Genomic DNA, 144,179 nt, shown 5'->3' on the forward strand with positions numbered 1-144,179 from the left:
TTCATGTAAGAACATTTTTGTGTTAAACCATCTTTAGGCCATACAATGCAGACTTATCCACCAACCTACCTATGAACCACTCGTAAAAATGATTTAGTCAGTTTAAATATTTCTTAACCACAATAATTTTGTTTGTTGTTTTTCATTTAAGGAAATTTTGCTGTAAACCATGTTTCAACCATACAATGCACAGCTATCAACAAACATACTTAAGCGTCTCATAAAAATGGTTTTGTTAGCTGGAATATCAGGCTACGTAACCACATTAATTTTGCAATATTTTTTCATTAAAGGAAAATTTTGCAATGAAGTGTTGTCAACAAACACACTTGTTAAGTCACTCATAAAAATGATTTAATAATCAGTTTAAGTATTATTCAACCACAATAATTTTGTTTGTTCTTTTTCTGTAAAGGAAATTTTTTTGTGTGAAACCATGTTTCAATGGGGTAAAGGGGGTATTTCCCCTGCCACAACTGAACCCACATTTGTGGATAACTTTTCGAACCGGAGTGTACGCAAAGTGTCGATCCATGAATCGATCATCGCAGTGCTACTAGAAGATGGATCCGTCTACACGAAAATCATTCAAGACGGACAGCCTTCCGAATACCACAAAGTCACTGCGCTGGAAACGATCTCAGTTATTGACGTTTGCGCAGGTCACAGCTTCATAATGGCCATCGACGTTAACCTCCGGGTCTACGGCTGGGGTAAAAACTCGTCGGGGCAAATCGGACTTTACGATTACGATTACTATCAATCGCCAAAACCGATCAAGACCCTTCAGTCGCAGATTGTGTCCGTTGCTTGCGGCGAAGCGCATAGCTTATTCCTGAGTAGCGTGGGAGATATCTTCTCATGCGGAAGCAATGAATACGGACAGCTGGGAACCGGCCCTGTAAGGAGCCATAAAAATGAAGTAAAGAAGATTAGTTCACTTAGCGGCATACCGTTCTCGCAAATCGCAGCGGGTTATTGGCACAGTTTGGCCGTCACGAAATCGGGGGCCGTATTTGGTTGGGGACGCAACGACGAAGGACAATTGGGAGTTGGCGATTTCGAAAACCGCAACACTCCGGTGCTGCTTAAATCCTTGCGATCGCAGCCCGTTAAATTTGTGGCCGCCGGTGCGTTTCACACGGCAGCGCTGACATCTGACGGTGGGCTTTTCACTTTCGGATCAAACAAACAGGGACAGTTGGGTCATGGCAAGTCCTTTACTTCTGTGAACCCGAAAAAAGTTTTTGAGCTGATGGGCAATGAAGTGACCCAGGTGTGTTGTGGCAGCTCGCACACGCTCACTTATCTTCGAAATTCCGGTCAAATATTGTCGTTTGGCGACAATGAGTTTGGCCAGCTTGGCGTGGTTGGCAACAACGTTAAACAAGGCATTCCTCATTTAGTCTCCGGGCCGTGGTCTGCATATTCTGCCATGCAAGGCACTAGTTTTGCGAATTCAAAATTTGTCCAGGAAATCGCTGCAGGGGACGAATCGTCCGCCGCGATACAAAGTCAGGACGTTGACAAGCCCCCTTCCGATTTTCGCGAAAGGCCGACTAAGCGATCTATTTTCACGCTGAATCCGGAACTGATAGCAAAACTTGAAGCTCTGTCCAATGAGGACAGAATAATGCCTGACGTAGAAAAATACCTTCAAACCGTAATGAGCTCAGCGTCGAGCCTAAACGCCTCTTTCTTAGCAGGCGACCATCAAAAAACAAGTGCAACATTCAGTGGAGTAAGTCTCATGGCTGTCCGACTCGGTTTTAGCAAGCTATGCGGCTCCGACTGCAAAAGGGTTCAAGAAGTCATAAAGAACTCCTTGCAGAAATTATTGATTCCCAGTTTGACTGACAGCCCACCGGATATCGAGGCTTTAAGAATTTTTCTTATTCTTCCAGAATGTCAACTACTGCAAAAGGTGGACTGTTACCCGTATTTAACGCTGCCGTTCGCTATGAAATGTTCTTCACTAACGGCGGGAGCTTCGAAAGTTCTTGACAAGTGGTACCGCTCCATGGAGCCTTTATACTTTGTAAGGCCAGTGGACATGGGAAAAGACTGCATCATGCAGATTCTGAGGCGACCTACACTTGACGGTTTCGACATGCAGGCGCAGATGATCCACATTTTAAATTACATGAGGAAACTAAACAACGCCAACGACCAGGGCGACAAGCGAGTAATTCCCTACCAGCAGTTCTATATTCCCGGAATAACCGACTTGGTAAATTTAGAGGACGACTACATAAAATGGATTAAAGGCCACTCGGGGCGCATTTGCAGTTATCCCTTTCTACTCAACTCGCAAGCGAAGACTTCGCTGCTGCAAATCGACGCCGTCTGGCAAATGCGCTCGGCATACAGCGAAGCGCAGGACCGTAACATGGCGTCGCTGTTCGGTTTTGGAGGAAATCAGATCCTAGAGACGCCCGTGCTTCAAATTGAGGTTCGTCGGCAGGAGCTTGTCCACGACGCACTTACCACACTGGCGAACGTCGACATGCGGAGCCTGAAAAAGCCGCTTGTCGTTGAGTTTCGGGGCGAAGAGGGGCAAGACGCTGGTGGGGTACGCAAAGAATTCTTCATGCTGATTTTGAGAGAGGTGATCGATCCCAAGTACGGCATGTTTCAGTACTTTGACGAGTCGCGGCTTATGTGGCTGTCCGATTTCGAGCTCGAGACCGACATGATGTACTTTCTGGTTGGATTGCTGTGTGGCTTAGCCATCTACAACAACACAATCATCGATATTTGCTTTCCACTTGCAATGTACAAGAAACTGCTCGGCGAAAAACCGACACTCTTCGATCTAAAAGAACTCGATCCGACGACTTCTAGAAGCCTGAGGCAGCTTCTGGAATACGAAGGAAATGTTGAAGAGGTTTTTTGCCTCGATTTCACTGTGGCAAGGAACAGATTCGGCGAAACGAGAACAGTTGAATTGATGCCTGGAGGGGCTGATATAGCAGTGACAGAACAAAACCGACAAGAGTACGTTAACGCATATGTCGATTTTATTTTCAACACTTCTGTGAGGAGCCAGTACGAAGCATTCAGCAAGGGCTTTCACAAGGTTTGCGGCGGACAGATTATGAACCTGTTCAGGCCTATGGAGCTTATGGAAATGGTGGTCGGCAACCAAAACTACAACTGGGAAGAGTTTGAAAAGACTGCGCAATACAAAGGCGAATTCTATCGACAGCATCCCGTCATATCCATGTTCTGGAATGTTTTTCACAAGTTTTCGCTGGAGGAAAAAAAGGACTTTCTCCTGTTTCTAACCGGATGCAACAAGGTGCCGATAAACGGCGTCAAAATCACGATTCAGCCGGTGCGTGTCGGCAACGACTACCTCCCGGTCGCACACACCTGCTTTAACTTGCTAGATTTGCCCTTGTATTCGTCACAGAACATTCTGGAAAGCAAACTTAAGCTGGCAATGCAAAACAACCAAGGCTTCCATCTAGTGTGAAGACTTGTTTGATTTTTTGGGGGGTTTGTGTTGGTGTATATCGACCGTTTTTTGCTGTAACCTAAATGCGACCCAAAATTCACGTTGCTTGAAAAACAGTGGTTTAACCAGATGTTCTTATTTATACTTAATGTCAAATCATCACATATTCCTGCAATTGACTTTTTTTTTCCATATAAAATTATATTAAACTTTGTGACCTAATTTTTCGAACCATTTGCTGCATATATTTAACTTAATATATATTTATGTTCCTATTAATTCCTTTATTTTGTTTGGTATTATAAGAATAATTTTTAAGTGCATTGCAAAATGCATCTTGTATATTATTATTTACTTTGTTATGGATTATTGCAAGACAGGCCAAGCCATTTATTGTGTTTGTAAAATGTGAAAACCGAAATAATAAACCGATGTTTTTGCAATTACTCATAAAGGCATATTTTTTTATATTAATAATATTTCATTGTAGTTGTAGTTCATATTTTAATTCATGTGTTTTAATTTGTGTTGCCTGATTGCTTTGTATTCTCAAAAACCGTTGATGCCTGTATGTGTAAACTTGTTTTGATTCTATTATAAAAAGGCCGTCGTATCTTGTTACACGCTTTGACAAGGGTTTTACCGAAAATGTGAATGTTAGCTCACTGATAATGTTTGCAACCTGATACACACTCATTTGCGTTAAAAGATTTGCGACATCTGAATTGTGAAAAACTATGATTTCTATATGAGCGTTGTTGTAAACAAAGCATTTTAAATACTTTTAAATCCCAGTCAAGTCTTTGTAAATAACAAGTCAAGTCCTAGTCAAGTAGTTATTAGAACAAGTCAACTGTAAAAATTAAATGATAAAAAAAAAAATTTAAGTCATCAGATGCCCAAGTCAAGCTCCAGTCAATTCATAATTTAGAGCAAGTCAACTGCACAACTTGTCCTTTTTATAAAACAAATGGTAACCTATTAAAATTGGTAAACTTATTCGAATATGAGCGCAACATAAAGCAAGTAAATTGATTTATGTGCAAAATTAGGATAAATAACTAAATTTAAAAAAAATCTTAATTTAAAAAAAGTGATTTGTCACAAAGACTCAAGTCAAGGCAATCATTTTAAAAACAGTGAATTAAGTGCACTTAAATCAAGTCAATGACTTTTGAAGTCATTAAAACACGCTAGATAATCAATATAAACAGCTGAAATCGCTTTTGGGCATTAAGAATAACCCATTGTTCGAACATTTCTTTTTAATAATTTTCCATGCAAAATGCATAGTGGCAATATTTTAATATTGATTTGGTGTGTTTTAAGGTCATTACGCTTTGCAGTTAATTAAATTGCATTTTGTTTGTTTTTGCGCAAGTTTGTTCTATTTGCCGCATTGCTTGACCGATATCTCTTTTTTCCTGCAAAAGTCAACTTTACAAACTTCACCTTAACACCTTTTGCATTTTGTCTAATTTATTAATTACGCTTTAGCATTTCATAATTGTACTTTTGTTGTTGTATTGTATCGTTTGTTTGTTCTAAATTGCCTTTACGAATAGTTCAAACTTGTAGTGTTATTGAAACTGTCACTGTCTTAAAACATGTAAAACTCTTGTTTTCCCAATAGCATTTTAAGTCGGAGAAATTAGGCTTTGCTAGAAGTTGAAAATGGCCGCCACCGAAAACCATCAGTACGCCGACGTATCAACCGACAGCTTTATTTCTCCGTACAATTCACCAGTCACTGCCCATAATTTACCTAGCAATGACCAATGCACACCCGAAAACGACAATGCTGCTTTGAACGGTGGCGAATATTTTTCCATTGATGTTTCCCCACTGCAAGAAACTGCTCAAAAACCTGCCAGCCATTCCAGTTATTCACTGCCCTTTGATATTGACTCCAATGCAATCAACAATGACACTCATTCCACACAATTTGCTGATCATTCCACTGCCAACGATTTCGAAGACAATCATATTGACGACATTCTCGCAACCGGTGATGCCACTCCTAGGCATAAAGAAAGCGGGAAAATAAATGAAGCAGGTATTATGTTTAAGTAAGAATATCAAAGTGCCGGTGCAAAATTTTTGCATTTTGTTATTGATTTTCACTTGACAAATTTTGGACAAATTTTGACCCTAGTTAATACTAAAGAGTTACTAAGGAATGCCACAAAATCCTGTTTACAAAGATAGAAATATCAAAAATAAATTATATGTTTAGCATGAAAATTAAAGAAAATAGCAGCATATTAAACAACGGAAAATAATGCTTAAATGTTTGAGATAGATGTAGCGGGAATATGAAAGCTCATATAGAAGTATGTAAATTTGAATGTTTCGAATATACCTATCTGTTTATTTATTTTCAACATCAAAAATGGATAGTTAGATATTGTTCAAATTGAAGAGATGTTGAAAATGAATAGAGATTTGTTTGGAAACTTTTAAAATTATACCTACTTCTGTTTTGATAATCCTACTATAAACTCAAACCCCCAACCTATATTCTCTGATAAAAAAATGCTGCTGTTTTTTTTTTAATTTTTAAATTACATATGATTTATTTGTGACAATTTTAATTGTGTATATGAGTCCCCTCTAATTTTACGATACTCTTTATTAGAGATAAACCGATATATTGGTTTACCGATAATATCGGCCGATATATATGTATCGGTAAATGTGAGCCGATACTTTGGCCGATATTTTAGTACAAAAATATGATATAAATTCTCCTGTAGAGCAAACAAATTACCCTTTTTTTAATGAAAAAAAACTTGGGTTTTAGCTTCACACCAAGTTAATATGCAAAATATTAGTTTAATAATTAATAAAGTTATATAATCTAAAAGGTTATTTGGATTTTATTTTCAATTAATTCAAATTTTGAACATTTCTTTGGTATATAAAATAATCGGTATCGGTTGACAAAATTGTAAAAAATCGGGTATCGGTATCAGTCCGAAAAAAGTGATATCGGTCGACCCCTACTCTTTATTAATAATTAGGGAAATCATTTTTTGACTTCAAAAAACTCAAAATTGACATGTAAGGTCAAAATTTGTCGAGTCAAAATCGATTACAAAATGCACAAATTTTGCATAAACCCGAACATAATAATAGATTCATGTTTCACCAGTCGTCAGTAAAACATCAACAAAAACAAATGTTTGACAACACCAATACACTAATGCAGTACTTCCCATAAAAATTATTTGTTTAAATCAATGTTTTTTTAATAGGTAAAATTTTTCAATTTTCTTATTTTTAGGATAAAAAATAATCGCCCTAGTAATAACATGTCAGCTTCCTCTATTTGATGACATAGTTGTAGCAATTTCAAACAACTTGAGTCATATCACAGTTTTGAATTCTATGCTAAAAGTACTAAAAGTAATGGTTCTCCATTAATAGTGTGCAAAGGCTTTACAGAGTTTGTCAGAATTAGCAAAATTGTTTCTCTACACATTAATCGACCATTCGACCTATCATTTAATTTTTAGCTTGACCAAAACGGTTTCTTTTTAAAAGAGGTGGGACGTTACGTAGCTTTAAATTTATATTTTAAAGTTGTGCAAAGTTTTGCCAAAAGTTTATTATGCCATAATAACTAGGTTGTTTATTGAAAACGAGTTAACAGTATACACAATCAATTTTCTCATGTATACTTTCTACATATGATATATGAATAGGGATGTTCAAAGTAGAATCCCAAGGTATTCTAGAATAATAGGTTTCGAATCTAGAATAACGAATCCAGAATAGCGAATCCTAGCATATTTTTATTAAATTATTTAACCTCGATTTTGTTTGGGGAAGGGATTAATCTTAATCTACCCTACAGGGCCCACAATCACAGCAATAAATCGCCCAAACAATTTTCAAACATGTGTACATTATAATAAAAAAACTCTCTCATGCGTTTAACATTCTTAACAACTGTCATCTGAAGCCGTTCTGTAAACTGTAATATGTCAACTGTCCAGGTTGTTGTCAAAGCTTGTATTTTTGCCAATAGTGAGTACAATGAAACACTGCATACAAAAGTCTTAAGCAATTCGGTCCTGATTTTGAAAGCATTGTTAAGTCTTATTGCTTCTTTTTTGACTAACATGATCTGTTATGCAGTCAAATGATGTACTGCAAAGAATACAAAGTTATTATTGACATAACGAATTCTTGACAATTACGTTGTGCATAACTGCATAACTTCCCTGAATATTGGCCTAAAGTTGACCTTAAGTAACCCCATAGCGCATTTTGTGGACGGGCAGCACGTTTTGCAACGCTATGTTACTTTTGCAACTTAACGCATTTAGGGAAACTGCAAACTCCACACCAGACATTACACGTTAGCCGCTCGCCCAATAACGCTTGATTGACACTTAATTATTAGACGAACGTTAACGCGAGACGCGGTAATTAGTCGCCCGAAAAAACGCTGACACTGCACTACGAGGTTACATTTAAAGCAAGCACTATAAATTGGTCGCCGCGGCGACAGGCCAACTTACCACACGCGTTTGTACAATTAGGCGCAACAATCCGCGGTAAAACATTAAATTATATCGGTTCCAATTACCCGAAATAAACGGCAGAATTGGATTCGAATCCCATCTGGATTCGAATCCAAGGATTCAATATTCTACTTTGAGCATCCCTATATGAACCAGTTTGGTTTGTTTATGCAAAAAGACACTATAGGTGGTACGCGTCAAGAAAGGTTTAAAACGCTGGTTTGAAGCATACCAGTGGCAATAGGCTACCAAAAGCTTATAAAACTGCAAACGGATAAAAAATCCGGTAAAACCTATCAGAGTTTCCATGGGCGGGCTCTTTACGTTTTTATCGCCTATGACTTTTTGTTAGCTGTCAGTCTACGAATCGAATTAGCTTGAACCACAACTATACATATTTCTATGTGTTTCTGTTGTGTGTTCTGTTAAAGGGATTGATTAAATTGGATTGATTAAAATAACATCCCCACCCAATTCGCCCAAAATTACTCGTTCAAGTTTTGGGCAAATAATCATATTAAAAAAACCTTGGTAATATAATCATATTAAAAAATATTGCTTTTAAAATAGTTTTTTTTTTAATATTTGGAAACCACATCATGTATTACATTATCTAATTAATTATTAATTGATTTGACTGTGCTGCAAATATATAACTTCAACAAACACATGCAATGTGACCCATCTATATATAACCAGACTCACTATTCTTTTAAAAAAAAATGTCACCTACAGATTCAGTAAATCCAGTGATTATTTATTTATAACCAAATGTTTAATAACATTCGCAGAAAACTTACCGATCCCAATCACTGATGACACCAGCTGTTCCGATTTGTTCCAAGAAAAGGTATTGGATTTGTGTTAAAAAGTATTTTTTTTTTGGCAAGCTATTCTATATGTTTATTGTTAGAAAGATAATTAACCCCAGTTATAAATCTTTAAGTTAAGATGAATGAATAATTGATAAAATCAATGGTAGTTTTTTTATATTTGAAAACCACTGACCAAGGCCGATACTACCTCATTTATAATAATAGTATTTTTGGGAAATGACTTTAATTAATTTTGAGTGTTCTAATTAGTAAAATTGTTTATTTACTCAATTTTATGTAAAAGAGTTCTTCGCTATTTGATATGTTTTTTTAGTGCTTGCATAGTTTATTGCATAGAATGGAATGAAAAAGTAGTATTTTGGTCATTGAAACTAACACAGGTATTTTTTGTCAAATTTCAGTGGGGACCCCCTGGAATTGTTATGTTGCATCTAAAAACTCCTCAAACCAAACCTAAGCACTTATAGTTCAGTATTAACTGTGCTACGTCAATTTAAAAATTCAGATTTAGGCTAAAATTTTGGAAAAAAATAATTTATCCTCCCCCCCCCAAAAAAATTGTTTTCCACTTTTTGCATTGCTTTGCAATTGAATATCTATAATTTAACCTGTTTTAAAAGTGAGTAGTCATTGTATAAATGTTTCATTTTAACAACATTTTTCCCCGCTGAAATTTGACAAAAAAGTGTTTTTTTGAACAACCCTAATATACAGGAAGGTTACATTGTGTAGAGTTAATGTGTGTTGTTCCAGTTCTGTTTTTATTGTGGCATTATATAGTGAACCACTAAACATAAATTCTTGTAGGGGTGCTGCAATCTATTTATTTATTCTAAGGGGTGCAGTAAGCCATAAAAGGTTAGAATAAGGTAGAACCTTTTGTGACACACTTTGAGCAAATATTGACCCATCACTTTCATAAATAGTTGATTTGCAGTAATCCTTATTATTAGGTCGAAATGAGTAAACACTTGTAGTTCAAATAGACTGCAAAGTGTTTTAGGAAATTGGGGGTTCTAGATTTTGCTTAGGTGAAAAGCTTATGTCTTTGTGGAGCTTAATGGTTGAATGTTTAGTTAGACATAGTAGGATTATCAAAGCCCATATAGAAATAGGCAACATTTTAAACAATTTAAGTCTGTTTTATTCTTTTTTCAACTTCTAAACATCAAACAATTACCTGTACCTGTTTGACAGAAGAAGCCTAAGAATTAAAAATATTATTTTAGAATAATTTGGTTATGACTTCAAAACAGGTAAACCTTTTAAACCTAATAAAAACCCCAATATTCTTACTAATTCTTATTGTATAAGTTTTTAGTGCTTAACAATTTGAGTCATCACTTAAAATCAATGGTAAATTTACAGGATTTATCTCTTTTTTTCGGCTCAAATCTAAATTTACAATTCAGTATGTAATAAAAGTTTTAAGTGAATTGAAACAAAAAAATTTGCATAATTTCTATTGGAAAAGCAGTCTTCAGAAAAAGAGATGTTATCACCCAAAGAACCGAGAGATGAGGTTTCCGACGTGATAAACAGTCAAACTCTTGCCACAACTGAAGAAGAAAATTCCAAAAATGCCCTCAACCATCTGCTTGCCAACTCAAATATTCAAGGCGATTACTCGGTAAGCAATATTAGGGATGTCCAAAATTTTTATTTGATAATACCAAGGTTATACATTGATACCGATAACTAATATATTTCTTATTAGCATTTTGATAATTTATTATAATAATTAGCTGTTCAAAGGTAATCTTTCATGTTTATTAGACCAACTTTTGCTTTCGCATTGAGAAGTTCAGTTATTTACCTTCAGTGGTTAACCTACTATTTTTAGAATTTATTTTTAAAGTTACAAATCATTCCGTTGGAATGCAAATCGTAGCTAAAATTCCCATATTAATTTAGCATCGGCACCGATACCGCCCTAGTATCGAACAAGTACTGTTACTACAACTTGGCATCAGGTATCGGATCGGATCCGATAGTAACAGATATCCCTAGTAAGCAATTTAGGGGTGCTTGATACACCAATTTATACCAATATCTGATTATTTTCAACAAAAAGTATAGGGACTAGATCACTGGTTCTCAACCTTTTTTCTTTCGTGGCCCATTTACGTTGCAAAAAAATTCTGTGGCCCAATAGAATTTTTATGAAAGAAAAAGCTTCAAAATAGGTTTCAAACAAAACACAGCAGAACCTAATTTCAAAACAGATTATTTATTCAACCATGCATTAGTGAGATACTTGCGGCTGAACAATAAATTTACATTTGGCAGCTCGAAATTCTTTGCGTAATATCTCCGGAAGTAAACAAGATATCAATTAGAAATTTTAACACATTACTCAAGCAAACAAAGCTAGCCAGCAATCAGATTTTATTTTAAAAAACATATAAATATTAATATTCATATTTATGAATATTAATATTCAGTAATAGTTGGCCCTTAAATTAAAATGTGCCTTAAGTGGCTTACATAGGGTGATAGCTACGAGTCTACTCTTCAAAATGAGTTTCAGATCGGCATTGATACCATCCTAGTGTAGGACAAGATACAAAAGGGTATCCCCAGTAAGCAATATCAAGATCTGTTGCTCTATGAAAATGGGTTAGTAGCCTACTTTGAAATCACTTTAAAATTTAGGGACTAAAAAAAACTTCTTTTTAATAAAGGCAGTAAATTACAAACAAACAAGAAATCAGGTTTGCATATATTTTTTAATTTGAGTCCATATATTTAAAATTAGGATGTTAGTGTGTCGTATGTGTATGTATAGTTTGGCTACTGGTTCATAAGTTGCGCTATAATGCCAGGTATTTTATGCGGAAGACGACATCTAGTGGCTTCGTTTAATTTCGAAAATCGCCACACGATGTCGGTAAAGGGCAAGCCACTAACGCATTGAGGTTATGTTTTCAACCATTGGCGCCAAACTTTCAAAAATACAGGGAGTTATTTTCTATTCAGTGCAAAATGATTATTAATCAAATAATCACATAAATTTTGTGACAGTTCACAGATATAAGTTTTGCGCTGTTGCGCCTTGTGACAGAAACAAACCATTTAGCAGAGTGTAGCTTTTTTCATCTCCAAGTTAGGCTGCAAAAGTTTCCTTAGAAAACGTAATAGAAAATGCATTCACGTAAAATATAAAATTTAATAGTTTTGGGGTGCCATGGCCCTGTATTGACATAAAATCTTGTTTCAGGAACTGAGTAACTCCGAAATGCAATCGGTCTCTGACAAAATGGAGGCCGAATTACGGGAGATGATAATGAGTGAAAAGCAAAGAAAACTAGGTATTTTTATTTTATTTTTTAAATTTACCTTTGCCTCTATATATTTTCCTTGTGGATTGCTGTTTTTAATAATAATATTTTTTGACTTTTTATGTTTATGTTGTTCTCTTATTAGTCTTTAATTTTTTTTTCTTAAATTTTTTGGTGTCAAGATTTAAAAGTTTGGTCAAAATTTGTCTAAATTAATTCAAGTCAAAATCGTTTACAAAATTAACGAAACACTGTAGTGAGCTTTTTGAAATGTCTTACAGTTTCATACTTAGTTTTGACAAACACCCAACAACATTTTAACTGTATTGAGCAATATGCGAAATACGCGAGCCAGCAGAATTAAACACGCAGGCCTGGTTTATCGAATTAGGTTTAGCTCGAATTTTGTTTTTTGCTTCAGATTATAGTTGTGCATCTCTGATTTGGACAAATGTATTGAACAGTATTTGTTGTCTCTTTTTAGAAGATAATTTGCGATTATCTCATAAATTTTTATGTCTCGAAAAATTGATGTAAAAAAAAAAAATTTACGTTATAATTTCTTAAAGTTTTAATTTTATTGCTCAAAATTTCTCATTTTTATAGGTAAAAAAATAATCGCCTTAATTATTACCAATGACGACACAGCGAAGCATATGCAAAAAGAAGAATAGCCCTCACTAATTTCTTTTTGCACTTGTCGTAAAACAATCAACTTACATTTAGCATATTAACGCATGCCAGCACGGACACGGCCGCCAACACATACCTATTAAAAATTGGTGTTAACGGCCGCATAATTATTCATCGACTTGAACACCGTTGGTGTACTGTAGACCCTAAAAATGCCGATAAAAAGTGGATTGTACAGCATTGTTCCATAGACCGGACTCAGACAACTAGAAAACATTCGCTAAATCCTAATGTTGAAAAACTTGAAAGACTAATTCTCCTTGTGAACCCTCTAAAACTGCTTTACGGACCCCAGTTTGGGAACCGCTGGCTTAGAAAATAACCCCCTGGAATTGTGAAAGTTCTGCGCCTATGCTGAAAACGCTCTGCAGACCAACGTTCGGCGCCTATGGTCGTCTTTGTACGTCCGTAGACCGCACACACTTATTTTGTTGTAGCCGCATGCTGTGATATCCCGGGCAGTGACACCAATAGTGCTCACAATGTACGAGTGGAGCATTATACACCAGTCGTAGCGGCCAAACGGCGTAAAACAATAGATTCTTAAGCCGCCGAAAGCTATCCAGTGGGTAGAGACTTGCCGAAGAATCGGTCATCTCAGTTCCGAAGTGCGCACTTGAGCGTTATAAGTGATGCTCCTGGTAACGTTTCGCAGACGTTCTGTTTCTCCTGCTGTTTTAAGAGACTATCAACACTTGACTTTCGTACACCGAAAATTTTCTTCAATGATGCAAGCAAAGGTTTTTTTTATTTTTTTTTATAGCCTGCCTTGCTTGCATCATAGATCGACGGACTCAGTGTTGGAAAATGTTTGGTGTACTACTAATACATAAGTCGTAATCGTTGTTTAAAAAGCAGCTTCAGAAGGGCTAGATCACAGTTGTTGAACACATGTGTGTGTGCATTTTTCATTTAAGGACAATAAAGTTAGAACTAGTCGACATATTCGGTGAGTCTGCCATGGCTTCGGTGTACTAATGATACATAAGTCGTAATCGTTGTTCAAAAAGCAGCTTCAGAATGGCTAGATCAAAGATGTTGAACACATGTGTGTGTGCATTTTTAATTCAAGGACAATATAGTTAGAATTAATTGACAGATTCGGTTAGTCTGCCATGGCTTTCGGTGTGCTACAATCCTAAAGCCGCAATCGTTGTTCAAAAAGTAGCTTCAGAAGGGCTAGATCACAGTTGTATAACACATAGTGTGTGCATCTTTTACGTTAAATAAATTCGTAATTTTGGAACATAATGGTTTGAGGTTGTAGTCAGACGTTTGAAGGAAGATTATTTTGCTTGTGTCTTTAAAAAATCTGAACATTACCACGTGATTTGGTTGGATCTCCGGCTGCAGTAGTTTTATGTGGTTACATTTATTGATATAGGTTCTGAGCAAGCTTTCTCAAAAATTTGAGAATATCGCGGAAGCAAAACGAAGGCATAGTTCATATTAATAAATTCGCACTGATTATTGCTACCTTATGTTTTGTACGCTGACAAAAAGTCCAGTAAAGAGAATTGGGTCGCCACAGCTTCGTCTTTATACTCTTTAGTGTTTTGGTCGCAGCTTAAAAAGGTTGAGAAACACGTGGTTTAAACGACTATTGCACCCGTAATTGTTATTCGTGAGAAACAAAGGTTTTATGACCACTGAGACACCTCCAGCGATATAGTTGTAAATCTTGTGTCTTGTCATAAAGAGTCAAGTCCGTTCACTTTGCGAAAACGTTTTACTGAAGGCAGAATAGTTTAGACAAATCGGAATGATTTTTTTATAGAGTGTTATCGTTAATTCTATAAGTGAGTCTATAAACTGTACTAGACAGGTAAAAGCAATCATTTATTTTCGACATAAAACATGAAATTATATATATCTCACCGTTTGCAAACAGGCCTCGTAAGTTTATCATTTCCAAGTAAGAGTTTCAATTTACGTTTTGTTGTCGAGCTTAGATATCAAGTTTCTGCAAGTATTTAAGTATTTATTTCAGTTTTTTAAGGTAAGGGGCCCATCAGTCATATTTAGCACTTCTATTGTAACCCTTTAAAGCAGTGGTTCTCAAACTTTTTCTAAAAAAATACGCAACGGTCCCCTAGCAATTTTTTTCAATTGCTCGCGGTCCCCTTAAAAAAATACACACAAATAAACATAAAATAACACGTTTGTATGGGACGGATGCACTTACAGTCTTAGGTAGGCTTGTTGATGTCGTATTTATTATTGTAACGCTAACAAAATAGATTTATTTGAGTGAAGCAATCACGATAAGTTTTAAAACCGCGACCGTACAACCCACAATGACAGCTCAGCAAGCTGTAGAAACGTAATTCTTAATAGCACAACGCATCATTATGACGTCACAATGCACAATTCAGCTCAAAGCATGCAATCGCGTGAATGAACAACTAATCGTAGCTTTTGATGACGAGCGCAAACACGTTGAAATTAAAATGTTCTCCTTTAGAAGGTCTAGTTGATTTTTGTTAGGTGTTTCGCGGTCCCAGAAAATTGTCTCGCGGACCCCAGTTTGAGAACCACTGCTTTAAAGCTAAAAATCTAAAGATTTGTCAGAAAATTATACGTTACATTTTTCAACTAAATCGCAGCGAGCTGTGGCTAAATGTAAAAAACACCAACTGCAGCAACGAGTTATAACCAAGGCATTTTTTTTTCGACTTTCAAAATTTACAGTGTAGTTAAAATTTGTCGAAATTATTTCAAGTCAAAATCGGTTAAAAATGCACGCAAAATCGTTTAATAAAAAAAACTATATAGTTAGCTTCTTTTAGTTCAGTTAAAATTTTATCCAAAAAAAATTAGTTTATAAGTATTTGACTGATTTGCGTTTGACCAGTGGTCAGTAACATCTAAAACGCGTGGTTGACGACGCAAAAACACCAATGTAGTACTTTAAACAACAATATGCAAATCGAGTCAAATCTCCGCTCATTTTTTAGGTCAAAATATATTCGCCCTAGGTATAACATTACAACTTCAATAAAAAAAAAAAACAGAATTGGCTTGTTTTAGATGCGTTTACCTCCCATTTGATGTCATTGTCGTCATTTACGTGTAAGGGCGAGGAGATATCTTTAAGACTGATAATGCCTTATTTTGTGGCGAAATATATTTCTCTTTCAAATGAATAGAACTTAGTAATGACTGACTTTGGCCAATACAGGAAAGTTTAAAGAATATTTGCACCCATGTTTGCTATCACTGATGTGCCAATGGTATTCTGATGATCGACACGGCATAACTCGTTGCTATTGATTAAATTCGCGCATGTCAATGCCATTACCACCAGTATGCGTTGTTTATCTGGGCAAAGCAATGCCAGGCAAGGTTGGATTTGTAATTAGTTTGGAATCGATTCGCCAGAAGAACGTTAAATGTCGAGTTTTTCGTCTGAAGGACAAAGATTCGAATCAGCGCGTTTAGAGTTTTATTTTAGACGTTTTGTAAAAGAAAAGACTACGAAATCGTTTTTTTTAAGAGTTTTTTTTTATTGAATTAGGCAGAGTGTTTAAGCTTAAGTATCACAGCCATAACGTAGGGTTGCCGCAAAGTGTTTGCAATCTTAGAAGTCGTAAAACATATTTTAATTTATTTTTTAATTGAAAAGTTTTTCTTTTTTTCTTGAATGGTCTTTGAATTTATTTTATATCCAGCCCAAGTTTTGTATTGGGAACATTTTTTAAACTATTTTTATTGTGTTGACTGTTGACCATGGCATTCATGCTGTATTTTATAGAATTGTATTCAAAAAACGTTGAGCGACCAAATTTTAGGTCTTAGAAAACCTGCAAATTATCTTGAAATTTTTTTCTCGAATGTCCTTCATTTTGGAGCATAATGGCTGGAGGTTGTAGTTAGACGTAGTAAGAATATCAAAGCCCATACAGAAGTACATAGCATTTTGAACGTTTTGATCAACTCTTAATTCATTTTTAACATCAATTTAGTTTTTAAAATAAGTGTATGGCAGCCCTGCTAAGTCTTCCCTTATGTCTTAAACTGAACGTACGTCACGCATAACTGCAATTTCTGCCCGTTATCAATTTTATTTTCTTGCTTAATATCTGAAGTGTCGTGTATCATGTCATGGTTGTTTTCAAACGCGCCGAACCCATGGGAATCGTCTCTTGGGAGAACTGCGTGATTTTGTTTGCAGAAAGGTTACCTGAGTATGAGTAGCAACTTGCTAACAGCGAAAGATTATATTGCATGATATAGACATAGACGCCGAGTTTTGTTTTTACAGGGTGCTCAAAACTTTTCCGCTAAATATGACGTCACTAAATGCCAGCTGAAAAGATGAGTTTATATGTGGATGAAGATATGTCTAACTTTTGATAAATGCAATATTTTCATTGCGTGAAAAATTCGAGAAAAGTTGCCTCTCGTATTTGTGGGGTGTCCTTTAGCTATCCAATCGGCCTTATTTTATTTTTAAAAATTACTGTCAACTTTCATACTTAAACCAAACAACTTGGAAGTAGTTATTCATTTGCAAGGCAGGTTGTTTTCTAAGTTTGCGTCAAAAATGTTTTTATTTAATCACACCTTTTCCATTTTGAGTGATTTCGTTCCAAAATTTTGTCAATATTTGTCAACCTGTCTATAGTTTTAAACAGTTTATCGTTTATCGTTTTCTTAAAAAAAGGAAAATCCTTAAAAGGTTAAGTTCTAAAATTGTCAATGATTCACATCTTGTACATTTTTAGTAATTTCGGTCCGAAAATTTGTCAATATTTGTCAAGCTGTCTGTAGTTTTAAACAGTTAATCGCTTTCTTCAAACGCTTGCAAATCCTAGCAACGAAATACCAGTCTGGTATTGAAATATCGACCAGTCCATGTCGCCTTACGCCAGATTATCGCCTTTTGGAGGCTTAGCGCCCTTTCAGCGTGCCTTATGTCCAGTATAGCACATCGGAAAATGTATTTTGTTAGCCCCCAGCCCGACAATAGACCGTCCAGCGCGCTTAAAAAGCTGTTTTGTTGTTTTGGAGAGTCTAGAAAAACACGTCGGCGAAATGTTTCCCTAGCAACTCGCGAAAAGTTGTGCTTTCGGCGATATGTGTGTGCGACGCTATTTTGATTTATTCAGTGGTATGTGTGAGTGTAGAAACGAGATTACGGCCATAAAGTAGTGGTTGTAAAACTGTATGCTTTGAGAGATTGTCAAGTGTAACGTGAAACTTTCTTTTATTTAAAAAAATACAAAGCTTGATAGTGACTAGCTATTTTCGCAAAATTACGTAATTTTGGGTACACTATGCACGTATCTGTGATGTAGCCCTAAATGGTGGTATCATTCAATTATTAAAGGCACTTTTTTCATTACAGGCATCATTGATAACATGTTGTCTTATTAACGCAGTTTCGAGCAGCAATGGAAGATACACACACGTATCATAATTAGCTTGAAAATGAATTTCAAAGCTAAAAAGGTCGACTAGATCGACGTCATCTTGATTATCTAGAAAAGTTTAGAAACTCAGAAGGATAACAATTGCGTTTCACCTTTTTAAATGATGCTTTGATTTTGATCACTTTAACTAATGATGATACAAGTTCGTATCAAAACGTCTTAATCAAGACGATGTCAATCTACTCGACCTTTTTGGCTTTGAAATTCAGGCTACTTTACAGATCCGTGCATAGTGTACCCAAAATTACGTAATTTTGAAAAAAAAATAGTCATTTGGTATGACGACATGCACATAGTCAAGCATTTGATACTAAAACATAGTTGCAATTAAGTCATTGAATGAATTGATTTGCGTATTGAAAAGTATTTGATAAACCCTATGTTTTTCCAAAAGCCATTGTCTTAGGAGCATAATGGCTGGAGGTTGTAGTAAGACGTAGTAAGAATATCAAAGCCCATGCAGAAGTAGATAACATTTTAAGCGATGTTGAAAATGAATAAAGTTTGATTCGAAACGTTCAAAACGATGCCCATTTCTTTATTGGCTTTGATATTCTTACTACGTCGAATAGTCGTGAAAAGTGCAGCTTAAGCTATAAGTTTAGAAGGTATAGTTTTGCAAAACCAATTTTTGAAGTATTATTTATTGTTGGGTCGACCAATGACTGTACCATTTATGCAGAACAGGCGTTTTTCCGAAATCGCCCAAAAAATAATAAAATTTTACCCCCAAAGTTCCAGCTTTCTTACTATATAGTTCTTTTCGAAAAATCAAGAAAACTTTTCGAGAAATAAACTGTTAAAGATTCAATTCACGATTCGAAAATCGCGTTAAGGCTAAAGCTTACTTTCATGAATATTTCATGCGTTTTTTTCTTTTTTTCTCTAGGCCAGCGAAAATCTCTCGCTCTATTACTGTAAGCGGTTCTGGTTTTGTTAAACCTCTGTTGTGGCAACTTTACACGTTTCAGATTTCGCGAGCGTGTTTTCTTAGCGTTCCCGCATTCTGGAATGTTCCTTGTAGTTTGTGACGTGACACTTATAGCCGAACACATTATGACGTCATAACACAATCAGAATTTTTATTCCAATAACAGAATCTGCCTAAATCCGAATGGTGCAAAACAAACGTTAAGGATTAAACTAAGTACAGAACTTAGCAATCCAATTTTAGGCCTTTAAAAACCTAAAAAAATTCTTTGAAAAGTCGGTAAATGTCTTTTGAATTGTTTTCATAGAATTGCGTGCCAATCCTGACTAGGGATTTCCGATAATATCGGATCGGAGGCGATACCGCCCGATACTAAAGTGATCTAAGCGGATATTTTTATCTTGAGGGGTAAATTTCTCAAAATATTGCAGATTTCCAACTTGAGGTAACTGAAGCAAGTTCTAGCCTAATAACATCGAAAAAGTTACTTCACCGTTTTAATTTAATTATTTTTTTTATTTGAGCATGACAATGACGTCACTTGGTATCGGATCACGATACTTTTTGTCCAAAAAGTTAATTATCGGACATTCTTAGTCCTGACTTCAGAATCTCTAGTCACAGCGCACAGTTTCAACTTTATTTACAAAAAACAGCATTTATGATTTTTCTACTAACAATATTTTGCCCTTTTCTACTTTATGGTGAAGTAATTCCGGCACGACTAAATGGTTGTAGGTAAAGTCGATATACAATCACGCAGGCACGTTTACAATGCGGCGTTATTGTTGTTCTAACCATCGTTTATCGGTATTTGCGGACAATTGCCTTGTAAAAACATCACAGACCGACAAAAGTAACTCACTTTCGCTCGACATTTTTTGTTTCGCGTAGCTCCTCTGGTAACCAGTATACAAAATAACGTGGGTTACCGGATTTTGACACTTTTAGCTATTTGTATTCCTAACCGTACGGGCGTACGTGTAATAAAGGTCGTGTTTTTGCTTTTTACAGGAAAAATTTCGAATTAAATAGTAATTGAAACAACTTAAACTGAAAACAAGTGGCACTTTTAGACAAATTGTATTTAATACTGAGCTTTCGCAAAACCATGCTTCATTAGGTCAAAGTAATAATCTGAGTAATTCTTCTACCCCGACCTGATAAAGCACGGTTGTGCAAAAGCTCGTAACATTAAATACATATTGTCAAAGTGTCACTTTGTTTTTAGTTTTTAAATAAGACAAATACGGCTGTCAGCCAAGATAGAAAGGGCATTAATTAAAACCTGTGCAGCATAATGGCTGGAGGTAGTAGTAAGACGTAATAAGAATATCAAAGCCCATACAGAAGTCGAAAAATTGTTGTTGAAAATGAATAAAGAGTTATTCGAAACGTTCAAAATGATACCTACTTCTTTATGGGCTTTGATATTCTTTAAACCTGTGGAGATATTAATGTTTTAAGATCGTTATTGTGATGTTTTAGTCTTGAATATAAGGCAGTGATCTAGATGCTAAATAATACGGAAAACCCCGCTTTAAAAAAACGACTTGTATATATAAAAGGTAAACTTTTAAGCTTTATCCATTTGGTTAAGTGAAACTGAAGATCGTTTGCCCGTGAATTTTGACAAGTTTTGCCAGTTGTTTTATTTAAGTCAATCTTGTATGGATCGTTTTCGGAAACTTTTAGCTAAATAGCAACAGAAATCTCGCAACTTTTACGACGTATGCTGCAACATTGTTATTATTATTATACTGCGGTCTTGGATATAAGCTAGAGGCCTGCGTAATAAAATATAAAAAAAAACGTTTGGGAACTTTGTATCTTACATAGATATATGGGTTAGTTTAGTGATTTTCATCTGCTATCACACGAGATTTGCAGTCACAACATTTAGATATATTTTCATAACCATATAGCAGGTTGCAATATGTCACTCTATTTGTTACACCAGTAAGCAAACATTGCCCTAAAACTTGTCCATTAAATAACTATAACGTTTCGTGACTTTGGTAGGTGGTAGAAATATGCCACGTGAAATTTTATGATTTTGAGGCATGTTAAAGGTTAAAAAAAAAACTGATTTGGGGCATTATCTCAGTCACATTAACTGAACATTATACAAGTTCGTATCGAAACGTCTCAATCAAGACGATGTCGATTTTTGACCTTTTTGGCTTTGAAATCCATTATCAAGCTGCATTACAGATCCGTGCATAGTGTACCCAACTGAATGCCATTTCTCACAATAAACGTTAGTTGTTTGGTTTTATGAACAGGCGACATATTGATTTTGTTGAAGTGCAATTAAGCGAAGCTATAGGGCTATTGCAGTAGCAGGGGTCGGCAACCTTTTTCTAGTCGCTGGCCAAAACCAAACTCAGTTTTTATTACATTCACGAAGTTAAAAAATACAAAAATGTTAACAAGTATATGTCCAATATTTTTTAATAAGTTTTCCGTTTGTCCGCGACGCAGTCGGCTGCCTCCTTACACGGCGCAACTGTAAAGAATCTCTTATCTAGTTTAAAAGGCAGCATCAAAACGTAAACAAACTGGACGTATGATGAACATTCGCGCGAATCGCGAAATTTTTTCGCAATTACGTGGTTAAAAAAGTCAAAAAGTTATGAAATGGACTCGTGTCTAATTTGTCAAAAAAGGCGGCGGGCCGGATGAATTACATTGGCGGGCCGTAGGTTGCCGACCCCTGGACTATAGGTAATGACGTATTTTGTATAGTGTACCCAAAATTACGTAATTTTCGAAACATAGCCTAAAAAATATATCACGTGAAATGATTTTGAGGTATGATAAAGGTTCAGAAAAACCTGGGCTGGGCATTAATATTTTAAACTGCTGCGGTGTTAGGTTTCCGCACGATTTGTCCTGCTATGAGTTACGGTCGCCAAATGTAACACTTTAGTTTTTTGACTGGTTTAAACTGCGTTGTTTAGCGATGGGCCCTTTGTTATGTGCATTTGGCGACCGAGGTACGTAGAAAAACTTTATTTTATGTCGTGTGTTGTCGTATTTGTTACTGCAGACTTTTGTGAATGAATAATGATTGAACGTTGCAGTAAGACGTAGTAAGTATATCAAAGCCCATACAGAAGTAGGTAGCATTTTCAAAGTTTCGAACAACTCTATATTGATTTTCAACATCTTAACTACGTCCAAAAGGTTTGCATCGTTACTCAAGCCAACACTCTTCTTTGTTTAGAATGGCATTTTTTTCCGCAAGAAAAACTAGAGCTTAGTAATTAAAGGTCGACCGATATCATTTTTTTTTTTACAAGTTTTTCAACCTATACGATTTTTTATATACCTAAGAAACGTTCAAAACACGAATTAATTGAAAATAAAATCCAAATAATGTTTTAGTTTATATACCTTTATTAATTAATAAACTATTATTTTTCTATATTAACTTGGTGTAATGCTAAAACCCATTTTTTTACCAAAAATGGGTAAGTTATATCATATTTTCGTACTAAAATATCGGCCTACATTTACCGATACCGATATATCGGTAAAAGCCAAATATTTTATTATCGGTAAACCGATATATCGGTATGTTTCTATTAGTAATACGTTTATATCACATCGCAAATGCCGGCAATCATTTTTCCGTGTTTTCATTGTTTTTTATTGTACTTAGAGCAGTCATTCCCAAACTGTGTGCCTCGAGAGATTGTCAAGTGTGGCGAAACTTTTTGTAGTTTTAGAAAAAAAGTTATTTGCATTACCAATAGTTATACAGCCATACACGCAAGCATTCCAGACTTAAATACGCACTTTCCATTACAAACTAATAATGTTGAGACATTTGTACATGGTTTGTTGTGTGGTAAGGGCGATTGTAAAATGACTTTATTGTTGTTCTGTTAAAAGTGTGCCGCGAAATATTTTAGATATTTTTAGTGTGCCGCGAGCCAAAAAAGTTTGGGAACCACTGACTTAGAGACTAAAAAAATCCCTTTTTGACGAATTTACATTTCACTTTGCATCTTATAAAACGACTGACTTTGTTGACGACAGAAAAGTTAAAAAATATTTACGCCTAATCTCATTTAATTTTTGCATTTCTTCTATAGTCACAGGCATAACTTTTTATTCACGGTTTGATTTTTATTTATGTTTTGTTTTTATCAATCCACACGTAAATATTATTTGCTTCCCAAAGAATTTTCCACCTGCTTGTCATTCGATTCGCCCGTCTTAAGTTACCTTAAGTCTTTCAAACAAAAAATAGCGCCGGTCATATTGATGCGTAATTAAAACCGTTTTTTTCCATTTTTTTTTATTTTTTATTTTTTTAAAAATCCACATGTAAATATTCTCGCTTACCAAAGGATTTTCATCTAATTACTATTCGATTTTCAGGTCTTAAGTTACCTTACGTCTTTCAATAAATAATAACGCCGGTCATATTGGTTCGTAGTTAAAACCGTTTTTTTTTTATTTATTTATTTTATTTTTTGGCATTTTTTCTAACCGCGTCTAAATATTCCCGTTTTCCAAAAGTATTTCCACCTGTTTGCCATTTGATTCGCCCGTTTTAAGTTACCTTAAGTCTTTCAAACAAAAAATAGCGCCGGCATATTGACGCGTAATTACAATCGTGTTTACACTATAAGCGTGCCGCGCTAAATCTGATATCATGCCGTTATTTGGCATTGATTTATTCGCCGTTCTGTATCAAACATAGTGGACTCATAGAGGCTTTAAAGCGGTCTGTATATAAATGTATGTACTAGGTTGGATTATTAGTTGGAGGTGGATCGTATATTCTGCGTTTCCGGTGAATTTTTCAATTTCCTTCTGATTTTTAAGCTGCAATTGCTGCATGTGTGAAGTGAGTTAGATTCGCAGTTTGTGGAATATTCTGCATTTATAGTGATTTTTCAATTTTATTCCACTTTTTTAGGCTGTTATTGCTACACGTATGAACTAGATTAGATTCTTGTGTATGGTATATTCTGCGTATACAGTTATTTTTCAATTTTATTCTGATATTTTAAGCTGTAATTGCTGTATGTATGATCTGGGATAGATTTTCAGTTTATAGTATATTCGGCTTTTCCGGTGAATTTTTTAATTTTTTTCTGATTTGTTAAGCTGTAATTGCTGCACGTATAAACTGCGCTAGTTTCTCAGGTTAGGTTATTCAGCGTTTTTGAGTATATCGTTTTTCGGCTGATTATTTAAGCCAAAACTGCTACAGCGTTACTCGTATAATGAGCTGTAGGTTTTCCGTATGGAATTTAGCAAAATCTACTTTGAACGTTGGAAAAACAAACTTTCTTCAGACCAATAGTTCAGGAAATGTCTCTCACCCAATTCAGCTGGTTGTAATTTAGTAAGAAGCACACATAAACAGCAGTAGTAGAATTTAGAATTTTATCCTTTTGATTTTAAGAGATAAAACTAACGAAAACCTACTTACGAAGTTAAGAATTAAAGTCTTGTGGTGTACAGGTCTTCGGTAGAGGCTATTTAGCCTATTCGGTTAGTTTGTTTCGGTGAAAAAGCAGATCTAAATGATTGAAAACTTCAGAAACTCCACGATTTATTTGAGAAAACAGTCCTAGTAAACTTTCTCATCAATCCAAATCCTTCTAAACGACCCTAAAAACATTTTGTATCTGAATAGTATTAACCCTTTTTTGTTGCAACAAGCATGTTTTTCCATAAAAATACGCCGTTATATTCGATAAAATTGACGTTTCACTGTTTCCAAACTTTTCGGCAATACCTCATGCCATCAGCAGTGTAAAAATACAAGTGAAGATAAAAACGCTAAAACACGCACAAAAGAAAAAAAAGAAAAAAATAACAGAAGAAGAAGGCAATGTATAGTATTTTTACACTGATAAAGGCATGAGTTATTGCCGAAAAGTTTGTAAACAGCGAAATGTCGAGTCGATTTTATCGAATATAATGGCTTTGGTATTTTAGTTGATATTATAAAAAAACGTGTGTTGTGTTCCAAAGTATGTTTTCGTATTGTTAAATTCAGAGAGGCGTTTTAAATGCATGCAGTAAATAAGATTTATGTTTTGTTTGCAGCTTTGATATTTATCGGCTAAATATTTGTTTTTTTTACTTTTTAGGCATTTCAAGTAAAAAGGCAAAGGTAAGAGTTGTGTTTCTAACTGTTAATTTTCCTAAATTTTAGATTTGTTTTAAACGAGAAATATTGTCAAAAACTGCGTTTCTTAAGTGCAGTGGTTCTCAAACTGGGGTCCGCGGTCCTTTTGGGGTCCGCGAGACAATTTTCTGGGACCGCGAAGCACCTAACAAAAAATCAACACGACTCTTTTCCAAACCAAGCTCATTAGTTGTTAATTTACGTTATTGCTCGCTTGAAGCTGAATTGTGCATTGTGACGTCATAGTGTTGCGTTGTACTAGTGAGAATTACGTTTTTACAGCTTGCTGCGCTGCCACTGTGGGCACGGTTTTAAAACTGTTCGTGATTGCTAGACTAAAATTAAGTGATTCGTTAATTAGAGGTTAACAAAACTGATAGCAAAGAATCAAGTGCACCCGTCCCATTGATACAATTAAAAACAAGGTGCTATTTTGAGTTTATTTGTGTATATTTTTAAGGACCGTGAGCAATTAAAAAATTGCTGGGGGACCGTTGCGTAATTTTTTAACAAAAGTTTGACAACCACTGCTTTAGTGTAACTAGTACTACGATTTTATTTACAATCTGTCCAAAATCGAAAGTTTGACTTCACTCTACTTCTAATTAATAGTTTGAATTACAAAGACAAGAGTAAAGTGTAAAAATTAAAAATACATCTTTAATGTTCATACTATAATTTAGGTCATCAATATAAAAAATCGCAAAAAAAAATTCGCTGTTATGCATGCTTAAGTTCGACTTTTTATATTTTTTTCACTATTCCCTAAGTTGTCTAGCCAATAAAAATGCTGTGCAAATCGAATAGTTTTTTAAACAACCCTGGGTAAATCAAGCGACTAGTAAATTTAATTGTCCGAAATTAAGACCTACACCAGGTTCGGCTTTCGTCAAAGGCCTTGGAAATCTGAGTCTGTAAGTTTTGCTGCTTGACACAACACCAACCATACTTTCATGTTTCATGCAATAAATCAGGGGTTCTTAAATTTCTTTAATTTTTTGGTTCGCGTTGACAACAGTGTTTTTTTCTAACATTTTTTTAGTTCGGCCTGGACTTTTTTTTTAATTTTTGAGATGACGTGGAAAACAAGTTGACTTAGGAAACCTGCTGTTATCGGTCTCACTAATTTAAAACTGAAATGAGTTATACAAGTGCCAAAGCGTTTTTTGAATTAAATTATTTTTTTGTTTCGAAAAAAAATCCTCCATTTTTCAAGTTACACACCAAAATTTCTATTTATCCTTTATGGACCCCTAAAAACTTTTCCACGTACCCTACAGGGGTCCGCGCACCCCAGTTTAAGAACCCCTGCCATAGATAGAAGATTAGTCGTAAAATTTTCGCGGAAAATTTTCTGCCGCCCACAAAAATGCACCGATCACGAAATTTCGAACTTTTGCAATCGACCACTTTCCCCTGCTTACAGCGATTCCTTTGTCAAACAAAGAAAATATCCCGCTGACCGGATTAATGGACCTGGTGGGCCAAATCTGGTTGGCGGGCCGTAGTTGGTTGACCTGCTAAAAGTAGATTTTAGACGTATTCACATTACACACACACAGTTTATGGGAGCTTTCGCATGTTTAAATAAAAGTTTTTCTCTAATCTAATTTTAGAAAGCTAAAAAATCTCGTTGTTCAAGTCTGCTCAGACAATTTTACAATTGATACAAAGCATTCATTAAATTGAAAGGAATGTATGGACCTGAGGTTGTTTCTAATAAAACCGTGTACGTATAGTGTTTTTTTCTTCAGGGTTTGACTGTTTATATGTTTTTTGCCTATACGAAATATCATTGCCTTGATCAGATTTCCTGTATAGTTTATCGAAACGTCGATACGTTTAATAAAAACTACTTGCCGGAAGAACAATTTTACAAATGACAATGGCTATTTTAAAACTAAAATAAATCATAATAAGAATATCGAAGCCCATACAGAAGTAGGTATCATTTTGGACGTTTCGAATAACTCTTTATTCATTTTCCACATCGATTTTTTTCCAAAATAAATCTAGTTGTCCAAGTCTGCTCAGACGCTAAAACAAACCGACAAAAATGCCACCCAGAAAATGTCTATTTCTAATAAAAAAAAACTCTTTTTCAGGAAAACAGTGTCCCGACGCCGAAACCTTTCCAGGCTAAATCTGCGGACAAAAAACGGCCCGCCAGTGCCAAGAAGACCCCTCTAATCACCACCACTATAAGGCTAGCTACCCCCAAACGACAGAGCTTATCGGTAGTGGGAAGAAATACATCGGCTGACAAAAGCACGCCGACTCGACCTAGGGTAAGTGCAAGACGAAAAAACAAATAATTAACTCACTTACAACTAGAGCAGGCCTTAAACTTTTGTTAGCGCTGACCCGACCCCTTATACAATTTTGTCTTTTAATAACAAATGAACAATTTATCTTTACTCAGTGGTAAATAGCGATGACCGATAATTTTGGATCGGAGCCGATACACGATGCCAAGTGATTGATAAAAAATGTTTAGAAAACAAATTTACTCCATTACGTCTACAACAATAAGGACATGGCTTCTAAACTTTTTTTTTATTGTGTTTTTGATTCCCTAAACATTTTTTTCGGTCCACGTGTCGACAAGAATTGTTTTACTGATGACGTCATAAATTGTTATCATAAAACAAGCAGACTTAGATATTCGGTCCAACTATTGTGAAACTGCATTGATGTCAAAATACATTTCAGCAAAAGACGGCAAAGCATTTTCTTCCATTCAAAAAAGAAAGTAGCCACAACGGGCCAATGAAAAAAACGAGAAAATAAAGTTTAGAACGCTTATTTAGTCGAGATAGAAAGTTTTACAAGTTTTTCGATGCCAAAAAGTACATCACGAGGAGTGCTTTGCATACATTTGAAAGTAAACACTATATTACCATCGTCGATACAATATCAAATAGTTTAAAAAAATGTTTTTCAACGGCCATTTCTAAACAGCTGGGCATTCAATGAAATCAAATACTTTAGGAAAAAACGTGGAGACTTTAAAGACTTTTAAAATGTAAAAACAAAATCCTAAAACAAATGTTATTCGACGAAAGTCGTTTTAAGAAGTAAAGGGCTTCTTAAACCTTTTTTAACCCGGAGCCCTAAACAATTTTGTTTGAACAAGAGTTCTCACGAAATCAACAATCTATCTTAACTCTGTGGTAAATTGGGATTTCCGTCCGTTAATATCGGATCGGAGCCGATACCCGACGTCAAGTGGTAATTTCGGCACTAGTGCGGTCTGGCGATACTAGGGTGGTATCGGTGCCGATCCGATACCAACATAATATCGGAATCGTAGCCGTGATTTTGATCCAACGCGGCGATATCTGCTTTGAAATCTAAATTCATCGAAAGACAGAATATGAATGAAAGGCACACAAACATATGTGTTTAATAACAACTGTGATCTAGCCCCTCGGAAGTTGCTTTATGACCAACGATTACGGCTTCCGTATCAATAGTACACCGAAAAGCCATCGCAGACTCGCCGAATCTGTCGATCTATGATGCAAGCAGAGCAAGCCAGAAAAACAACTGGCCTGCAGTGAGGTTCGAACTCACGACTTCCGGTCAAGCCGGGACCGTCGGTAGAGCGACGAACAGTTCGGTAGAACGACGGTCCCGGCTTGACCGGAGGTCGTGAGTTCGAACCTCATTGCAGGCTAGTTGTTTTTCTGGCTTGCTCTGCTTGCATTAATTGAGCGACAGATTCTGTGAGTCTTCTATGGCTTTTCGGTGTACTAAGACAGAATATGTTAAGAATTTGAAAAAAAATAGATTAACAACTGGAGGTAATTAAACTTTAGGAAATTTTGCCCAAATAAAAAAATTACCTTCGAAAGTTAAGTTTCATCTATTGTGCTTGGTTCGGTCCAGTCCAGTAATGACGTCATTTTGTATCGGATCGGATCGCGATATTTTTTTCACAATATCGAGTATCGGTATCGGAACAAAATGTAATGACGTCATTTGGTATTGTATAGCATCGCGATCCATTTTTGTCCAAAATTTCGTTTATCGGTATCGGAATAAAAATGTCAAGTATCGGACATCCCTAATTTAATGACGTCATTAGGTTTCGTATCGCGATGCTTTTTTGTCCAAAATTTTAGTATCGGAAAAAGATTTAGTATTTTTAGTAATTTAGTAAAAAATTGTTTTGTTTTTTTATTTATCTAAGGTGCAATCGGCCAAGAAAATCGACACCGTTACCAAGGCAACGACCCCCGTGGCGCCGGTAACCAGGGCAACGAGGCCAGTGAGGACCGTGACCCCCCGCACCCCGTCCCAAGTGACCCCAAGGACCCCTAGGACCCCTGTAGGTGCCGGAACCCCGAGAAGACCGACTTCCTCCAGCTCGGCAAGGTCATCTGAAGGTGGAAAAAGCGCAAGGTCGTCTGAAGGTCACGGCACGCCGCGTAGAGCTGTGAGTTGAATGTGTTTTGGTTATTTGAACAAAAAAACACCGGAAGGCAAAAATATGTTTAAACAATAATAACAACAAAGTGGGAAGATGATCAAAGCCCGTACAGAAATAGGTAGAACTCTGTGAACTTGTTCAAATAACTATTTTTTAGTTGAAAAACCTACAGCAAACTGCCTTTGAAACTAGATTACAAATAATTTGCCTCCTTATATAAACGAATCGGATCTTCCTACGAAAAACAATTAAGTATCACGAAGGAAACTTGATTGTTACGTCAGGCTGGCATACAGTCTTGCATTAAATGATTTTATTATATGCATTTCTTACATTATTCACTATTCAGGGCAGCAAAGGATTCAATTTTTCACAACGCTTTATCATGAATTTAAAGAATTTTATGTGGATTGTGGACCCATAAAAATTTCGAGAGATCGTTTTGGTTAGACATAATGCAAATTCCAAAGCCCATGTCATTTTGAACATTTCGAATATCTCTTTATTCTGTTTGAACGTCAAATGACGCCTGCTTCTCAATAGGATTTGATATTATTACTACGTCTAACACAAACCCCCAGCTGAAATCTCTACGTTTATTTGGTATCAGATCGGCACCGATACCACCCTAGTATCGGACGAATACCGATACTACCACTTCGGGTATCGGCTCCGGTCCGATATTATCGGTCATCCCAAATCTGGTTGATTGTCATTTCTTTTATATACGTTTTACAATTGTTGTTTTCGTTCCTAAATGGTATCGTTTTTTAGGCCACTCCTCTGCGCGCCTATTCAACCAATCAGAACGCAGGATCGCCGCAAAGGTCAAGGACCCCAAGCGCAAACGTAAGTTCATTGACCCCGTTTCGGCCATATCAAGAAACTCCTGATATCTTCTACAGCAGCCCTTCTTAACCTGGGGTAAATTTTCCCATTTTAGGGGGTAAATCCAAAGATTCAAGCTATGAATATTTTGGTTCCGTTTCTTCAACTAACCTATGCGAAGCGGCTTCTCTGCATTGTTTACTATCAAATCTAAAGCACGAAACCGACTTAAATCTGATAATATTCGTTGTGCATTATTCACTACTTTACCAGACGTTGAACAACTCGTTGCCAAAAAGCAAGGGCAGCCGTCGCAATGAATATAACTGATGTAATTTACTAGTTTTCTGTTTTTATTGAGTGAGCACCACTTTATATATTTGGGATAAATCTGGTATTCACCTTTGTTAAACGGGTAAAACATACAAAAAAGTTAAGAACCCCTGCTGCACAGTAAATTTAACTTTTGATGGCACTTTGTCGAGTCACTCAGAAACGCTTATTCTTCCAGAAATTTCTATTCAGCCGTTTTTTTGATTGCAATGCAAAAATCTACCACTGAAAATAACTTACTAAAACATTAGTTGTCACCAAACCACGTAATTTCGGTTCTAAGCCGGTCTATTTGAAAACAATATAGCTACCTATATTAATCGCTCATTTTTTTCCAAATTAAAAATGTAGCTAGAACTGTCCGATATTGGTCATTTTGTTCCGATACTCGATATTTTGTACAAAGCCATTCGATACCAAACAACGTCATTCCTCCCATGCTTAATCAAGCAAAGTAGGAAACGTTCAAAACTAATTTTTTTTTTTTATGTTTCAGGCCAAAATTATCTTTAGCGTTGAGAAGTTTAATTACCTTAGTTTTTAGCCTACTTTTTTATTAAGTTCGCCTTTTAAATGAGACATAACAGCGTGTGATAGTAAATCATTGCTAAAGTTTCTGCAATAATTATCGGATTGGATTGGCAGCGATACCACCCTTGTATCGGACGGTATCGTGTATCGATATTTTTATCGGACATATCTAAATACAACTACGTCAATTATAGAGTTGCACAATTTATTTCCACATTTTTTTGAGATTATCGAACTTGCAGCTCTTTTATGAGCTATAAAAATAAAAATAAAAAATCATTTTTTTTTTCAGTTATCGTCCAAAATGCCGGACACGAAAAACGCACAGAGCAAGATTGGTTCGATGAACAACATCAGGCATACTCCGGGTGGTGGGAAGGTCGGTTAAATAACAAACTTGTCCGATAATATCGGAATGGGTCGATACCCGATATATGTTATGCTATGACGCGCATGATTGCATGTTGGTTTACGCCCAGTGAAGCGTGCAATTTACCTTTTTTTTTCCATTTCAATGTGTTGTGCTTTATAATCGCGTATTGCGTTGCGCAGAGTCTGTTCTATCAGCAACTAATAAATTAATTAATCCCTTAAAACTAGTTCACGTACCCGTTTATTGCAGCGGTTTGAACACTAAGCAATTTTTTTTTTTTTTTTTAATTTTCCCTCGTTGGACGCAGTGTGGTGCTTACCTGGATCACATATTTGCTTGAATTTCGCGCAATTTAAACACTTGTTGCTATGACTGAAGCTTTAATTCGTTAGTGATTTCCGGTCAATATATGAACGATCAAATACTATCTTGATTTAAATAAAATTAAAATAAAATCTTCATCACGATGAGATCTTTTTTGACTAATTGAAAAACGCTTATGTTTCTTTTTAAATAAGTCAGTTTACTAAAACGAAAATTTATTTAAAGCGTTAAAAATATAAATTTTGACCTCAATATAAACTTTTATATTTGCGAATAGCCAAGCTTAACAAAACCGACCTTGTTATTCGAGCAGATGCGGGTCCAAGAAACGTTTTGAAGGGTTGCACCAAATAACTTTCGTATTTTTAATTGCTACATTAACCGCACAACATATACAAAAGTTAGACGTAAAATAATAGTTTTCTTCCGCCTTGTTTAGCCTGAATCAGTTAGTTCTACTGTTTTGTGAGCATTTAGTTTTTAATGTTTAAAGGAAAAAATTTCGAGCGAATATTTTAAAGGGTATTCAAATCATCGATTAATTATTTTTTTAGACTCATTATAAAACTTGCACAAAAAAAAAAATTCAAATTAAAACGTAGTAAGAATGCCAAAGCAAATACAGAAATTAGGAAGCATTTCTCATTGGAATATTTTATTTTCAACATCAAAAATGCTACCTACTAAAATAATAAGGTGTAGTAAGAATATTAAAGCCGTTGAACATGATACCTACTTTTGTATGGGCCTTCATATTCTTAATACATTTTACTACAACCTGCAACCATTATGCTCCAAAATTAAAACAAAAATCAACTCCAGACGATGTCCTAATCTATTCTGTTATACGGTGGCTAAAAAAAATAAAACGGAAAGTCTTGTTTTAGGTTAAGATTGAGAGCAAGAAGACCGACTACAGCAAAGTTGGATCGAAATGCGGCTCAAAGGAGAACTACAACCATACTCCAGGCGGCGGGAAGGTAAATTCTACAATGTTTTATTTATAAACAGCTGGATCCCGCGTATCTCAGTGTGTAGAGCGATGGTCCCAGTATGACCGAGGTTATGAGTTCGAACCTCACCAAATACTAGTGTTACCAGGCAATGGCGTTATGGTGGCTTCTCGTCCTGCCCCCCTATGAGCCTGTGTAGTTTCACGAACAAGGCAATGGTTATGTGCTTGTGTAATTCAGTTGTAGAGCGACGGTCCCGGTACGGCAAGGTCTTGAGGCTATACCGTGTTTTTAATTTTTTTGTAGACTTCATTTTATTTTTTATTTTATTCATATCCGTTATTTTTCTTTTGTGTTTACATTTTTTCTGGCAGTTTGACGTTATGCAACAAGCAGTGTTGAAATGACTGAAGTGAAATACTGATTTTTGTAACTGATTTCAAATAACTTGACGTAAGTCTTTTGTACAAAGTGACTTGACTTCAGTTTTTTGGAGAAATGGCTTTAACTAGACCGAAGTTTCGGACAAATGACTTGGATTAAAATAACATGTTTCGTTTTACATTATTTTATACAATTGAGTTATTTATTCTTCTTTTTTCAAATAATACAGTTTGCTTGCTGTATATATTTTTTTCTAGTCGAGTTAGTGCTCAAAAACGGACGATTTTTAATAGTTAAGCTTTTAATTTTTATGACAGTTACTTTAGTAAACTTTCTCTAATTATGGATTAGACTGGAACTTAAATTGTTATTTATTCAGAAAGACTTGACTTGGACTTCGTTCAAAATGACTTATTAGCAACCCTGGCAAAAGCTGTACAGAATTTGTAAAACTAAAATGCTGTTATTATACATGCATAGAGGATCTAGCTCAGGGGTGTCCAATAAAAAATGGCACGCAAGCCCTCCCCAAATACTAAAATTGTTATTTAGCCAATTGCCAAAAAAGCTCAATTTGTTATTTAGCCAATTGTCAGAAAATACTCAGTTTGTTATACAGCCAATTGCCATTGTGTTTGTTCACAATATAAAACAATCGCGGCAATCACGACAACCAACAATTACTTTTGATATAGTAAAAAAAAATGTGTGGAGGCTAGTATTCACATAATATTATATAGCTTGGTTTGAAGAAACAAAAGTCAGCTCACCGAGAGACACTTTGATGTAGGGATGCGCATTTCTACCAGACAGTGTTTTTTCAAGTTTAAATAAACGTTCTTATTTTTGGTAGAAAAGCGCTTTTATGATTAAAAGAATTGGTTCGGTTACGAAACTTTGGCACGGGAAGAAGTTATAAGATAAAAATTGGCATGCCGGCATGTTTGAGTTGGACACCCCTGATCTAGCCCTTCTGAAGCTGCTTTATGACCAACGATTACGACTTACGTATCATAGTACACCGAAAGCCATCGCAGATACACCGACTCTATCGATCAAAGATGCAAACTGCGGCTAGTTGTGTTTCTAGCCTGGTATGCTTGCATCATTGATCAGCAGATTCAGTGAGCCTGCGATGGCTTTCGATCTGTTAGATGCAGTACGCTGACAACATATGGACTCAGACACATACAAACGGTAACGAAGCACATTTGCGAATCCATGTTTATGCAATCGACATTTGTAATAATACGACATGCGTGTAATCTATAACAATGTGACCCCGCTTAACCCGTAACCTAATGCCCTCATGTCTCGCGGGAATTGAAAAGGGATTGTATTATACACAATGACCGCTCAATATTGATTTTACGTAAGTCATTCACCAGTAATATTGTTCCTTTGAAATAAGTCTCACGTTTTGCATGGTTAGCGTTGCCTTATAATTAAAAAAAGTTGTTGTTTTTTTACTCTTTTTTATGTTTGATGGTATTAAATTCGATTGATCAATTTGCGAAAAAACTATTCGCCTATATTTCTGTCGTGAATGTTGAATGGTTATTCCAGCTAGCTGAAGTAGATTTTAGACACATTCGGGTAATTTTGTTTTTGTTTAAATAAATATTCCGAAGGTCTTGATTACATTTGGTTTTCTTTTAATTTTTAAAGTAAAATTCGTTTGATTTTTGGTTAAATTAAACTCGATTGATGAAGTTGCGAAAAAGTGATCGCATATATATCTGTCGCTAGTTTTTCAAGTGATTTTGGGTAAAGTTGATAATTTTTTTTTAATTTTTTAATTTTTTTTATATAAATATCAAGAAGGTGAACTTGGTTCCTCATTTTGTTTTGTTTTTAAGTTCGTTTGACTTCTGGTTAAATCAAACTCATTTGATGAAGCTTTCGAAAAAATAGTATCGTATATCCCTGAAGTAATTAATTAATGGTTATTCCAGCTAAAGCAGGTGTGTCCAACATGAGGCACGCGTGCCAAATAAAAAAAATGGCACGCAAGCCCCCCAAAAATACAGCCAATTGTCAAAAAAGTTAAATTTGTTATACAGCATATTGTCGTTGTTTATTTACAATACAAAACAATTCCAGCATTTACAACAACAAACAATTAATTCTGATATTATAACAGTGCAATACTGTTTTTTTATTTTTTGTGTAAACGCGCTTTTAGTACTAGAAAAAAAATATTGCTAAACTTTGGCGCACGGGAAGAAGTTATAAGATAAAAATTGGCACGTCGGCATGTTTGAGTTGGACACCCCTGAGCTAAAGCTGGTTATTCAAGTGTATTTGGGTAAAGTCGATAATTTTTTTTATATAAATATCACGAAGATTAACTTCGTTCCTCATTTTATTTTGGTTTTAAGTAAAATTTGTTTGATTTTTGGTTAAATCAACCTCGATTGATAAAGTTTGCGAAAAAAAATGATATCGTATATATCCGTCGTAAGATATTTAATGGTTATTCCAGCTTAATCTAGATTTTAGACAAATATGGGTAAAATAAAGTTAGCTTCACCAGGCAACATACCAATATATTAAAATCGTTCTTCTGGCGTAAACGAAGTATAAACCGACGTTTCGGCAGCAGATACCAGCTGAACACATTAATAACAACATTGAGGCTACCTACGAATGTTGAACTTAAGCAAATTGGTCTATTGCCAAAACCAAACCATTATTGACCCTGATGAGGTCAGCTGGTATCTGCTGCCCAAACGTCGGTTTATAACTTCTTTTACACCAGAAGAGCGATTTCTCTCTGTTGATATATGGGTAAAGTTGAGTAAAATTTTGATTATTTTTTATTTTTTTTTTTATTTTTTATTTTTTTTTTTAAATTTTTTTGTAATTGTAATAAAATATCACAAAGGTGCGTGTGTGCCCACAGGTTAAGATAGAAAGCAAGCCGCTAAACTTATCAAGCGTCACGTCCAAATGTGGAAGCATGTCAAACTTAACGCATACGCCCGGCGGAGGAAAAGTAAGCAGTCGTTAGTGGTTATTCATTCGTGGTGGCGGTTCTTTATATTTGTGGAAATTTTAAGCTTTTAACTAAAAAAAGTTATTACTACAACAAAAAAAAAAAAAATTAATAAAAAAACATTAGGAAATTGACACAATGACTTCAGTCAAGTCATTTGGCCCAAAAAAGTAAATTAATTTTAAGTCAAGTCAAGTGATTCTGATGAAAAGACTTAAGTCAAGTCATTTGAAAATAGTGACTTAAGTGCACTTAAGGCAATTCGTTGACTTCACAGAAAAACGTTGATCTGCCGCGGGGCCCTGCCAACTCAGCCTAAAAATATTCTTGCGCGGTGGAAAATTTTGTTAGAGGGAACAGTAAAACACTGTTTTTAGGCCTTGTTTTTTTACAAATTTATTTTATTTTTATTTTTGTTTTTTTAGGTGAAGATAGAAAACAAGAAGTTGAACTTTAACAACGTGACGTCAAAATGCGGATCGAAGGATAACATTCACCATACGCCCTCTGGCGGAAAGGTGATTGTTAAAAATATATGGATAAAATAAATCAATACATAGGTTTAAAAAGATTGTAGAATTGTTCTTCCGGCAAAATTTTGTTAAAACATCAACTGCCGCCTCGTTTTCCCTTGTCCGGTTATCGGGTGTTTATCTCGTTTTTCGAAACAATTCTACCATTGAAACGTTGCCTGACAGCAACACTATATTTCTTTAAAAAGATATAATACAACCCCAAAAGTCATTAAGTTATAACAAAAAGGTGGAATAATTTTTTTAATGTGCGAAATGCTTGAAAAACACCAAATAAATGAAAAACACCGCAGTTACGACTAAACATTATCTGTTGAGGTTAAAAACAAAAGGTACAAAATATATTTGTATTAAAAGTAATTTAACTATTCAGTAATATTTTTCGTTTTTCCTCTAAGCCTGTGTAACTCACTTGGTATAGAGCAGCGGTCCCGGTATGGTCGGAGGTCGTGAGTTCGAACCTCACTGCAGGCTAGTTGTTCTTTTAGTCTGCCTTGCTTGCATCATTGATTGACAGCTTCGGGTAGTCTGCGGTGGCTTTTCGGTGTACTATAGTACGAAAGCTGTTAGCGTTGGCCAAAAAGCAGCTTCAGAGGGGCTAGATCACAATTGTTGAACACGTATGAGCTCACTTGTAAAAGCGACCGTCCCGATATGCCAGGGGTCGTGAGTTCGAACCTTACCACAGGCTAGTTTGTTTTTTCGCGTCTGCGGTGGCTTTTCGGTGTACCATTAACACGAAAGCCGTTATCGTTGGTCAGAAAGCATTTCCGAAGGGCTAAATCACAATTGTTGACAGTGTTGTAATGACTTGAGTATTCACAAAATCAAGTGTGTTTATTTTCCAGGTTAAAGTTGAACATCGCAAGATCGACCTGAGCCACGTGAAGTCAAAATGTGGCTCGAAAGACAACATGACGCATACGCCAGGCGGTGGGAAGGTAAGAGTGTTCAAAAGTGGTTAATATACAGGCTGTAGAGTCGGAGATGGATTAAGGGCGCGTCGAAATCGTAGATTTGACCAAGGTTGCAGTCATTTAAACCGACTCCACAGCCCTGCTTTAATAAACACACCAGAAATAAACACACGATTAACTCAACATATTGGAGCTCTGTTACACAGAAAACAAGTTTTTCTTGTTGGTCGTTTTTTTTCATTTAAATCCTATTTTAACATTTCTTTGTTATTTCGTTTGTTTTGTTTGAACGACGCATTCATTTTATCTTTCAAAGGGACGTCATCACTCGTTTTTTAACGTTTTTTTTAAACTTGCCAATTTAACGTTTTTCTCACTTCCAAGTGCGTGTAGAAGAGAAAATAAAAATAAGTTTACATTAATTTGAAAAGAAAGCAAGGTAATAATGACGTCATTTTTTATCTGATCGGATCGCGATACATTATATTCAAAATATCGGTATCGGAATAAAGTGTCAAGTATCGTACATCTCTAACTACAATTATGTTTTGTAAACCTTCTGGGTAATGTGTCCTGTGTGCTTTTTCCAGTGTTGTAAACAAGTCATTTTGAAATGACTCAAGTACAAGTCAAGTATTTCGCAAAAATACCAAGTCAAGTCCCAGTCAAGTCAATTTCAAGTCATGTTATTGTCATAAAAGTAAACTGTTAAACCATTAAAATCAGTAAACTCGTCCGATAAAGAGCAAAAATTTAACTAAAAATTTACACAAAGGAAATATGCAGCAATAAATTGTTTAGTGTGCAAAACTTGGGATACATTTTAATAAAAAACACTTAATTTAATCCCAAGATGTTTGACAAAATGACTCAAGTCCAAGTCAAGTCATTTGTCCAGAAGACTTAAGTCAACTCAAGTCATTCTGGTCAAAAGACTTAAGTCAAGTCAAGTCATTTTAAAACAGTGACTTAAGACTTAAGTCAAGTCAGTGACTTGAGTCATTACAACACTGACTTTTTGAGTAATGATATATCTTGTGTGCAAAGGTACGGATTGAAGCTAAGAAGCTTGATTACAGCAACGTTGGTTCAAAATGTGGTTCTACAGCTAATCTATCACATACACCAGGCGGTGGAAAAGTAAGGAATAAAGATGTTTACTTTTATTAATAAAAACATTATTTTCGTCAGTAACCAGTCATTTGTATAACTTCGTACAGCTTTTTTAACGTAACTCGGTATTGATTGAAATTAGTTATTGTCTTGCTTTTTTATGAATATTAGATTTTTTTTAATTTTTAGTTAGATGTTAACTCTGTATAATTGAAACATTATTTTTGGTAATCCGTTAGCAGTCATTTTTGTGACGCTTTGTTTTTTTTAACGTAACTTGGTATTGATTTAATTTAGTTAATATCTCGCTTTTTTAAAATATTAGATTATTTTAATTGGTAATAATTGAAAACATAAGTATAATTGAAACACTATTTTTGTTAATCAGTAAGTAAGTAAGTCTTTGAATATTTAAAACTCTTTGAACGTGTGTAAATTGATTTATTGAAAAATTCTATGTTTTTTTTAAGTCCCTAAATAGCCTTTAAATTTGAATTTTAAGTGCAGATTTTTAATAAAAAACAGTTAATTTAATCCCAAGATGTTTGACAGAATGACTCAAGTCCAAGTCAAGTCATTTGTCCAGAAGACTTAAGTCAACTCAAGTCATTCTGGTCAAAAGACTTAAGTCAAGTCATTTTAAAACAGTGACTTAAGTGCACTTAAGTCAAGTTAGTGACTTGAGTCATTACAACACTGACTTTTTGAGTAATGATATATCTTGTGTGCAAAGGTACGGATTGAAGCTAAGAAGCTTGATTACAGCAACGTTGGTTCAAAATGTGGTTCTACAGCCAACCTATCGCATACGCCGCAAGGAGGCAACGTAAGTTGAACGAAAATTTATACCAAGCATTTTTGTTTTTGACGAATCTTTTTTTCTAAAAGCCGTTCTTTTACATAGTGAGAATATCAAGCCAATACAGAAGTAATTTTCATTTTTAACTTTTCGAATAAATCTTTATTCAGTTTAAACAATATTTTCAATAAAATGAAGATATATTCGAAACATTTAAAAAGGATACCTACTTCTGTATGGGCTTTGATATGTCTTTTTACTGCAAACCCCAATAGTTATGCTCCGGAATTTATTATATGCTTCTTTTTGGCGATTCGCCATTCGATTTAAATAGCAAAGTGGTTCGCCATTTGCTTAATGTATTTTCTTGGAACGTTCTTGCCCAGTTTTATTTTTAAAAAGGTTTAATATATTTTTCCGTTTATTGGCATTTTCTTTCAAGTTGTTATTTTTCACTGGTCCGCAAAACGAACTACCCATCTTTTTTTAAGGATAATACTTTTAGAGGAAATGACAATTTTTCATCTGTTCGTTTTATAATATATATACTATTTTATCAATATTGCTGACAACAAATTTCAGTAGTAAATATTCTTAAAACACAGGCCATACAATCTCATACTGTTCAATTTTTTTTCTCGATAGAATTTTTAGGACTTCATAGAATTATGTTGCGGGACCACCTAAATTTTTCGTAAACATAAAATACTTTTATTTGTTTTTTCTGATCCCCTATTTTTATCAGTTTAAAAATATAGCACAAGTTTTAGGTCGGCAAAATTAAAGGAAATTAGTCAGAACGAATGTCTCTTTATTCATTTTCAACATAAAAAAACCCTACCTACTTCTGTATGGGCTTTGATATTTATTCTACGTCTAACTATGACCGCCATACGTTATTTTTCAAGCGAAATTAAATAAAAAAAAATAGCTAAGTATTATTGGAGGACAATATAATTTCCCAATGGAGTTTTTTTCATATCGACTAGTATTCCAGGTTAAGATTTTCCACGCCCGAACGGATTTCAGCTCCGTGACGTCAAAAGTTTCCAGCCGCGCTAACCTACGTCATACACCCAGCGGCGGCAAGGTTAAATATGTGACCTTGGGATTGACCCTTTCTATACGTGACTAACTCTCGATATAACACCGGAATGTGATTGTTGTAACTTGTCTTTTTACCCAACTAATGGTGATCTTGAGATGATTTTTTTGAAGAATTGATCTGTAAACGTTGTCTGAAGTGAAAATGAATTTAGTTTACAGAGTGGGGGGGGGGGGGGGAACTATTTTAAAACAAATATTGCGATTCAAATGTTATAATGTAATTAAAACCAGGTTATGTCTTGGAGTATACCCCCCTTTATTTTTTTTTAACTTAAACGAGCTGATTTATTTTATTATTTTGATTTTTTCCACCTGTTGAAATCTGCCGAATAACGTGAGTATTTAAAGAATCATTCATAAAAGCTTAAAATCAATCTTTTTGTATGGACCTCCAACCTTATAACTATGAAGATTACTTTTTGACTTGTCATAACCGTTAAAATTTGTCAAAATTGTTTCCAGCTAAAATCTAATTTATTCCTTAGGCTTACAGGTCAAAAATTTTTAAATAAATTATTTTTAGTTAAAATTTCTAACTTTTTGGGTCAAAAGTTATCGCCCTCCTTGTTACCTTTTGGAATGCCGAACTGTTATTTGTGTGGTGGCAACTATTTTAATATATTTATCCACTTAAAGATTGGCACATGTGTTGAATCATTGTACTACTAATTTTTTCCTCTTTTTGGCTGTTAATATTCCATTTAAATAGTGTAGTAATCCAATTTAATACCGTTTAACACTTTGACATCTTCCTTAACCAGTTTTGCTTTGTATGTGATCACTCACTAAAGTATTCCTTTTAAGTATTGTGTTTTCACATTTATGCAACCCTTACAGCCATAAACAATGCACAGATTTCACTGCTTTAAATAGGATCCGGAATATTAATCAATAATAACGCGCTGATTTGTTTGGCATTTACAAGTAAAAAAAGGCTAAAAAACAGTTTGCATTTTGAGTTGGTCTGAACTTTCGAAAAGTCTTGACTTCAATTTGCAAAAAAAATGGACGTTTCAAGATTAGGTATTACGTCATTAGTATCAAATCATTTTTGCAAAGACTTGTCTAGGACTTAAGTTATTTTTCAAATGAATTGACTGGGTCTTAAGTCATTTTAAAATGACTGGTTTACAATACTGCTTTTTCCTGTTAAATAACACTCACCATGATAAATAAATTAAGAAAAACATATAAAAATGTTATTAGGGTACCTATGGCTTCCACGATAACTGACTATATGCTTGTATGTGTATGTATGAACCTTTGATGTGGTTATAACCAGGGATGCGAAGTTGACTAAAAATAACCCGAGTCTTTAGCTCAATGTGAGATTTAGTCGAGTCCCGAGTCGGGCTCCGACTTTACAGCATGTATTTCTCCCGCTTACGAAACTAAAATAACGTGGATATTCAGCAATCCACTCTTAGGGGAGTCATATAAGTCATTCACCCACAAAACATGGTTTGAAACTATTTCCTCTTTACGATTTACAGTTTGCGGCTTTACCAGAAAATTGTACATATAAGTTACAAAAATTTGTACGGCGCAAGTCGGACTTGGGACTCGGTTAGTTTTACGTAATCTTACTCGAGTCCCGAGTCCGACTCCAGCAAATTAACCGACTCTGTCGAGTAGCGAGTCCGACTCTGCAGCCCTGGTTTTAAGTACAAGGCAACGATTCTGTTGGCAATGTTGCAAGTGCAATTTTATGTCGTGTTATTTTTTTCAAGTTCTATTAATCGCCGTGTCTTATATTCAGGTGAAAATCTTCAACAAAAAGCTCAACGTCAACCAAGTTCAGTCAAAAGTGGGAAGTAAGGATAACCTGAAGCACACTCCAACCGGTGGTAAAGTAAGTGTACGGCATTAATTATGTATAGAGCGGATAAATTACGCCTGTAATTCTCAAGCCTATGGGTGCTGTGTATTTTTATTGAAGGAGCTGTGTTTTCTTATTAGGTTATTTATATTTTCAAAACACTGCAACTTTTTAGGCGGAAAAGTAATTAACCTGTTGGTGTTTTATTTTCAGTTAGTACGCCATTATTTACTTAGGCTGGATAAAGCGTTTTACTCAAAATACTTAAGTCCAATTGAGTCATTTGGCTAAAAGACATAAGTCAAGGCAATTCATTTTACCAAATCGACTTAAGTCAAGTCAAGTCAAGTCAAGTTATTTTACCAAATCGACTTAAGTCAAGTCAAGTCAAGTTATTTTAAAACAGTGACCTAAGTGCACTTAAGACAAGTCATCTTAAGACACTACAACACGAACTTGACTATGTGTTGCCCTTCTTGTGGATGTTCCAGGATTCCAACTCTTAGAGAAGAAATATACGTAACGTTGAAGAAGAAATATTATTGCAAGAAGAGCCGTGTTTTTTATTATGTCATTTATATTTTCAAAATAGTACAACTTTTTTAGGTCAAAGTTTTTATACTCGGTAATTTGGCATTTTACCTGACTTTTACTTAATTAATCGCTGCATACCAACTATAGCTTCATAAAAAAACTATTTTGCTTGAATTTACTCATGCTTAATGAACCCAAAGACTAAACCTTGTATCCAGAATTCACCACAGAGGTTGTTAGATTAAATAGGTCAATTTATAGAATATTTAACCTAAAAAGCGTTTGTGTTTAACCGTAATATTCGTTATTGTTAATAAAATTACGCCTTTTTGTATTAAATGCAGTGTTGTGGAGTGAACAGACTAAGTGATTGGATAATTAAAAGAAAAAAAAAATTTAGGATTTTTTGGGGGCAAAATTAAAAAATATTTTTAAGATCTTTTGCAAATTTGATTTTTTCTCTTATTCGTCAGTTGACCGGTTTGTTATTTTTTGCTTTTCAGGTGAAAATCTTCAATGAAAAACTTGACGTAACTGCTGTGTCTTCCAAAGTTGGCAGCACTGACAACCTGGGGCATACTCCTGGCGGCGGAAATGTAAGTTATAAACCAATTTCGTTCTTTAAAAATTAATCAGCGCTGGTCTAGAATTCTACCACATTTTCGTACGGGGTTTATATAGCTAGTTATTTGGGTTGGGGTGCGAGTTAGCGTTTGAGTTAACCCATTATAATGATACAAGTTCGTATCGAAACGTCTAACAAGATGACGTCTCTACTCGACCTTTTTGGCTTTGCAATTTATTATCAAGCTACAATACAGATCCTTACACATAGTGTACCTCAGTGATGCTGTATTTTGCCAACTTTAAATCTAAGTAAAATTAAGGTTAAATTAATGCTTAAGTCGTCAGGGGGTTAATATCCAATTGTATATTTGTACTTAACCATTTGGGTCTGAGTGGGTATACTATAAAAAGAGGACATATTTCTAAAACGGTTGGTTTTAGACGAAGATTGTCAGCCAAAGTCTTGATGTCTCTAACGCCCAGTCAAAAGTGGGCAGTAAAGACCTGATTGAACACAAACCGACTGGAGGCAATGTACGTTTAAAAGCATGGCCGCTCCTATTCATTGATTTCAAATCACAAAATCACCAAATGCACTGCGTTAATTTTTTGATTTTTCCCTGTAGACGCCAAAGTGATGATAACACTGGTCTGGACAAATAAAAAAAGTGCTGTTTACAAAAAGATGACTAATTTTGATTATAGTTTTAGAATGCTAATTGCAAAAAAGACCTCATTTTTTCTATCACGTTTTTTATTTTACCAAACCCAAGACATACTTATGATGATAAAGTGTTTGCATAGAGTAATAGTTACCGTACAGTATCAAATCTTACACCATCCTACCAATTTTGCAGAAGTACATTAGACCACTAGGTTATAAACAAGTCATTTTGAATTCACTTAGTAAGGTCATTTGCAAAAAAATAGGTCATTGACATAAAACGTTAAGCCATTAAAATTTACCGCTTTAGTTAACTGCGTTGCAATGAAGCATGGACAATTTTTAACAGTAATTTCAATGTCACCCTGGCCGAAATGACCGCGCTGCCAATTTTCAGAATAATATAGTATATAAAAAGTGACCAAAATTCTTATAAACATAAGACAATCCCTATAATCGTTAATAAGTACTATTCCGATTTATTAGTTTTTTTAAGCAATGCACGTTTTAGAAGCATGAACCAATTAAAGTATTTTAATGTCACCCACTATGAAATGCACTGTTTTGATTTATGTAGCAAACTAGGACGGGTATACGCGTATCCTTTCTAAAGGCTTCGTTTTTTGGTCCTCAACCTTTTCATCCCGTGACCGTTTAAACGCCATTTAAACCCAATTGCCCTTAAGAATAAAGCAAGACATGTAAATTTGAAGAAAGAGTATATGACCCATTTAAAACTGTAAACTTTTCAGCAGCTATAATATTACTAATCTACTTCTGAATGATATTTTAATGAAAACAATATATTCATTCTTAGTAAATACAGAGAGCACACTGAGCGCATTGTGACGTAATAATAAGATAGTGTACACTTCGTTCAAAGTTGGTCTCGCTTGCAAAAAATGCATTGTTTTGATTTGGAACATTTTTATCAGGCAAGAGCTGACAAATAAAAAATATTGTTTATATATTTTGATTATTATCAAATCGTGCCTCGCCCTATCACACTATCACTTGTTTTGCATGATTAACTGTCATTGCACAGAGAATTTTTGTTCAGCACTCAAATTCAGTTGAACACTATAAAATGCTGTTTTCATTTGTGGCTTTTTGTTATTTTCCACCTTTTTTGTTATTTTCCACCTTTTTTGTTATTTTCCATACTTTTCCATTTTAAAACATTGGATCTGGCAATGTTTAATACGGAAACAGAATTTTTACTTGTTTTTCAACAGATTTTTTTTAGCAAAATTTTTCAACAATTTTTATTTTGTTTTTCAATTTTAAAATTGAAAATGGTCGTCCGTTTTTAATTACTAGCTTACGCTTCAGGTTTTTTTTAAAGTTTAAAATAAAATATTTTAGAGCATGTTAGACGTAGTTTGTAGCTAATGAATGCAAATCGTTTCAGCAAAACAGGAAAAGTTTACCTCGGACATTATTGCTGTATTTGTAAGCGGTTTAGTTTAGCGGCCGTACAGCTTCAAGAAAATTACTCCTTCAAGAAAATCCTATTAAAGGACCAACGACATAATAAAGCCGAATACGCTGTGATATCTATTATACGCATTAAGACTTAAAACCGTCGGAACAAGACCTAAACCTGTTGGAATAATAGCTAAATTCACCAGAATAATGCCTAAATGGCTAAAATAACGCCTGAAAATGTAGATAGAGGGTATGGGACCGCCGGTCTGGCACCGGTCGTTTTGGTGTCGACGTTTGGGCGTCCTAATTTAAACGGTGCCGCTGTTTTGGCCCAGGACTAACTGTCCTGTTTGGGGGTCGGTGGGTAATGGGTGCGGGTTAGAATTTGAGTAAGTGTTACATTTTAGGGATGGGGCATTATTCTGGTCGTTTAGGTCGTATTCCGAATTTAGAGCTTATTAAGGACTTATACCATCTTTTAGTGTTCTTGATTCACACCTTTACGTTATTCTAATTTCGGTCTTATTGCTGGAGTCCATTTCCACTAACCCTACTAGCTTGTACCTTATGTAATACTGGGCATTCGCAGGTGAAAATTACAAACAAGGCCAAGGATTTCTCCAAAGTTGGATCAAAATGCGGCTCTCTGGACAACGCAAGGCACAAGCCAAGTAAGTGGGCGAAGATGCTGATTTAAATGCAATACTTAAACTGTTGCTACCAGGCATAGTAATAATAACAAAAAAAACAGCTCCTCTGGTAATTGTAATTGTTAACCAACGTTTCGGCAACTTATGCAAGTCGCCTTCGACGAAGATTGAAATATTTTCTTGTTGATAATAATAATTGCGAGATTTCTCCATTAGGTATTTGTTTTTTGATGCATTTGAATTTATTTGCATATTGCATATAGTCTTTGTTTAAACTCTATGTCAATGCCAAACACAAACAAATGATAACTTGGTCTCAATACGTTTTTTTTGATAATTTTTACAGGGTTTCCACAAAAGTTTTTATTAAACCCTATGTTTATCCAAAATGCTTAGAGTAGGCCTCGAATCATATTCAAAACATGTCGAAATAAACCGATTTCACTTCAGATCTTTGCAAACCAAAAACGGTTTTCAAAAGTCTGTGCATGGCTTATAATTTATTTCATAACGTGTGGTAACCCTGTGTTTGGCATGGTGCAAAAAAGTAAAATTCTGGTGTACTTCTGGTGTTTATTTATGTGTTCATTAACACTCAATTTTACCCGTTTAAAAGTTCCTTATTTTTATTAAACGCTAAACATGCAAAAAATAGATGTAATTTGTTGTGTGTGACTGAATGTGTTTTTAACAGAAGGAGGAAATGTCCAGATATTCGATGAGAAACCGGTCTTTAAAGATCTCGCCCAATCCAAGGTAAATTATCAAAAATCGACGTTTTTCCATTCTTTGTGTTCCTTGTAAAAAAAACTTAAACACGGCAATGTACTGTTTTAAAAATATGTTTAAATTGTAGTGGAACACTATTTTGGTTTTCCAGCGAAATAAAAATGTCTACTTTAAACGTTCCGATTAATCTATTTTCGTTATTTAAATATTATAATGACTTCGTTTGGAATCGTTATCGGTATAAAATGTCAAGTATCGGAAATCCCTAATTTTTGAGTTTAAATTATTTTTTTGCTTGTTCGAGCATACCAATGACGTCATTTGGTATCGGATCAATTTGCGATACTTTTGCTCAAATATCGTTTATCGCTATCGGAATAAAGTATCGGACACCCAACAACAGCACGTGTTAATTCTTGCCTCTTCGTTTTTTTTTAGATCGGGTCTCTCGAAAACGCGACACACACACCGGGAGGTGGTAATGTAGCGATTCTGAACGAACATCTCGAATTTCGCGATAGAGCGGCTGCAAGAACCGACAGTGGAGTTCACATGTCTTCCTCTACTTGTAAGTTAAGTTATTTTGATGTAATTAATGCAAAAACGGGCTTAACAGGCGCTAGACCTTTTTTAGATTTGAAACGCAATTTTTTTTTTGAGTTGGGAAATTTTATATTTGATTTATTAGACCTAAATTTTTTTTAGATTTACCGCGATTTCAGGCGCTAGAATAGTTTTAGATTTGGAACTCAATTTTTTTAGAATGGGAAAATTTTATATTTGATTTGTTGGACCGAGATTTTTTATACACAACTTTAATAGTTTGGATTTGGACATTCTGGCTATATGATTAATTCTAGAAATATAGGCAATATGCCGAGTGGTAGTATCGGTACTCGTCCGATACTGGACTGGTATCGGTGCCGATCCGAAAAATAAAAAATATTTGGTGCATCACAGCCACCATGTTTTGGAAAACATTACTTTTTATTATATATCACACTAAAATTAAACAAAAATATTTTTAAAGCAATAGCAACTTTGTCCTATTAACCTGAAAACCATTACCATTTTATTTTGATCATTTTAGAATAATAATGACGTCATTTTGTATGGACTCGCGGCATTTTTTGACCAAAATTTCCGGTAATGGGATCGGAATAAAAACCAGGTTTTGGATATCGCTAAAGTATTTTTAATATACTAAATGCAATCTATTTGATTTGGCCAAGTAAAAGGTTGTCTTTACTATACGTATGATTCTTAGCACAGGGTTACCCCAAAGTCTTTTAATTTATTGGCGTTTTTTAAAAGTGTCTAAATAGTATTTAATTTTCTATGTTTAGGTCAAGTCAAATTATGAAATAACATTTTTAACTATTTGTTATTATATTGGCCATAGCATTTACACTATTTTTTTTTTTTGAATTATATTCAAAAAAAGTCGTGCAATCCAATTTTAGGTCTTTAAAAAACCTACTGATTTTCTTCAAAAATCTTTTGAACGTCTTATTTATTCATGAAATTATTTTTGATTGTCGAATTTTTTTGGAACCGTGTAGTTGTAGTGAATAGTAAAAAAATTAGCCAAAATGGTTAATTAAACTATGCCAATTATGTGAGCAAGGTTTTTTAGTTATTATCAACATTTCTCATCTTATTTAAAAAAGTAAAAATGATAGCCTAAAAAACTAAACTAAAGAGTGCGTGATTTAAAAAAAATTAAACCACTTTTTTTGCATTTATTTTCAGCTTCTGAAACGTGAACAAATTTCCGCTAGTGGCGTCGCGGAGAAGAAACAACGAAGTTTTTTTCGCCAACTTTTCTTTGTATATTTGGCCAAGTAGATGCCGCACTGCTAGTTTTTATTTCTTTATACGCGGTACATTCGCTAACGAATTGATTTTACGCCGTAGATTTGTGTATTGTGTAGTTTTACCTTCGCTCGACGCTTTTTTAAAGTTTGGTATTGATCAGATGAAAAGAAACCACCGTTTTAAAGTAACCCGTTATCTGTAATATCTTGGTAATGTGATTTTACCAGTTTCAAGGCTTTTGAATAAATTCTTCAAGTTTTTGTCGAAATCTTAAAAGTAGTAAATTAGTTTCAAATGAGGTTAATATAAGCGTCAATATATTGCCAAAAATATATTAAACCAAAATATTCATTTCTTTACCTTCTGTAAGAATTTTATGGAAATCCGCTACCAATTTTACATTTCAAAAGAGGTGAATATAAATGTTAGTATATTGCAAAAAAAATGAACAAAACCGATTTGTTGACATATATTTCCATTCTTTACTGTAATGAATTTTTTTTAACCGTAGCCTGCTTACCTTATTATTATCAAACTCATCTGCTAAATATCCTTCATTTTTCATATTCAATTTGCAAGGTATGACCATCAAAGCTCATACAGAAGTAGGTATCATTTATGACCATTGACCATGTTGAAAATGAACAAAGATTTATTCGAAACGTTCAAAATGCTTCCCACTTTTGTACAGGCTTTGACATTTTACTACGTCTTACTACAACCTCCAACCAATATTTGCTCCATAGGTATGACTGTTTTTCAATTTCGAAATATTAAAAAGTACATTTGTAAATTCTTACCTCATTTTTACGGAATTCTATTTTTGGGTAACAATTAAGAGCAACACGAAATGTAACGTATGGCAAAAACGCCATTATTAAAATAGTTGAAATGTTAGCGAAGTCAATCTCAATGAACTTTCTCGAATATCTAAAATACCTTTGTCAATATTGTGGAATATTTTTCTGGAAACCCATAACCACTTAAAATTTCTGTGCGAACGGCCTTTTTCTAAACAAATTTTTTCGTGCTGTTTTTGTCGCTTATTTCTACTTATGAAACAGGTGTAAACATTTGTCATCAATCTTTCAAAGAGCTTTATGCATTTTCATACATGTTTTAACGCTTTCATATTTTTATCAACCATAAAACTAATTTCCACGCGCAAAATTAAGATTTTGAATGCTTTTTCAAAATACTTGCCAGGCAGTCCCTTTCATCGAAGTCTTCATGGAAAAAAACGCTTTTATGACAAACTTTTACAATCGTATGCTTTTACTCACGGCAGCGCTGTTTTTGTATTGCATTGATTTCTGTAGAAAGCTGCTTAGTACTTGTAGTGAAAATTCCACGTTCATTTTAATGTTTTGATTTTGTTATGTCATAGCGATGCACAAAATTGCGCAGCAAAAACGCGGAGTTTCAGCTGGTACCTTTTGCTCTAGTAACATTTTTTAACCTCAAACTTTTTGCTACTATAAAAATTTACACAAAAAGCGTAGATGCTGTAAAATTCATTTTGCACATTGTTTTCCACTCTGATAAAAATTCCATTTCGCTTTCAAAATGATTTTACTTAAAAACTCCCGTGGCCAATAGATAATTTTGAACTAGTAGCAAATATTGATGCCCGATAATATCGGATCGGCACCGATACCCCGATGCCAATTTGTTTAATATCGTTTGCCGATACTAAATTGATATGATGATTTCAGCTGTGATTTACAAACCACCACAACTCATTTTACCTTAAAAGTTTTTCAAGTATTAAATATTCAACAGGAGGCAGCTACTTTTTTACACCAAGCATTTTTTAGCCAATTAACCTGGAAAACGTTATCAATGTACGTTTCAATTTTAAGTTTTTGCTTATTTGACCTTAGGAATGACGTCATTTGATATCGGATTGCGATACTTGTGCTAAAATTATCGGACATACCTAGTAGCAATACTCGTAATTATATAATTAAAATATAGAAATTCATTATGCCAGTGCTTTTCAACCTTTAAAAAATTTTCATCCGCACTTTTTTATTTCGGAAAATTTCCATCCGCGCGAAACAAGCGCAGTAAGTTTCCAACCTTTAGTTTTATTTGTGAAATAACAATGAATGGGTTTGTGTATTAGCTAAAGCTGCAATAAACCACTATGCGAGACTATATTACTGTACCTGTGACGCACAAGTGGGCACACCATCTTATTTAATTACTGTATTACACATAATGAAAGAAAACATAATGCACCATTTTCATCCGCACATTCATCCGCACAACGTTTGTCATCCGCACTACTTTTTTTTCATCCGCACAAGTGCGTACCATCCCACGGGTTGAAAAGCACTGCATTATATGATTCTATTTTCTTGTTTGTTAATTGGTAAATCTTTATAGGTTTTAGAATCTATTGTTTAAAGACGGTTTATATATAAGATTACAGTTACTTTTCCCCATCAAATGTTTCTCAAAACTAGTATATTTTTAGTCCCAATCCCCCCTTCCCTAAATCAAATCAACTTTCATGACAATCCTATATTTTATTAAAACTACATTGATTTATATTTGTTTTATACTGAAGCAAAACATTTTATCTATATATACGTTTTATGTCGTTTTGTAGCAATATTTTAGGGTGAGCTAATAAAGCTAGTAGTTTTTATCAACGGTTTAAAATTCAAAGCGTATTAATTTGTCGCTTAGACGTATTTTAACCTAACCAACCCTGTAGCTTTTTTTGCCAACTTTACCATTCATGTGTGGAGTTTTGTGCCAGATTTTAAGGCTGTATTAAATCCGTTCAAAGATAATTTTTTACGTCGAGTTATTTTTACTGTTGCTTTGTGTATCGTTCAAGCTGTTGAGAATAAACATTGGTTACTGCTATACAATTATATGTGCTTTAAGTCATTATTAATCCAGCAATAACGCTTAAGCTATGTTACCGCGTGCTAGGCTAGTCTTTACTTGTTTTGCTCATCAAAGATACAAGACAATAAATGTCAGTGGTTATGAGTAGGGAGATTATTTTTTGACTCGTCAAGAAAAGTCCAAAATTTGTCAGAATCGAATAAAAATACACATAAATCGTTTACGAAATTAGAAAAAAACATAGTAAGCTCTTTGTTAGACTGCTAGACTAGTCTTTACTCGTTTTGCTCATTAAAGAGACTCTTTAAAAGTAAGCCGAACTGGTATTTTTGTTGTCTTTGTATACTTGCCACTCTATAAATATAAAATATAGTAAATGTCAGTGTGGTTATTCATTAATGGCCTGACTTACGTGTACTTTTAGATCAGGGGTCGGCAACCTTTTTTGCACTGCGGACCGGTTTAAAACTAAAATTTTGTCGCGGACCGGCCTTAAAAAAACAAATACTGTTTAGGAAAGGAAATTTAATGCAAACTTTATGCTTGTTTAGTCGCAAAGAGGTTCTCCCATCTAGGAATTATTGAACTTGCTGAAACCCGCGGGCGGTATCCAGCCAAACAATTTAATTTAACCCATATAATAATGTATGATATCATTTTTGACCAGTACTTACACGACACTTTTAATAGCCTATCGCAATATAAAAACGAAAAAATAATGGCAATATGAAAAAGTATGCTTTTACTCACGGCAGCGCTGTTTTTGTATTGCATTGATTTCTGTAGAAAGCTGCTTAGTACTTGTAGTGAAAATTCCACGTTCATTTTAATGTTTTGATTTTGTTATGTCATAGCGATGCACAAAATTGCGCAGCAAAAACGCGGAGTTTCAGCTGGTACCTTTTGCTCTAGTAACATTTTTTAACCTCAAACTTTTTGCTACTATAAAAATTTACACAAAAAGCGTAGATGCTGTAAAATTCATTTTGCACATTGTTTTCCACTCTGATAAAAATTCCATTTCGCTTTCAAAATGATTTTACTTAAAAACTCCCGTGGCCAATAGATAATTTTGAACTAGTAGCAAATATTGATGCCCGATAATATCGGATCGGCACCGATACCCCGATGCCAATTTGTTTAATATCGTTTGCCGATACTAAATTGATATGATGATTTCAGCTGTGATTTACAAACCACCACAACTCATTTTACCTTAAAAGTTTTTCAAGTATTAAATATTCAACAGGAGGCAGCTACTTTTTTACACCAAGCATTTTTTAGCCAATTAACCTGGAAAACGTTATCAATGTACGTTTCAATTTTAAGTTTTTGCTTATTTGACCTTAGGAATGACGTCATTTGATATCGGATTGCGATACTTGTGCTAAAATTATCGGACATACCTAGTAGCAATACTCGTAATTATATAATTAAAATATAGAAATTCATTATGCCAGTGCTTTTCAACCTTTAAAAAATTTTCATCCGCACTTTTTTATTTCGGAAAATTTCCATCCGCGCGAAACAAGCGCAGTAAGTTTCCAACCTTTAGTTTTATTTGTGAAATAACAATGAATGGGTTTGTGTATTAGCTAAAGCTGCAATAAACCACTATGCGAGACTATATTACTGTACCTGTGACGCACAAGTGGGCACACCATCTTATTTAATTACTGTATTACACATAATGAAAGAAAACATAATGCACCATTTTCATCCGCACATTCATCCGCACAACGTTTGTCATCCGCACTACTTTTTTTTCATCCGCACAAGTGCGTACCATCCCACGGGTTGAAAAGCACTGCATTATATGATTCTATTTTCTTGTTTGTTAATTGGTAAATCTTTATAGGTTTTAGAATCTATTGTTTAAAGACGGTTTATATATAAGATTACAGTTACTTTTCCCCATCAAATGTTTCTCAAAACTAGTATATTTTTAGTCCCAATCCCCCCTTCCCTAAATCAAATCAACTTTCATGACAATCCTATATTTTATTAAAACTACATTGATTTATATTTGTTTTATACTGAAGCAAAAAATTTTATCTATATATACGTTTTATGTCGTTTTGTAGCAATATTTTAGGGTGAGCTAATAAAGCTAGTAGTTTTTATCAACGGTTTAAAATTCAAAGCGTATTAATTTGTCGCTTAGACGTATTTTAACCTAACCAACCCTGTAGCTTTTTTTGCCAACTTTACCATTCATGTGTGGAGTTTTGTGCCAGATTTTAAGGCTGTATTAAATCCGTTCAAAGATAATTTTTTACGTCGAGTTATTTTTACTGTTGCTTTGTGTATCGTTCAAGCTGTTGAGAATAAACATTGGTTACTGCTATACAATTATATGTGCTTTAAGTCATTATTAATCCAGCAATAACGCTTAAGCTATGTTACCGCGTGCTAGGCTAGTCTTTACTTGTTTTGCTCATCAAAGATACAAGACAATAAATGTCAGTGGTTATGAGTAGGGAGATTATTTTTTGACTCGTCAAGAAAAGTCCAAAATTTGTCAGAATCGAATAAAAATACACATAAATCGTTTACGAAATTAGAAAAAAACATAGTAAGCTCTTTGTTAGACTGCTAGACTAGTCTTTACTCGTTTTGCTCATTAAAGAGACTCTTTAAAAGTAAGCCGAACTGGTATTTTTGTTGTCTTTGTATACTTGCCACTCTATAAATATAAAATATAGTAAATGTCAGTGTGGTTATTCATTAATGGCCTGACTTACGTGTACTTTTAGATCAGGGGTCGGCAACCTTTTTTGCACTGCGGACCGGTTTAAAACTAAAATTTTGTCGCGGACCGGCCTTAAAAAAACAAATACTGTTTAGGAAAGGAAATTTAATGCAAACTTTATGCTTGTTTAGTCGCAAAGAGGTTCTCCCATCTAGGAATTATTGAACTTGCTGAAACCCGCGGGCGGTATCCAGCCAAACAATTTAATTTAACCCATATAATAATGTATGATATCATTTTTGACCAGTACTTACACGACACTTTTAATAGCCTATCGCAATATAAAAACGAAAAAATAATGGCAATATGAAAAAGTACGAACCACAAACCGACACCTGAAAATTATTGGATAGACAGACGTACAAGGCTTACCAAAATTGCTTTTTTGACAACAAAAATCATTTTTTAACGTGGTTGATGTCAGAAAATCCATTAGGTTTTTTTTTTGTCATTTGTATAGATTCTAAAACTATAGAGTCTAAGCTAGATAATACACATACGTTTTTTCGAAACCTTTCCTGCCTAAATATAAAATAATAAATTATTTCATTATGCGACATAGTTTATACAATATTGTTTGCATGAAGTTCTATTGCACTTTAAGGTGAGCACACTTAATATTAAAACCCATGATATTTTGGCCCATTTTTTGATATATTGTAAGTACTAGAAGTTAGAATTTGTAATAAAATATGCATTACGGATGTTGTGAACGTGCTATGTAACTCATATGGCCACAACACAATAGTTGCTTTGAACCTCACGAGAGCTTGATACTAATTGTGATTTTTTGTTAGACCAATCAACAACGGAGTAGTATAGGATATATTGAAACGAAGGTAAATGTGTTTTAAATATAAAAATGCATTTAATTATTTTTGACTTATTACCAGGTTGTTACGTACAGTTCGTGTTTAAACAAAATTTTTAATCTGACAACCCTACTACGGGCCGGTAACCAACTCCTCCGGCGTTTGCCGACCACTTCTTTAGATGACTCTTTAAAGGTAAGCAGAACTGGTCATTTTGTTGTCATTACACTTGCCAGTCGCTATAAGATTTGCACTTTTGAACTAGATAATTCAATTTAATGAAATAAAGCAAAATGCGACGTAGTGTTTTCAGAGATTTAGTCACTTTTTTATGGTTAGTTTTGTCTAGCCGTATGGTCACTTTCAGATTAGGCTGTCTTTTTCCTGTAGGCCAACAGACCTGCGTAAACCGTTATGTTACGTAAAAAAACTTTCTATATACCAGTGGTTCTTAACCTTTCATGCCTCGTGCCCCCCTTCGAATGGATTTTAATCCTCGTGGCCCCCCTCGATTTGAAAAAATAGCTAGAATTGTGTTTAACGTGTTTTCACTTATTCTATTTCACAGCGTTAATAAAAAAACACTTCGATTAAACGAAAGCCTACGAATAAATACACAAAAATCCGAAATCGGGTAACGTCGCTTTCTGGTCAAATCGTATTCTTTAGGCAGAAAACATCGGCGGCATCATTCCCTCTTCGGGGATGCTATTTATCGCGATGATTTTTAAGTTTTGAGGGTAGTAATGACGCCTTTGAAATCACCACCGAGCAGTGCAGACACTGTGCACAATTATGGCCGTCTCGTTTAACTTTTGTGAAGCAAAAGAGACGTAACTGTCGCACCATTTGCGAACTTTCGACATTTGATAACACAAAACCTTCTTAAAGCTTTGTGTAAAAACGTATTTTTAATAGTAAACCTCTGAAAATATGTGCAATTCAACTATTCTTCGTTCTGTTAAGCTTGCTTTGACCACTTAACACAATTAATTTTACCACAAAATTTAATCAATGGAACAACATCAAATCTATCTCTACGAGCTAAAATGGTAATATCGTTATTTGACGTTTTGTGAAGAAAATGTTAAACTTGCTTGTATTAGTTTTGCTATCATTCTAGGTTTTCAAACTAATTAAAATGCTGGTTATACATCAAAGAAAAACTGAGTAAACTAGAAAAACACAAATGTAGGTTATGTGTGACGTAACAATTTTGGCAATTAGGCGAGCAGATAAAGACTTGCAAGCTTGACGCCGACTGTTGCAAAACTTCTCCCGAATAGCAGGTAGTAACATGTGAGAAAAAATACGTTATAATAGGTTTTGACACTACAAGTTTGAGTTTAACTAAAAAATTAAAAATAGTGACACGGGTTTTGCAATACCACTACATTGCTACAGACGTATGCTCGTGCCTCCCCAATGACAGCTCCTCCATGGCCCCACCGGGGGGGAGGGGTGGCGAGGGCCACGGCCACGGTTGAGAAACCCTGCTCTATACGAACATTTCCATGACCATTAGAGTGTGTAATTATTAACCAATTCAGTAATGATTTACCTATACGTATTATTCCTTAAACCTAATTATGTAGGCTAAACGTGATGTAATATTGTGGCACGATTGCAGGATTATATCATGTTGCAATACGCAACATTACCCGAGTTCAGTAACACTTGGGGGTAGGCAACCTTATTCGGCTCGCAGGCCAGATACGGCCCGCCAAGCAAATCTTATTTTACAAACTGGGCCCTCGACCTATTTTACAAACTGAGCACGATGCTATTCCTTACATTTTTTGTTTTTTTTTAGCTATAAGTAAAAGCAAAAGTTTTTGACGCTTTGTTCAAATCTTGTTCCTGCATCGAATGTAACATGTAGTTTCGACCCATTTCCAAATACAAAATAGCATACCCATAGTGTTATCCCTGATTAACAGTTATTGCGGTTGTTATAATAAGATGCGTAAAGTATACACAGTTAAATTTTAACGGCCCGCAGAAACCTTTCTGGTTTGGTTTTGGCCCGCGACTAGAAAAAGGTTGCTTCACAGCATTATACTACAGTAATGGAAATAAAGATTTATGGTGTTCTATAAACTTCATTATAATTTAAACAGAATAACAAAACTGAATAAATAAATCTGAAAATGAAGCCACCGAGCTAGACCTCTTCTATTTTTCACACTTTCAGCTCAGATCTTTTCGTTTCGGCGTTGGCAAATATGACGTCACCGGCCGATGTGGCGAGTGGTTAATATTATTTCGAAGTGGGCACTTGAAAAAAGGGGCGCAATTTAAAATTTATCGATACTTGAGACGAGTCAACCGGTTTGCGAGCGCACGCGTTAAAAAACCGCCGATAAATATTCATTGAAGAAAAGTAACTGTCGTGAAAGGTACTCTGGAAATTTTCTTGTATTTTAAGCTTTTCAACTTTAGACTTGTGGTTAAATACGGAATATTAAAGCCAATGCAGAAGTTTAAGTTAAAATTCGTTACCTGTGTATCGTTGCAAATGGATATTTGGGCGTACACGCTATGATATACTTCTATATAGGCTGGCTCTTATCCCAATGCTGCAACATAATGTTCTGAACAAGCTATTAAACTGCGGCCTTGCAGTTAAATGCGGAATATGAAAGCCAATGCAAAAGTTGAATTTCGTGACCGGCGTACTGCTGCAAATGAATACATGTTGTTCAAACCATACAGGCTGTTAGATACTTCTGAAAAGTTGGCAAGTCTTGGACAACTTGGTAATTCTAAGGGAACACTATGCACTGATATGTAATGTAGCTTGATAATGAATTACAAAGCCATAAAGGTCGCACGCCAGACCCGGACTCGGGGTTTTTAACGTAATCTTATTCGAGGTCCCAGTCACTAGTTTGACTCCGCAGCCCTGGTTCTAACTATTGCGTTCGTGAGGACCAATTGTTTAATTTAAAACCTGCCAAAACAGTCATAGGCGTAGCCAGGGGCCCCCCCCAAAGCCAGGGCCCCCCCCAAAAAAGCCAGGGGGGCCCCCAAAAAAAATTTATAAATATTTTACTCTTAATCATTTTTTTGTAGCATTTATGAGCAGTACCACAACATTTGATCACAGGCATGCCACACCTTCAATTGTCATGCATTGTTACGTCACAAACGATGTAGTTAATGTAACATTTACTATACATTAATGTAGTTTTACTACTTTCAGACAGTTTTTGCTTATTGACTGTTTTTTGAGTATTGCGTTAACACTCAGTCAGTTGCTGCTCGAAACGGTTTGCTAGCATTGTTATTTGTGTTCGTTACGGCAGTTAATACAATGGTAAAAGCTAAACAAAAAATTCCAACTTTTTGCCCCCCCCAAATAAATTTTTGGCTGGCTACGCCACTGAAAAGTGTTTTACCAACCTATAGGTCGCCACCAATTTGGGGTCGCCGTTTAATTTTGTTAGGTCGTCGACTGCAGTATAGTTTATTTAGTTGACTTGTTCACGATTTCGCCAATACTAGATGAAATTAAGGAAGCAATGCGAAAACATTACTCATATTCATTAGATTCCCACTTATTTATTTTAAACTAAACTCTCATGTTTTGTTCGCTTGCAGAAAGTTCACTAAATAAAATTTTGCCGCGAAATCTTCGCCGTTATGTTTACGTTTAGTATTTGGGTCGCTACGATATAAGGTTGAAGCGCTGTCGTATAGTATTGGCCTAACGGTTTAATTTTGACTTTATGACTAACTTTGCTTATTGAGGTAAAGGTTTGACATAGGGCAAAATTGTTACCTGTTTTGGCATAATGAAAGGCAGATTTCTGTAAGTACAACAAGTATTTATATTTTTCGGGTGTACTTTTAGGCTGTAACATCGCCAGTAGGGGTTGGTGTAAACTTCACTATAAGGCGCATTTTTTCAATTTTCGTTTTTTCTTTCGTGTTTTGATTTCGTGTGTAATGAGTTACAAGTTACTTGGCCCTAATATTTAGTCCAAAAGTTACAAATGCAACCCAGGGAAAGTTGAAGTTTATTTTATTTTTTGAGCAATCCTATCTCAGATGCTACGGAGTCGGGTAAACACTGAAGTTTTTGTAATTTCCCAAAATAGAAATAACATTTCGTATAATTATATCCATTATTTCGTGAAGTGCATTTGCACTTGCAGTACTTTGAAATACATCTTAGCACATTTGTGATTAATATACAAAGTGCACCTTGTATTACTTTGCACATATGTGTGAGTTATATATAACCATCACCCCATTATAAGACAGGGTTGTATATGCGAGTGCTACGGGTGCTTCTGAACCCCGAAACATGTAATTTGCTTTTTTTGTGTTTCACAGTCAATTTATCCCCTTAACCCAATAATTTTACCCCCACACGCCCACAACTGCTGGTGAAAAGTTATCGCACGTAGCTTTCGTAAGTTGTTTTGTAATCTATTTCCTTAAATGCGTCCCAAAACATTGGGGTCTGCAATGTTGGTCACAGCGAAGTGGTGGACTGTTGATAAGGAATGCACGGCGTACCAAACAACATCATTAATATGTTCAAATAAAAAAAAAGTCTGAAGCATTTTTAGATTAATTAAGATACTTTCCCAGCCCGAAACAACCGCAATTTTTCTTCAACTCCTTTACCTGTACGACGTGGCTCTACCACCCTGAGCTTCGCTCTTTTTGTGCCGCTTAGTAAAAGGTTTGAAAAGCTTCCATAAAATATTGGCCTATTGGTCTAATTGTAACTTTATTCTTAACTTTACTTGTAAAGGTGAACCAGCTTACTTTAATGTAAATGATGTGGCTTAATTGCTCTTCCACAATCGGGAGGAACAACATTCCTCACTCCATCAGCGTCCACCCCCACTCTTGCGTGGGACGGAGCAAGGAACCCACCTATCTGGCCAGGTTCCGGGCCGAATATGGTTCCACCGGTTCCACGGGGGCCGCGGGGGGCAGTACCTCCCTCCTAAACAGCGTGGCGGCCAGTGTAGCGGTTCGAAGGAACGCTGTGGAACTCAAGTTCTTAGAGTCGGCACTTTCCGCTTTAAAGTTAAAGGAAAAGAGAGCTCTTCGCAATTTGGAAAGCGAGATGCGAAAATACCGTGCCGACCTGGATAAATTGCCGGTAAGTTCTTTTAATTATTATAATAGTTTTATTTTTGCAATTATAAGTTTTGTTTGAAATCAAAAGTTGTAATTTTGCTGATTAAAAGTTTTGTTTTACCATTAAAAGTTTTATTTTGGCTATTATAAAGAATTATTCGCTATTAAAAGTTTTAATTTTGCGATTTTGTCCTATATTCGATTTTGTTATTCTCCAATCGGGCGCTTAAATTTTTTTTGCTTCGCGCGGATATTAGAATGTGAATAAAACTTTTTTTTTTTGATAAAAAATGCGAATGAGACTTTATGATTTTTCTATTCAAGTTCGACAAATGTGCTTGACATTACTTATTAGGAATGCTCATTAGGACTTGTTTTTAATGGTTGTTCTTTAGCTTTGCTTTCTTCCGTTTTTATTACACCAAACAACAAAATAGAACAAAAAAAGGCGAGAACTAAAAATAGCACCTATCAAGAAGCGACAGGTTGGGCTAAAGGCCAGCTCACTTAACTTTATGAATTTAAAGCACAGATATACAGTGTTTTATCGACTTGATCATAAATAACAACATAGAAAGCGTCGGTAATGTCTTTGCATACTAACAACGGTATATAACGAAGCGTGCACATAACAGCAAGCAATTCAACAAATCATTGTCAACACCAGTTCCAAACAGGAGAGTTACAGGGTCGTTTTTTAAGGAAAAAACGGGATGATTTGTAAGAACATTAAACGTTTTAAAAAGATCCAATATATAATTCCTACCAATAGTACACCGAAAGCCATTGCAGACTCACCGGATCTGTCGCTCAATTAATGCAAGCAGGGCAGGCGAGAAAAACAACCAGCCTGCAGTGAGGTTTGAACTCACGGCCTCCGGCCATACCGGGACCGTTGCTCTATCAACTGAGCTATGCAGGTTCAGAGGGGAGCGAGTCTAAAAACAACCGCCAATGCTTGCCACAGTCAGTTCGTACAAGCAACTTTATATTGACGTGGATCTACAGTACCACATTCATTGAATTTTTCCAAATAGCTTTCAATATGTTGACAATTATAAAATATAGGTACGTTCTCTTACCGCCAAAATATCTCAGGACCTCGACACCATAGCGCCGCCAGTGGTAAACGACGAAGTTGTTTTGAAGAGAATCGGAAAGAACAGAAAGCTGAAGGTACGGATTAAGAAACCATCGCAAGGAGATTCGATCGTGAATAACGTTTCCCGGTAAGAAAAAATCTTTGTCATTTTTTTTCTTTTAGCAGACGAAAGATACGTTGCTCAACTTTAAACAATAAAATTCAAAGTTAAAAAAAACGAGTGATACCAGGATCAGACATTTTTTAAAGGAAGATATATTTCTCCTACATTGGGATCGTCGGTTCTTTTAAGTAAATTAAAATACATTATACATATAGCAAAGTAATAACAAAATTAATATAAATATGAAAGCAGTATAGATTAAGTAAAAACAAACCATCAGGTTGTCAGAAGAAAACTATGGCTTTCTAAAATGTGATAAAGGCAAGCAGCGCCGCTTATAAAAGGCAACATGATGTGACATTTGACAGCAACAACATTCGATTTGAAAACTGTAAAGATACGGACTTTTATTGCCAAACCTTAGTAACTTTTTTCCGCAGAAACTTATCAAACATAAAATAGTTTAATATTTTTTGTTGTTTCTTTCGTTTCCGCTGTATTCCTTATAATTTTTGTAACCAGTTTTGTTTTTATATTAAACGAAAACAGATCCTCTGGTAATCGTAATTCTTAATCAACGTTTCGGCAACACATGCAAGTCGCCTTCTTCAGGGTGAATGACACCGAACGCTCGTAGTACAATTTAGGGAAAACCACATAAGAAAAAATAAAAATTGTTAATAGGCATAATAATAAATAATCGAAAACCGGTCCTCTGGTAATTATAATTCTTAACCAACGTTTCGGCAAACTATTCAAATCGCCTTCTTCAGGATGAATGTCATTTCGAACGTTGGTTAAGAATGACAATTACCAGAGGAGCTGTTTTTGATGAACATTAATCTGCCTTGCAGCAACAGTCTATATTAGTTTTAATGTTTTCCTAACATGTTATGTTTAGCACTTTGGTGAGAGGTCCATTGCAAGAGCCAGCATTTAAACCGACGGGTCTGCATAATTCCAAAAATCAAGTAAAAAACGAACCCAGATTATGCACATTACACGAAGAGCCATGTAATAATACTCAAAGTAAGTTCCATAATGTCTGTTCATAACAGATATTTAAAGTTACAGAAGTGAATACCTTTAAAATGAAGTTGTTTTTTTCTCTGTTATCTAAATTCGCAACACTGTATTTACTTCAAAAAAACATGTTAAATCGTTTTGTATTGAAACTGTCTAACCCAGTTGTTCTCAAAGTTTTTTTCATATTTCTCTCTTATAAGCCCAATAACTGTCAATTCCTTCTCAGCAAAAATCAACAAGTTTCCCACCTTTTTTATTTATTATTTCGATGTACCAGGCTGACAAAAAACCAAACCTACAGGAAAATTGAAAAATTAAAAATAAATTTGTAAAACTGCAATAGACACATCTGCGCCAAAAGCCAAGACTTGTAACAAAATTTGGATGCTCTAATCGTATGAAAGTGGAGTTTGTTTAAACGTGCGACGTATGTGTATTATTTTTATACCTATGTAAAAAATGCTTGTATTGGTGTAAATTTCCTAAATGGCTAACTGCGAGGAAACAATAAACTAATGTGTAACTTTGAAGAAACAATAGATTTAGACTATGGACCTAATAGACCCTTTATAAATACCGATCATTACAGTTAAAAAAGCTTTTTATTGCATATAACCGATTAAAGAACTACTTTTTTTATCAATTTTTCCTCTCCAATTCCTCCCTGGAACAAATTTCTTCCTCAAATTTAAAAATTCCCCCTAAGGGAGCCAAGTTGTACCCTCTGAGAACCACTGGTCTATAAACTGAAATGTTCTTGTGCAGAAAAAGCGACGACAGACCACAAAAATATGGAAAAACCAGAACCTCAGAAATTATCAGCTGAACAAGGTAAAATTAATCAACAATGGACGCAAAGTTTTGAGTCTGGGTCGTCGGTCATTTATAAATGACAAGTCCTGTTGATTTTTTTTCAACTAATTTGATATGAATTGCAAAACAAAAAAATACGAGTATGTCGACATGATCTTGATTAAGACGTTTTCACGAACTTGTATCGTCATCAGTTAATGTATTATTATATTTAGTGATACAAGTAAGGTGTCCAAAGGTCTTTTTTTCAGTTATTCTGTAATTCAAGCATCGCTTATAAAAGGTGCGCAATTGTCTACTCGACCTATTTGGCTTTGCAATTCATTGTCAAGCTGCATTACAGATCCGTGCATATAGTGTAACCATACAAATTTGATATTTTCACAAAAGTTAAAAACGAAAAATTTGTCTATAAAATGTTCAGAGTTTGGATGTGAGTGACCTCTACAGAATCATTGAACAATGCTGTTTGGTTATAATTAGATTCCGCTAATTTAACGATTTTTCCAGCCACTTATAGTTTGGCAGCATCCCCAACTATAATCACTTGATCGTTAGATCAAATATCGCACGAATTAAACGGGTAACGCGAAATCTTGGCAACAAATACATTTACAAACACTTGACTAGCATATGTGATACGGGAGTCCAATTTCGCTGGATCGTTTTCAAATTAAATGAATTGTCCAGTTGTAATTGTGATATATTAAATTGCCTATGAGCCCCATCGCAAAATAGGGTAGGGTATTTCCGGCCATAAATATTTTTTCGCCTATACAGTGACTTTTTTTTCACGATGTAATCGCTTTTTGCCAATGATTTATAGTCTTCCAATTCAAATTATGTTTTATGCTGTGATTTTTAAAGGAAAGATCGATTTTTTGTTATTTTAACTGTATGTGTAGTCTTTTAGGCAATGTTGTTTTAACTTAGAGGTAGTAGGAACAGCCAACCCAAACATAAGATAGGTAACATTTTGAAAGTAACTCTATTCATTTGCAACATCTTTTGAAAAGGCACTGATTCTAAGTAATACTGCTGAGGCAAAAACTGTCGGTGGGCCATATGTCGCCCGTCCCTGGACTAGAATGCAACCACAATCCCAACGTGAAGCAATAATTCCTGCGCCTTAAGGACGCTAGCGAAATACCAAAGCGAGCGACGCGCGCACAAGTGGTGCATGCCGGTAGACTCTGCGACAACAATACACAGGGACTCCGTCCACAAGACTAAAATAACAACAACGTCAACGTCGGAATAAAACACAGTTCGGAATAAGACCAAAATAGGACCTTATACCTAATAGTCGTAGTACGGTTTAAATCAGAATAATTCCTAAATCCGTCGGAATATGGCCTAAATCAACCCAAACCAATTTTCTAATCCACCCATTACCCGCCAAAAAACCCAAACAGGGACAAAAATCCGGTGTCAAAACTACGACGCCCTAACGGCGCCATTCAGACAGATAGGGCGCCTCAACGTCAATACCAAAACCACCGATTTGAACCCCGATCGTCCCACACCCTCTCCATACAGTTTCCGGCGTTATTTTGGTAATTTAGGCCACATTTCAATGAATTTACGACTTATTCCGACAGGTTTATGTCTTATTTAGACGAATAAGTTCTTATTCTGTCGTGGATATTACTGCGTATTTGGCTTTATTATGTATTTGGTGTTTTCTGCTTTAGGTATTGTTGCTTTTTAGTACACCGGAAGCCATCACATACTCAGGGTACAAGAATAGTACAATAGTCGAACTCCACGACAAGTGCTATTGATGTCGACACGATTTCAGTAAAACCTGCCACGCCATTTCATGTCTTATTCCAACAATTGTGTTCTTATTCTGTCGTGGATATTACTGCGTGTTTGGCTTAGTTATGTCGTTAGTCTTAATGCTATGGTTTTATAGATTCTTCTTCTTAGGTATTGTTGCATGTTAGGTCTATTTCGGTGTTCCCTTCAGACGATTTAGATCTTAATCTAACGTGGAAATTACTGCGTATTTGGCTTAATTATGTTGTTGGTCTTTCTAGCATGGTTTTATAGAATTTTCTGGTTTAGATGTTGTTGCTTTTAGGTCTTATTGCGTGTACGCATAGGAAGGTCACATGATAAAAGAACAAACGGTTGCAAATAATGATATACCTAGAATTTAACAATATCTAAACTTTCCCAACACAGGGTACGAAATTAGTACAATGATCGAACTCGACGACAAGTATACTTTAGATAAAACCGGCCCACCCTTGAAGCGCTCATTAAGGGGGCGCCTGGCATCGTGCGATGTTATGCACTTGACTGAGACGCACGCGCGCACAAAAGGCAGGTGTTTCACTGCGAGCCAAAACACCTCTTCATTCGCGTTTTGCCGAATCGCTCATAATTAAATTGCTCCTCGTTTGCGGCGCTTTAATAAAGCGCAATTGATTTTGGCAAGGTTTGCAGCCGCAGATGGCACTTTTCGTGGTTTTGTGGCCGCTGCCAAATGGTCTTCAACAGGCAGCTGCCTTCTTAATTAAGAGCGTATTGTTTGGCTATTTATTAGCTTTTTTCATTTTTTTAATATTGTAATGTTTTGCGCTTGAAGTGTGTCTGATGTTTTTCAGAGTAGAGTGCAAATATTTTCATCAAATACTCGACCAATTGAAAGAGTACTTTTGATTCGTTACATAAGTTATTTTATTTACAAAATTCATCCTTTCGAGCATAATAGTTAAAGGCTTTAGTAGGAAATATATGAAAGGCCAATTATAAGTGGTTATCTTTTTTTCCTCGCCCCGTGGTTTAGAATGTGGTCCATTGTATTTCTACCTTTATTGTTTGTATAGTAAATATATATTTTTAGCCTATATTAGCAATTATATTGGCGTGAACAAGATTTCTCGAATAGGAAGTCGAAACGTCGGTACTTTAAAAAAAAATCCCGAAGGAACATTTTTACAATTGAAACAATTCACGGCAGCAACAGTATATTCATATAGGAGTAGAATTTTGAACGTTTCGAATATTTGTGATATTGAAATAGAATAAAGAGGCATTCCCAACGTTCGAAATGTTACCTATTTCTATATGGGCTTTTAAATATCTCTTTTAGCTTGAAATTAATTGAATGTTCATCTCTCTTACCCTCTAAATAAGGACGAGTGAAGAAATGTGGTTTTTGAAGAGTTCAATCCCATAGAATTTAGGATAATATGAATGAGTATTCACTTACAGTTGTTGCTTTGTTAAAAATCCGACGAAATAAGTTCATAAATCGAACTTTTTAAAAAACAAGAAAAAAGATAAATGTGTGGACCTTGATTTTTTAAGATAAATGTATAGACCTTAAAAATAAGGGCAACTCTTAGGAAATAAGAACGGTTTGGCAGTCCTGGTATTTAAAAGGCTTACTGGTATAACAAGGGCTGCGGAGTCGAAATCGGACGCTGGACTCGAGTAAGACCACGTAACAGTTTGGCAGCTCTGGTTATAACGGTGAGCCTTTAAAACTTAAGAAACTAAAACATTGTGCCCACGGTAAATGTATTTCGTGATACTTAAAAATACTGAGAGAAAATGAACTAAACATTATAAATGTATGTACGAGAGCAATTATAAAAAATACAGAAAAATCGAAAAAACGTGCAAAAGCAAAATATAAAATAAGCTCTAAATAAATTCTTTACAAATAGTGGCCTTAAATCTTAAAATATACTCTTTGAGGTAACAAAAAGAGTAGTGTGCATTTAAAAACGCTTAAATCAATTTTAGAGAGTTTTTTACATCAAACGTTTTAATTTTTAACTAAACATTATAAAAGAAAAAAAAATGAAAAAAAATTCAGAAAAATGTAAAAAAAGGACTAAGGAGAAATACAAAATAAACAGCTTTCTTACAAGAAGTGACCTTTATTCGACTTAAAGTTACTCTTTAAAGTAACAAAAAGATAAGTTTATATTAAAAAAGCTTAAAACAATTGGAGTGTTTTTGACATCAAACGTTTTCATTTCGAACTAAACATTATACAAGAAAAAAAAAATACAGAAAAAATTGAAAAAAATTGTGTTTTATAACGTGGGTATTTTGTACAAATTGCAGCAATAGAAAAAGTCCCGTCGCCACCAAACGCCAAACCAAATCCCAAACCAGCTGAAGAAACAGACAAAACCGTAACGTCATCACCACCCAAGCAAAAAGAGGAAGAAGAAAAACCAAAACCACAACTTCGAGTGACTTCCAGCTCCCAACTTAACCGAGCCCGCGACAACAAAACACCTCTGACCGACAGCATCGCGCGAACCTGTAGCGAGTATTTCAGCCTGCTAAAAATAATCGGCGAGCAGCACCAAGCGGCCGCCAAAGCCAACAAATCTTATCCGCCAGATGGCGCTGTTTCGGGCGATAAACAACTGGCAGTTGTGCGCAGTTCATCACGCTGTCTATCGCCGGTGACAGTTCGACTTAGAGAAGCTGGGACGCAGTTTGAACGCCGGTATCTTGCAGAGCGTGAAGTGGCCACGGCTCCCAAAGTGATGTGGCCCAGTTGGCTTGGATCTAACAACAAACCGGTTCAAACTGAGCCTTTTGAGCCGCCAACTCAACGCCAAAGCTTGACCGAAGGCGCGCGATTCAGAAGGGGACGTTATGAGCCGACCGACCTTCCACAGTTGAGTGATGAAGGGTTTTGCAAACACCGCTGTGTTAAGAAAGCATCCAAAGACAAGAAGAGAGGTAAGATGGATATAAAGATATGTATTTTTTCCAGGGAGCAGCAAAAGATCCAAGTCACCTGCTGCTCGTAATATACATATTACCAGTAAAATGACTTGTTTAAATCTCGGTTAAGTCATTTAACAAATAACTTAAGTCCTAATCAAGTCTTTCGAAAAACAACTTAAGTCCATGGCAATTTTTTTGTAAGTCATTATTAAAGCACGTCAACCTTAAGGCAAGTCATTAATATTAAAATGAAACGTTGCCGTGTTTAACCACTATCTGAAATATTATTTGACACAATGATTGAAGTCTAAATCAAGTTATTTGTTTAAAGACTTTGGTCAATCAAGTAATTTGACCCAAAATACTTCAGTCAAGTCAAGTCATTTGAAACCAGTGACTCCATTTGAAAACCAGTGCACTTAAGTCATTTGAAACCAGTGCACTACGTTGTTTAATGTCCAATAAGGTAGTACAATAAAAACTGGGCCAGTTATATCCTACCCAGTGACAAAAAGTAGGCAATCACATGCATAACCAGCACTGATATTATCATTTGAACAACAACTTAAGTCGAAGACACCACTATAAGTGGATTGCTGAATATCTACCGTATATTTAGTTTGCGGAAATAAGTAAAATACAGGATGTAGGGTCGAAGCCGGACTCGGGACTGAGCAGAATCGAAATATTTGCCCGAATTTGCACAGAACGGATTGGGACTCGGATTTAGTTTTTAGAAAGGAGTCATAGGCTACTTGTTTTAACGGACTCCGCATTCCTGCAAAGAACATACAAGCAATTAAAAAGTTAGTTTGCCTTCCCTTAATTCGCTTTCAAACCCTTTTTCGAAAAAGTATTTATCATAGTTAGTATAGGTTAACAACTGGGGTTTCAAATTTTGTGCTTTTGATGTAAACTAAATAAAGTTAAGGGGAGAATGTGGTCTATTTAATGAATTGAACAGAATACAAAAAATTCGTACTTAAATTTAATTTTAGCTTTCCTTAGTGGAATATCTACTTTCCTTTTAACTCCCCAATTTGTTTCCAGACAAAAACGCGCACTGCGCATGCGCGAAATCACGCGGAAAACTGCACCGTCACCACCACGTCACCTCTGACTCATCAAGTTTGAGCGAGTTTTCGTCCAGTCCCGATCCCAATTCGCCCAAACAAGTTTTCCTGACTCAGAGCGAAAACACGAGGCAAAAATGCAAGCAGTCAAAACCAAAGCACAACCCTTCTAAGAAAAATCATTACAGATCACGGAAAGCTGTTTATCCGGACGAAACTCACGTTTCCGGGCTTATACGAACCCCTCATCCGCCCAAGCAGGGCAGAAATTGTTTTCCAACCAATGAGGAAGCGATTGTGCACCACGTGACCTGTCCTGCAGCCCGCTCTAAAGTTTATCAGCGTCCGAAGATCACTGACCAAAGATGCACCTGTGACGTTTTCACCCAGCCCTGCGCTAATCCAGACCAACAAGGTGCTTCTACTTCGAATATTTTGCCGAACCATAATCATGCTTACCTTTTGAATCAAAACTTGCGCGAATTTCAACAAAATCGGCCCAATTTTCAAGGTGATCCCAGCAATGCACATCATGAGGATTTTTCCAATTGGAGTCCTGCAGTCAACAATTACAATACAAGGTTAAATCTGCCCACTCAAAATTTTAGTTATATGCCACCTGACCAGCAAAATTACATCAGAGCACCCGAATACCAACCTCAGCAAAACCACGTAAGGCATTATTCTCCACGTGGCAACTACGATCGCTGCCAACCTATAGCATCCAACTTTGCCAACTTGCCACAAACAAGTGAAAACTTGCCACATCCAAAGTCCGACTTGCAATATCTAAATGCCAACTTGCCACATCCAAATGCCAACTTGCCACATCCGAATCCCAACTTGCCATATCCAAGTGCCAACTTGCCACATTTAAACGCCAACTTGCCAAACACAAGTGCAAACTTGCCACATCTAAACGCCAACTTGCCACATCCAAGTGCCAACCTGCCACATCCAAGTGCCAACTTGCCACATCCAAATGCCAACTTGCCACATCCAAATGCCAACTTGCCACATCCAAATGCCAACTTGCCACAACGCCACGTTACACATCGACCGTCTCTCTCAAGTCTTAACATCAAGGCGCAGTTTTATCCTGGAGGACTTATAATGGAAAATGAAGGTTTACATCCACATCCTGGAATCCAGGAACACGATCAACATATTGTTCGAGAAAAACGATTTAAGCAAATAAACCCAACCTCACCTGAATGCAAGTCGGCCGAAAACAGCAAATCAGACGGATTCAACAATGTTGGTCACGATGAGCATTTCGTTAGAGAGAGTTATGATAAAGACAAAGCATCTAAGAGCTGTTTTCAAATATTAGAAGGACCTTATACAGATCATTCGACCGTACTTAAAGACGAGATAAACACGAGAAACAATCTTGAAGAAAACTTATTGGCTCGTAACGAATCTATCTCTTCTGTTGATGGATGTAATGATGACGCAACCTCCTTTAAATCAGAGAGAAGTAAGCCGAAGTCTCTTCACAGGACAACTTCAATCTTACCTGAAAACTCCGACGATGAGTTGGAAAATAACGAGGATAAAACATCAGCGCACCAATCGCCACAACTTGTTGAAAACATTGACCGAAAAGAGGAAATTAAACTCCCAGAAAGTCGAGACGTTTTTAACCGATCCACTTCCGTCTCGTTTCTGCGCAACAGGGAAACTAGGGACTCGAGAACACAAACCAGCAGGATGACGTCACCGGTAGCAGAGACGTCTCACCTTTCCAGGTACTAACAGATTATAGAAAGCATTGGAGTATGGTTGTTTGTCGTCTTGCTAGCTTCTGAGCCTGTGTAGCTCAGTTTGTAGAGCAGGGGTCACATATACAAGAGGTCGTGAGTTCGAACCTCACCATAGCCAAGTTTTTCGAACAGGATGCAGTGAGTATTGACGTTATGGTTGTTTCTCGACTCGCTCCCCTCTTAAACTGTGTAGCTCAGTTGGTAGAGCGACGGTCCCGGTATGACAGGAGGTCGTGAGTTCGAATCTCACAACAGCCATGTTTTGTGAACAGGATACAGTTGACGTCATGGTTGTTTCTCGACTTGCTCGGTCCCGGCCTGAACGAGGTAGTGAGTTTGAACCTCACCGAAGGCTAGTTTTACAAACAGGATGCAGCAGGCAACGGTACGATGGTTGTTTATCAACTTGCTTTCCTCTGAACCTGTGTAGTGCAGTTGGTAGAGGGACGCTCCCGATTTAGCAGGAGGTCGTGAGTTCGAACCTCACCACAGGCTAGTTGTTTTTCTAGCCTGCCTTGCTTGTATTATTGATCGACATATTCGGTGAGTCTGCAATGGCATTTTGGTGTACTATGACGCGGAAGCCACAATCGTCGGCCAAAAACGAGACTTCCGAGGGGCTAGATCATATTCCTTAGTTCAAATTTTGGGACCCCCTCTTTTTGACTTTCTGCATACGCCCCTGATTACGACAATAGTTTCAAAATCTATTTTGATAGTTCTTAATAACCACATATTATGTGTGTGTCTGTTATTACTTTCCAGGCCAGGTTTGAAAGCCAAGTCGGCACGCGTTGTTCCCAATTTACGAACGGACTCGGACAACAACCCTGTGTTTCGAATCGAGCTTTGTGCAATCTCAGAAGACAGAGAAATAGACGACTTGCAACCAACAGCTGCCGACAATAAACCCTCATCGGTTCGCAACGTCTTCAAGCTTCAAAACCCGAAAAACAAGCCGAACAGGAACTACAAGCTCGTCTTTAACAAACCGGACAAGGCAAGCAACGAAGAGGTGGAAACACAAACCGAACAAAACCGCCCGGAACCGGTTTTAACTCGTTCCTCGCCAAGATGGGGATCCGACCTCGTCGCCGACAATGTATTCATTCGAGAACCGCCGAATCCTTTATGTCGTCACAACCACAAGTAAGGATTTCCGATACTTGGCATCAGGGCTTGACATTTCAGTCCGAACAGATAGGAGATATTTCGCCCCAAAAGTATATCGCGTGTCGATACTACACGAAATGACATTATTGCTATGCTCACACAAGTAAAATATCTATTTTCTAATTGTTATTTAGTAATTGCCAGAAAACTTGTTTTAGGGTTAATTAGTTACTTTCAGTGTTAAAATTTACTATTTTTGACAAATATGCCTTTTAAATTAGAATTGCTGCGTTTAATTCAAGGCGTGTCTGCTTTACAAAAAGCACAAAAATCTTTACTAAATTAACAAAAAACTGTCGTGAGATTTTTGATATTGTTGTTTAGTTTGATCAAAATTTAGTGATGAATGACATCCAATAGTATTTTAACTATATTCATTAGAGCAGGGGTAATCAACTCGTCGATCGCCACATTTCACCTGCTCGATCGCGTCGAATATGTGTTGCGTCATTACAGTAGCTGTCGCACACAAGCGGAACATTAAAATGACCAATTGTTGTCTGGACAAGCCTAATAAAGCGTTCGTTGGCGGAATTAACCTCCATCGCTGGCTTTGCAATTAACGTTTAAAATGTTTAAAAAGTGTTCTTGTGACTTTTATATCGAACAATTCGATCGAGAGTCTCTAAAAATACTACAGTCGATCGCAATCAAACCTTAGTTGGCTACAATATATCAACCCAAATAGATAAACCATTAAGGCCCGTTTACACTACAGCTGCACTGAGAGGAGCTGAGCTGCACGGGGCGTGAAATTATTTTCTCTACAGCTGCAGTGAGCTGCACTGGGCGTGAAATTATTTTCTCCACAGCTGCAGTGAGCTGCGCTGGGCGTAAAAATCACGACAAAACGTAACGTTTTTCTATAGCTGCACTGGGCTTGAGTTTAGCAAAGCGTGAAAATCGCTCCAAATGTATTTTTTTCCAGCTGCACGGGGCTTGAGTTTAGCAAAGTGTAACTTTAAGCTAGCTGCGGCTGCTGCACGGGGCTTGTTTTTAGCAAAGCGCTCGCCACAATATAATTTAAATGCAAATTACGCTTTGCTCACCTTAGTGCAGCTGTAGTGTAAACGGGCCATTAAAATGCCTTGCCGTTTGGTTCAGTATTTTCTTTTTTTTTTCTTTTGAATGAAATTTAACAATATTTTAATTATAATCTAACAGCTTTTCGAAATTGTCGTTCAGTTTTCTTAATTTTATCGAAAAAATTTAGTTTTGAATTATATTCAACGACATTTAATGGTATTATACCTTGATTAGAGCAATACACGGTATACGCGAGCTGGCAGACCTCACCATCACATTGCAATATATATTCATTTATTCCCTTATGTCTTATACGATATCATATTACGTCATTGCTAAGAAGTTTGGTTATTATGGTTATATTCAGTTCTAAAATCTACTATTTTGATAAATTTCTCTTACAAGGGTCGTCATAGCCACAAGTAAGGATGGCCGATCCACTTGACATTTTGGTCCGATTCCGATAGCCGACATTTCGCCCCAAAAGTATCTCGATCTGATAAGATGCTAAATTACGTAATCGCTAAGAAGTTTAGTTGTCTCCAAAACTAAAATTTTGACAAATTTGTCTTTCAAGGTGGTTTAACTTCCACTAGACACATTAATTATTCCCTTATGTCGTCACAGCCACAAGTACCCGGTTGTTACGTCACACACGCCCAACGTGGAGCGGTTCGACTTGCCCGGAACCAGCAAATCCACAGCTCCCAGCACTGCCATGTTACGAGGCGAGGAATGCTCAGACTTCAGGCAAACCAACTCGTGTTTGAGCGGCGATTTTGCGCCTAGGTGGCGCCACGGAGAGAAAGGATTTTCGCTGGGGTGCTCGCCGCCCGTCTCTGGCCGCCCGTCGATTTTAAAGCGAAGGTTCGAGAAGCGGCATCACGGGGATGGTTTTCATCATGATCATGATGATTATTATGATGATGATGATGGTGATCATGACGCGTATCAAGATGACCGGGGATGTTTCCAGGATAATTATCGGTAAGTGTAAACAGCGTTACTCAACTTATGCGTCGCAACTCAAATACGACATAAAAGCTTTAACCCAAATTTACATTTTTGTCCCTATATTACTGGTAATTTCATGTAAACGCAGTGAAGATACTAAACCACATAAGTTTTTTTTTATCTGCGTAAATAACTTATAGTGGCTTTATACCAGGGGTTCCCAACCAAAATATGTCAAATGATTGCTCTTGATAGATATCATCTACTGTTTTATGGCTTAATCTACAAATAGCGTTGAATAATGCTAGTTGTAAGCTAAAAATGCAATAAAATATGATTCGAACAAATTAGTTTTCTGCAAGAAGTGGTACACGTGGCAGTACAGAGCGCCCAAGTGGTACGAGAACGTAAAAAGGTTGGGAACCCCGGCTTTATACCGTTTAATTTGCTTGGGTTGTCGACTGAGGTAGTTTTATGTGGTTCGATTTATTGAGATTGGTTTCGAGTTAGATTGTTCGTTAAGTTGAAATGAAATGCGAAAGAATACGAAGAAAAGACTCGTATTAATTAAATGCGCTCTAATTCATGCTATTGTCTTATGCGCTTTTTATAAAGTTCATTGAACAGAATCGCTCTTACACTTGAAGCTTAATGTAGTATAAACAAACTAAAAAAAAGCAATAATAAGACATGGTGCATATTAACTAAATTTGTAATTGGTAATGGCTTTGTTATTCTTATTCTTGTTTTGATTACTTCAAGTTGGCAAAAAAAAGGTTTGCCAAAACTGTTTAACCCCAACGCTTCATTGCAACAGGCCAACAACTCCTAGTGACTTGTTAAGAAGCGCCCCTGCATTGTAGAAACCCTAAACACAATAGTTGATTCACTACCTACATTACAATCAAATCGGTTTGCTAAGCTGTTATACAACAAATCTGTGAGTCAAATCCTGCAATAAACGAATCTATTGCCATGAAACTAACTGCATTTTAGCTGTTTAACCCCTAACACTTCATTACAGCAGGCCAACAACTCCTGGCGACTTGTTGAGAAGCGCCCCTGCATCGTACAAACCCTAGACACAATAGTTGATTCACTACCTACATTACAATCAAACCGGTTTGATGGGCTGTTATACAATAAATCTGTGAGTCAAATCCTGCAAATAAACGCTAAATCCTGCAATAAACGAATCGCTTGCCAAGGAACTAACTGTTTTTTAGCTGTTTAACCCCTAACGCTTCATTACAACAGGCCAACAACTCCTGGCGAGTTGTTAAGAAGCGCCCCTGCATCGTACAAACCCTAGACACAATAGTTGATTCACTACCTACATTACAATCAAATCGGTTTGCTAAGCTGTTATACAACAAATCTGTCAAATCCTGCAATAAACGAAGTTAAATCCTGCAATAAACGAAGTTAAATCCTGCAATAAACGAATCTCTTGCCATGAAACTAACTGTTTTTTAGCTGTTTAACCCCTAACGCTTCATTACAGCAGGCCAACAACTCCTGGCGACTTGTTAGGAAGCGCCCCTGCATCGTACAAACCTGCAACGTACGATGACGCATCGTACAATCACGTGTCTTACGATCCAGTTTACGAACCTCCTGGTTACGTTTCGCCGTTTCGGGGAAGTCCCTTGGGAGTTCTCAGAGAGGAATCTTGTCCCGGAGAAGAGTTTATTGAAAACGAAATCCCTTGCGAAGGTAAATAAACATTTGTTAAGTCAATGACTTAAGTGCACTTACGTCACTGTTTTTTAATTTCTTGACTTAACTTAAGTTTCTAGAGAAAAATGATTGACTTAAGTCTTTAGGACAAATGTGTTTACTTAATTTAAGTCTCTAGGCCAAAAATACTTGACATTTGGGTATTTAAGTCTTATTTCTTATGTTGATGAATTTTTTTGTATCATCGTAAAATGACTATTTGTCTCTCGGTTTCGGATATAGTTTTACGTTTCGTCTGGATGTTGATTTAACTAAATTTTATAGGATTTAACTTTGTCGTTTCTTCCAAACACACCAAAAATGGACAACGTTCTTATTGGACATACTAGAAACTAGGGATGTCCGATAATATCGGATCGGAACCGATGAACGATGCCAAGTGGAAGTATCGTTACTCGTCCGATACTAAAGTAATGAAGCAATTTCAGCCATAATTTGCAATCCAACACAACGATTTTTATCCATTAGCAAAAAAGTTAGCAAAAAATTGTGAGTTAACAACCGAAGGTAACTTGGTCTAATAAACTGGACCAAAAATATGAGCTTCTAAAAACTGCCATTGTATGTTCAATCTATTTCGCTTTTCAAGCACAGTAATGACGTCATTTGGTATCGGATCGCGATACTTTTTGTCTAAAATATCGGTTATCGGTACTAGTATCGGACATCCCTACTAGAAACATTAGTCGGATGGTCCAGCTATATGCGCACAAGACTTCTTTAATCTGGCGAATGCTTTAAACATCAAATACATTTTTTCAGTGTTCTAATGGCTTAAGTCATTGACTTGACTTAAAGTTTTTAATGAGTTGTCTTGACTTAAGTCTTTTGGACAAATGACTTGACTTGGACTTTTTTTGAATGACTTTGGAGTGATTTTGTCAAATATAAATAGGGTTTAAATTAAGTTTTTGTGTTGCACATTAAACAATGTTATTGCTTTAAATGTGTTTGCGTTATTTTTTAGTTAAATCTAGTGACATGACTTGAAATTGACTTGATCTCATGGTGAATTGACTGGGACTTGACTTGCTATTTTTACAAAAGACTTGACTTGGACTTAAGTTTTTTTACAAATGACTTGACTAGAACTGAAGTCATTTTAAAATGAATTGTTTCACTGCTTTTTTTAAACGGTTGTTTGTATTCCAGGACCTGTGCAGCGTCAGGCCACCTTCCAAAACGCAAGATATCAAATTACCAGCCAGCTAAAGGCGCGCGAAAAACCTCAACCGAGCCTTACAACATGCGCTGAGAAACCAACGACGTTTCGGCCGAATTCGCCTGAACATCAAACCGCAAAGGAAAATGCGATTCTAGAGGCTAAAAATCTAAATACAAGCGGCCTTAGCGCTTTTAACATCAACTCATCCATACGCAATAAAGGCAAGTGCCTTTTGAAACTTTAGATTTTGATTTAGAACCTGTTGATTTACGTCAAAAAACTAATTTTTAAGTTTGATGGAAAATTTTCTTTTTTTTAAGTTTAAATCAGTTAATTTTTTGTTTTCTTTACTTTTGAGTAATTTAAATCTAACTTTATACTAAACCTCCTGCAAAAGGATAGTGATGTATGTTTAGTTTTGTTTTTGTGTGATTTCTAAAGAGGTGATGATTCCACTTAATAATTGTAATGTTCTTTTATATAAATTTCTAAAGGTAAGTTTTAATAAAAAAATATTAAATGACTACGCCAGTATTACTTTAAAATCATGTTTTTTCCTGATTTCTATAATTCGCAATATAAAACTTTTCAATTATTGTTTGTTTAAATACTTTTATCATCCTTGTTTTTAGTATACTATTTAAACCTCTTTTTTTTTTCACGGGTCTGTGTGAAAAAAGTTTGATAACCTATGTTACAACCTAATACTAAACTTTTCAAGTTACGTAAAACGTTTCTAAAAGTATAAAAAAAAAAAAATAATACGGTTTTGGTAAGACCGGAGGTTGTGAGTTCGAATCTGGCCGCAAGCTAGTATTTTTTTGACCCGGCCATGCGTGCTATAATCCTTTAATTCTAGTCAGGCTGACTGATTTCGAAAAAAACCTTAGAACGTTTCAATTTTACCTATTGCTTGTTCAAGCATAGTAATGACGTCATTTAGTATCGGACCGCGATATTTTTGTTAAACATTTCGGATATCGGAGTAAAATATCAAGTATCGAACATCCCTAGTGGTGAGTAATGGGTTGTGTTAAAACTTTGGTTAAGGTTGAAACTGCTAGCTGAGTTTCCGAAGGCATCTTGTGTATTCTACCATTGTATACAATTTACTGTTTCGTATCTGTAGAGAACAACACAAAACGCGACCGTCGAGAGGCTTTTTGGAAACGAAAGCGCGTCGATTCTTCCAGTTCGTTTCGTCAGCTTTACGCAATGCAGGAATACTCGCTCACGGCTGACCAACGCGACCGAGGTTTGCGCTCAACGTCGACATCTGGCGGCGGCACCCCTAGCCGAACAACGGCCGCTGGGGGGTCCGAGAGCAACCTGAGATTGAAACAGGCGCAGGCTCTTGGTATGCGATTGAAAAACAAAGTTTAGGGTTTCTTTTAGCACTAGAATTACCAGTGCGATAATTTTTGACGTTTATGAATTTTAATATTTTATATCTCCGCTTAGGTAACAGTTTTCTCAAGTCTAGGTCACATTTTAGCATGAGTCTTTAGTATGCAGAGCTAACATATAAATTTATTTGTCATTCATTATCAAGCGAGCTGGTATTATCTTCAGTTTATTTTGATACAAGTTTGTATATAGAAACGTCTTAATCAAGATGATGTCGACCAACTCGACCTTTTTAGCTTTTCAATTCATTATTATCAAGCTACATTACAGATCCGCGCACAGTGTGCCCAAGTTTTCTTTATTTTTTCTAGAACGAGTAGCTCAGAGCGAGTTACAGGGTCGGGTCAACGACTTCACCTCGAGTTTCACGACGACCAAGCCAGACTCGATGGACGCCATGCGTAAGATCGCCTCTAGTGGTAGAAAGAGGGCCAAGCATTGAGCGAATTTTTTTGGGTGCTGAACATTTCTGACCATAGTATCTTCACTGTGCATTGTACATATACATAATGAAAGGGTGTATCTTTATGGAATCTGAACGAATTTCCTGGCTGCTCAATATTTCTGACTTGAGTATTTTCACTGTAGGCCTACATATACATATAAACGGGTGTATCTTGATGAAATCCAAAACCATTGGCAGCAGGTTTCTGCTTGTCAATCACTGTTCCGCTGACGAATTTATAAATAACAAAACTGGTTATTGTTTAGCTGGTCACGTAATACAATTTCAAGTTGAGGCATTTCTATGCACGATGTGTGCAGCGCTGATGAACAAAAGGCATTATCAGTGTTTTAAGTCACTTGTTGACAAAATTGAGCAGAAAACGTAATAGAGTAATACGGTGTTGAAATAGGCAGCGTACATTGTCCGATACTTATCAGTAAAACTTAAAAGTTTAAAAATCCGAGTGAAACCAGTATCAGACATTTTTTAAGGAATACTTATTTCGCCTATACTGGCATCGTCAGTTCCTTTGAGTAAAGCAAAATACTTACAATAAAGAGGGGTGTATATTTATGGAATCCGAAACCATTGGCAGCAGGTTTCTGCTTGTCGATCACTGTTCCGCTGACGCGTATACGACAATAAAAATCAAAGGTTATAAACCTGAGAGAAACCAGGATTAGACATTTTTTAAGGAATATACATTTCTCCTATACTGACATCGTCCGTTTCTGTAAGTAAAGTATAATACATACATGGCAAAGTTCTTTCTTATTTCTAAGAAATATGCTTATTTTTGAGGTGTGTGCTTGGTTTGTCTAAGTTTTTATTTTTAGTGATAACTATATATATATACTGGGAAGTAAGCGAAATGTCCAATAACGTTTGTTCCAAACCAGGGATAACGCAGGTATTTTAGCGGTCTGTTCCTTCAGATGTGACAACGAACGTGCAAGACAATTAGGAAGCCGTCGGCCCTCGCCTTAAGGACCAGGGCCTTCTTATTCGTAGCAAACCTCAGCACAAAACTGCGTTTAATATATGTTTGCGTTTTGTGTAATCGTTTCAGCCTAAAAAGGTACAAAAATATTGCACAGAAATTTTTGCAATCAAGACGTACATTTTGATTAAAAAAAATGCGATTCAAACCAAATCGAGTGTGAATAATTAAATGTAATTCTAGTTTAATCGGTTGAATTCAGTAATTCAAATTCTAATTTAACTAGAAAACAAAACTAAAATGATCCAATTCTAATTCTTATCTAGTTTTGAAAGACTAAATTGATCTGATTTTAATTCAAATCTAATTTTCCAAAGGCAAAATAAATCTAGTTGTCCAAGTCTGCCTTAGGTTGCCCACCTCTGGGTTATCACCATTGTGCAAAAAATCTTAATCCAAATTTTATCGACTAAGAAACCTTTACAGTACATAAGATACATCATTTGTATTTTACCAATGTTATAAAACAATGAAACCGTAACTATATAGCTTATAAAACCATACCACGTTTAGCAATGGGATTCGGATTTAAAATCACAATTATACAACATGAAGCAATTGTAGTATACAAGGTGTCAATTAAACGGCAGTTAAAGTAGTGTAACGCTTTTTCCCAGTGTTTCTCAACCTGTTTTCGCAGGGGGCGAATGCTAAGCGTTAAGTATAACAGCGGAGATTTGGAGACCACATTCTCTTCACTGAACGTATTTTAAAGGAACAAAACTTAGGACAACTTAAATTTTAAACTTAGTTAATATGAGCAATGCCTTCATATTTCTTCCCAATTTTCCTAATTTTTTGAGCAATCTAGCTAAATTACAGCAGTCGGCGAATCATTCAAATCAAACGGCGATCCAATTTTACATCGCGCCCCGTAGGTTGAGAAACACTGCTTTACCCTCATAACAGTTAAAGTTACATCATTGGGCTTCAATGTATGGCTACCTTTTTCGATTTAAATTCGTTTACAATTCGAAAAAAAAGAGATTCAAACTTATTGATTAAAAGTGCAAGCTATTGTATAAAAGCTATTTGTATAAAAGGTCACAGAAAGAATGTTTTTCAAAAAAACATAGTACGACAAAAGCATATACGATTTACGGATATTGGTGTATGATTTGATATAAAGCTTTTCAACATTAGTACTAGTTTAAAAAAACTTGACTGACAGTGTCTAAACATGCTTTGTAATCGCTTTGGAAAATTAGAGTACATCTTACTTCAGTAAAATTATATGCAACTGTAAAAAAAACTTAACAATTTTGTTCAGTTATTCAGTGGAAAGGGTGAAAACACAATAAAAAAGCTCTGGGTAGTGCAAAAGGTATAGTACAGGGGTGTACAACATGCGGCACGCGTGCAAAACGTGGCACGCGACCTAATAAAAATGGCACGCAAGCCCCCTAAATTACTTAATTTGTTATTCAGCCAATTGTCCAAAAAATACCTAATTTTTTATACTGTAAATTGTCATTGTTTGTTCACAATATAAAACAATCGCGGCAATCACGACAACTAACAGTTACTTCTGTTGTAGTGGAGGCTAGCATTCACATAACTATTAAGTTTGGTCCTGACGAACCAAGAAGCAAGAGTCAGCTCACCAACGGACACTTAGATGCAGTAATGCGCACTGATACTACACGTTTTTATTATTGGTAAAAAAACGCTTTTATTATTAGATAGAATTATATTACTAAACTTTGGCACGGATAGAAGTTATAGGATAAAAAATTGGCACGCCGGCATGTTTGAGTTGAACACCCCTGTAAATAAGGCAAACTGTGAATCAGAAATACTGCATACAAATCAAACCCTGATACAACTTATTAGAACTGACGGGCTGGAACTTTTGTAGAAAACAAATTGAACTTCCACACGTACAGAAGAAATATTGAACTTCTAGATGTGCAACAATGCATATCCGATGAGAATTAGTAGACTGTAGACATACAGGAACCTAAAAATAAACCCATTTTTTATCAAAATCTACACTATTGTCTTTGCAGAACAGCAACCCTTATTATAAAACAAAAAATCATATTTGCATCATTTAAACAAATGCTCTACAGTCTACAGCAGAGGTTCCCAACGTGGGCGGTACCGCCTCCTTGTGGGCGTTGGCGACTTACAAGGGGGCGTTTTGGGTCTTTTTCTAATTTGGGGGGCGCTTAACGCACATAAGGGGGCGTTACATGAAAGTACTGATGGCAAAATTTTGTAAAAGGTTCACATAAAAATAGTAACAAACAGCATTGTAGGTAACTTTTAGCCTTATGGCAACTTCCGTACTGCTAACTTGTAGTAGTTTCCCGACCATTGTTACGTAATAATTGGCTTTCTTATGTTAAGTTGTTCGATGTTGTTGCGTTTCACCGTTTTATACGCGGCAAAATGTTTGTATATTTAAAGCAGGGGTCGCCGCCGGATTCGGCCAGCCGCGCCCCTTTGACAACTAGACATGAGTTCATTTCAAATACTTTTTAACTATTTTACCTTTAGTACGGTAGAAAAATTTTCGCGTTTCGCGCGAATGATCTTTCTACGTCCGGTTTGTTTACACATTTTGAAGCTGTTTCTGGACTAGATCGGCGCTTCTTTACCGTTGCGCCGTGGATGGCTACCAATTGCGTTACGGAAAAACGGAAAACGTATTAAAAATATTACACATATATTTTTAACATTTTTTTACAATGTAATAACAAAAACTAGCAGGAAAATTAACAGAAATGCCGGTATACCCCCAAAAATCGCGCTCGGTTCGCTCGCCAGGCACGCCCGGACTTAAAAAGATTAACAAACATTACACTATCTATTAAGGTTAACGCGTTTCCTAAAAGTAGTTTTATTACACTTTTCATTAGTAGTATGGATGAAAAAATGCGGCCAACGGAGACCTTTCTCAGTTTGGTTGGCGACTGGAAAAGGTTGCCGACCCCTGATTTAAATTATTGGTGCAGAAAGTTTAAATTTTCCTGGTAATGACATAACCTGGTGAAATAATGTATCTATAAATTCCCATAGTGAATGTATGTTAGACAACCTAAAATATGACTGACAGCTTATCGAAACGAAAGTGAAGACAATATGATGTTAGACAACGATTAATATAATACTTTACTGTAAAACAAGATGAGGGGGGCGATATGAAATAATATTGAGTCCAAGGGGGCACTAGTGTAAAAAAGATGGGAAACACAGGTCTACAGTCTACAGTCTACATTTTTGATTGATAGGGTCGCTTATCAAAAATATTTAAACCAAATCTTCCGAACGAATATTGATTGTTGGAAATACTATATACTGCTCATAACGATAAACAGTGTTGTCAACAAGTTATTTTCAAATAAAAGTCTCAGTCAAGTTGTTTCAAAAATAACTTAGTCAAAATCTTTTATAATAAATAACAAGTCAAGTCCCAGTCAAGTCTTCAGTTCTCCCAGTAAAGTCATTTCTAAAGCAAGTTTCAAGTAAAGGCTTTGTCATAAAAATAAAACATTAATTAATTAATAAAATTGGCGAACTCTTTGGATTACGAGCAATAATAACTCAACTAAAAAGTAACAAATACGCAACATATAGAAAGCAAATTGTTATATGTGCAAATTAATAAAAAAATGCTGTGAAAATGTAAGTCCGGTCAAGTCATTTAAAAAACAGTAACTAAACTGAGTCATTGATTTAAGGTAATACAAAATGATTAAGATTGGTAAGCCTTATTCGTTGGTGAAACGCACATTTAGAGGGGCTAGATCACAGTTGTTTAACACCTATGTGTGTATGCATCTTTCATTGAACGTTGTATAGATTTAAGAGCTTTTTAAAAAATTCCCTCTTATAACCCTATGTAAAGCTGAATGTGCCTTACCTTGTAGTACCCAATCTGTTCCCACCACTTGTTGTGGTCATTTTTGCCGTTGTCACCTGACCTTGACCTTGACCCGGTTGACCCACGGGCTGACTTCCGCAGGGGTCAACTTGGTTGAAAGGGTAAGGGTCACATCGCTGGCACTGACCCGGATAACCGTTCCCAGCCATTGTGTTGGCTTCAGTCGAGGTTCCTGCATACAAGTTTCAGTCGTTGATTTCTTAATGTTTTTATAATGGCGGATCGGTAAAAATACAATAATCCTTTCGCCGACCGGTAACAATTTTGAAAGCCCGATTATTATTTTCTGAAACAACTGGGGCAAGCATAAGAAACATACTCTGGGCAGCGAAGTCGTAGTTAGACTCGGGGATCAAGTAACACCACGTAAACTACTAGAGTCCTATCTGCCCAGTACCAAATTTTGAAACTGATATGGCCACCAACTGTAAATTTGAAAGGAATCGGAATTATTTGCAATAAGCAGCCAGAAATTTAAGAAAGTGGTATTGAGTTACTCAACATATTTGCCAATCTTCAAGTGGTTCAATAGATTAAAATAGTTGCCTTCACACATCCATTCCCTTTCCATGTCATAAGGTATAGGACGACTTAAAAGCCCAAGGTGATAAATTAGATCGATTTAAAAGCCCAAAGTCATAAGGTAGGTCGATTTAAAAGCCCAAGGTCAAAAATAAAATAAAACGCGTTTTTCCCAGATTTCAACAAGTGGAAAAAATTTCACTGTTAAAATTAATCAACTGTTGTAAAATTGTAAAAAAAATGGCATATTGGCTCCATTATACAACGTGCTTTGAATAACATTCTAACCTTTACCACGAAATGTTTTGCTGGAGTCGGACTCAGGACTAGAGTACGACCAGGTAAAACTACTTGAGTCCCTAGCCGACATTCGCATGCGCAGTATCAAATTACGAAACTAATAGTGTTGCAATCTGGTAATTGTAGAGGTGGAATAGCATATATGGTAGAATAATTTTCAACCATGTATTGTTAGTGGGTGAATTATGACACCCCTATGAGTGGATTGCTGAATATCCACCTTATTTTAGTCACGTAAATGGGTGAAATACAAGCTGTAGAGTTGGAGTTTGGATTGGGGTTAATTTTTTTTGGACTCAGGTTAATTTTATTTATTTTTTTTTTGGCAAGATTCGGACTCCGATTTCGCAGCCCTGCAAGAGAGTATGGTTTGAATCGAGGTCTTTGCATATAGGTTTAGAAATATATTATAATGCTTCAGGCCCGGCAGAATATATTGCTCTGCGAGGTTACAAAACTGCACGATTTACAAAACTATAGTCAGAAATCAACAGTTGTTTTTAAAAAAATAAAACATGTGTTTAAATGTGATACTATTTCAGTTTTACAGTATCGTTAAGGTAGCCAAAAAATTAATCACTGTTTTTTATTAACCTGTCTTAAAAAAATAGAATTTAATTACATTGAGTAAAATTTCTTTCTCAAAATGTGAACCGCATATTCATAAAAGCTTTCTCTACACTGTCATAAAATTCAGTTTTTTTGACACTTAAAAATACTAAAATCTGGGTAAAAAAATAGCGCGCTAAGGTTAATAGAAATATCATTTGAAAAAAAAATCCTGTTGGTGCCGGTTACCACAATTTGGTTGGAACGATTCTTCACTGAAACAACTGGGACAAGTCATCAACAAACAAATTCGATGGATTCTAGTGTTATTCGGGTTTACAAGGTAATCTGGAATACCTAATATTTTAATCCGGTACCGACACCCGGTTTTTTATCAGCTCAAATCAGCTCAAACAAATAAAATAGTTAAATTAAAACGTTCAAAGATAATTTTCCAAATTATTAGTCAAAATTATGTGTATTTTTTTTTAATTAAATTACCTTCTGTTCTGAACCTAACTATTTTTTAATCAATACTCATTAAGGTAGCAATTCCAGCATTGGGTGCCAAATCATGGCTAAAATTCTTATGTTAATTTAGTATCGGACGAGTACCGATACCATGTAATGTGGGACGATACCGATAATAACAGAAGGTGTTATTATCGGGCATGCCTAGACCAGGCTTGGGCAATTATATTTAATTTAGCTTTTAAAAATTAGATTTGAATTAGAATTGGAGCATTTCACTTTTCCCAAATTAGATTTGAATTGGAATTACCGAATTCTTCCAAATCAAAAATTAAACTAGAATATGAACTAGAATCGCATTTAATTATTTACAATGTATTTAAATTAATCGCAATATATTCTCAAAATAATTCGAACTGTAATTTGTTTGTGTGCTTTTTTATATGTTTAGCACGGCCCATGTTTTTCACACTGTAAAAATCACCAACAATTTTCTCCTTAACTCAAATTCTTTGTTATGAATGAGAAAAGAAACTTGCCGTTGGACAAAGTAGCATTTTTAGTAAAATCTAAATTAGATTATGACTTGAGTTAGAGCACACAAGCAATTTCCAAATTAAATTAGAATTAGAATAAGACGCATTTTGCTATAATTCATTAAATTAGCAAACCAGAGGATCGAGTTGTTTAAGTCAGTACTTCTTAAACTTTTTTAGTTTCGTTCACCCCTAGCATCTATCTCCAGATTTCATTCACCCTTGTCTCATGATAAGATAAAACTATCTCGTCTATATTAACAGCACAAAATGACTTAGATTGTTTCGTTAGGATCAACTCATGCTAAGTTTTACCATTGTAAATCTACACTTTCTCGAGTCCAGGAATATAAAGCTAAAAAAGCACAAAACAAAGTTTTACTATTAGTAGTTATCTTACTTACAGTCAATATTTTTTGTTTACATCAGAAATTTTAAACAAGGATTCACGAAATTCAAGCTGACAGTTATAATTAATTCGGATATCCTGCATTTAAAGATTAGGTAAAACATGACAAATTGAAGGTAAAGGTTAAAAGCGCAATTTAAAAACAATATATCTGAACCAAAATAATATAAATTTTGAACCTGAACATGTGTCATATTTTAGAAATATCCAATGTCACTGTTTGTTATTTAATTTGTTAATTGTTGTTTTGTAGCGACAAGAGTTGAATTGTTGTACTTTTACTAGGGCTACCATATTTTTAGCACTGAAAAAGAGGACATTTTTTTGGCTGGAAGTAAAACGAAATTAGAGTGTTACGTTTGAGAAATACGTGCCATGTCAACAACTTTTTTCAGCAGCGACACCGTTTGTAATTTTCCTATGAATTGCACCCCTACGAAAAAAGAATTTTAAATTAAATATCACTAAGACAACTTAAAACAATAGTGTAGTTCGTTGTCGGTCGCACAAATTTGTCCCCCTGATGCTAGCCTGTTATCCATTTATATAAAATTTGGATAAAAAATAGTTCGAATGGTGGATGACTTTTATCGTTTATCTATATATAAGTTAGAGAAATTATAATTAAATAGGGCCGTTATACCTTCGATGGTATGAAAACACGGAACTAAAGAAAATTAGATAACAGAAGATTCGCAAATTTTTTTTGGTAGTTTTAATGGTAAAGTTGGCAAAAACAGAATTTGTACAGCGCCGTAGGAGTGGTGTACAACCAAAACGAAAACGATACCATTAGAATCATAACAAAAAATTTCGAGCTTTCCCCCTACGAATTGCTTGGAGCCCCCTATAAAACCTTTTTAAACCAGCAATTCATCATCTTTCATGGCTTAAGTATTTTTGGAAAAAAATACAACCTCTCGCCCAAAAGTTTTGTTAAAAATATAACTAAATCGAAATGCGAAAAAAGAGGACATTTGGGCATTTTTGAGCGTCCTCGGAGGACCATTTAGTTTTCTCAAGAAAAGAGGACAAATACTCCTAAAAGAGACGACATATGGTAGGCCTAACTCATACACTCAGGTCAAACCAACTTAACTATTACAATAAGCAAAAAAACACCAAAACACAACAGGTTTTAGTCGATTTACTTCAGAAAGTTGTTTACTAGTGACTATAGGATGCTCCTGAACTTTCGTTCACCCTTATTCACCCCTTTTGGTTGGTTCACCCCTGCAAAACTTTTATTCACCCTGGGGTGAATAATTAACCTGTTTAAGAAACACTGGTCTAAGTATGCCCTATACCAGGGGTTCTTAACCTTTTTTGTATGTTTTACCCTTTTAACAAAGATGAATATCAAATTTACACCCCATATATAAAGTGGTGCTAATTTATTAAAGAACTAAAGTAACTAATTACATCAGTTATATCCAGTGCGACGACCGCCCTTGTTTTTTGGTAACGAGTTGTTCAATGTTTGGTAAAGTAGTAGACAATGCACAATAAGTGTCAGATTCAATATGTTAAGTTGGTTTCATGCTCTAGGTTTGATAGTAAGTAATGCAGAGAAGCCGATTCGAATATAGAGTTGAAGAAAATGAAACAAGACTATTCAGATCTTGAATACATATCCCTGGATTTACCCCCTGGGATAAATTTACCCCAGGTTAAGAAAAGCTGCCCTAGACAATGTTTTGACATTTTTTACGAGTCACTTAAGATGCGTGCGGTTTAATCGTTAGTTCTCTGTTTCTCACCGTTTTTAACGTACTCCAGTGTAAACATCATTCCTTGGTCTTCGTGTTTTAGGATGTGACAATGAACCACGGCCGTGCCGGCAAACTTGTGGACCATGAAGCGTATCTGAAGCGAAGAAAACACGTTTTGCAATTTGACAAAAGTTTACAGGGATCGTATTACAATTTTGTATGCATGAGAAAGTCTTATAATAGGTGTTTCATCCTTTCATCCTGGTCCAACACTTGAAATTTTATTCCAAGTAAAGTCATTTTGGTGAAAGACTTCAGTCAAGTCATTTGAAAACAGTGACTTAGGTGCACTTAAGTCAAGACCAAAAAAGAAAAAAAGTCTTAAGTCAAGTTTTGTTCAAAATACTTCATTCAATTCAAGTCATTTAAATACAGTGACTTAAGTGCACGAGTCATTTGGCCGAAAAACTTAAGTCAAGCAATTTTGGTCAAAATACTTCAGTCTGGTCAGATCATTTGAAAACAGTGATTTGACTGTACTTAAGTTAAGCCATTGTCCCACAGACTTCAGTGCACTTAAGTTAAGTCAAGTCACTTTGTCAAAAGACTTAAGTCAAATCATTTGAAAACAGTGACTAAACTGCACTTAAGTCAAGTCATTTGCACAAAAGATTTAAGTCAAATCAAGTCATTTGACAACATGGACAGAAGTCAAGCAATTTGTTCGTCAAATTTCAGTGTCCTTAGGTTAAGTGATTTCTCCGAAAGTGTGAAGTCAGTTTGGTCAAAATAGTTCTGTCAGATCAATTCATTTGAAAACAGTGACTTAAGTGCACTTAAGTCAAGTCATTTGTCCCACAGACTTCAGTGCACTGAAGTTAAGTCAAATCAATTTGGTCCAAAGAATTTAAGTCATTTACATACAGTGACTTAAGTGCACTTAAGCCAAGTCATTTGGCCGAAAGACTTAAGTCAAGTCAAGTAATTAGGTTAAAATACTTCAGTCATTACAAAACTTAAGTGCATTTGAGTCAAGTGATTGACTTAAGACATTACAATACTGTTAGGACGTACCGTGATATTGACCAGCGGCGGAATGTGCAGCACATCGTGGAAATCTCCCAGCCGAGCGTGTCCAAGATTTCCGCTGGTATCGTTGTATCGGGCGTCGTGGCCCAAATATTGGGTGTTGATTGCGTGGGTCGGGCGAGCGGTTGCTGAACGATCAACAAAGTTTTTAGTTGGTTTATAATCATCCAGGGAAAAAGTTCGAAACAGCAAAATTTTTTTTTTCGTTTTTTAAATATTGATTTAACGATAATCAGGTGGCAGTCTTACCACTGAAGAATGCCGTTTGCCGTGAGTAACAAACGGTTTTCAGGAACAACACGCTAACAATAACTCAATATTGTACACATTGGAGAAATTAACATTTATTTGCTTTTTAATTATTCAGGAAGGATGTTCGAACTGCAAATACAGTTTTGATAGGCGTCCGTGTAACTTGAATATTTTGTTTATGAAGTACCATTGACGTCATTTAGAAATTTACATAAGTCCGAGTCAAGCAATTCACAAGCCTCAGTCCAACTCATCTGCATGAAACAAATTTCTAAATTGAGCAGGGAGTCGAACTGGAACCGAACCAGAACTTTATGAACCGGTTTCGGGCCAATTATTCCGAACCGTAGCCGAACCTGAACCGTTTTTTTGTATAAGATTTTAGGGAGTCGAACCGTTTAATTTTTCCGGTTCAGGTAAGCAGACAGAGCAGAAGGCGATAAATAGAATATAAAAGGAATATGGTTAGGCAGATATAAAGTGACCGGAGACATAGGTACAGAGTCGCGACACCGTTACACGATCTGTAGGTTATAATTGTGTTAAAAAAACGGGTTTTGTTTTTCGAAATAATCTAGAAGAAATTGAAAGTTATTTTATCATGCTTACCGTAAGCCGGGTCGGGCTGGTAATAGCATATCTTGCCGTCTTGGCCATACAGGATTCGTTTTCCGTCTACTTTGTAACTAACCGGGCCTGTGTATTTGTTATAACTGATCACCTGAAAAAAGTGGATAGTGTGTTTCACAACATATTCATTATCAAGAAATGTATCTTTAAATTAAAAAAAAAAATTGTGGTAAGCGTCATTAGAATATAAATTATTCACAACTGTGGTAATTCTATCCTAAGTTGCCACAATTCTCGTTTGTAAGTTATCGGACTTCTGTATTTTGGAAAAAAATGGCATTGTGCGTTTCACAACATATTAACATTTATGAAATAAATCCTCAAAGTTAAAGTTGGCTTTATCATGTTTACTTTTGGTATGCGTAACTTTTATGGCGCCAATAAGTTGTGGTAAGCGGCATTAAAAAAATATTGTGCCCAAATGACAATTGTGTGAATTCTATCCCAAGTTGCAACAATTCTTGTTTGTAAAATAACCGTACCAGTATATTTGTTATAACTGATCACCTGAGTAATGATAAAGTGTGTTTCACAATATATTTACCATCAAGAAACATATCCTTGAATCACAACGAATGGAAAATCAGAAACTGTCTATGTCAGCTTGTTAAACATTGGCTTTATCAAGTTTAATTGTGGTATGCGGAATTTTAAGGCGCCAATAAATTGTGGTAAGCGGTTTAAAAAATAAATTATTGTGCCAAAATAACAAGTGTGTGAATTCCATCCTAAGTTGCCACAATTTTCGTTTGTAAACTTCCAAGCCCGTGAATATGTTATAACTGAATACCTGAAAAAATAGTAAAGTGTGTTTCACAACATATTCGCTATCAAAAATATATCCACAACTTATTAGAAATGGAAACTCAGTTAATGGCTGTGCCAGCTTGGTAAAAATTGACTTTATCATGTCTACTTGTGGTATGCGGTACTTTTATGACGTCATACAGTTGTGGTAAGCGGCATTAAAAATAAATAATTGTGCCAAAATCTAAAATTGTTTAAATAAGTTTGTCTAAGTTGTCACAATTCTTGCTTGTAAGTCACAGGGCCCGTATATATGAAATATTTCCCCAAAGAAAATGGCTGTGTTAGCTTGTTAAAAACTTTTTCAAGAAATAAAGTCAAGTGTTATTATATTTAATCTCCTATAGGTCAATAAAGATGACTAAAAACTATAGAATATCATTTAAACTATTTTTTTTGTGGCGAGTAGCTGCATTAAGCATTACGTCATACCTTATCCTGCCTTAAAGCTTACATTTGGTTATTTCCACAAGTGAAGTATTTTCCATTTTATCATGTCTACTTGCGGTATGCAATGCGGTATGCAAGCGCCTTTAAAAATAAATTATTTTGCCAGCATGGCAACTGTGGTAATTCTGTCATAATTTGCCACTAATTGTCATTAAATATAATATATTTTGCATACGGTGGCAGTTAAAAGAGAAACAAAACGTTGTTCCTGTTGTGTTTAGTTTTGTTATACGCAAAGGTTGTTACGTTCGTAATGTAGGTCTAATTTCAACGCTTTTGGTCGAACTTTATCTGAACTTATTTTAAGTAAAACATGAACTTTGCGTACCGGTATCAATTGATTTGGCCGCGCTGTAGACGTTTGTATATAGTTCAATGTGGGTCACGAGAGATAAACGAATCTTACAGAGGTAGATAAATTACACTTGCCTTGTGAACTAGGCTTGAACTTACAAACATTAATGACGATTAATACTGACATTATATTAGATCGATAAACGGGCGGCGCTCAAAGAGACCGAGTCGTCTTGTTTCTAAGCTTCGTATGAATGTTGTGTCTTCGCGTACAGGTGTCGCGCCAACACACGGACGGACAATGTTATATGCTTTCGAAAACAAACAGTTTAAACAAAATATCTTAAGATTTTTGCAGTCTTTTATTTTCGTTAATTAAATACGGGGTTTGATCTGATTCTACCGCATTTGGTCGAACTCTATCTGAACGCGAACTTTACGCAAAACTTGATTTGGCCGCGCTGTAGACGTTTATGTATAGTTCAATATGGGTCACGAGAGATAAACGAATCTTATAGAGATCAGATAAATTACACTTGCCTATTGAACAAGGTTGTACCTATACAATTGATACTCTAATCTAGTGTACCGAGTGACTTCGTTTCTTTGGAAAGTAACCTATTTGTATTAGAAATAAGCATGCTAGACTTTAATGTACACTATCTATAAAAAACAAACAAAAAACTGATACTATTGATGCATTTACGTATTGCCTTGCCTTATATTAACGACGACTGTTAAGTTATAAAATAGTTGCTATATAGAAGGTGTGCCGCAATCTAAAGAATTACAAGAACCACTTAATTAAAGTACAAATTACCAATTTGTTTTGCAAATTGGGAAGTAATCAAACAGGTTAGACTTGACCACACACTATCCCATATATTAATATAATATAATAACACCATTTACCTACTGCCTTGCGGTCTTTAACAGCATAAGATCCTTTGCCCTGTGTGGACATCTCTTAAATTTTTACGCGATATTTTCTTAAACGTCACGATATTTTTACGGGTTTTTTTTTGAGGTTTTTTATTATGACTTAAAAGATCTCACCCATTGCCCAACTCTGACCACAAACAGTAGAGACACTACCCTTCATGGACCCCTTACACTACCCTTCGTGGACCCCTTAACATTTTAGGCCAATTTTGTTTAAATTTCACGCTTTTTATGTATTTCTGTCACTCTGGGTTTTACGAAGGCGTTTATCTAGAGTTGAATGTGATTGGCAGCGGCCTAAATCGGCGGGAGATGGTGCTAATGAATACCTGGAAGTGGTTAACGTGAATATGAATGGGGTGAGCAGAGTGTTCGTTGGTGTTGGTGAAGTACCACTCCTGAACAGTCCCGACTACAGCCTTAAATCTGCGCAAAAACATATCCAGCAGTTCAATACGTATAAAACAACACACAATAAGACCAAACAATTTTCAAAGCACAATAATCTCATACAATAGTTTTAGGCCCAATAACATAATAAAGTAAAATAAGCAGTAATTTTCACTACAAAATAGGATCTAAATCGCCTAAATAAGACCTACACCTGTCGGAATACGTCCTAAATTCATCAGAATAAGTCTTAAATTCATCGGAATAAGTCTTAAATTCATCTGATAAAGTTCTAAATTCATCGGAAAAAGTTTTAAATTCGTCGGAAAAAGTTATAAATTCATCGGAATAAGGCCTAAATGGCCAAATTACATCCGGAACTGTAGGAAAAGGTAGATTAAACCACAATATCACCGATGTAGCTTATCTAGCGATGATTTTTTGTTAAAAGAGTTTTGATATAGAACTTGTATTGCCATCGTTTGGCGTGTTGTGAAGATTTAGGACATTGTTGGTAGAATACTTGTGGAACAATGTCTAAAATCAATTTCACGCCATTTTTAGATTAAACACGTTAGTATAAAGATGTTAAGTTACCTTTTGTGCTCAAGTTTGCATATTGGTTTTATGCAACGAACGCTTTAAAACCTACTGTTTGCCAAACCCACAAAAACGGTAAAAAATATATATATTTTGTAATGGGCCAAACCAGGTCAGCAGTGTTCTTATGACTTAAGTCAATGACTTGACTTTTTTTTATAATGACTTGTTTACAACACTGCAGGTTCTACAAGACTTGACTTGGGCAACTGATTACTTGGATTTGGACTTGACTTGTAATGTTTTAAAAAGGCATGACTTGAACTTAAGTTATTTTACAAATGACTTGACTTGAACTTAAGTTATTTTTACAAATGATTTGACTGGGAATGAAGTCATTTCAAAACAGCTTGCTTAAAACATTGGCCAGTAGTGCAATATAAACCAAGCAACCATAGACCAGTCCTTGTATTTATAAGTCAGTGACTTCACTTAAAGTTTGACTTGCTCTATAATGACTTGACTTATAACAATTAAGTCACTATTTTAAATGACCCGACTTGGGCAACTAATGACTTAACTGCATGAATTGTTATGTTTTGAACAAACTTGACTTGGACTTAAGTTACTTCAAAACAACTTGTTTATAACACTGTTCAGTGGCGCAATATAAAAAAGCAACTAACCTAAAGTCAGTCGCATTGATGAACTTCTTCCTATTCAAAGTGCTGGAAGGATTGACTTCGACCACGAAGCGACCGTGGACCTGGTCTTGTGTCAAGTTGCGAAAGTCACTGACGAAGGACTGTCGTGTCGGCAGAAGGTCATTTATGATGGTGGTCGTCGCAATTCCTTTCACGTAGATTGTAAGCAGAAGCACGTTGGAGCGTTGCGCGTTGGCCATTGATGGATTGTCTGACGAGTCGTTCATGGAACGGAGCTTGAAATGAGAATGTCAACTTGTCAGGTTAGATATGGTGTATAGTTGCTTGCTAAATGTTGTTTTTTGTTATTTTTGAGTTGAGTTGTTGCTTATAATCGGTCGAGTTTACCAAAATTTAGAGTTTATAGATTTATTTGAAAGCCGATGACTTTAGTTGACTTGCTCTAAAAATAACGTGAAGGGACTGGACTTGGAGAACTGACGACTTGGACAGGAACTTGACTCGGAATTTGAAAAGAAAACTACTTAATGTCAGGTTGCGTATAGTTCGAAGCGACGAGTCGGTTTGTTTTGTTGGAGTCCAACTCGGGACTCGGGTAAGACAGCGTAAAACTACCCAAGTCCGAGCCCGACTACGGCACCCAATGTTGAAACAGAACCGAAAAATGCAAATCGTCACGGAGCAAAGCTTGTAATGAAAATGACTTGTCAGGTTCGATATACTGTAGTACATAACAGTCTTGTAATGCCTTAAGCCAATGACTTGACTTAGAGTGTCTGTTTTCAAATAACTTGACTTGACTTAAGCCTTTTGGACATATAACTTAAGTGCCATTAAGTCACTGACTTGACTTGATTTAAGTGCACTTAAGTTACTGTTTTCAATTAACTTGACTTAACGTAAGTCTTTTACAAAAATGGCTTGGGTTGAAGTGAAGCATTAAGTATTTCTTTTTATAAAATCGGGTAATTTATATTATTTTTGTACACAAAAGAATTTTCCCTGGTAAATGTTGTGCTTCTGTTGGTTTTTAGTTGGGTTATTGCTTATAATCGGTCGAGTTTACCAACTTTAATAGTGTACCATTTAATTTTGTATAACAAGGACTTGACTGGAAGTTGTCTTGCTCTAATTATGACTTGACTGGGAATTGACTTATTATTTATTTAAAAAGACTTGACTTGGACTAGAGTTATTTTACAAATGAATTGACTGTGTAAGTCATTTCAAAATGATTTGTTTACTATTGGCCTACACTGGTGTATAACCATTGGTTGGAACTTGAATAACTAGAAGATTTGAGATGTATAATTAATTAAAATAGAGAAAGCTTAAAACTGCGAAGGGAATCTTGAAATGTAAGTAGTGACACACCAGGTTGTGAAAAAGTTACGTTTTCGAATTAAAATCGTACACTAAGTTGATAATGTCATTACATCCTGCTTTAAACCATATGCAATACAATCAGTCCTACGTAATACAATCAATAAACCAAAAACCCTCGACTTACTTCATAAACGCCTTGTCGATCGCACACGACCAGCCAGTCTGCCTTTGCTGAAGGCACGAGGTAAGTCTTGTTAAGGTGTGGTGTTCTGGCCTTGTCGAGGTAAATTCCGTCAATGGCAATCTCTTTAAACTGGCAACCAGTTTGATTTGTACCATTCGGTCCGGTTATGGTCAGTTCTAAGGCTGAACTGCCCCCAGCGTTCACCATGCTAAAGGGAAAGCAAAATATTTGATAAGAAATACCAGTGTTGAAATGACTTAAGTCAATGACTTTCCGATAAATGACTCGACTTGAAAAGTTCCAACCATAAAAGCACTTGGGTTGAATTTAAGTGTTTTCCTTAAGGATTTTGTTCATAAAATTGAGCTATTTATCCAAATTTTTGCACGTAAAACAATTTTCTTGCTATATGTAGCGTTTTACTTATTTTTTAGTTCAGTTATTGCTCATAATCGTACGAATTTTAGAATTCCAATGGTTTGACGTTTTATTTTTACGACAAGGACGTACTGACATGAAGTAGACTTGTTCTAATGATTACTTGACTGGGACCTGACTTGCGCAACTGATCACATTGACTGGGATTTGTTATTTATTCAAAATGACTTGACTTTGACATAAGTCATTTTACAAAGGACTTAGTACTTAAGTAATTTCAAGTACACTTGTTTACAACATTGAGAAAAGCCAACCTCTTTTTGTTCAGGTATTAAATGATCATTGTTAAGCGCTGTAAACAAGTCATTCTGAAATGACATAAGTCCTAGTCGAGTTATTTGCCAAAAAAGTCAAGTCTTCTAAATTCAAAGACTAGTCTTTTTGAATGTCCCAGTAAAGTCATAATCAGAGAAAGTCAATTTTAAGTCAAGTTCTTGTCAAAACAAAAAACATAAACATTAAACTATTAAAGATTGTTAAATCGTCCGATTATGAGCAATAACTCCAATAAAATAGCCCAAAGCGCAACATATACCAAGCAAATAGTTTTATGTGCAAAACTTAACAAAAGATTGCAACTTTATAAAAAAAATAAAACACTTCTTTTTAACCGAATTTATTTGTTCAAAATATTCAAGTCAAGTCATTTTGCCCAAATGACTTAGGTAGAGTAAATTTATTTGAAACAGTTAATTCTTGTATAAATGTAAAACCACATTTTTTTCTAACTGTTTTTTTTAACCAAACCACAATAACACATAAACAAAATTAATTTAGAAAGAAGTTGCAAAAGCTTACAAGCTCTACTTTTTTCGATTTGCAAAGGTTTACACAATTTAAACCAAACACAAAAAAACAGGATCACACGTTTAAAAATATGTAAAATTTTACAGGAATGAAAACTTTCCACTTCCCGAAAAATTGTAATTGCAAAACAAGACAAGTATTACATCCAGTTTGTATTGTGCGGCAGGTGCACACCCGATATTTTTTCAAGAAATTTGTGTGCACGCATGATATTGCACACTTACATTTCGCAGAACGCTAAACTGGGGTAGGATTTCAAATCTAAGGTGTGCCAAAATACGTAATTAAAAACCTGAACACCTCAAAATTTGGCTGTGCACACCAGTGTTGCAATAACTTCATTGGCTTGACTTAAGTGCACTTAAGTCACTGTTTTCATCACTTGACTTGACTTGACCAAATTGATTTTTGGACAAATGACTTGACTTTGACTTAAGTCATTTTATCAAATAACTTTATTGTTTTTTTTTTTAATTTATCTCATGTTTTGCACATTAAACACTTTTATTGCTGTATATTGCGTTTGTTTTATTTTTTTAGTTAAATTTTTGCTTATAATCGGACAAGTTTACCAATTTTAAAAGTTTAATAGTTTAAGTTTATGACATGACTTGTAATTGACTTGCTCTCCTAATGACTTGACTGGAACTTGACTTGGGCAACCGATGACTTGACCGGGACTTGAGTCATTTCAAAATGAATTGTTTACAAAACTGCTGCACATCCAAGATCTCGGCATGAAGTGCCATGAAATGCAGACTGGTGTTAATCATCACGCGGTTATTTTTCTCATAAAGTCGAAGAATTTTGATTAGATCTCACCGAAATCGTTTCACTTGTCCTGTAGTAATGTTTACATGCGGCCAAAGCTGCCCGTTCGTTGTGAAGTGATAGATGTTGGACGTCGCATAATCGTGCAATGTTCCCTGTCCGTTGGCAAGCTTAAAACGGTCGAACCTGTAAGCACATTAATTTAGGAAATTAAACATAATTTATTTTGTGTTGCGTTAGTCTAGACCAGGGGTGGGCAACCTACGACCCGCCAGCGCAAATCTTGCTGCCCGCGACCTATTTTACAAACTGGGCACGGGGCCATTGCTGGTATTTTTTGGCTAAACTAAGTAAAAACTATTTTTTCGCGCTTTGCGCACATCTTGTCTCTGCATTAAATGTAACATGTAGTTAGACCCCTATCAAATTGCAAAATAACCTAGTTTTTATCACATTAATTTAAGAAATTTACATCATTGGATTGCAACTGTTGTTTTGACGTTTCTTTATTGGTATATTAGACTAGACCAGTGCCCTGCAACCTTTTTTCACTTGCGGCACACGAACAAAGCTAAAACAATTCGGCGACACATCTAGGAAATATATGACGATCGACAATAGACAAGAAAAGAAAATATCCTAGGCAGCTAAGAGAAAATGGTCCCACTCGGGTGGGAGAGAAGCGATCATTTAAAAAAAGGTAATATCTATATTGTTTTGGTGAAATTTGTACTGCCAGTTAGTCATAGATCATATAGTGCCCCGATTCGTTTAGTAGATCATTGTGGTCAATGACTCCCGCATTGATAAGTGGCTTTAAATAAAACGTTTCTGTCTTAAGTCGGACATTTTCGGACGGACATGAATGTTTTGCGATTGCGGTATATTTCTTACAGTCTGATATTGCCTTTCTAGTAGTGCGTTAAATAGATTAGTCAGTAACATTGCCTGAAATCGGTAGATAAATCATTATGCAGCCAGCATTTTATTATTATTAATAATGAAACGCCCCAAAGGCGTCTAAAATTTTACGCTTTACATTACTTTGTCTCCTGATTTTGGTGTTTTTTTACCGTCTTTAAAAGATCTTAAGACGGCCAAATGGACTTCAGCCATAAGACCGAAATAAGAACAACATCAATATCGGAATAAAACACAGTTCAGAATACGACTGAAAAAGGTTAGATCGACTCCGTTAATACAAGGTAAGCGGGTGTACCCCGAGATCCAACACTTGCAGTTCGTGTCTGTAAAAATGGAAGTTGTATGTGGCAGTGTTGTAAGGTTATAAGCCTTTAATGTGAGCCTTTGAGCGAATTAGTTCTTGTTATTGTATTGGGCTTGCCTATGTAAAAATATAAGGTTAAAGCGTTTGAATCACTAAGACCTACTTACCTAAAACATTACCACAATTACTTAATTAATACCACCATAAGCCAAATGGACTTCAGCCATAAGACCGAAATAAGAACAACATCAATATCGGAATAAAACACAGTTCAGAATACGACTGAAATAGTACTACCACCATAATTTAACATAAGGCCAATAGAATATTTTACCTAACCTCAAACCCCACTTCTAAATTTATCACTAACCCTAATATTCCAACCCTAACTTATTTTCTAAGCCCGCACATTACCCAACACTAACCCAAACAGGGGCAAAAAAACAGAGCCAAAACAGCGGAGCCCCAACTATGCCCAACAAACTAGAACGACAAACCGTCGACACCAAAACAGCTGATGCCAGACCGATGTAATAAGCGTTATTAAATTTATGCCTTATTTAGACTGGTAGGTACACCGAAAGCCATTGCAGACTCACCAAATCTGTTGATCTATGATGCAAGCAGGGCAGACTAGAAAAACAACTAGCCTGCAATGAGGTTTGAACTTACTATTAGCTATTAGCTCAGTTGGTAGAGCGACGGTCCCGGCTTGACCGGAGGTCGTGAGTTTAAACCTCACTGCAGGCTAGTTGTTTTTCTAGTGTACCCTGCTTGCATCATAGATCAACAGATGTGGTGAGTCTGCAATGGCTTTCGGTGTACTAATTATACGTAAGCCATAATCGTTGTTCAAAAAGCAGCTTCATAAGGGCTAGATCTCATTTATTGACACACATATGTGTGCATGCTTTATTTAGAATGGTTTATGTCTTACTCAGACAATTTGGATCTTATTACGTCGTGTTTATTACTATTTGTAATAAGAAATAGCACATACAGAAGTACTGCAGGTATCATTTTGAACTTTTCGAATAAAACTCGTATTCATTTTCAACATAGTTAAGTTACTAAGCATTTGACTTTATCATGTCGTTGGTTTTAATGCTATACCGTTATACATTATTATGTATTTAATATTTAGTCTTATTATGTGTACCCATATAATCTTCAACAAACGTTACACTTTGATAAGCGCAAAACCATTCAAGTATTAACTCTTATTTTTGCCTGGATAATTTTAATTGCCGCAAATAAATTCGTTAAGGTACTATTATTTATTGATTTTTGAAGACCACTTGTATTTTTCCGGCTGCTTAAACACGTGAATCGCTTCAATAGTCTGGAAACAAACTGGATCAAAAATGAAAAGAAATGCCACCATTCTTTGATGACATCATTTTATTTTAGGGAAGACAAAAAAATAACGGACTTCAGCCATAAGACCTATATAAGAACAACATCAACGTAGGAATGAAGAACAGCTCGGAGTAAAACCAAAATAAGACTAATACCTAACAATTGTAATAACGTCCAAATAAAAACAAGTCATTAATCCGTCGGAATAAGACTTAATGGGCCTGAATAAGGCTTATAAATATTTTTACCTAAATCCAAACCCTACCCATGACACCCCCTAAGTACATCACTTAATTTATATTTTATATACCCCTTATATTTTGAACCCTGGAATCATTTCTAACCCCTTCCATTAAACCCCACTAACCCCAAACAAGGGCAACAATCCGGTACCAAAAATAATGACTTGAATGGGGCTGGAGTAATTTCAAAATGAGTAAAAAAACACTGGCTTATTGCATTGAGTGAAAAAAACACTGGCGCTTGCATTTTAAATGGCGCTAAAGAAGAAAACCTGTGCAATTTATTTGACTTTTATATCAAAAGGTTTCTAAAATGTACTTAAAGCGAATAAACCATGATTAATAGTTTGGAAACCGCTCTTTTGTTAAAGCAAATGCGTGGGTTAAAAGTGCACCTGTACGCGTCCATTGAAAACGTAGGCTTGGTTAATCATCGTATGTCACCGCAATCTGGCAAATATAACTATTCACCTCACCGAGGAAATGACAAAAGCATTGCCGTCTGCGATAAGCCACAGATATAGCTTTTATGCTTTTGAAGGTATTCGGTGTTTAAGTCTAGCCTAGCCCATTGTTGTAAACTGGGAAATGTTTAACGACACCTGTTAATGTATCAGGTATACTGTAAAGTTCATTGGGGGTGTTTTATTTAAAGCATCGAAACAACACTAAAACAGATAAAAAAACGTTTAATTTTTAACCAGGATGATTTTGTTGGGTTGTTAGACTATTTAGTGCGATTTCAATAATGCATATAGTTTATATCTAATCCACCTTTGCTACTAACATGTTTTACATTTAAAGACAATTGTATTTCAAGTATACAATCTACATTGGAAATCGATATCACACAGCCAAACAACACTTAAATCTGATGAAAATGCCAGCTATTTAATTTAAAAAACATAGCATGTTGAGTGTATGTTTAGAGCGACTTCAATGATGTATATAGCTTTATATGTAATCCATCTTTAATATATGTTGCACTGAATATGTTATAATAAAAATCACTTTGACCCTTGCATGATAAATGTCGACCTTAATTCCTGATCAGTAACAACAAAATACTCCAGCAATGCTAGCAATGTAGGTCAGGCATTATTAATAATAGTATATATAAATGCATATATATCTTTTAAGATCCTTTAATAGGGTTTGACCTGAATTGCTAGCTTTGAGTATTCTGCTGTCACCTTTAGTATAAACATTAATCAGATTTTTATACTACAAAGTCTTCTTTTTTAGATAAAATCCATAATATGGCACATTTCATGTTGTTTGTGTATATGTGTGTTGTAAGTAAAACTTGTTCTTGTCGTAATCTGTTTGCTTTTAAAGAATGTTAATTCAAGGAATGCAGGAAAGATCATACAATCAATCACAGCCCGTTGCCAGTTACATCCGGTTTGTAACGTATAGGTCTATACTGCAAAGAATTAACTGTGGATTGAATCAAGTTACGCATTACGTTCTATGACCACATGGTATATAGTTCAGTGTTTGTCAATTTATGTTCTTGTGACGTTAAAGTTGGTTTCCAATCAATAAAAAAAAACAATTTGTAGGAAATATAGTCTGTAGAGCGTCGTTTCAGTATAAAAGTATTGTAATTAAAATCAATTTGTTCGAATAAGATCAGTGACCTAAACAGCAAGCGCATAAGTAAAACAGCAAAGCGGTTACATCCGGCCGGTAATGTATAGGCATATACTGCAATGAACAGGGCTTAAATTTAGTTTTACATTGCGTGCTACCACAGCGTATATAGTTCACTGTTTGTCAAACTTTTTTTCTTGTGACGCGCAAGGCAATAAAACGTTCCCTATACGTTTTATTTATTTTATATGTTGTAATCTTTTGATTAAATGCAGTACAGGTGGTTATTTTCGTCACAATGAATTCGAACGCGCATATATTGGGATTATAAATGTTTGCAAGAATTTTAGAAACGCAATTGAGCTTGTAAACGTAACGGAATCATTTTGACGCCCTTAGAAAATTAAAACGACGCACAATTAAAGGACCTCTGTTAGTTCACAAAAAATCTATAATAGAAATACGTCATGATGTTTTTGGCGAAAACAATATACCTAAACATGGACTCCAACCATACGACCGAAATATCACCAACTTCAACATCAGAATAAAATAGAGTTCGGAATAAGATAAAAAATAGACTAATACCTAATAGTCGTCATGACGTCTAATTCGGAATAAGTCCTAAATCCGTCGGAATAAGACCTAAATGGCAATAATCAGGCTTAAACAATATTTAATAAACCTCAACATTCCCTCCTAAGTACATCACTAACTCCGCTAATAATTTTAACCCTAACCCATTTCCTAACCCCACCCATTGCCCACCACTAACCCTAAACATGGGCAAACAATTCGATACCAAAACAGGGGCGCCGTTCAAATTTGGGCGTCCAAACGTAGTCACCAAAACGGCCGACACCAGACCGATGGCCCCAGATCGTCCCATACCCTCTACCTACAGTTTTAGGCGTTATTTGTTAGTCCAGAGTCCGACTACAGCGAAATAAAACATCTCCGTCGAGTCCCGTGTCGGACTTCGCAGCCCTGGGTCAGTGTTGTACATAAATATCCCCAAATAACCCATACGGTGTATTCACTTACATAAAGTACGGGTCGTCGTTGATTTTCTTTTGAATACTGGGGAATCCACGGCCGTCGAAATCAATATAGAGAAGGCTGGGTTGGAACAGCAGTGCTATCTCATGCTGACAGTTCCAAGGACAGGATACAGCCTTGAGATTGTCTGGAGTTGAACTATCGTTTAGGTCTTCTACGATGATCATACCGGCCATACCGCTTTCAACCTGTAAGTTAAGTTATTATCACCAGTGTTGTAATGACTTAATTCAGTGAGTTTACTTAAGTGCACTTGCCATTTATGTATTGTCAGTGTTGTAATGACTTAAGTCAGTTAGTTTACTCAATTGCACTTGCCATTTAAGTATTTTCAGTGTTGTAATGACTTAAGTCAGTGACTAGAGTAAGTGTACTTAAGGTACTGTTTTCTTCTGGACAAATGACTTGTATAAACTTATATATTTTGGGCAAATAACTTGGGTTAAAATGAAGTGTATTTATTATGGGAAAAAATTGGGCTATTTATCTAAATTTTTTCACACAAAACAATTCGCTTGCTATTTGTTGCGTTTTGTGATATTTTTAGTTGAGTTATTTCTCTTAGTGAGACTAGTTCCTCAATCTTGATAGTTTAAAGTTTAATTTTTATGACAAGGAAATGGCTTGAAATCGACTTGCTCTAATTATGACTTTACTGGGACTTATTGTTATTTATTTAAAAAGACTTGACTTGGACTTCAGTTATTTTACAAATGACTTGACGGTTGCTTAACTCATTTCAAAATGACTTGCTTACAACACTAGTTACCACTTTTAGAGATGTCTGATAACATCGAATCCTTTGTTGCAAAAAAACAGGGTAGTCTAGTGCGTTTGTAAAACAAACTTGCCCATACAAATATTATCAGTTATAAATGCCATCTTTTCGCAGCAGTCTGGTAAAAAAATATTTTGAAATGACTTGAGTCAAAGTCAGGTCATTTGAAAATTTAACTTCAGTCCAATTTAAGTCTTTCTAACAATTGAATAAATTTATTAATTAGACTTTTCTGTCCTAATCAAAATAAAATATTTTAAATAATAGGAAGAGATATAATAGAAAAAAGAGGATGCCTTCTGGTGAAATATATTTCTCTTTTTAAGTCACATAAAACCACTTACTTTGATTACGTCAGAAGAGTATTAGTAACGTTTGCTTTAATTTGAAGTTATCATTTATGCCATTTATTAATTTATATTAAAAACAATGTTTGTAGATAATCGTGCTTGTGTAAATCTAAATATGAAGTCAGGTTGCATCGTGGAACAAATTGTATTCACATCTTAAAAAGCTTTCGCGCAACAGTGCTTCATCATATCAAAGTAGAAAACGAACTACTTTTTTAATTTAAATGAATCTTTTTTTGATGATGCCTTGTTTGTGGCGAAATATATTTATTTTAAGAACTTATAAATGGAATACTTTGATTAAGGCAAGTCTAAAGTATACGGTTTTTAACCGCGGCCCCAAAAGCCGCATGTGGCTCCTGACCATTTTTTTAGCGCCTCCCACCAGGGTTCAAAAATTGAAATGATTTATCAGAAGCATAATTTACACACGAGTTCGCTAAATAACCGCATTAATTGTTTAATGACGTAACTTTGTAACGTCATCGCTAAAATTTTCATGCCCCTAAACAAACATACCGCCAATGTATATAACATGTCAAAACAACTTTCGAAGAAAATTTGCCTACCTCACCAAGAAAATAGGACTTTTCAGAGTAAATGGGAAACATTTCTAATTGAAATAGAATAAAAGACGCATTGTCTTCTTTGATGTAGTTAGTTGGTATTAATAAAAAATGTTTCTATTAAACTGCCTGACCTTTTTGCGGCTGTTCAAATTCGGCTCAGATGCTTACAAAGGCCGAGAACCGCTGGCCTAAAGAATATAAATTCAATTTTCTTTTTTTGTATCCCATTTCTCGGCCAAATTTTACCTGTAAAAATGTGGAGCCGTGAAAATGTGGGTGATACCAGTATGTACCAGACGGATTCTCAGGATCGATGTTGAAAGTGTAGTTAAAGTCCATTCCTGGGTTAACTCGTACGAATACATCATCTCCGGGCGACTGCAGCGAAATATAATAAATAAATAATAATTTTAGGGGTCCGCGGTAAAAACAAGTTTAAGATTCCCTGGAATATCAATACGCAAAATCAGTTGACTCAGGGGTTCTTAGACTTTTTAACTAGGACCTCAAATGTTTTTTCGGCATTGCGTGGACCACGGTAGGCCAAATATTTTCAAAAATGACATCATAAAAAGACGTCACAATACAAATAGACTTCATAAATCTGTTGATTTTGGTCTGAAAAAGTATATTGGAGTCTAATTACAGTCAGTACAACCGCTTTATTTTTAATTAAACTGTTTTCTTTGAAGAAATGATTTTACAAATATTTCAATTTAGCCTACATGGACCCCTAAAATTAGTTCACGGACCACCAAGGGGTCCATGGACCCAAGTTTAAGAACCCCTAAGTTAAATGGATTGTTTTTTACACTAAATTTTGCAGTACTGTTAATTTGTGAGCTAACACCATATCAATAGGGGAGTAGCCTATAGTTAATTTGTAATTTTGAAAAAACTATAAAACTTAAAAAACTGTAAAATTTTAACTGCGCTACCATTGAGTTTAAAATTACATCAAATGACTTTAAAACCTTTGCATGTTCATAATAAAAAAAATCAGGGATAACATAGCACAGTTACGGAAAAATTATAGATCTAAGGCATCAAGCAAGGCGCTATATGTAACGTTACACGGAATTAAGCTTTAAATGTTGATTTTTTCCAAATTTATTGAACATTTGAAAAATATTTTTTAAATTATTTTTGAGATTTCTCTATAAAAACTCTATGTGTTTCTAGATTTAATTGATCATAATTTTAGTTGTTTACCGTAAGAACAAAATGGAAATGTAGGAAATGTACATCGAATATATCTATGGATACCCTTTTTAGGACGTAAAAAGAGTTAACTGTCTCGAAATATTGCAGACTTGGCTAGGACTTAAGTTATATTACAAATAACTTCACTTGGGCTTAAGGTATTTTACAAATAACTAGAATTGGACTTAAGTTATGTTACAAATAATTTCACTTGGGCTTAAGGTATTTTACAAATAACTAGAATTGGACTTAAGTTATGTTACAAATAATTTCACTTGGGCTTAAGGTATTTTACAAATAATTTCACTTGGGCTTAAGGTATTTTACAAATAACTAGAATTGGACTTAAGTTATTTTACAAATCACTTAACTGGGGCTTAAGTCATACAAGAACGGCTTGTTTACAACTCTGAGCCCTATAGTAAAGAGTAACGGGGTTTGGTTTTCTCCTTTCTTACCGCACTGCTGATGTGGAGTCCATGCGTGTGGAGATTGGTCGTGTTTGGAAGTCTGAACTTGTTGTGCTGGCCTACTGGATGGTTGTTGCTCAACTTATTCACCTGAAACAGAATCAAGTTGAGGCATTTCTGTGCTCGAAATGCACAGCGGTGGTTAACCAAATTCAATATCACTCTGTTCGAGTCAATTGTTGACAAATTAAGGCCAAACTTGGCTGAAAACTAGACAGAAATAAACAGCGTACATTGCCTGATATTTCACAACAAAACTCAAAGTTTAAAAACCCGAATAGAACCAGAACCGGACCTTTTTTAAATGAATATATATTTCGCCGCATCGTCGGTTCCTATTAGTAAAGTAAAATACATATACATAGCAAAGTACTAATAAAATTAATAAAAAAGTCAAAAACATCTTTTTAAAAAATGTATGACTATGGTTTTACTCGTTTTTTTTTAACTTGAGCTTTATTGTTAATATACGCGTCAGTGGAACAGTGAACAATAAGCAGAAACATGCTGCCAATGAATTGGATTCCATAGAGATCCTTTTGTCTGGTACATACTGTTTTTGGAAAAAAATAACGGCCACCTGATACGATCAAATAACCTTAACTATGACTAAAAAAGCAAAATACTTAATTTTAAAGCCCCTACAGAAGTAGGTAGCATTTTGTGGAAGCTTCGAGTAAATCTTATCAAACAACAATTTTAGCTTTCAGTAGGGTCATGAGACAATATCGGATTGGAGCCGATACCCGATGTCAAATGGTAATATCGGTACTTGCCCGATACTTGGATGGTATCGGTGACGATCCGATACCAAATTAATACAGGTGTTTGATCCATGATTTGCGATATAACGCAGCAATTTTTAACTTGAAAGTAAATTAGTAAGGTAACAACTAAAGGTAACTAAACTTAATTAAACTTAAGTTAATTTTTAGAATACCTTGGACAAATGTAGCCTTGAACGTTTTAATTTCATCTATTTTGCGTATTTAATCACAGTATTGACGTAATTTGGTATCCTGAACGCGGTACTTTTTATCTAAAATGTGGACTTGTAGAATATAGGGATCGGGAAAAAACGTCATATCGGACATTCCTGTATGTCAACTGTAGCGTTAACAAGTTACTTTTCTATCTTTCCTCCACTGCGTTGCCCAACTTGACGTCACTATACACGTGACTCGGTTTCCACTGATGCGTGACCAACGCCCGGGTGAGTGATATCGGCGTTTCCCGATTTCATTCTACTTTATGCTATTCTATCTTACAATATGTTCCGATTTGTTGTTTTGTGGTTAAGTTATTGCTCATAAATAAACTAGTTTATCGTTAAAAATTTATTATAAGGACTTGATTTGATATTGACTTGGTCTAATAATGATTTGACTGGGAATTGGTGTTTAATCCAAATGACTTGACTGTAACTTTTAGGTTATTTTAAAATGACTTGACTTGGACTTAGTTTTACCAATGACAATGGCTTAAGTGAGTGACTTGACTTAGGTATACTCACGTCATTTTTCGAATGAATTGACATGACTTCAGTGTTTTGGGCAAAATGACTATATTTGACTTAAGTCTTCCTTGAAATGAAGTAAGTATTTCGGGCTTAAGTTATTCCACAAATGATTTGACTTTGACTTAAGTTATTTCACAAATGACTGACTTTGACTTAAGTTATTTCACAAATTACTTGAATGGAACTTAAGTCATTTCAAATTGACACTGGCGTATTCAACACAAAACAATGGATTTCGCAAAGATACACCCTTTCATTCCGTACTAAAGAACACCACAAATTTTAAACCCACAAGACGAAATATAAATGAAAACGAACTTTTTCTTCAACGTGAAAAGTAACGTACGTAAAGTTCGTTTGAGGAGTAAATAAAATGTTAAAGTATCTGGTACTTTTTTCAATTGGTAGATCCGAAATTGGGTTTAAAAAATGTATGGGCTCTTTATTATAAGGCAAATATAAAACTCCACGTTAACAAATTTAAAGCTGTTCTTCTAGATCAGTGGTTCTCAACATTTTTAGCTCACGGACCGGTGGACCTTCAAAACTCAAAATAAACCCCAAATGTAATTACGACAAAAGTTGGCAACTTAAAAGCAAAAAATGGAAATTTAATTAGCAATTTTCTGCATTTTTTTATATCATACGTGTTATACGTGGTTCTATTGAAGTTTTACATACAACTGGTCTTAAAGTTTAAGACTTAAACGAGTTCTTTTAAACAGTTAGACAAAACACTTGCAGCATTGTGACGTATACGATAAGTCCAAAGTAGACATTTAACTCTAGGTTACGTCACAATGCTGCAAATTACGGAACTGGCGAAGTTCTAAATTTATTGGACAAGGCTCCAAAATCTTGCATTTTGCATTTGAGATATAAATTTGTAATAGTTGGTGGGCCGGCAAAAAAGTTGACGCGGACCGGCACCGTTCGGTGGACGACGGTTGAGAACCACTGTTTTGGATAAAATTCGTTTTTTTGGCTCTAGGCATGTTCCAAAAGTACTATTTCACGCAGACTGTTTCTAAAGTGTGAAAAGAGAATGGAGGGATAACATTTTACAAACTTTTCAACTCACCAAACGAACGTTCACGACGTCGCCTCTCCTTACTCGCCAGGTAGGAGCCGGAAAGCTTCCGTTGAAGGTTCGTCGAAAGAAGGACAACCATTCCATCGTGAGCTCGGTAACATCTACTACAAGAGTGATATCCAGCTTTCCTGCATCTGAAACCACTTCAGGTAGAGGCGTCAGTTGTTGCCCACCTGTAACAAGGTCGTTAAACTTGTTAGGTAAATACGATGTGGCGCTGAACTAAAAAGCACTGCTTCTCAGCCTTTTATGGTTAGCGGCACCCCTCAGAAATAATAAATAGATTGCGGGACCCTATAAGATATTTAGGTTGGTAATTCACTAGAAAGTGACAATAAACGAACTGGAACAACACACATCAACTCTACAAGCAATAATTGGATTTATTCCGCTCTAATCTTATACAAAAGTTATAAGAGTTAAGCAAAAATCAGATTCGTAAAGATTCCCAAACATGTCGCGCCACGCTTGAGGATTAGAAATGCCACCCCGTTTGAGAACCACTGAACTAGAGTCCAGCCATAAAACCGAAATTAAAACAATATCAACGTCGTAATACGACACAGTTTGGAGTAAGGGCAAAATTAAACTAATGCATAACGGTTGTAACGAGGGAATGCACCCTTTAGCTAAATATTGTATGACGTTAAACTCAAGACCAGCCATACGAACGAAATTGGAACAATATCAACTTCGAAATAACACAAAGTTTGGAATAAGATCAATACATATTAGTCGTAATAAAGCGCGGTGCGACGGTCCAGGTATGGCCTTATGTCGTGAGTTCAAACCTCACGGCAGGCTATTGTTTTTCTAGATTGCCTTTATTTCCATTTATTTAACCCCAAACCACATTTTCATCACTAACTCCTTCGCCCTAACCCCATTTCTGACACCACACATCACCCATTACAGGTTTCCCATCTAAAACGAGAATGCTAACATATAAATAAAAACAAACTATTTAAAAATAAGGTATGTGTTTAAACAGCCAAACCGTATCAAATAAAAATAAAGTTACTGTACATATGTTGAATAAATATGCAGTTACTATCAGTCACATTATGTACTGAAGTTCTTCCGGTACTTATTTATTTATCTGACTTCTCGGCTTCCTGTGCAGGATGCCTTCAACACCAAGTCAAAAAATATCTAAGAGTTATACCTGGGCCACGCTAGGCATTTTGGCCTATGTTCGAATTAGCTGCAGTGTTTTAGATTTACTCCGATGAGTGACCGGAGACGATTTTAATCTAGGAAGTTAGGTAAATGATACTTGCATCAAAAATAATAATTTTTTGGTAAAATTGCAAAATTTATTGACTCTTATCAAAAGTGTTTCAACGATATCGATAACCCATGGGTAAATCGAAGATGTGCCACACACATTTTTCACATAGTTTTTTAAATCACTATTTTTGTGCTATATACTGTTATTGCCAATTAAATACTATTATCTACTTAGATAAGAAGATATACACGTATAAAATAGCCCATAATATAGCCTTGCCATTTAACCTGCAGGTAATGCAACATACTGCAAATTAAAACCACACAAAAAAGATAAAAGGCGATAAGGGTGACCACGCACACCTTATTATCTTACAATACCTGTATTTGAGTACTTACAGCGTCTTATTTCCGTATCAGATGATCGAAGACTATTTATAAAAATCGATAAAACACAAAATCATTTCTTAAAATTAACAGAAATATATATTTCGCGAATGAAATCATTCGAATTAAGAAACTGACGATGCCTTATAGGCTAAATGTATGTTTTCTGTAATTTTACCTGTTTTATAAACAGTCTTAGATAATCAGATAGGTTAGAATAAGTTAGAAATTAACCTAACCTTGGAATGGACACGGGTTTGTGTTGGAGCATGGGGCGTTAAGTTCAGCTGCCTTTCCAGGCGGTCCGCACGAATTCGTCTCAATGCAAGAAGGACCCAAGTTTCTAGGAGAGCTGCCCGGCGGGCCAACGTTACTACCTTGACTTAAATGGGCAAAGCACAAGGCTATCACCACAACACAGCGAAACTCCATCGTTTTTTTACAAAATTCTTATTAACTGAGGTCACTGTCTGCAAAGAAAAATACGTTATCGATTCAGGGATTTTTAATTGTGGGGCTATTAAAATTTTTGTTTAAAATTCCAATTAACTGAGGTCCCCATCTGAAAAGAAAAATGTGACCGGTTGAGGGTTTTATATTTAAAAGGCTATGATTTTTTGTTTAAAATTCCTATTGACTGAATTTCAAATCTGAAAAGAACAAGCGTGAGTTGTTTTGTTTAAAATTCAAAAAAAAAGTGTTATGGGTTCAGTGATTTCTTTGTTAAAAGTGTTTAAGGTCGTTGTATGATGTTAACAGCAAATTATAATCAGACCTATGCACATTAAGTAGACTGTTAAACCTAATTGAGGGTGTTGTATGATGTTAATGTTATTTAATCTTTACCCCAAACCAAGAAAACTCAGCCTGCCTAAAATTGATGTACGTTTCAACAATACGGTATTTGAGAAATGTAACATCTTTAAAAGCAACATTATTCAAACGTTAAATGGGCCAATCGTTAAAAACCGCTTTTGTTAAGTTGGTTAAAGCAGTGGTAGGCAATCGCCGGTCCGCGGACCATATTCATTACCCATATCGAAAACGGGCCATATATAATGTTTTTTTTATGTTCAAGCGTGCTCACCCCAAAGTGCAATAGAATCAAATCATGCAAACAATGTTTATAAACAATGTTGATGTTCCGACAGGAAATTTTAGAAAAAAGCATGCATTTTAATTAGGACATTGAAAAAAGTTGTTTCTTTACTGAGCATTTGTTGTTTTTAAGGCCGGTCCGCGACAAAATTTCAGTTTTAAACCGGTCCGCAGTGCAAAAAAGGTTGCCGACCCCTGGGTTAAAAGCAAAGATCAGGCAGTTTGAACAAGCTCTTCAACATAAAGAATTGATACAGCAACGATTAATCCAAAACTAACCCGAACACTTACGCTAAACTGAAAACTTAAACGCAACTCAAATCGTATCAATTGTAACATTGTTCTTTCGGCAATATTTTTTATGAAATACACCAACACAGGAAAGCTACGTCAGGGCAACGATATTGCAACTGGGCGAAAAATATGAGAAATCTTATCAGAACCTGCTATGAGTTACAAACGTCAGTACATTTATTAAAAAAGTGTTGCTGGGAAAACAATTTTACAATTGATATACAATGCCTGGCAAAACGGTATATATTAATAACATTTAACGTACGTAAAAGGTTGCCGAAAGCATCTATACTTGAAGCTAAACAACGATAAAACTAGTATATCTAATTTGTTAATAAAAATTCGCTTAATTTCTGAAAATAACAGTAAATTTATAACAGCAACATTCGTTGACCAAGTATATATTGTTAATCAAATAAAAACTTTTTCAGGCCCATTCAGAAGAAGGTGGGCCTATCATTTCAAACGTTTCAAATAGCTCTATATTCATTTTTAGCCGTCTTAGAAATGAAAAATAAATTAAGAGTTATTCTAAATGCTATCTTATTCTGGGCTTTAATATTCTTTCTACTTCTTACTACAACCTCCAGCCATTATGCTCGAAAACTTTATTGTAGCACAAAACCGCTCGACTAACGGCTTTTAGACCTTTCTCACAAACGTCTAAAATCAAATGTCCAGACCACGATAATTTCAGGTGAAATCATTCGATAATGACACAGTATTCGATCTCCAGACCAGAATAGAATCGCCCATGGCGTTGTAGCAACGCGATAGCTGCTGGACCAAAAAAATGCACGGCTTTATATTTCCAAGAGAAGGAATTTTCCGAGTTAACGCACAGTCAAATACGGCTGGGCACGTTTAACTCTATCACGCAGGGCTAAGCGAGTTTAACTTGTCTGGGAAAATCGGGTTCAGGATGTTGAGTCATATCGAACCTTTCTGACGGTAATTTGTAATCCAGGAGTGCGCATTTAGCAGTTTTGTTATGACTTAAGTCAATGACTTCACTTAATTGCACTTAAGTCATCAATGACTTCACTTAAGTGCACTTAAGTCATTGTTTTTGAAGGACTTGGATTAAGTCTTTTGGGCAGATAACTTGAATTGACTTAAGGCGTTTGGACAATTGACTTCAATTAACTTAAGTCTTTTGGAAAAATGACTTGGGTTAAAATCAAGTGTCTTCATTCAGTACTTTTCTGATAAAGTTGTATTATTTATTTGAGTTTTGCACACACAAAAAAAAATTAAAAAAAAACAAAAAAAAGTTTTTTTTTTAAATTGCCTGCTATATGTTGCGTTTGGTGTTATTTTTTTTTTGAGTTTTTGCTCATGGCTAATACTTCATATTTCATTCCGACAAAAATACCAGATACTTTGAACAAAAATGCATCGCGATCCCATACCAAATGACGTCATTGCTATGCCAAAAAGACAAAATAAATTTAAGCTTATAAAGTTATTTCTCAACTTACCGTTAAATGGCCTTAAAATAAATAACTAACATTTTAGAAGCTATACCTTGGCGGTGCCTTACTGAAATTGTTGTTGACACCCGCACATAAAAATCGCAAGGACTCCTTTTAAAGCTGGAATTTTGTTTAAAAGTTGACTTTTTACGGTGCACGAAACTTTGGTTCAGCGTTAAGAAGTCTATTTAGCTCAAGTTGTTAACCTAATTATTTTTAATTTTTTTCAAGACAGATAGCACTGCGTTAAAATGCAAATGATCGCAGAAATTTTTGTATTAATTTGGCGTCAAATCGGCGCCGATTCAATCCTAGTATCGGACGAGTAGTGATACTACTTTACCAATTTTAATAAGCTTTATGCAATTGCCTAAATTTGTACCAGGTGGCGTTAGGATTAATTCCTTTAATTTCTGCAAATATCAACAGGTTTGTTTCGTTAGATTTACGCTTAACATGGTCTATTTTATACTTGAACGCACAGTGAACATATTTTAAAGATAAAATGTGCTAGAAATCGAGACAAAATTTGTTTGCAAAGTTACTATCTTAAACAATTGTGAGAAATCGCTCAAAACAAAAACGTAAAAATTGTAAAGAAATCGCTCCCTTGTAAGGAATCGCTCAGAATAAACCGTAAAAAAAACGAATAAAGAGTTTGGTCGACACTTAAACAAATTTCGGTCGACTGTAGTTGACAAGGTTAAATTTGTTGAGATTGATTTTGAGCAAGATTGCTCAAAAAATTTAAAACAAATATAAAGATGTAACTAATAATAATCGAATTCAATTTGATTTATGCCATTTATCCTTTTTTGTTTTGTTCTTTCACCGAAATTTCAGTAAGGTGAATTTGGTCGCCAAAGCTAAGCTGTTTTATGAGACTTGACATTTGGGCCTCCGCAAAAAAAACTCAAGAAACACTGAAGGTAAACACACGGCGTTAATCTAAGAAAAAATATCCCCTCTTTTCGCGAGAGCTCTAGCCATGCCTCAAGTCTTCCGGTCTACAGCGGCGCTCACAATCCGTGCCTCGCGTATTTCACGAACGTCAGGCGTCGCGCGCTCGATTGATTGTTGTTATTGTCTCGTAATAAATGCCCTGCTCGGACGTAGGCGTCAAAAATTTGTCGCCAAGCTAAAAATAGGAGCTTTACGAAGGCCGCGTCGGGAAATAACCTTTTCAGGTGGTTTCTGGTCACGTCTATTACCAAGCGAAAAACGTGACTTTATGTCGTTACTTTGAAGCATAATGGCTGAAGGTTTTGGTAAGAGTTAAATATCAAAGCCCATACAGAAGTCGGTGGCATTTTGAACGCTCCAAAAAATCGTTGTCTCTATTTTCAACATCAAATGTAGAAAATAGATGAAGAAGGTATTTCGAAATAATATGAGGGAAAGTTATGAATAAATACATACGGTTAAGACGCCTGGCTTTGTACGCCTTTTTGTCCTGACTTTTCAAATCAAAAATGTATCCCTAAAAACGCAAGTATGAAACTTCGGGGAAAACCGCGGCACACCTGGCATGGTCTGGCAGCACTCGGACTTTGATAACCTTTGTTGGGCGGTGCTGAATCGGGTATTTTTCAGGGCGAATTTCGCTGAATAGAAACTTCATGAAAAATAAAATAAAATAAAAAAGGTAGCACAAAATGTGGTTTACCTTCGTGTCATATTAAACCGGTGGTTCAGTGGTACGCGAGAGTCTTTCAGGTGGTACGCGACTAACTTCAGCATACGTATAAATTTGCGAAAACTTTGAATTTTAAAACTTTCAGATTGGGTAATTTGTAATGTCGTTTTAGTAACTTTGGATTTGCACGCGTTTATGACGTAACACTTATTTTGTTCAAGATAATAAAACGCTATTTGTTAGCTGGTTTAATATGTATGTAATAGTAATGAACTAATAACAGCTGTAGTATTGCCCTGTATATTGATATTTCAATCATATTTTTATTGAACTACTGTAATTTCTTCCAAAATAGAGTAATAGGGAGACATCTAAATTTTAAACGAAAGTACAGTCAGGGTTGCATAAAGTACGGGTTTATAGCTATTCAACACAATGGAGAAGCCCTACCGCAACGTGTATTTGTATGAAATATGTTATCATGCTTGAACCGAGTGATCAAACATCCGCCCTTAATACTCGGTTGTTTAAACGTCTTTGCGAGAATCTTAGTTCCAATTTCACCTGTTTTCTCTATTACACAGATGTGCGCTGGCTCTCACATCCATCGCATTACAACTATTTGCTGTGTTTTGTATAATTTATGGCTTTTATGTCTTCCTGGAATGACATTTGTTAAACTTTAATATAGCTACATGCTCATTTTCTAGTATTTATAGTTTGAGATATTCTAGTAAGATATAGGACTAACTCAGGGCCGGATTACGGGTACTATGGGCCTAAAGCTGTTTACTTGAGAAGGGCCTAATTTACTTAAGAGGGGCATAATTATCATAACTTCCATACGCCTAAAGCCCTAGGCCTGATTTTTGAAAACACTCTAACTTAGTGGTTCTCAACGGCAGGTCCGCGTCAACTTTCCTGCCGGTCCACCAAATATATTACAATTTTATATCTCAATTGCAAAACGCAAGATGTTAAAAGCTTGACTTTATCGTTTTAACGTAAGTCACAATGCTGCAAGTGTCTGTCCAACTGTTAAAAAAGTAGGCTACAACTCGTTTCTGTTCTAAACTTTAACACCAGTTTTATGTGAAAAACTTAATAGAACCGCGTATAAAAAGACAGCAGCATTAAATCGCTAATTAAATTGAAGTTTTAATTAATTGCTTTAAAGTTGCATACTTTTGTCGCAATTACATTTTGGGTGAATTTTGATTTTTTAAGGTCCACTGTTCCGCATAACTTGTTTTGAAATTTTACCGGACCGTAAGACCACTGTTCTAACTAACCTGGCAACTAATACACAAATACGATTGTCAAGTTCAATGTTAATGCACCAATGTGCCACGTCAAACCTAGTTCGCAGAAATTGCTTAATAATGGTGACAATAGACGCCAGTCACGCAGCAACTCTATTGAATTCCGACTATTGAATAAAATAAAACTAACTGAGGGCCGATTTTTTCCAGGGCTTAAGGCTATAGCCAGGGTTACCATCTGCTCAGACCAAAAAATAAGCACGCTACTCAAAAAAATAAGTGCGCTACTGAAAACCAGGGCCATATCCAGGATTGCGGGGGTGAAATCCAAGCTTTCAGGAATAATGTCATAAAATAAAATAAAAACTTAAAACACCTATTTTTGTATGCGCAAAACGTAGCTTAATCGCGCGAAGCACGAAAAAATGCGTTTATTTGCTTGAAATTGGCAAGTTTATCACCCTTATTTAATGCAAGCTTTGTTACCTATTTTGCGTCAGAGCGCACCTGTACACCTTTTAAAACGTGGTGCATGGCAGCATGAAACGCCTGCAGCTGACCCTGCCTGCCTGGTAGTCAAGTTTAGTTCACTTGGCGGAGTTTAGCTCGTAATAAAATTATTCATTAAATGATTTACTGAAATGCTTCTAGCATTTTTTGTTGTTGTAACATTGTGTCATAGCCTCTGGGCTGATTTCGCTATCACAATAACAGCAATGATCATAGCTCTTTCCCTTTCGATTTCATTTGACATTAGAAAATTCATTTTCATGTTTATCACAAAAAAACGTGCTTATGCTGACTCATTCTCTTAATAATATTTTGTCTGTACTGACACACGTATACCTAGACCTAAAATGTCAGTCCTCACGTCAAGTCGAAAGTTTACTTGATTGCTAAAGCAAAGTACCACACTTCTATAGGACAATGTACTTTCTAGAAAAACAATCAAAATCCATTGTTATTGTGTAATTTAACGCACTGTTGTTATAATCTGGGTCAAAGAACCTGGCAAATATACATAAATGAAGTCTCTCACTCCTCCGTCAATGTAAAAGAATCAATATAGAACACTTTTAGAAACTTAAATAAGACAAACTAAGCACACGCCTCTAAAATAAGCACGTTTCTTAGAAATAAGCACATTTATGTTTTCTAAGACACTGCGCCCAAAAATAAGCACAAATCTTAGAAATAAGCACGGTATGGAAAACCTGGCTATAGCCTTATTAGCCTAATGGTTAATCCGGCCCTGGCCTAAGTTAGGTGGTACATGAACACTGTACAAAAGCTTAAAATGGTACGCGAGAAAAAAAGTTTGGGAATCACTGTATTAAACCAACATTTCTAAAAAGAAAATACACCAACATTTCTGTTTCAAAAAAACAGAAAAAGAGGCCCATCGATTAAACAAACTTGTTTTAAACTACTTTTACGTTTTGTGAGACAATGTCACTATTTTCTGTTTGCCAAATCCACTCTTAAAACCTTGAAAATCCACAAAAATAACCTGAAATTCTAATGAGAACGGGAAAATGAATTGACTTTTTGCACCCACACAACCAGGATATGCTTCGATTGAATTCTGTAGAATTGACAGCTCTGCTCGGGTAATCATAGTTGTGTGAACTTCACGTCAAATGGCATCATTTGAGCGCCAACGAAGCGTGAATTCGACGAACACATTTGCTGATAAAGGCTTGACTGAAAATCTTTCAAATAACACAAAAGGGACTACTTTGACCTCACACGCTTTTGAACACAGTAAATCTTTCACAAAAACCTATAACCTATCCACACAGTCATAACTTATCCATAACTCTAATTCAGTGATTCTCAACCGGGGTGCCACGGCACTCAAGGGTGCCATTTCTAACGCTCAAGGGTGCCGAGAGATATTTCAAATTCTTAAGGATTTCAATTTTTGCTCTATTTGTAAGCTTCTTGATACAATTTTGTACGTACGATTAAAGTGCCAAAAATTAAAAAGTGTTTTCAACCTTGTTGCACAGTCATGTGTACTATTTGAATCATGTTTATTGTAACGTTACAGTTAAGCACTCGGCAAAAATACGTGCAAAGGTTTCCCGAACTATTGTTGGACAAACATATTCATAACTTCTTTAGGGTGCCGCATACGAAAAAAGATTGCGATCACACTGCACTAACTGAACAACCTTTAGGTATCAGGTGTAATGCCTTCATGTTATAAGCAGTGTTGCAAATAAGGTATTTTGAAATCACTAAAGTCTAAGTCAGGTCGTTTAAAAACAACAGGTCAAATTTCCAGTCAAGTCATAACCAGAGCAACTCAACTTCAACTCACGTTCTTGACCATAAAAGTAAAACGTTTAAGTGCGAGTTTAAAAAAAAAATATCACGTCGTAGAGTTTTGGGAATCGTACTTTTACACATACATATCAGAAATAAGAAATCAGTCTTACAATTCTCGGCCTACTAACAGTCACTTCGGCCTACTTGTAAAACTCGAACTACAATTTAAAAAACGCAACATAAAAGCAAATTATTTTATGTGCAAAAATTAGGATAGATCAATTCAAAAAAAAATTGCCTAATGGAAACACTTCATTTCAAACCAAGTCATTTGCTCAAAAGATTTAACTCAAGTCGAGTAATTTTTCCAAAAAGATTTTAGTCATTTCAAAACAGTGACTTAAGTCAGTACAAAACTGGTTGTCAATTATATAATAATATTGTCCTTTCAAGTCACGCATGCTAGCCTGCCTGGCAATTTGTATACAAAGAGGGTATTTTCCAAATTAACAAAAATTAGCGGCACTTTTTAAAATCTCTCGAGGCACACAGTTTAAGAATCACTGTTTTAATTTCAAGAATTAGAGCAAAGTGCGGCTAACTCTAATTCTAATCTAACTTGTGAATTTCGTTTGTCCTCGAATTCGATTTCTAATCGAATTCGATTTTTACCAAAAATGTTACTTTGTCCAACGGCATTTTTAGACTAAGGAGAAACAGAGAATTAAACTAAAACGTTTCGGCCAGAACAACGTTTCGCTAATTTTGACAGTCTGAATAGCATAAAAGGTATGCTTAAACGTATAAAATTAAGAACGGTAAAAAATTAAAAATGACCGTTGGTGGTAATTTAAGGAAAATCTCTTTCTACCTCATAATGTGGTTATTTTAATAAACTAAAGATTTACATGCCAAAAGGTGACCTAGACTTAGAAACAATCAGTAAGTTTCGAATTCTAACAGATACCTAAGCGGGGATATAAACGATTAAAAAAACGGTCAAAATGACCGCACCAGTAATTCTAGTGTTAAATGCACGATTAAAAACATTAATGAGTGACAAGCGTAAGCATCGCTGATGTGTGTAAACAGGGTGTTTCCCAACCTAGAGGTCACGACCCCCAATTGGCGGTACTTGATTTGTTCAATTTGCCGAATACAGTACTTTCATGTGGTTTGACTCATTACGACTGGTTTCAAGCGAGATTGCGCCAAAATTTGAGAAAAACTGACGAAGCAATACAAAAACAAGGCTTATATTAATTTAGAGATTTTTATTTTACTATTACTTATTTCCTGTTTATTTATTAAAGCTTACAAAAAGGTAGGATGTAGGTCGCCAATGCTTTGCTGTCATCCTTAAGCTTAAACAAGGCCAGTGGTAAGACTAAGTTTTACTTGAAAGGGCCTTCTGACGTCTACTTCCTTTCCAGCTGCCCAATTCTTAACTCACGGAAGTGAATAGCGTACAGCACGACAGCACTTAATCTTACCTTTGCTGATCTGCAAATACTAGCGAAAAGCGATTTGCCTGAATGCCTTTAAAGTTCGCCCCACGCCAAACTGCTATATCGCGATTCAGTTAGCTAGCCTTGGGGCATCAATTGAACGCCGGCTAAACATTGCGGCATCAACTGAACGCCGGCTAAACATTGCGGTGTCAACTGAACGCCGGCTAGCATTGAAAATAAGCCGTGCCTTTCTCTAACAACCTTATTTATATAGAAGGCTTAAAAAGGCAAGGAAAAAAGGGCTTTTTGCTGCTTCACAAGGTGTACTGTATATGCCTTTACTGTAATACCTGACCTGTGTACGGCAGAGGTAATACAATTATAGAACTGCGTTTATGGTTTGCGGCACCCTACAGAAAAGATAAATATGTTTGCGGCCGCGTTACTATAGGATTTATTTCCCTGAATCGTTTAATGTGATGTCACAATAAACAAGTTTAAAGCAACACACACTGACTGTGCGCATTGTAGGATATATGGCTTTTGATTGATTGCGCTATAATACACAAACAATTGTATCCGGATGTTTACCAATCCTGCAAAAAATTTTAATTGTAAAGAATCCAAAATATCTTCTGGTACCCTTGCGAATTATAAACAGTACCCCGGTTGTCAACCGCTGTATTAACCTACAAATTTTAAAAGTTAATTAGAATACAACCACTTTACGTCTGCTTGTTAATTTTTAAATTAACAGAAAATGAACGACGGTTCCAATTTTAGTATATGTACCGCCGAAGCAAGCAGAAATAAGCTACCAATTTAGGCAAATTGTTTTTCCTTTAATTTGTCTCATTTCGTTTCTGTACGATGCTTAGTATCCATGCTTCCCAACCGGGGTGGCCCACGGGCAGGGCTGCGGAGTCGGTTAAAAACAACCCGAGTACGACTCCCGAGTCCGACTCCGGCCAAATGTAAGATTTTGTCGAGTCCCGAGTCCAGCTCTCACTCTAGTCCAGCTCTGTGTTTTACCCATTTACGCAACTAAATTAAGGTGGATTTTCTGCAATCCACTCATATTGGTGTCATAATTGATCCACCCGCATTACATGGTTTATAAATATTTCACCATTTGCTATTACACTTTTACAACTTACATTTTTACCGCCCCCTGCCCACTGGTGGCGAGAGATATTTGAGTTTTTTTAACGAATTATTTTTACTCTATTAGTAAGCCTGATATAGATGTGATGTTTGTGTGCGACCAAAGTACAATAAACCTAATGGCAATTTCCTACATTGTGTAGAATCGAGTTATGTTGTTTCAGTTACATTTATTGTGGCATAACTTACCGCAAATCCCAGTATGATGAATGCCGCTAACTAAAAATTAATTTTCAAGCCAGAAAAGGTTAGGAACCACTGGTACATTGCATCTCAGGGTAACAATAGCATTTAACATCCCAATTTTGTTTAACAAATATTTAATAAAAACTATTTGACATAATGACCTAGGTGAGGCTATTTGACCTAAATACTTAAAATCAAGTGAAGCAATTTTGTTCAAAGACTTAAGCCAAGTCAAATGATTAAAAAACAGTGAATAAGTGCACTTAAGTCAAGTCATTGAAGTCATTGTCATAACAACAATGAAAAAAAATGATATGCCGCCTTTCATAAAAAATGGTATTTCTTAAATCAGCAATTTACCTGTGGCCTTCAATTCAGACTTGGGCAACTAGATTAACTTTAGTTTTTTAAATTAGATTAGAATTAGATATAGAGCATTTCAGTTATTCCAAATTAGATTCAATTAGAATAGCAATTTTTTGTTTATTGTAAATTAGAAGAATGTGAATGGTAATTTTTTGTGTGCTAAAATGTTTAAATGTTTTTGCGTGTGACGTAACAATGGCCTATGCTTTTTACCTATAAATGTTGGACAAACATTTTTGGTAAAATCCGAATTAGATTAGAACTAGAACTAAAACACACAAGCAATTCACAAAACTAGATTAAAAATGAAAAAAAACACATAAGCAATTCACAAACTAGTTTAAAAATGGAATTAGTCGCATTTTGCTCTAATTTATTAAATTAGAAAACCAGAATTATCTAGTTGTCCAAGTCTGGAAGAAGGAAACGAAACCATGAAACACTGCACCCGCTATCATCGCTTTGCCGACTCTACAGGGCCTCAGTATATTTGCAAGCGTAAAGTAAACATCCTGTACGCACAAAAACACCATTACTCTTCCCAACTGGGCATTGTGATACTCGAACGCGTCAGCGCTGCTAATAGAGTTTGAAGCCTTTGTGCAAAAACTCGTGGTATGACTGGTGGAAGTTTGGCGGAAGCTTTACTACTGAAAAGTGTGAGATCCTCATCTAACAAATAGAGCGTGGGTTGGCAAATCTGTACTTATCCATTTGGTTAAATGTTCTGTTGCTGAGAATTGTGAGCGAACTTTAATTCACCTATTCCCTCGTCGCCTAATACCTGTATAAGATTTGTAGTGATTCGCAGATAACTTTCAGGTCGAAATGGAAGTGAAAAATAGCATAAGTTCTCGTTTGAAGTCACCTATATAACGGCATTTTTAGACTCTCAGTAGACACAAAGAATTTGAATTTTCTAATGCGCTTAGTTTGAAACGACTTTTACGTGAATTTTACAGTCTTGTCCTAAAACGTATAAAAAATGTGGCAAAGCAATGTTTGCAAAAAAAATAATAGACTCGGTGTAGGCGTAGCCGTGCAAAAAAAAGACACAAAAAAGGATTTCGTAAGAATACTGTCGACATTCCACTAGAAGCCTTGTATTCAGGTTTATATTGTCCCTATATAACTGATAAGAAGCAAATAGTTTTCAGGATAATACTATACTAAATATGACCTAATAAAATAGCCATAAAGGCATGAAGGATAGATTGCTACTAAGATGTGTTATTTCTCCAGTGTTTATACGGTATTAAAATAAACGCACAGCAAATTTAGTTTTTTTAAGAAAAGGTTTAAAGTGTCCCTATTGTGTGTTTAAATCACCGCTAAACTCTTTAAAGGTAGCACGAATTTTGCTTTTTGAAAACAGATGCCTACAAACTACAAAACGTTACCTGACAGCAGAAAATGTGGCAAACGGCGATCATGTAGTTACAATTTTATTGCATCATAGAAAACGAAATACGTAGGCGTTGTTTAAATATACTAGTACACCGAAAAGCCATCGCAGACTCGCCGAATCTGTCGATCTATGATGCAAGCAGAGCAGGCCAGAAAAACAACTGGCCTGCAGTGAGGTTCGAACTCACGACCCTCATAGATCGACAGATTCGGCGAGTCTGCGATGGCTTTTCGGTGTACTATTGATACGGAAGCCGTAATCGTTGGTCATAAAGCAGCTTCCGAGGGGCTAGATCACAGATGTTATTAAACACATATGTTTGTGTGTGTCTTTCATTGTTTAAATATACGTTCCCCCTTGACTTTATAATCACTTTAAAGATATCCTTGGAATCCCGGTTCCATCTAAGCGCCAAAAATCAGCCCTGTTGGTCATAAAAAGCGGAAAATACTTTGTAGGGTTGAAGGCACGATAAAGTATGACGAAATGCTAAATGCAGCTATTCGCAGTTGTAAAATATTTTATGTTTTTTGGGGGGCATCTATTGACCTAGGTCCAAGGAGAACAAAAATAGTAGGGACGCCGGAGCGATTTTAGGGCAACGGGGCGACTTTTTGTTAAGGGCAACAAAGACCGCAGACGAGCGTAGCGAGGCGAAATATTTGGGCGTCCGGGGGAACTCCCCCGGAAAAATTTTTGCGGCCACGCCCTCTAGATTGGCTTAAAATGGTACCAAAAGTTTCTAACAAATGTCAACCATGTCATTTTACAAATTTTTTTGCTTTATGATTTCCGTCGCATAATATTTAACGTTGTGAAAGCAGTATATCATTTTTTTATGAAAAGGGCACTTTTGCCCCCCCCTTTCCCCCCTTACCAAAGGGTAGGAGGGGCGCTTGCATTCAAGTATTTTCCCTGAAAAGCTTATATACGTCGCTAGAATAACACGTCGAAATTAAGAGTTACCGTCTACCATCGAAATAAAACAAAACAGCTTTTGATTCGTTTTTTTTGGCTTAAATATTTAAAGCCCATATAAAAGAAACTGAAACGTACTATGCACAGTGTGTATTCTGTGATTAAGCCCTTCTGGAGTTTTACTGGAAAACAATCACGGCACCCATATATAGTACACAAGATGCTTTCCGAAAAGCTTACCAAAATTATCCAACCTGATCAGGATTATAGTGCAAGCAAGGCCAGGCTAGAAAAACTAAGATTTTTAGAGGTTTAATAAAAACAAGTTAGGTCAAAGAAAAAGATTTAAAATTCGAATCAGTAAATAAATATCCGTCCTGTAAATCCTTTGCCAAGCATGTCAGAAAATGTTTTTAGGAATATAATCCACCCACTATGAACGTTTTTGTGAAGCACCCAAGCATGACATTTGCTGCGGAGTTTACTTGTTGTATTTAGCCAAGCGTGAAGACGTTTCAGCAGGAATGGAATAAACGATAAAAACGTTTGCAAAAGGCAATTCGCCCGGACACCAAAGTACTTCAAATCGATATATAATCACTAACGGGTGCAAGCGTAAAAGAGCGACCCGGGCAAATAGCTCATATGCACTTCCTGAGGCTATTTACCCGGCTAACAAAGTAATTTAGATCGGTTCTTGAAAAATCGTTGAAATTATGCAAAACTTCTAATATTTAATCTAATACCACCACCACCTAAACGCTAAACCCAACCCTAACCTAAATCAATAAATAACAACGTATTTGGTGCAAGCGTAAAAGAGCGATCCGGTCAAAAAGCCACCTCCAATCAGTTTTGCTGGCCGCTTTGACACACCGTATCAGCGATTTTGTGTTGCAAACCAGTTCTGTAATGACTTAATCCAATAACTTGACTTAGGACTTGAATTAGGCGTTTTAGCCTCAAAAACTCACTTGAATTTAGTTATCGTGACAAATGAGTTCAATTGATCTTAAGTATTTATAATAAATAAAAAAACAACAAATTATTTACCTCAATATTTAGACTCAAAAACTTTAGAATAACTACCTTATAACACCGTTTTTCAACATGTTTTATGAGCATTTTTTCTGTCCAAGTTTTATATTATAAATTTTAAATTTGAATGCAGGAATGCTATATTGTTTCCTAATGTATTAACGCTAACAGTCAATGTTTGACCTGGGCATGTCCGATAATATCGGATTGGAGCCGATACCTGATACCAAGTTGTAGCATCGGTATCTTCCGATACTAGGGTGACAATATAGAAATCTAAACTGCGATTTAACGCAACAATTTTACCTTAAAAGGTAAGTTCTCAAAAAATAGCAGGTTTAACAATGGAGGTAACTTGACTTCTACTGGCTAAAGCAAGTTAGGTCTAACAACCAATAAACTAAATACCTGGAAAGTTGAAATAATACCTATTTTTCTTGTTTAAGTTTAGTAATGGCTTCATTTGGTATTAGATCAGATACATCGAGTATCGACATTAAACGTCAGCCTTGGACATCCCTAGTTTGTTGCCTTATGTAACTGCTACCTTATTCAAGTTTTGAAAACCGTTAGCCCTAATACTAATTTCTGTACAATTCAAGTTTTGGAAATTTTAAACTCTGAAACTAATTTCTGTACAATTCAAGTTTTGGAAATTTTAAACTCTGAAACTAATTTCTGTACAATTCAAGTTTGGGAAACTTTAAGCCCTAATACTAATTTCTGTACAAGCGCAGTCGAGAAAATTTCGCTGAGACATTGTTGTTATTCCGCACGCAAAAAAATACAGGATTGAAATGAAAACACAAAAATATTCGCGGCGTAAGAGAAAGAACACACACACACACACGCGTTTGGGAACATAAACGGCTTAAAACAACAAAAGGGTTGGCAGCAACCTTAGAAACTGAAATTGTCGATTTGATACCTTAACGGCATATGGGCATGATAGTAATTAAGTGGCTCAATTCGCTTCTATGAGTGGGTACGGCGTTCTCTAAAAGGCAGTTAAAAAGACATAAAGGGGGCAGTTAAACTTAAACACCATTTCAAAAAGGGGCAGTTTCGTATTATACGAAGGGCGTTTTGCGTTATGGGCAGCTTAAAAATAATGGGCAAAAAACGATTTTTTTTGTTGGCGTTGGAAGCACTTTGGAATACAGACCACAATGGTCTGCGTTTTTTTACTTCTAAAAAAACTTTGGATTTTTCGCGTTGATAAAAATAAGTCTACTCGCAATTTTGTCAGTCGGTGCGTAAAAACGAACGGTAAAAAGGAGAAAAGAAAATAGTAAAATTTTGTGATGTTTTTTATGTTGGTGTTGTGTGTCGGTGTGACGTTTTTCGACAATTTTTTTTTCGAAAAAGGAACTTTGAAAAACGACGTCGGCAATGGTGCTTTGTTTTTTGTTTGTTTGTGAGCAAAAGTGAAAGAAAACGTAAAGAACTTTGAAAGAGGAATTGCTAAAACACGGCGACTAGCTTTTGGACAACGGAATTCACCCAAAAGGAATTTGTACTTAAGCCTATATAGGATAGGTGAATTTGTACTTAAGCCTATAAGAAAAATAAATTTGTATTTAAGCCTATAGGAAAGATGAATTTGTATTTAAGTCTATAGGAAAGATGAATTTGTATTTAAGCCTATAGAAAGAAAGAAAGAAATTTCACTCGGACTCGGGATAGAAGAATTTTGCTTAGGCCTAGGAAAGAAAAACTTTACGAAATCAAAGACAGAGCAATTTCACTTAAGCCTATAAGGGTTGAAAATCGAAAGAACGGCCACAATTGGTTTTCAGTTGAATTAAAATGAACCAAAAAGCTCCGGAAAGGGGCGTTTTGAAGTCACACTGCATAAACCATGGCCGGAAAGCAAGGGTTTCTTGGGGGATACCCGGAATTAAGGGGTCTCGATAGGTCCCTCTACAGATGAATCATGTTGTCTTGGGCGCCGAAGACCCGTGATTGTTCTGCGGACATTTGGTCGTCCGAAAGGGGGGCGGTCTTTGCAACTTCGTAGAAAATCGAGTGAGAGTATTTGGTCCAAACCTGGAATAGAAAAGAGTTCATGAGCATTTGGATATAGATTTTCAAATTGGAATTTTTTTTATATATTTCAAGTGTATGAAAACGAAATTCTGATAAAAATCCAGCAAAAACCGCTATTTATTTAATTTTTAATATGTATATTTTTTGGTTTTCTTAAATTTATATATATTTTTGATAAAATCTAGATATTTTATTTAACTTTATATATTTTTTGGTGTATTATTTTTAATTTTCATGAGCATTCTTACTTTTTAAAGTGAATTGGTGATATGTTATAGTGCGAATTAAAAAATCTTTAGCACTTTGTTTGAAAAACCTTTAACTAAATGTGGCAGAATGTAGGTGTATACGGCAACGGTATTTGTTTTGCTTGTTCGCCACGCAGCTAATAATAGTAAAGCACATAATTGGTGCCATGCACTAAAATATATAGCGTTGCGCATATGGCGCACACCACACACGGTTGATTAGTTTTACTGCTGTTAATTATCAGCTGGCTAGCGGGCGGCGCGCACAAAACACCAAGACCTTATCAATACAAACGCTGGCGAAAGACAATGAGACGAGAACCCGTTTTATCGCGGATTGTAAAGCTAATCGACGATTCTTGCAGCTCAAAGATAACCGGCGATTAGAGGGATAGAAGCAGACTTGCTGTCTTTGGCGATTCGGCAACGCGTTGGGATTAGGCGCGGAAAATTTTAATGCTTTTTGTGCTTACCGTTTTGAGGTTTTTGCCCTTGGTAGCGCTGATCATTCTGTTGAGCTCTGACGCAAGTTCGATGATGTCTTGCTCGGTGTGTGCTGAGTAGTAGTGGAGGGTGTCGCTCTGCAATTCGAAAAAATAGGTTTTAAACACCTGGTCGACGTACACAACACGTAAAAATTCTTCTAGCTCACAATAAGGCTTAAATTCAGTAAAAATCAATGGGAATCTTAGATAAAATTAAGTTAAAAAAAAACACTAAACATCTTAGGTTAAAATTTAAAAAGCACTAAAAATTTTAGCTTAAAATTATTAGAAAAACACCAACTATCGTAGCTAAAATTTTTTTGAAAAATTCCTAATGTGATCTATATACTGTATATAGCTGACTAAACAAGCGTAATAAAAACTGAAAGACAAAAAATCTATCCATCAAAACAAATACCGCATATTAAAGCATAGACCGGCTTTAAATCCCAGTTAAAGAGTCAAAACCTACCCATTGCTGTGTTGGAGCGTCCATCTTGAAAGCCAGCCATAGAGCGGCTGCAGCCAATTTGGAAGCTGATTCATGTACAACGCTGTAGTTCTGCAGGGAAAGCTCCAAGACGAACCGCGCCAGGGTTAGGGTCTTCATGTTGGACTTTGCACACTTGGCGTAGCGTCTGAGGTAGCGGTAAGCAACTGGGATATTAATGTCGAAACCGACTTGGGTGAGAATCGAACGCTCCATCTCGAGAATTTGACTGCGGGTGTAAGTGTCGTCGCAGATGTACAGGAAATCATCGACGAATGGTGGGTGGCGCTCCTGTTAAGAAAACGAAAGGTTACGTTGGGAATTTTCGGAGTTGTTGAATAGTTAGAAAGCGTGATGCATTAAGAGGCACTAGCGAAGTTTTGAATTTCCATTTAGCGTTTTTTTGAAACCTTAAATGGTATTTTTCACTTTTTATGTTTCTAATAGACCTTTGAGATCACAAATTTCTTTCCATACGAATTACATATTGACGCATAATGGTTGGAAGTTATTGTTAGACGTATAGTAAGAATATCAAAGCTCATACACAAGTAGGTTCCATTTTGAACGTTTCGAATATCACTTTATTTACAATAGTCACAGTTTTAAAGCAGCGTGACTAGAGATCTGCAACTTGCAAAAGTTGCACTCGACTTTCTCGAGGTGTTACAAAGTGCTCGCAAAATACTCACGTCGAATTTGGCCGCGATGAGCAGTGAAGTGGCTCCGACCAGTTGCAACTTGTCCCTTGACACCTTGACTTTCTGCAGGTAGTGGTCAACCAGCTTGACGGCAAGGTACAGAGTCTCGTGGTTAAGCTCGAAGCTTTCTTGGATCTGTGGGGAAAAACAAAGTGTAAATTGCACTGGTTTTGTATTTGGGGTGGAGTTTTAGGTGCGAGTTTTGTGAAGTGGTTCGGGTGGTATTGGTGATACCATTTTGTGGGAGATTAAACATATTAAGTGTCTGTTTCTGTTGTTAAAGCTTGTAAGATATTTTGTTACAAAACAAAACAAAAATTATTTAACAAAAAATAATAAAACAAACAAAATGAGTGTCTGATTTCTGTTGTGAAACTTGTAAGGTTTTTGGTGATATAAAAAAGTTACTTAAAATTACAAAAAAAAAAATATTTACCTCAACCATCCAATCGACGACAATGGCTCTCATATCTGGGGTAAGCTCCTTCTGATTTGAAAGGTATTCCTCTTCAATAACAAACATCCTCTCCCGCGAGCGCATATATTCAAAGATGACAAACGCGTACTCTGGAGCTTCGTGGATGTTTTCACTGTTGGCCGCGTCCAAATCGACAAAGTCCAGGTGCTTGCGACCGGGTGAGGCACTGTGCTGGTAAAAGCAGTCGGGCGTCTCAGGGGTGGTGTCGATTTTCATCGATTTAACTTCGTCGGAAATAGCCGAGCAAAAACTGGAGTTGCCGGAACTAGGTTGGGAACTGAAAACAGAAAAAAATTGGTTGTTTATAAGTGAAATACTAAAAAATACACTTTGTCTGTGAAAATGACTGTTTTAAACATTGAAAAAAACAAACAAACTGGAGTTGCTAGAATTTAAACCTAAAAATTTGATTGTTTTAGAAGTGAATGGAATGAGCAAATACTCTTATATTTTTTTTTTGTTGTTAATTTTAAGAGATGACCACTACCTAGGTATGAGAAAATAATTGTAAAAGACAATTTCAAACACTCAAAACCCTTTAAAAAATAACTTTTATGTTTATATATATACATAATTACAGCATTTTTAAATGTGAAAACTGTTTGTACCTTCCAATTGATTCATTGTCGCTGAATGGCATTGCCAGTTTTTCACATTTGCTGTTCGATTTGATGGTTTCAATTCTCTTTGACTTTCTTCGGGTTGATTTTTCGGATTTCTTGTTACCATCTTTTGACAGCTTTTGAGCAACAGCCTTCAGAAAGATTCCAAATTTAGCAAATTGCAACTTCAAAGTGCTGTTTATTTAAGGTTCACAAATACACTGTTTCAACTAATTCTTAGCATTAAAAGATTTCAGCCTCATTTAGCAAATTGCCACTTCTAAATTATGCATTTTCAAAGGCTTGCAAATACACTTTTTTAACTAATTCTTGGCGTTAACAGAATTCAGCTTTTAGCTTATGAATAAACTCACATTGGTAATATCACCGAAAGCAGATCTTTTGTGGATTGATCCTTTGGCAGGGGAGCTTGCAGGCCTTTTTACCGAAGGCTTGATTTCTTGTTTCATTTTTTTCTGATATCACAAAAACATTGTTGAACTTTTTGTACCATAGAGATCATGCTGTTTTTTTTCATGCGCTTAAAAATCCAATTTTAATTTCATGCACGATAAATATTACAATGTAGAATACGGCGCAAAATATAACTATGTTTATTTCAAACATGCATATTAATATGACACTATAACTATGAACTTTGAACATGCATATTAATATGACACTTTCACAAAACCAAATAAAAACAGTATTACAATGGAAAATTGCTTTGGAATAAAATTATATTAAGTCAAGCAGGCACAACAAGCATTATTTTCATTTACCTGTGTTGTGATACCGGTTTTTGTCCTGTAGACGGCGTTAGACAATATCGTGTTTTGTGACATTTTGTTATTATTATTGAAAAAACTATTATTTCTGGAAAAAGTAAAGCCTGTTCAGTTTTGATACTTTGGAAATTCATCGCTTTAGGTTTAGAAACTATTGTAAAAATGTAATTTATACTATACAGTAATTATTTTGGTAACCTATTCTCAATGCACAACAAAGTTTGGCAATTATAAAATATTGCACACAGACATAAATGAAGCCGTTACTATCAACAAAAATTAACTTATTGACCAAAATACAACAGCACAATAGTACAAACCCAGTTATCTTACCAGAAACCAATTCAAAAGTTCAACAACAATATGGCCAAAATCAAGTATTAAACACAACCTAGGTTTAATCAATTCACATACATCCATAATCCACATGTACAGCGACCAATACTCCATCAACAATTGACCCAAATCACGACATATGCCGACCAATGCTATCTTATTACACATTGATTGCTAAAATGCTAGAGAAACTGGCTTTGTATTAGCTATCTGCAGCTGTACATACCTTGCTGTTTGGTAGAACTGACTGTAAATAGGCTGGCTGGATTGAAACTGTGCTGTCTTGTGTTTCTTTGCAGTAATGCGCTGAATTAAAACGATGTTTACAAATTCAACGAGGTTTATGACTCTCGAGTCTCGTTTAAATTTCGTGCTCTATTTCTTGTTGTTATAAACGCACGCTCTGATTGGCTGCGCTACGCTCACACCGCTTCGCCTCAGCGCTGACATGTTCTTCCCGTGGGGGAAAAAGATTGAATGAACTTACTGGCAGCAATCTGGACTGACTGGAGTGTGGCACCGGGCGCTTTTTTTCTCTTTCACCTTAGCACTGACTGCGCCAAGTCCAGACTGATAAACAAGTCGCGCGCTCGAGTGGGCCGAAATACACCGATAATACCCGCCAACGACAATCTACCCACTGTTAAAACCTTATCTTGCGAACTAAAGCAACGTGATCTGTCTTTGCACTCTGCCTTTCGCTATCCTCGAAACCTGCATGTCGTCGACAATACAGTTTCTATCCCCTTTTTATTATTGTCTGCAGCACGAAACGGCTAAGACAAACCGACTTTGGGCAAACCAAACACTCAATAGCTTCCTTGAACCTAAGCAAAACTTCCCTGTTTAAACAGCACAACTTAATCCGATCGCACAACATGGCCGTTGATGATTTAACCGAACAAATTTCCTGAAGCTACCGAGACACCTATGAGAAGCTTCTTTCTAATTATCCGACTTTAAATTGAACCAAAACTTTAAAGAGTCAGCGACTTCAAAAGTCGGTCACGGTGAATTTAAATCATCACACAAACCGTAAAATTTAACAAACAATGCAAGCGAATCGCAGCTTTGAAAGGTTCCCACTATTGTGCACCTTGATTAGATCAGCTTTAACAACCGCCCTTTGCGTTTCAATGCACCTTCTCGGAGTCTACTGTCTGCGCTTCGTGGACAATAACTTGCACTTGCAGACGCGAAAGCGAAACCAAGACACAGACAGACTGCTAGACATTCCAACCAAGCTAACAAGAAACAGAAGGCCATCCCAACGCACTTTTACCGACTGCTGACAAAACGAAGCATATGCTACATATACGCGACAACAATTAATTAGATTTGCTGCTGTTTAACATAATGGTAATCTGACTTATAATAACAGCCTAATATAATGATGCAAGAACTTATCGAAACTTTTCACTAAAGATTATATTTTTTTTTATATTCGGATTTTGTTTTCTCATTGAGGGCACTTTACACATCCGTGCATATAATTTTCCCATGACTAATAACGCTATATTATTTTAAAGATTTTAAACGTTAGGTAATAATTACCAGCTATACTCGCATGCGTGAAAACACGTGAACGTAATAATTGGCGGCCTAACTTTTTAATCCCGATACCAACCCCTCGGCAATTATATACGAGACTAACACAAACGGATTGTATTCTGACCTGGCATTTATCGTGAGATGTTAAACTATTATATTTGACAAGATACCAGTTAACTGGTTGAGCCTGACATAGGACTGTGATACTTTGGGGTCAGGGCATTGGGTTTTATACAAACTTCTTCGCATATAGCTCAATGCCACCCAAGAGTGCTTTATCTCGAAGGTGGGTTTACACTTCCACCTGTTGACTGAAGTCTTATCTGGCACGCGTCCCTCAAAGGGGGCAGGTGGAGTGCCGGCGATAAGGCCGCCCGAGTGTGGCGAGTTATCAGCAAGTCCTACTCGCATCTGATAAGCTACAGACGAGTAGACCGCGAGTACGCGTGCCGACGGTGATAAGAAGTGTTGACTGTTTGGCGTGCTTGCGCAAATGTGTAATACTCGTTCAGATAAGAGTTGACTACTCATGCTTTATAATCCCGACAGTACAAGCGATCATATTTCAACACCTCTGTATGGTTTGTAAGACAATAAGTAAGCAAAGATTTTAAACCGAATGCAATTTCAACCAAACTTTTTGCCTATAGTAGCCATAATTATATAGCAGCACGGAAATGAAAATAATTCGACGTTTAAACACTAAACACAAAAATAAAATGAAGGCCTAGTCGTATATTGTTGGCGAGTAAACTTTTGACCGAGTATTTAAAAGAGTTCTAATTGTCGACCATCATATAAGCTTTATTGTAAAGTTCAATCATTAACACAGCGAACAAATTGCCTGAAATCCAAATCGAACTTACACTAGATTCGTGGTTCTTCTTAATTCCCTTTATAGGGATTCACGCATAATCATGAAATTTAAATCATTTACGGATAACTTACTTCCTCTTCATACATCCCTGACTGAATTTTCCTTAACCATTACAAGTTCATTTTACTCTAACACTAGTACTGTACAACTGACGACAAGTAGCCCGTATATCGAAGTACACTTTCCATTTCTTTCGCACCCCTGTCCTAGCTGTATATGCTTTACCGGCTGGATAGGGCTATAGGACTCCATCCGTGCATACAAAATCCCATATTTGACTATACAAGATATCACGCTGGCCTAAACAGCTTGATATTTACCTTAATTCGACGTGAGAATAAAATTCATTTTTAAAAACGCTTTCTAATTTGGTACTGACATTTTCCTTAGCAGTGGTTCGTTGTTTATGATAGCTCACCAAATTAAAGTTCACAATGAACAGTTTAACTTTGTTGTTGCTGTTTTAGCTCTAACTAACGATGAACGTACACAAGCTAGCCGAAACAGAATATGACCATGATGATGCTAAAGTGACACAGACATAACTAGCAGTCGAGAAGTAAATGTAAATCTTCTTTAAAACTTCCCAACAATAACAACTTCTTGTTTTTTCCGGATGAACTTGAACCAATGTTCGCAACAAACACAATGGCGAAGCAGACAATGGAAAACCGCGTCCAAGACAATGCAATTTGTTACTCGGAACGCCGGACAATGGCCCGACAATGTAAACTTGAACGTCACAATGCACACTGGACACTGACCAATACAAACGTCACAATGGACTCAAACAATGGTCGCAGATAACGATTGACACTACAGCTCCGATATTCAACAATAACTCTTGTGTTTCTCTTTAGCTTATGTCCAAGGTATTAAAGTGAGATTTAGTTTTAATAAGCTAGCAACAAATCCGTTATATTGTTATACGTCTTTACAATTATACGGCAATACAATCCCAATATCAATTTGTTTGCCTCCTCTGATTTGGAGATTTCCTTTTTCAACACAAAAGACGCACACTGCTTGCGGGAAAGTGATTATCCCTTAATATACCAGTTCAATCCGGAACTGCGAGCTTTAATTCTTCAAAAAGCAAATCGCATAAGATTCGGTTTAGATTTAATGCGAGCAACCATTTGTTTCTCAACGATATTTTTATATCCAAGGACTGTACAATAGCTCCAATAGTCAAACAACCTCAAACTAGGATAGTTTAGAATGACTTAGTAAGAATATCAAAGCCGACTTGTTAAAAATGTACAATTATTCGGAACGTTCAAAATGTTTCCTATTTATGTATGGCTTTTGATATTTTTTACTGCGTCATTCCCATCATTATGTTCCATAGAATGATTTAGGCTACATTTACAGCTGTTGATTTGATGAAAATCAGACAAAGTAAAGATGAAAGTCACATTTCCTTAAAGTTCAAATAATTTTCCAAGATGTAGACCTTAAAATTAATGATCACATCTTAGAAAAAGAACGACAAGGTAGACGTTCTTTATATCCTAGATATTTAGCAAAAAATCAGCGTCAAACTAAATAAATTTGCTTCGGCATTACACTTTTCTGTTTAATAAAAATTATTTTATTTTTGTTTTTTTTTTCATTTTTTAGGCAACGTTTTAGATAAAAGGACAGCGAAAATAAAAAAAAATTATCTCAAGACCACGAAATGTCGAATCGGTATTCAATCAACTCAGCTACTCGTTTTTATATATTCCTCTAAACACTTTCTTTTCGCGTTTTTTTGCCTTTGCATTTCCGATGCTGGATACGTATCCCGGCGTGCCCTACGTACAACAGTAAACCGAAAATCGACGATTAATTGTTTGGCCATTATGACGTCACACTGCGCCGCGACGAGATTCGATTGTCCTAATGCAAATAAACACGTTTCTGTTTGTTTGTCGAACCTTGGAGCGGTTTCCTGGGGTATAGCGTGCAACCAACCAGAAAAGCGAAAACATGTTATTCGGTGAGAAACAAAATCATTTTTTTTCGACAAAAATAAAAACTAAATTGATTTTATTTCTGACAATCTTTTTCAATATAAAAAAACTATTTTATTCTGCCAATTTTTCACTCTTTTTATCTTTGTTAAATTAAAAAAATTACATATCGTCTCAGAAAAATTTAATGGTATTTAATACTTAGCAATGATGTTCTCTATATTTATTATTTAAAATAAAATTTAAAAAAGTTAGATTTCATTTGAAATAAATTTCTCAGATTTGAACTAAATTTTAACTTTATGCTGTATTTTCATTATACGATCTTTACACTGACAACTAAGTTAAATATTACTGAGTGAAATAAATTTAATCAACTAATCCTACTCGTTTACTCGATATCGAACCCGTATACTGCATTGGACACACACTGGAGGATTTAAGTTTATATAGATAACCCTTTTACATGCGCAAAACAACAACAATGCCTGGCGATAAGACGGACAATGGATTTGTCGCGTTGCAGTCTGAAAGCATTCCAGCTAGGAAAATCATGTTACATTTTGTCGCCGAGATTCCGAAACAATAGAACAACTTGTAACCTTGACTTGTGTACAACGCGATTCCATTGTTCTATTGTTCGAGAACTTGTTTTGCTAAATCGAAGACCGGGATTTGGTGGAACTCAAAATTAAATTTACATTTCTAAAAGGAATACATATCCATTATCGTATTTGGGTTATTTCAAATATATTATTTTACATTTTTGAACGCTATTTGATTGCAACGTGTCATTTTTAGGACTGGGCTGAAAATTAACTGTCTAATAAATTTGGAACAATATCAATAATGAGCGTATTTTAAAACTGTAAAAGACATTATACCGCGCAAGATTTACTATGTTTTTAGTTTTCTCGTTTTAATTTTGAAAACATTTTTGCAAACTTTTCTTGTAAACTTGTAACCTTACAACAACGCGACTCTATTATTCTTTTGTTCGAGAACGTGTTTTGCTTAACCCAACGCCAGGGTTTGATAAAATTATTAAAATCTTGCAACTCCTTTTTTGCGGTATTACTAACGTATAAAAAGCCAAAAACAAAACCTTTAAAAACCACTGGTTTAAACATTAATATGTTGAAAATGTATATACAGATTTGATGCACATGTAATGTATAATAAGCCAATGCACAATTTTAGGTAGTTTAAAAAAATTAAAATCAGTAATTTTCAATTTCGGTATGTATTTTAGCGAAGGTATGAAGCATGGTGTTAATAAAATCATGTTATTCAAATTTCCTGGTTTACGCATCGTTAAAGGTTTGTTATCAAATGTATGATAAAATTGTTACGTTATCGACTTCCACACCTCGCATATTTATTTATTGAAACCAAAACTCACACGTAGACAGAACATGTTTATATTTTTGCATTGTTAGATGCACCAAAAATTTATTTTCGGGACATATTTTGTTTTAGCTGAAATTCTTTTGGGGGGGGGCTTGGATTGGTGTGAAGAATTTCATTGCGGGGAAAGTGCGAAATGTGACTCTTTCCGCAAAAGTCAAGCCCGAGTAAGTAAACAAGCAGTCGTGTGTTTTGTTGGGCACTGCACAGCATGTTATCGTGTACTTTAAGCTAATATCCCGCAATCATTGGACGTTTAAGCTAGTATCCCGCATTTCTGTAAGTTTAAGTAAATATCCAAGTGTGCTGGGCGTTTAAGCAAATACATCTTTTATATATGTATGTGTGTTTTTTACCCCCAGGTTGGGAATCGCTGCTCTAAGTCAAGGAATATATAGAACGAATAGTTATTCTATAAACGTTCAAAATGCCACCTACACCTCTGAATGGACTTCGATACTCTTATTAAGTCTACAACCTTATTTTTTTATTTTTGTTGTTGTTTTTTAAATATTTTTTTTTGTTACATGAAAAAATATTTGGTTGTAACATGTCATTTTTTAGAGTTTGGTGAACATTAACTGTTAAACAGTAAGCTGTATGATAAATTGGAAACAGCAGTTATAGTAGGTAATATAATAAAACTGTATAGCAAACATTGTTTAAGTGTGAAACATTGCCTATATTTTAATTTTTCTCGTTTTAAATTTGGAAACAATTTTTGCCATTCATTGTCGAACATTTTTCGGCATTTTACAACAATGCAATTGTCAGTTTTCGAAAAGAAAACAAACGCTCGGAAAGGCCTTGTGACGCGGAGATACGAAACAATGCCGACTGTAGCTGAAATGTCAAGGTCAGAGATAAGGTCATGGCAAAGCGTTAGGCAGTGCACAAAGGGCCTTGCTGCAAGAATCGCCACTAGCTCAAGACAGGATGCCAGCAGATAACAGGTGAAATACAATGTTTTTGTTTGCAATCTCTCAGTCAGTGGTTACCAACCATATTCCTTCCATTCGTTTTCAAATGTGATTTGTTAGGTGGCGATTTCTACAATACAGACTTAGAGCAATGGTTCCCAACCTATGGGTAAAAAAAAAATAAAAAAGTAAAATTTAAAAAAATGTATTAGCTTAAACGCCCAGCACAGTGGGATATTAGCTTAAAGTACACGATCGCATGCTGTGCAGTGCCCAACAAACACACGACGCTGCTTGTTTACTTACTCCAGCTTGACGTTTGCGGAAAGAGTCACATTTCGCGCTTTCCCACTGAAAAACATCTTACGCGGTAAAATGTGTTTTACAGTTTTAAGATATACTCATTATGAATATTGTTCGACATTTACCAGACAGTTTATTGAAAACAAGTTATTTTACCCCTGCCCTAAATATAACATGTTGCAAACAAAAAAATTTATAAATTAAAAAAAAATCTTTGAAAAAGGCAAATACAATAATGGATAAATTATTTTGAAAAGAGTCAAAATGTTCATTTAAAATTTGCCAATCTGCCAATTTTACCATTTTTATCAAACCCCGGTTTTCGATTAAGCAAAACAAGTTCTCGAACAAAGAATTTTGCAATCGCGTTGTACAAGTCAAGGTTACAAGTTAAAAAAATGGCAAAAAGTGTTTTCACAATTAAAACAAAAATAAATTAAAATAGGTAATCTTGCGTGGTATAGTGGTTTTATACACTTTTAAAATAAACTTTTTATTAACTGTTTAAAAATTAAAAAAACTATTTGAAAAACCCATATACAATAAAGATAGTTATACATTTTAAAAATCATCCAAATTTTCGTTCCATCAAACCCCGGTCGTGGTAAAGCAAAACAAGTTCTCGAACAATAGAACAATGGAATCGCGTTGTACGCAAGTCAAGGTTACAAGTTGTTCTATTGTTCCGGAATCTCGGCGACAAAATGTAACATGATTTTCCTAGCTGGAATGCTTTCAGACTGCAACGCGACAAATCCATTGTCCGTCTTATCGCCACGCATTGTTGTTGTTTTGCGCATGTATAAGGTTCTCTATATAAACTTAAATCCTCCAATGTGTGTCCAATGCAGTTTACGGGTTCGATATTGAGTAAACGAGTAGGATTAGTTGACTAAAATTTATTTCACACAGTGAGATTATTTAACCGGCTTGTCAAATGTAATGATGGTATATTGAAAATATATCGCATAAATGTAAATTTATTTTATACCTGGGAAATTATATTTCAAATATTTTCGAAAATATATACCTGATATTTTTTTAAATATACAGTATATGATTAAAAAAAAACAACTCTAAGTAGTAAATACAGTTATTTTTTTCTGAGGCGACATATAATTAAACTTTAAAAAGAGTAAAAATTGGCAGTATAGTCTTTTGACGAAAGAATTTGTCAAAACATAAAAACATTTTTGGTTTTGGTTTTTGTCTAAAAAAAAAATTTATTTCTCATAACATGTTGTCGCTTTTCTGGTTGGCTTGTACCCTACCATAGAAAACCGCTCCAAGGTTCGACAAACAAACAGAAACGTGTTTATTTGCATTGAGACAATTGGCTCTCGTCGCGGCGCAGTGTGACGTCATAATGGCCAAACAATTAACCGTCGATTTTCGGTTTACTGTTGTACGTAAGGTACACCGGGATACGTATCCAGCATCGGAAACGCAGAAGCAAAAAATCGCGAAAAGAAAGTGTTTAGAGGAATATATCAGAGCAAGAGTTGATTGAATATTCGACATTTCGTGGTCTCAAGATAATATTTTTATATTTTCGCTCTCCTGAAATATTTTTTTATTACACAGTGCGATACGATGAGTCAATTGAATAATTGCTTAACACTTCGTGGTCTTAAGACAGTTTTTATTATTTTCGCTGTCCCTTATCTAAAACGTTGCTTAAAAAAATTAAAAAAAAATGAGCGCAAATGAAATAATTTTATTACACAGCAAGTGGAATCCTGTTTTTTGCTGATTGCTTTGTAGTGGATATGAATATAAAGTCTGCCTTATCGTTCTTATTTGTAAGATTGGACATTAATTTCTAGGCCAACAATTTACATTTTAGAACATTATTTGTAGGAATGTGACTTACGTCCTTGCTTGGTCTGATTTTCATTAAATTAACAGTAGTAAATGTAAATCATTCTGTGCAGCATAATTGTTGTAGTAATACATTGTACTGATATCAAAGCCCATACAGAAGTGAATGAAAGACACACACAAACATATGTGTTTAATAACATCTGTGATCTAGCCCCTCGGTGTGAAGTTGCTTGTACTAACAAAATGTGCAAGTATTGGCGCATGGTTGTTTCTCGACTCGCTCCTCTCTGAGCCTGCATAGCTCAGTTGGTAGAGCGACGGTCCCGGCTTGACCGGAGGTCGTGAGTTCGAACCTCACTGCAGGCCAGTTGTTTTTCTGGCTTGCTCTGCTTGCATCATAGATCGACAGATTCGGCGAGTCTGCGATGGCTTTTCGGTGTACCCATACAGAAGTAGTTGGCATTTCAAAGTTACGAATAATGGTTGGTTTATTTTCCACATGCTGACTTTAATATTCTTACTACATCATTCTAAATTATTCTAATTGGAGATTGTTCGCTGTTTGACTTTACTAGTGACTTCTAGTCCTTTGGAACATAACGTTACGAAACAAATGGTTGCTCGCATTTAATCTAAACCGAATCTTATGCGATTTGCTTTTTAAAGAATTAAAGCTCGCAGTTCCGGATTGAACTGGTATATTAAGGGATAATCACTTTCCCGCAAGCAGTGTGCGTCTTTTGTATTGAAAAAGGAAATCTCCAATTCAGAAGAGGCAAACAAATTGATATTGGGATTTTGTTGCCGTATAATTGTAAAGACGTATAACAATATAATAGATACGTTGCTAGCTTATTAGAACTAAATCTCAATTTAATACCTTGGACATAAGCTAAAGAGAAACATAAGAGTTATTGTTGAATATTCTAGTATAGTGTCAATCGTTATCTGCGACCATTGTGACGTTTGTATGGGTCAGTGTCCAGTTTGTATTGTGACGTTCAAGTTTACATTGTTGGGCCATTGTCCGGCGTTCCGGGTAACAAATTGCATTGTCTTGGACGCGGTTTTCCATTGTCTACGTCGCCATTGTGTTTGTTGCAAACATTCGGTCAAGTTCATCCGGAAAAAACAAGAAGTTGTTATTGTTGGGAAGTTTATAAGAAGATTTACATTTACTCATAGACTGCTAATTATGTCTGTGTCGCTTTAGCATCATCATGGTCATATTTCTGCTTCGGCTAGCTTGTGCACGTTCATTGTTGGTTAGAGCAACAAAGTGAAAATTGTTTATTGTGAACTTTAATTTGTTGAGCTATGATAAACAACAAAACACTGTGAGAAAAAATATCAATATGTTTCAAAGTAGAAAGAGATTTTTAAGATGAATTCTATTCTCACGTCAAATTAATGCAAATATCAAGCTGTTTAGGCCAGCTTGATATCTTGTAGTCAAATATGGGATTATGTACGTACGGATGGAGTCCTATATCCAGCCGGTAAAGCAGATACAGCTAGGACAGGGGTGCAAAAGAAATAGAAAGGGTTGTAGCCCGATGCACAGTAGTAGTGTTGGAGGGTAATACACTGTTTATGGTTAAGGAAAAAATCACTCGGGTAATTATGACGAAGAAGTAAACTTATCCGCAAATGACTTGGATTTCATGATTATGTGTGATTCTTTATGAACGAATTACTAATAACCGCGGATTTAACGTCAGTAGGATTTGGATTTTTGGCAATTTGTTCGCTGTGATAGTGATATAACTCTACAACAATGCATATGATGGTCGGCAATTAGAATTGTATTAAGTATTCGGACAAAAGTTTATTAATCGCATAAGGTATACCACTACCTTTGTATTATTATGTTTTCTGTTAAATTGTCGAATTATTTACATTTTCATGCTGCTCTATGATTATGGTCAAATGCGCATATTTGTATTTACTCAAAGAGTTTGCCGAAGTTTGGTTAAAACCCCTATTGCATTCGGTACACAATCTTTGCTTTCTTGTTATCTTGCAAACCAGACATAGGTATTATAAAGCATCAGCAGCCAACTCTTATCTGAACGAGTGGTACACATTTGCGCAAGCACGCCAAACAGTCAACACTTCTTATCACCGTCGGCACGCGTACTCGCGGTCTACTCGTCTGTAGCTTATCAGATGCGAGTAGGACTCGCTGATAAATTGCCGCACTCCGGCAGCTTTATCGCCGGCACTCCACCTGTCCCCTTTGAGGGACGCGTGCCAGATAAGACTTCAGTGAACAGGTGGAAGTGTAAACCCACCTTGGAGATAAAGCACTCTTGGGTGGCATTGAGCTATATGCGAAGAAGTTTGTATAAAACCCAATGCCCTAACTCCGAAGTATCACAATCCAATGCAGACATGGACGACTAGATATAGTTCTATAAATAGTTTTCTAATTCGACGAATTAGACCAAAATGCGGCATTGAATTAGAGCAAATGTTTCTAATTTGTGAATTGCTTGTGTGCTATAATTTTAGTTCTAAACTAATTTATGTTTTACTAAAAATGCTACTTTGTGTCAGTCGAAATAAGAGTTTTAATTTAAAACTTTTTGATCGAAACAACTTGTAGGTGAGTACGAAAAGCATTGGCTATATGCTAAAACACATACAAATTAGCCCCAAATATTTAGCATCCGTTTTCTTATAAAAATAAATCGCAACTTAAATGGAATTGATTGTGAATAATTAAATGTAATTTTAGTTCAAATTCTAGTTTTAACTGTGGTTTTCAATAATTCGTAAATTCCAATTCTAATCTAATTTTAAAAAGCTAAAAATCTAGTTATCCAAGTCTATGTGGGGCTCAACCAGTTTACTGGTACCTTGTCTAATAATAGTTTAACATCATACGATAAATACCAGGTCAGAATGCAATCCATTTGTGTTAGTCTCGTTTATAATTGCCGAAAGGTTGATATCGGGATTAAAGAGTTAGGCCGCCAATTACGTTCACATGTTTTCACGCACGCGAATGCACTATGCTGCTTATTGTTGTCCAAAGTTAAAAAAAAACTCTAAATAGCGTTATTAGTCATGTGAAAAGTATATGCACCGATCGGTAATGTAGATTTAATGAGAATAGTACAGTTAAACAGGTTGGGTAAATCAACAAAATCTTTTTAGCTAGAAGTTTTGATACGTAGGCCACTTGTATTATGATGAGTTCAAAGCTATTAGGCTTGGTCAAGCCCAAAAACAAACTTGAACGCAACATTTTTGTTCTGTACAGATGATATCCTAGCTTTAGTGAAAAGTTTCGATAAGTTCTTGCATCATTATATTAGGCTGTTATTA

The 144,179-nt window shown here is 35.6% G+C and overlaps 4 protein-coding genes and 1 non-coding gene across 5 annotated transcripts; 2 read left to right on the forward strand and 3 right to left on the reverse strand.

Moving 5' to 3' along the window:
• Positions 1-424: 424 nt before the first annotated feature.
• LOC146141514 (putative E3 ubiquitin-protein ligase HERC4) lies at positions 425-3,513 on the forward strand. Its single transcript, XM_083389421.1, has one exon. It carries the CDS (start codon positions 437-439, stop codon positions 3,476-3,478), a length of 3,042 nt encoding a protein of 1,013 aa, XP_083245547.1. The 5' UTR covers positions 425-436; the 3' UTR covers positions 3,479-3,513.
• Positions 3,514-5,086: 1,573 nt separating this feature from the next.
• LOC146141515 (uncharacterized) lies at positions 5,087-49,394 on the forward strand. Its single transcript, XM_083390157.1, has 22 exons — positions 5,087-5,516; positions 8,784-8,842; positions 10,306-10,458; positions 12,049-12,139; positions 15,140-15,213; positions 19,614-19,651; positions 26,755-26,821; positions 27,434-27,616; positions 29,524-29,769; positions 30,538-30,612; positions 31,748-31,834; positions 33,040-33,132; positions 36,395-36,487; positions 36,913-37,005; positions 37,869-37,961; positions 39,784-39,876; positions 42,716-42,808; positions 43,813-43,905; positions 46,558-46,639; positions 47,313-47,374; positions 47,786-47,915; positions 49,100-49,394. Exons 1-22 carry the CDS (start codon positions 5,135-5,137, stop codon positions 49,111-49,113), a joined length of 2,394 nt encoding a protein of 797 aa, XP_083246283.1. The 5' UTR covers positions 5,087-5,134; the 3' UTR covers positions 49,114-49,394.
• Positions 49,395-61,544: 12,150 nt separating this feature from the next.
• On the reverse strand, positions 61,545-61,619 carry Trnat-ggu (transfer RNA threonine (anticodon GGU)). Its single transcript has one exon. It is a non-coding gene; the product is annotated as a tRNA-Thr (tRNA).
• A 19,022-nt stretch (positions 61,620-80,641) lies between these two features.
• Positions 80,642-111,725, reverse strand: LOC146141517 (uncharacterized). Its single transcript, XM_083390159.1, has 14 exons — positions 111,499-111,725; positions 109,631-109,815; positions 107,019-107,120; positions 105,604-105,735; positions 103,646-103,848; positions 98,228-98,362; positions 96,161-96,368; positions 94,672-94,925; positions 93,385-93,481; positions 90,542-90,653; positions 89,666-89,808; positions 88,640-88,745; positions 84,072-84,264; positions 80,642-82,163 (listed from the first exon to the last, which is right to left on the reverse strand). The coding sequence occupies exons 1-14, from the start codon at positions 111,689-111,691 to the stop codon at positions 82,106-82,108; spliced, it is 2,121 nt and encodes a 706-aa protein (XP_083246285.1). The 5' UTR covers positions 111,692-111,725; the 3' UTR covers positions 80,642-82,105.
• Positions 111,726-126,605: 14,880 nt separating this feature from the next.
• LOC146141518 (G2/mitotic-specific cyclin-B3-like) lies at positions 126,606-131,754 on the reverse strand. Its single transcript, XM_083389917.1, has 8 exons — positions 131,665-131,754; positions 131,257-131,358; positions 130,889-131,034; positions 130,239-130,557; positions 129,794-129,937; positions 129,084-129,392; positions 128,600-128,707; positions 126,606-127,878 (listed from the first exon to the last, which is right to left on the reverse strand). Exons 1-8 carry the CDS (start codon positions 131,725-131,727, stop codon positions 127,753-127,755), a joined length of 1,317 nt encoding a protein of 438 aa, XP_083246043.1. The 5' UTR covers positions 131,728-131,754; the 3' UTR covers positions 126,606-127,752.
• Between the last annotated feature and the right edge of the window lie 12,425 nt (positions 131,755-144,179).

Source organism: Ascidiella aspersa, chromosome 5, assembly GCF_963924565.1.
Source record: "Ascidiella aspersa chromosome 5, kaAscAspe10.2, whole genome shotgun sequence".
Lineage (NCBI taxonomy): Eukaryota > Metazoa > Chordata > Ascidiacea > Phlebobranchia > Ascidiidae > Ascidiella > Ascidiella aspersa.

Bases quoted from the DNA above. Each gene is read 5' to 3' on its own strand.
- LOC146141514 (XM_083389421.1), top strand. From the start codon at position 437: ATGTTTCAATGGGGTAAAGGGGGTATTTCCCCTGCCACAACTGAACCC.
- LOC146141515 (XM_083390157.1), top strand. From the start codon at position 5,135: ATGGCCGCCACCGAAAACCATCAGTACGCCGACGTATCAACCGACAGC. The intron at 8,843-10,305 runs GTATTGGATTTG...TTGGAAAAGCAG, and splicing joins CCGATTTGTTCCAAGAAAAG to TCTTCAGAAAAAGAGATGTT. The intron at 29,770-30,537 runs GTGAGTTGAATG...ATCGTTTTTTAG, and splicing joins ACGGCACGCCGCGTAGAGCT to GCCACTCCTCTGCGCGCCTA.
- LOC146141517 (XM_083390159.1), bottom strand. From the start codon at position 111,691: ATGGAGTTTCGCTGTGTTGTGGTGATAGCCTTGTGCTTTGCCCATTTA. The intron at 107,121-109,630 runs GTGAGTTGAAAA...ATTCTGTTTCAG, and splicing joins ACGTCGTGAACGTTCGTTTG to GTGAATAAGTTGAGCAACAA. The intron at 105,736-107,018 runs GTAAGAAAGGAG...ATTTCGCTGCAG, and splicing joins GACTCCACATCAGCAGTGCG to TCGCCCGGAGATGATGTATT.
- LOC146141518 (XM_083389917.1), bottom strand. From the start codon at position 131,727: ATGTCACAAAACACGATATTGTCTAACGCCGTCTACAGGACAAAAACC. The intron at 130,558-130,888 runs GTACAAACAGTT...TTCTGTTTTCAG, and splicing joins GACAATGAATCAATTGGAAG to TTCCCAACCTAGTTCCGGCA. The intron at 129,393-129,793 runs GTGAGTATTTTG...TTTTCTTAACAG, and splicing joins TCATCGCGGCCAAATTCGAC to GAGCGCCACCCACCATTCGT.